The sequence below is a fragment of the Melanerpes formicivorus genome, unplaced genomic scaffold (assembly GCF_026170545.1).
Source record: "Melanerpes formicivorus ecotype bairdi unplaced genomic scaffold, bMelFor1.0.p_v2 SCAF_43, whole genome shotgun sequence".
Taxonomy (NCBI): Eukaryota; Metazoa; Chordata; class Aves; order Piciformes; family Picidae; genus Melanerpes; species Melanerpes formicivorus.
Window position 1 is genome coordinate 767,270 of NW_027142395.1, and position 125,076 is coordinate 892,345.

The window sequence follows — 125,076 nt, forward strand, 5'->3', positions numbered from 1 at the left end:
CAAGGTCCCTCTGGATGGCCTCCCTTCCCTCCAGCGTGTCTGCTGCACCACACAGCTTGGTGTCATCAGCAAACTTGCTGAGGGTGCACTCAATGCCACTGTCCATGGCACCCACAAAGATGTTGAACAAGACAGGTCCCAGGACTGATCCCTGAGGGACTCCGCTTGTCCCTGGCCTCCACTGGGACATGGAGCCATTGACAGCCACTCTTTGGGTGTGGCCATCAAGCCAGTTCTTCATCCATCTAGTGGTCCACCCATCAAACCCATGTGTCACCAGGTTGGAGACCAGGATGTACCACCCTGCTTCTCCTTATTACTTTCTCCTGCCCTCGGTGAGAGCCATGAACATGTACTCAAAGGCAGAAGCTTACCTGTCTAACAAAGCAAAACTCTCTATTTCCAAACAAAGCCAACTGTTATGCAGCATTGCTTTCTCATCACACTGGTGGCTCAAATGCCAACAGAGCTACTGGTGTGAATAAAGCTAGACTGGTACATGGTGACTGTACCAGAAGAGCCATTCAGTGTTCCTGCATGTATCAGGGACTGTCAGGCAAGATGCATCTGCAAGCAACACTATGCTTTTCCAGGTATTTTTCTATCAAATCATGTCAGGAAGAGGGAGGTGCTTCCAGAACCACAGTGGAACTGTAGAGCTGTGAGAGCACAGCTGAATACCCCAACATCACTAATAACTTTAGACACACTAGCAAAACCCTACAAATGTGATTATTTGTCAAGGAAATCACAGTTTGGGTCTCAAATTAATGACTGAAGAAGCAATGATCAGAGCCTAGAAAGCATGGACACTTTCCCCAGCTCACCAGAAAAAAAACATTTCTCCTGGATGTCCTGGGCTCTGTCAACACTGAAAATACATAAATGACTGTAATCATGCTTACTGGATTAAGTTACATGGCTAGTTGATCTTTGCATCAGGGCAGTGTGTCTCCTTCAGGGAACTGATCATCTCTGGATTATACTTGAGAACGTCCTCTGTGTGTCTAAGGTCATTTTCACACCAAGGTCATTCACACTAAGGTCACTTTCACAGTCTCAAGCTGTGCCAGGGGAGGTTTAGGCTGGATGTTAGGAAGAAGTTCTTCACAGAAAGAGAGATTGGCCATTGGAATGTGCTGCCCAGGGAGGTGGTGGAGTCACCATTGCAGAAGGTGATTAGGAAGAGACTGGATGAGGCATTTGGTGCCATGGTTTAGTTGATTACATAGTGTTGGATGATAGGTTGGACACGATGATCTCGAAGGTCTTTTCCAACCTGGTTAATTCTATTCTATTCTATTCTATTCTATTCTATTCTATTCTATTCTATTCTATTCTATTCTATTCTATTCTATTCTATTCTATTCTACTGTACTCTACTCTACTCTACTCTACTCTACTCTACTCTATCCTATTCTAACTTTAATGTGTCATGCTGTTACCTCAGTCTGATGTTAACAGTTCCCCTCAAAGAAATAGAATGGAGATGTAGAAACAGTCTGCAGAGCAAAAGGTTGCATTGCCTACGACATAGGTGGGTAACAGGGTCCAAAATCTCAAGTTGCATTCTTTGAACTTTGCCAAAACAACTGTTAAAAGCACACAACTCTGCAGGAAAGATTGAATGCTACAACGGTTTGCTGAATACCACCCTGAAAGCCATGGAGGGTGGATCTTTGAAAAAGTGGGAGAAACAACTAGCACAAGCAACTTGGTTGGTAAATAGTAGAGGTTCAGTAAATTGAGCTGGACCTGCACAATCAGATTGGTTATCAAAGGTAGAAGGTGATAGCGTTCCTGTTATTCAAGAAAAGAATCTTGGTGAGGGGTTTGGAACACAAGCCCTACGAGGAAAGACTGAGGGAGCTGGGATTGCTCAGCCTGGAGAAGAGGAGACTCAGGGGTGACCTTATTGCTCTCTACAACTACCTGAAGGGAGGTTGTAGACAGGCTGATGATGGTCTCTTCTCCCAGGCACCCAGTACCAGAACAAGAGGACACAGTCTCAGGCTACACCAGGGGAGGTTCAGGTTGGATGTTAGGAAGAAGTTCTATACAGAAAGAGTGATTGCGCTATGGAATGGGCTGCCCGGGGAGGTGGTGGAGTCGCCGTCATTGAAGTTGTTCAGGAGGAGACTTGATGGGGTGCTTGGTTCCATGGGTTAGCTGTTTGGGTGGGTTGGATTGGTTGATGGGTTGGACACGATGATCTTGAAGGTCTCTCCCAACCTGATTTGGTTTATTCTAATAAAGGTTTATTCTAATCTTGTAGGCAAAACTGTTTTGGTGTTTACTTGTTCAGGAGAGGCTAACCCTGTCCAAGGGGTGGTTTCTGCTAGAGGTCCTGGCCACACTTACTGGGTAATGCAAGAGCATGCAGCACTAGAGGCTGGGGTCAGAGTGGCTGGAGAGCAGCCAGGCAGAAAGCGACCTAGAGGTACTGGTTGATAGTAGGCTGAACATGAGCCAGCAGTGTGCCCAGGTGGACAAGAAGGTCAAGGGCATCCTGGCCTGGATCAGGAACAGTGTGGCCAGCAGGAGCAGGGAGGTCATTGTGCCCCTGGACTCAGCACTGGTTAGGCCACACCTTGAGTCCTGTGTCCAGTTCTGGGCCCCTCAGTTTAGGAAAGATGTTGAGTTGCTGGAAGGTGTCCAGAGAAGGGCAACAAAGCTGGGGAGGGATTTGGAGCACAGCCCTGTGAGGCGAGGCTGAGGGAGCTGGGGTTGCTTAGCCTGGAGAAGAGGAGGCTCAGGGGAGACCTTATTGCTGTCTACAACTACCTGAAGGGAGGTTGTAGCCAGGTGGGGGTTGGTCTCTTCTCCCAGGCAACCAGCACCACAACAAGAGGACACAGTGTCAAGCTGCACCAGGGGAGGTTTAGTCTTGATGTTAGGAAGAAGCTCTTCATAGAAAGAGTGATTGGCCATTGGAATGTGCTGCCCAGGGAGGTGGTGGAGTCATCATCGCTGGAGGTGTTTAGGAAGAGACTGGATGGGGTGCTTGTTGCCATGGTTTGGTTAATTAGATGGTGCTGGATGATAAGTTGGACTCAAGTATCTCCAAGGTCTCTTCCAACCTGGTTAATTCTATTCTGTTCTAATGGTGAAATTCAGTGTATTCCACAAAGAAATCTAACTTTAGCTGAGAGAGTTTAAATTCAGAGTGTTGTACAGATACGACATCATGCTCAAAGGAAGAATCTGTGAGGAATCTATGGTGCATGAATCCTGAGAGCCCTGAGAGTCCCTATTCCTTTTCCTCCCCTCATCTGCAAAGAGACAAACTGTTTTCTTCTTTCCTGTTTTTCCAACTTTTAAATCATCTGCATCTGAGATAGCCAGAGTGGACTATGAACTTTACTCATTATTGTAGATATTGTTTTAGGTTAGATGGATAGTATCAGCAGCCAATGGAACTGTTTAGAATGGATGGATTGTGGAAGTTTTAGGCTATGCCTTCGAAACTTGTTCACAGATCTTGAACTGAAAGTAGTAAAATGTAAACAAATCACTATTGGGTGTAAAAAGGAAAATAAAGATCATTCTAAACAATTCCATTGGAGAGATAAGGAACCTAAATGGGTTGTACCAAAACAATTCTTCTTCTCCTCTCACTTCTTTGCTCTGTAGAGGTATTAACTTGCTTCTGCTTGACCTTGGCTGCACTGTTTTTGTTAACAGCAACTTTCTCTGCTCCTTTCTCCCTTCTTTTGTACAGGAGGGTGAGGGGGCAGAAAAGGAGAAGCTAGTAGCTTCCCCTTGTCTTTGACCAAGGGGTTTCTTGTGCTGTCTGTTTAATTGTAAATACCTGTATATATTGTAAATCCTGTATGTTTTGCACATATTGATTGCATTCCATTGTAGATTGTAGCTTTGCTTGTAAATACAGCTTCCATTTGCTTCCAGCTGGGCTGGGCTGACAAAATTAATGTCCCTTAAGAAAGGGACAGTTACTGGAACAGTCTGGCTGAATGTTTTGGTGGAAGCATGAAAGCAAAGATAATTCTAAACTAATTTCATTGGTAGATTGGTAGAATGCAACTTTAAATTTTAGGTTTAGTGCAGTTTGAATCTTAGTCAGTTCACTCAGTCTGTTGTTTTCAGTCTCCCTGGACAGCTGTCTTCTGTCTGTGCTGGCGGGTGCTGACCTTTCAACCAACCAGATAAGAAACTAATTCTTGCATACGCTTTGAGCTAACAGAATTTCCTCCTTAATAATTACCTTTTTCTCTCTCTAACCCTTTTTGGGAAAAAGGAGGAAGGGAGATTTGGGGGGGACCCTCCTCGCTGGAGGAAGGCAGGATTTCTGTGTTACGTTCTTTCCTGTATATTTTTGCATATATTGTAAATACTGTATATTGTGTATATATTCACTGCACTTCATCCTGCTTGTAAATATAACTTATCCATTTTTGCTTCTCCAACTGAGTTAGACGTGGTTTCTTTGTGTGGAGGGGAGAACTGAACTTTCTCTCATCACCACACTGCCAATGTAAAAAGCTTAGATGAATAAAAGAGATAGGAATTAAATTTCTCTTTGAACAAAAATTCAAGGCTGTCCAAGAGTCTCCTGAGACTGATAGATGGCTTCCATTGCACTCAACATCCACTCCACACACCACTGGGACCTTGAAAGTCCCTAGTATTGTTGTACATTATGACAGGACCTGTGAACCCTGTATCTGATCTAGGCATCCTCTGAAAGGCCTGCTGGGGAAATAGAGTGTGGTGTGCTGTTCTCCTGTGTGGGTTCCCACATCTGGCTTGTGTCTCCCCATGTTGAATAGGCACCAATTATTTTGTGTGATGTGGTGGGTTAAAGTTTCCCATTCGCATTAACTAAGCACGAACAGCTCAGCTGGAAGCAAATGGAAGCTGTATTTACAAGCAAAAACTCCACTCTACAATGGAATGCAATGAATATGTACAAAATATACAGGATTTACAACATTATACAGGTATTTGCAATCAGAAAATAGCATGGAAACCCCCCTGGTCAAAACAACCAGGGAAGCTGCTCCACTGTCCACCCCCAAGACCTCCCAGACCCCCTGTACCAAAAGAGAGAGAGAAGCTGGAAGAAAACAGGGTTAGTCTTATCTCAAGGTCAGAAGTGTTATCTTCCCAGCAGAACAGCCAGACCAGAGAAGAAAGGAGGGAATGGGAATGGAAGTAAAATGTGTAAGATGTTTGTGGAACAACTGCCCAATTAATCTGTTGAGAATAATCTTTTGTTTTCCTTTTTACACCCAATAGTGAATTATTTATATTTTTCTACTTTTCTGCTCGGAATCTGCAGCTTAGTTTTAAAGGCATAGCCTAAAACTGCCACAGAGAGAAAAACAGTACTCTGGGGAAGAGGCACAATGAGGACAGGTCAATACCAGGAAGGCAGGTAGTGCCAAGCAGGTAGTCCTAGAAATTGTTCTGAAAGTCCAGCTTTCAGTTTGAGCAAATATTTGTGTAGGTACCTAATCACAGCTGCCTTTCTCAAGTGTTCCCTGGTAATGCCTTCATTCATATTCCTCTGTACTGCTCAGTGTTTGTGGTAAAGAGCCTCTACAGACTCCTCTGCACATACCACTAAAATGGGGTTACTTCATGCTCTGGCAGATAGATGGGATTGTGCTGTGTATATTTACATTTTTAAAAGAGATATAGCTAATGCATTTCAGTAATGATGATTAAAAAAAAAAAAAAAAAAATCTTTCTAGCCATTACAGTAATGGCTTTGAGCTAATTGCTTGCATTTGCACTCAGATGTGGTTCTCCCCTCTCTGGCTCATTTCCATTTTTATGGAAATCAGCTTGCTTGCTAGACTTTTAACTCTCAGCTCTCAAGGACCAGATGTTGCCTGACTTCCTCACTCAGGTAGGAACTTACTCCACTGATTACAGTAGGGCCACTTGTGGAGGAAGATGCTACTTAGCACAGCTAAAATTGCCAGAATCCAGCTTACAGTCCATAGGCTGTGCTGAGAGACGCTGGTGCAGGCTTTTAGTGCCTGAGGAGGTATGCCCTAAGGGATGCAGGCAGCCAAAGCCATCTACCCTGGGAACCAGCTTTTCTGCAGCAGTGCCTATTGCACAAAGGCATTAGAAAATAAATAGGGGAGCTCTTAGCAACTCACTCATTTCACGGGCTGAACATCCAGCTGCTACAGAAAGACTTCACAGGGGTTCCTGTCCCCTCAGCCTTCTGGGTGATTGCTGGCACAAGGTAACTGGTGACTAACTAATTTCCATGTTAACAGGCCATTGTTACATCCAAGTGTCTACGATATGCTTGGCACAAGTAAAAGAAAAAAAAAAAAGGGGGGGGGGGGGGTGCGGATTAAGGTTGCTTTAAATTCCTTTGAACTTCCTGTTAGACAAGTTATTGGAGCCACAGGGAAAGAAGTATGAAGCTGGAAACTTGCCTTGGCCAACCTACAACTAAGACAGACCATTCCACAATGGATAAGCTGAGGCCACAATCCAACAGGATCCACAGCAGCTGGAAGTCCTCCTCCAGTAACTATGGCATGACTTCTTTTCTCTTGAGCACCAAGGAAAGAAAAATGTGGCTAGGACATGCTTTTGGATTCACCTTCAAGCATTTGCTGATGGATAGAGTGACTGACTTTGGTCGAGGATTGTCACACTTTTCACAGGGGAGCACAAAGCTTATCAGAAAGCACCCGCAGCCTAAATGCTGCAAAACAGCCTCTGCTTAGAGCATGCCCAAATTAGCTCTGAAAAACTGAGAGCCATCAGCAACAGATCCAGAACAGATGGAAGGAGAAATCTAGCTCTAAAATATGTGTTGGACACAGATCTGCAAAGGAGGAAAAGATATTCCACTGCCTCCTCGATGTTCACATGCCCTTTTTCCACACAGAATCTGGCCACACAAAATCAGAAAGTAGGAAGGGAGAGCTGACTGAAAGAGGGGTGTATACCATGCTGGTGTCTTTTCTTCTCAGGGGTGATTGAGAGAATCATTGACAGCTGCTGAGCACCTATGTTGCATTTCTGCTCGGCAGTTGTAAACTCCTAGTAACTAGCACGGGGAGCTGTTGCTAAAATACTTGCATGTATTGCTGTCAGACTCAGGTTTGAGCTTGAGTTCTCACAGCTAAACAACTGCACTTAGATGCAAATTTAGCATGACTTTGGTCATGCTGGGTGAATTTTCCAGTCTTTTCTGGTCATCTTCCCTTTCTATTCAGCAGCTCAGCAGCTCAGTACTGCTGTATATTCCCTACATTCCACTTTGCACAGATCCCTGTAATCGGCTCTCTCCTATCTACCAAATCTTTCCTCCTTTTCATTCATTCAAGACTGAGAAAAAGCCTCCCCCCCTCCCCAGTCTTTCTTAAGGCAAAGTATCCATAGATGTCACCAGGAATTTTGTCTGAAGATTGCTGTGTCAGTTTCAGTGCTGGACATGAATTATGTCCCTGTACCCCTGAAAACTGAATGAAGTTACTTGACTGCTGTGTCCTAAAGCATAACTGTGGCCCTTCTTTTCCTTACTTGTACACCAGATGAGGGAAAAATTAAATGAGTATCTTACAGATATACATTCCAAAGATGGAGTTTGTTGCTCTGTGTCCCTAAATTTATCTGTCAGCTTCTATCACACATCAGGGCCATTGCTGGAACAATGGCTCCACCATTCTTAAATTAGCTTTTCCTTGTTGGTGTTTAAATGAAAAGAGACATCTAATTTGTGAGTGGAAACGTTTGTCATTTCTTAGGGGGATCCAAACACACAAAACACAATTAACGTCTCCGAAGAACATTGCACAGAGGTTCAGCAGCAGCTGACAAAGAAAATGAAATGAAAACAAATAAAATCAGTTGGTTTAATACCATAACTCGAGTGGCAAGTGTAATCTTCTCCTTTTATCTGAGGTCGGAATTGTTTTCCTGCAACAGCTTTCATTATGAAAATGCGGCACTTCTCAGCACCGGAATATTAAGACAACACATGCCCACAGGGACCCAGATCATTTTAACGAGGAACAAACAATCCAGAATGCAGCTTTTATGTGGGTTTTTTTCTGAGCTAACACCTGCTTCGCAGCAAATGAACAATGGCAATGATAAGCCCAACAGCTCACGCTATCTGGGCTGAGACGTGCATCACTGGCATCTTTTTCTTCCTACCAGTTACAGAGGGGTTCAGGAGCCAGTGTAAATTTTAAAACTGCTGATACCCTTAGCCAGAGGCTGAGGACAAGGTCTGTGTTTCATTGAGCTGTCAGTCCTGTGGAATGGGTCCTGAACTCTTCAGTAAGGTCCCAAATCTCTCAAGCTGTTTACTGAGGGCTGGATGGATCTTTTATGCCTAGCTTACTACAGTGGTTCAGGACTCTTAAGGCAATTGCTTGTAGTCACTGAGGAATAGAATAGAATAGAATAGAATAGAATAGAATAGAATAGAATAGAATAGAATAGAATAGAATAGAATAGAATTAACCAGGTTGGAAAAGACCTTTGAGATCATCGAGTCCACCCTATCATCCAACACCATCTAATCAACTAAATCATGGCACCAAGTGCCTCATCCAGTCTCTTCTTAAACACCTCCAGGGATGGTGACTCCACCACCTCCCTGGGAACCACATTCCAATGGCCAATCTCTCTTTCTATGAAGAACTTGTGTCTAACATCCAGACTAAACCTCCCGTGGCACAGCCTGAGTCTGTGTCCTCTTGTTGTCATGCTGGTTGCCTGACAGAAGAGACCAACCCCCACCTAGCTACAACCTCCCTTCAGGGAGTTGTAGAGAGCAAGAAGGTTTCCCCTGAGCCTACTCTTCTCCAGGCTAAGAAATCCCAGCTCCCTCAGCCTCTCCTCACAGGGCTATCCTTCAAACCCCTCCCCAGCCTCAATGTCCTTCCCTGGACACCTTCCAGCAACTCGACATCCTTCCTAAACTGAGGGGCCCAGAACTGGACACAGGACTCCAGGTGTGGCCTAACCAGTGCTGAGTCCAGGGGCACAATGACTTCCCTGCTCCTGCTGGCCACACTGTTCCTGATACAGACCAGGATGCCATTGACCCTCTTGTCCACCTGGGCACACTGCTGGCTCATAATGACCCAGGCAGAGGAGAAACCAGAAGGTGTGACTGATCTCTGCTTTGTGGCAGCCCCCTCAAAAATCCCCAGCTGCTCATTTTCCCACACACACGTTGGAAGAGATGGACTAAGGAGCTGCATACCTACCAGTAGCATTCTGCAAGTAGTTATTTCAGTTACATTTCTTAAGGCCTGAGTAAATGACACCAGCTCGCAGAAAGACAAAAAAAAAAAAGGAGGGGGGGGGGGGGGGGGGGCAGGGAGGGAGGGTCCCTGTGAATTTACTAATTCTTAAAGCCATCCTTATTTATTCTCTTAATAAGCAAGTAGATGGTGCTGGGTGATAAGTTGGACTCGATGATCTCAAAGGTCTTTTCCAACCTGGTTAATTCTATTCTATTCTATTCTAAAAAACTGATAGGCCAGAGCTCCTCAGAATGGAATCTTCTATCCAGACCAGATTTGGTACTGTAGGACTGAACCCTGCCAAGTTTAACACTGTGGCCTGTTTTCCACATTCCTAGGAAGACTTTGTGTCTTTGCCAATGCCTCTGTGTCTTAGAGAGGAGCTGCCATATGCAGTCTCCAATCTGCCTGCTGAAGGCAGTGCAAGGCCTGGGTGGCACAGCCAAACTGGAGCCAGCATAAAGCGGATGAGATGCATAATGGGATGCAGCCACTCTGGGAGAGATAGACCACCTGGATGGAAGTGACCCAAGGGCTGATCATAAAATCATAGAATCATAGAATCAATAAGGCTGGAAACGACCTCAGAGATCATCAAGTCCAACCTGTCACCCAACACCTCATGACTACTAAACCATGGCACCAAGTGCCACGTCCAATCCCCTCTTGAACACCTCCAGGGATGGTGACTCCACCACCTCCCTGGGCAGCACATTCCAATGGCTAACAACTCTCTCGGTGAAGAACTTTCTCCTCACCTCAAGCCTAAAGTTCCCCTGGCACAGCTTGAGACTGTGTCCTCTTGTTCTGGTGCTGATTGCCTGAGAGAAGAAACCATCCCCCTCCTAGCTACAACCTCCCTTCAGGTAGTTGAAGAGAGCAATTAGATCTCCCCTCAGCCTCCTCTTCTCTGGGCTAAGTAACCCCAGCTCCCTCAGCCTCTCCTCATAGGGCTTGTGCTCATGACCTTTTCCCAGCCTCGTTGCTGGCTCACATTCAGCAATCAGCACCCCCAGGTCCCTTTCTGCCTGGCTGCTCTCCAGCCACTCTGACCCCAGCCTGTAGTGCTGCATGGGGTTGTTGTGAGCAAAGTGCAGCACCTGGCACTTGGACTTGTTGAATGCCGTCATGTTGGACTCTGCCCATCTGTCCAGCCTGGCAAGGTCCCTCTGCAGAGCCCTTCTACCCTCTAACAGATCAACACCTGCTCCCAACTTGGTGCGTCTGCAATGAGCCACTCTGTCCTGTGCTATAGTGTAAGAATAGTGAAATGTAACATAGTAATTGATATCCAAGTGATATTATAGCCAGTGAAAATGTTATTACTAATAAATATCTTCAATTCAGAGACTTCCTGTTAGATAAAGACATCCTGGCACTTACTGGAAAAAAAACAAAGGTTTACTAGCTTTGAGACTCATATGATCTGCCTTCAGTCATTCTTCCAAAACTGTTCTACATGTCCTCAGTTTGTTTCTATCCATTTCTTCACTACTGATTGGACTATGGAACACAGATTATGCTTATTAAATTTGCAAGCACTCAGCTGCAAGAGACTGCATGTACAATGGAGGAGAGGGTCAGGATTCAGAATGACCTTAATGGGCTGTAGAAATTGTCTGGGGAAGGAATATGTTAGAGTAGTGGTATGTGCAAGACTGTACACTGTTGAATAATCATCAACACAAAGCCAGGATGGTAAGTTATGGGTCAGATAGGTGAATCAGCAATAGACCTTATGGTAACTACAGCTAGAAGCAAAAAGGCTACTTGCTAGAAAATGGGTTTTAAAAAGTAAGGATGGCAGCATAGTCACATAGATTACCAGGGAGTCTCACATCTATAGAGTCTCCCATCATTCCAGAGCTTCAGAAGAGACTTGGACAAATATCAGACACAAATTATTTGTCTATCAATCATCCTGGATAAGGCAAGGCAGTGGACCTCCTACACCTCTTCCAGCTCTCTACTCCTATGGAACTATAATATAGATCTGTTGCAGGATGCCTCCATTGCTGCATAGCTGACTCCAGCCAAGGTGTGTGAGAAGGAGGACTACTCAGTTCAGCCAAGGCATGGAGATGGCCAGAGGTTTGATATTTGGGACAGTGAGAAGAACAATTAACCTTGTAACCATGAGAGAAACATTACAGTAGAACAAGCCCAGTGAATTTGCCATTAGCAATTGTAGAGAATCAGAGACTCACTTGATTATTTTTCCTCTAGTTTAGCAATGAATTACAGCTTCAGGTGTGGCCAGTAGAATTGAATAGAATTAACCAGGTAGGAAAAGACATTTGAGATCATTGAGTCCAACCTATCATCCAACACCATCTAATCAACTAAACCATGGCACCAAGTGCCTCATCCAGTCTCTTCCTAAACACCTCCAGCGATGGTGACTCCACCACCTCCCTGGGCAGCACATTCCAATGGCAAATCTCTCTTTCTGGGAAGAACTTCTTCCTAACATCCAGCCTAAACATCCCCTGGCATAGCTTGAGACTGTGTCCTTTTGTTCTGGTGCTGGTTGCCTGGGAGAAGAGACCAACCCCCACCTGGCTACAACCTCCATTCAGGTAGTCATAGACAGCAATAAGGTCTCCCCTGAGCCTCCTCTTCTCCAGGCTAAGCAACCCCAGCTCCCTCAGCCTCTCCTCATAGGGCTTGTGTTCCAAACCCCTCCCCAGCTTTGTTGCCCTCCTCTGGACACATTCCAGCAACTCAACATCCTTCCTAAACTGAGGGGCCCAGAACTGGACACAGGACTCAAGGTGTGGCCTAACCAGTGCTGAGTACAGGGGCACAATGACTTCCCTGCTCCTGCTGGCCACACTATTCCTGATACAGGCCAGGATGCCATTGGCTTCTTGGCCGCCTGGGCACACAGCAGGCTCATGTTCAGTCTGTTATCAACCAGTACCACCAGGTCCCTTTCTGCCTGGCTGCTCTCCAGCCACTCTGACCCCAACCTGTAGCACTGCATGGGGTTGTTGTGGCCAATGTGTAGAACCCAGCATTTGGATGTGTTCAATCTCATGCCCTTGGACTCTGCCCATCTGTCCAGCCTGTCAAGGGCCCTCTGCAGAGCCCTTCTACCCTCTAACAGATCAACACCTCCCCCCAGCTTGGTGTCATCTGCAAATTTACTGATGATGTACTCACTTTAGTGATGTGCACAGGATTCACAATGTTGTAAAGCCCAGACACATGGAAAGAGTTCCTTTTCAGAGGAATCTCACATATCTGAGCTGCCAGTCCATGCTCTAGCTGTCTCTCTGCATGTTGGATCCCTAGAGCTTACAGGTCTCTTACTGACTTCCTATTGTCAGCTGAGATTGTAGGAAGGGTCACACTTTAAAGCTCTGGAAGCTCCCCAGTTCAGTTCCTGTTATTAGCCAGCATAGCAGTCATTCCAGCCACATTTCTGCTACAATAGTACTACTCTGTGGATGAAGAGAGAATTAAAGCCTTCAGAGCTGCCAATCCAGATTCTTTTGGGAGCAGTTCACTCATTTATGCAAACAAAACCTGCACAGGTGGAAGGAGACTGATGCATAAGATTTAAAGTGGAGTATAGAATAGTGATGCTGTGTTTTGCCAGATAGAAAATCTCTGCACATCTCACCAGAAAATCAAGTGGAGGTCTTAAAGAAGATGGAGGAGAGCAGAAACAATGTCACAATTCACCCACACATATGGAAAGGAAAAGGACAGGAAGACCCTCAGGATGTAGGGCTGACAAGATAAAGAGAGAATGTCAATAGCTTCAGCTGAGAACAGCCTGTTAAAATATGTGAAATTTCTGAGCCTTCTGGTTACTTCCATTACCCTTAGGGACTCCATCACAGTTGGTGGGATGATATTGAAAGTGATGGAGGACTGAAAGCACTGTTTTTCTGTTTGCAGAACTCTGATATTCCTGCCTCATTTTCCATAGAATGAAAGTGTGGCACTTCCATTCTCCAGAGCCTGCTCCATTCCTCCTTTCTCAAAAACAGATTCCAAGATTTTGGGGCTATAGGAAATAAATAATGGAGCCAAATTCAGATGTCAGATGAACTACAGATGTCAGTTCTGCCTCTCCCTTTCTCCCTCTCACTGGAGGTGAGAAGCTCACCACTCCTTATGGAAGAGAGAAAAAATTCTCCCCTCCAGAGAAAGCACTTAGTCTGACTTAGTCTTCAAAGAATTACTGCTCAAAAATTAAGATCTTTTTCAGGATTGCAAACTGAACATCTGCATGTAGAACAAAGAATTACCAGGACAATTAAGGATTTCTCAGAAGGGTCTTGAAAGAGAAGTTTTTGTAAAAAGACTTACTCTTGCATGAACTTTGCTCAGTCTGCCAAAAAATTACGAGCTTTTTCTTATCCATCCTAAGATATTCTCCCTCAGAAAGCATGACACAGCTTAAATGAAGGGGGGTGTTTTGTAAAAACAACTGTCCTCATGCCAGCAGCCATCTGCATTCCCTCTCTGCTCAGATCCCAGTTATGTCTCTCTTTCCAGGGGCTGGAGCCCACCCAGAGCACCAAGCTGCACACACAGGCATCCACTGACAGAAAAATATGATTGAAAGCAAACAATTACCAGTGGCTGGTATGCTTTAATTTCCATGTGGGCAAGATGGGCAGAGTCCAAGGGCATGAGACTGAACACATCTAAGTGCCAGGTTCTACATATTGGCCACAACAACCCCATGCAGAGCTACAGGCTGGGGTCAGAGTGGCTGGAGAGCGGCCAGGCAGAAAGGGACCTGGGGATACTGGTTAACAGTAGGCTGAACATGAGCCTGCTGTGTGCCCAGGTGCCAAGAGGGTCAAGGGCATCCTGGCCTGGATCAGGAACAGTGTGGCCAGCAGGAGAAGGGAAGTCATTGTGCCCCTGTACTCAGCACTGGTTAGGCCACACCTGGAGTCCTGTGTCCAGTTCTGGGCCCCTCAGTTTAGGAAGGATGTTGAGTTGCTGGAATGTGTCCAGAGAAGGGCAACAAAGCTGGGGAGGGGTTGGGAGCACAGCCCTGTGAGGAGAGGCTGAGGGAGCTGGGGTTGCTTAGTCTGGAGAAGAGGCTCAAGGGAGACCTTCTTTCTCTCTACGACTACCTGAAGGGAGGTTGTAGGCAGGTGGGGGTTGGTCTCTTCTCCCAGGCAACCAGCACCAGAACAAGAGGACACAGTCTCAAGCTGCGCCAGGGGAGGTTTAGGCTGGATGTTAGGAAGAAGTTCTTCATAGAGAGAGAGATTGCCCATTGGAATGTGCTGCCCAGGGAGGTGGTGGAGTCACCATCCCTGGAGGTGTTTAGGAAGAGACTGGATGAGGCACTTGGTGCCATGGCTTAGATGATTAGGTAGTGTTGAATGATAGGTTGGACTTGATGATCTCAAAGGTCTTTTCCAACCTGGTTAATTCTAATAATAACTTCTAATATATTCAGTTCTGACACAAAATGGTGACAGTAACAGCTCTGGCTTTTGAAAGCCTCTCTATACCAAGACCAGGGAGTATAATGTGAAAGCAGAAGTTGTTATATATTCACAAGTTGTCCCAGCGCTGTTCTGGAGGAAGATGGTCCTTTACCTTCCATTCAGACTTTTTATGCTCCTCCAAGGGGACAGCAGGGGAGCCAATTAGCAATAAGGATAGCAGAGGTGATTTAGTGATGCAGACACCTGTGTATGAGAAATGACGGGTGCTGTCAGATCAGTGGAATACAAAATCAATCCTGGAGTAGCCCAGTCATGCCAGTTACCTAGAGGCATCATGTGTCCAGACAGATGAACTGTAGATCCTGACCTATATTTAGCTTGATGAGTTGGGTTTTTTTAATAGTTTTTCTCATTACTCTGCTGGTCTCATCTTATCCAGCAATGCTATGAGGTATACACAGAATCCAAGGCACATCCACACCCTGTTGGTCATATATTTAAAATTACAGATGTACTTATCTGAATTCCTGGATTAAAGACTAGGAGCATTGCAGGGTTTAGCTGTTGGATGATAGGTTGGACTCAATGACCTCGAAGGTCTTTTCCAACTTGGTTAATTCTATGCTATGCTATGCTATGCTATGCTATATCACTGAAATCTCACAGATACAGAATAATCAGGGCAGGGGGAGATGGAGTAATTGTCACTTGCAATTTTTAACTGTTGCAGATTCTGGAAGAATTTGTCTTATTTGTCTCTGTTCTGTGTCTTTCTTTTTACTTTTAGATCCTTAACCTCTGTATACATTTTCAGAAGATGCTCCAAGTCCTCGCATTTTCCCTCCTGGTTACAGTGCTCACAGATTTTCTGCTCAGACTGCCACTGTCTTTTCCATTTGTCTTCCCAAATAGAAACTTCAGTTCTTTCATAGTCCCACACTAGCACTCTCAGGTACACACATCCTTGCAGCATGACTCTGCAAAATTACCTCTGTGCCTCATTAAAGCAGCCTAGAGACTCCCACAAACAGCATCTGCAGGTTCTGAAACTCTGGAAGATGCCAGCCTCATGAAGAATTCATAAAATACAGTAAAAAGAGACTATGTCTAAGGGCCTGTGCCAGGCCAGCAAGCAACCTTCTTTCTGGTCCACAATTGCAAGACCAGGCATATTTAATTCCCCCTTGCTGTAAGAGAACTCAGTAGGACCAGGCCATTAGTTTGTGCCTTCTCAAGATGAGATTCTGTCTAATTAGATTCCTTATAGAATAGGTATCTTACAGGGTATTTTATTAGGTGCTTTATAAGGAGAAGTACACTAATTCATTGTGGAAGTACATTTTGCACCCAATCCAGGAAGAGCACAGCTTATCAAACCTGAGCATGCTGACAGAATTGCCAGACACAAAGAGGAACAGAAATCACTGCCAAGAGCTGTATAGTTCCCCCAACCTGTTTGCAAAGCTCATTTATTTAAGGACTAGAAATGAGTGCAGAGAGGTCCCTGAGCTTTGGGCTAGAGGGTCTGAATACATCCTCTCCTCCCCTCCCCTCCCCTCTCCCCTCCCCTCCCCTCCCCTCCCCTCCCCTCTCCTCTCCTCTCCCCTCCCTTCCCCTCCCCTCCCCTTCCCTCCCCTCCCCTCCCCTCCCCTCTCCCCTCCCTTCCCTTCCCCTCCCCTCCCCTCCCCTCCCCTCCCCTCCCCTCCCCTCCCCTCCCCTCCCCTCCCCTCTCCCTCTCCTCTCCTCTCCTCTCCTCTCCTCTCCTCTCCTCTCCTCTCCTCTCCTCTCCTCTCCTCTCCTCTCCTCTCCTCTCCTCTCTCCTCCCCTCCCCTCCCCTCCCCTCCCCTCCCCTCCCCTCCCCTCCGGTTTCTTTGAAGCCATCATGGAATATGTGGATATACTGAGATGCAGCTGGTTTCCTCACTCTTTCATACAGAAAAATCCACTCAGCAGACAAACATATTTATCCTACATGCATGTTGGGGTTGCTTAGCCTGGAGAAGAGAAGGCTCAGGAGGGACTTTAGGGCTGTATACAACTACCTGAAGGGAGGTTGTAGCCAGGTGGGGGTTGGTCTCTTCTCCCAGGCAACCAGCACCAGAACAAGAGGACACAGTATCAAGCTGTGCCAGGGGAAGTTTAGGCTGAAGGTGAAGAGAAAGTTCTTCACAGAGAGAGTTGTTTGCCATTGGAATGTGCTGCCCAGGGAGGTGGTGGAGTCACCATCACTGGAGGCGTTTAGGAAGAGACTGGATGGGGTGCTCGGTGCTATGGTTTAGTGGATTAGATGGTGTCAGATGACAGGTTGGACTCAATGATCTCAAAGGTCTTTTCCAACCTGGTTAATTCTATTCCATTCCATTCCATTCCATTCTACTGATGGGGGGGCAGGGGGGAGGTAGGGAAGGGAAGGTATCTGTGTGTGTGTTTTCGCTTGTGTTAGTATTGCCAAACACTATCATGTTTTCAGTCTTTCTCAAAATACTCTAAAATTGATTGCCAGAAAGGGTACACTTCTATAATTCACAAAATCTTTCATAGGATTACCTTTTAGCTAATGCCAGCTCTGGCAAAACAGGGCAGCAGAGACCACAGAGCATATTCCTTGCCTAGCCCAGGCTGCCACAACCACCAACTGCCCAGCTTTCTCCTACTGTGAAACTTCTGCCTCTCCCCATCCTTCATCCTGAAGGCATCAAGGATGGGGGAGCTTTACACCAGAGCTGGAATCCAGCACTTCTTCCATGCTGGGCCAGTGGTTTGTCCGGAAGCAACAAGATGGAGCAGTTCAGAAGAGCCATCAGCATTTACACCAGATAAACATGGTCCATTTCTCACCAGCTTCCACAGTTTCTCAGAGGAATATAAAATCAATAGTGCTCACTTTACATTACTAACATCCCAGATTATCTCATCATGTGAGATAAAAAGCCACAGTTACCCCACAATCTAGTGTCTCACCTTTCCTTTGCTTCCCAGTCAGATGGACTCTGTGGGCAAGGGGACAGCTTAGCATGTGTGATGGTTTAACCCAGCAACATCAACAAAACCACAGCTGAGCGCAGTCGGAGAAGCGAACGAAGGCTGCATTTTACAAGCAATAATGGAATGCAATGAATACATACAAAATATACAGTATTTACTACATTATACAAGAATGTACAAAAAGGTAACAACACAGAAATCCTCCTTGGGAGGAGGATTCCACCTCACCTCCCTCAACCTCACTCCCATCTCTTCTTTCTCTGTTAATTAGAAGAAAAGAGAGGAAAATATTAGGGGGATTTCAGTTAGCTCAAAGCAGTTTTTAAGAAAGTTAGTTTTGTTTATCTTCTTTGCTGATAAGTGGCCTCTCTCTGTCCAGGACAGGATGCATGCCAAGAGAAAGACAGAAGGCCAAGTGACACTGAGAGAAAGGAATGTGAGAGATACTACTATGGTACATCTCACACCTGGCCAATGAAATTCGTTTAGAATTAATCTTTGTTTTCCTTTTTGCACCTGACTGTTCAGCTAGAGGCACAGCCTAAACTGTCACAATTATTCTTACAAAGGGTTAGAAGGTCACCTCCCCAAATTCTAACCACAACAAAACTTGGCTTTTTTAGAAAGCATCCTTCCTTCAGAACATATCCAAGTTCTAACTTTCTTTCTTCCACCAAAACCAAAGGGAGCATTGGCTAAGCCCAAGATAAAGAATCCAATCCATTCTTCCTGATAGGACAAAGAAAAATGTTGCTTACTAAGTCTGCTTTGCAGTTCAAGATGGACAGCAACAGTGTGCCACAAGAAGTTGGGCAGCAAGGGTATGGAAATCCCGGCAGGATCTTGAGATAAGAATTTGTGAGGTGGGTCAAGGGAAGGATAGAGGCAAAGCTAGGTAAAGAGCCAGGGCTGACACGGGGCAAGCAGAGACAGCACTGTGCTTGGATGTGACACAAAGCCAAGAGTGAGGCACAGCTATAGGGACAGTTTGGATTCATGGGCAGATTTGAGGGAAACAGAGAGTGGATGCCAGAGCTCTGACATGAACCAGAAACAAGACCCCTCATGACACACAAGCCTTTCATCCTCCTCACAGTCAGGGCCTTGCTGCCTAGTGCAAGGACATCCCACAAACAGCCTGGAGCAGAAGTGATGCTGCCTTCAAGGGGAAGGGCTGGTTCAGCATCAGGGGCTGTTTCTAGACTCCTGAGCCAAGAGACAAAGACCCACAAGCTCTACAAACCACTGAGCATCAGTGCAAAAGGGGCAACTGCCTCAGCACTCTGTTGGCACAGAACCCTCAGCCCCACTCTCCCCACTGCAAGACTGCTGGGCACCAAGTCCACCTCAAAGGAGATTTCATCATAACTCTTAATGAGCTCATCTTCTTTCATCTGTGCATTTCCATAGCAACAGAGAGGCAATTCTACTCTCCAATATAAAATACACAGCAAAAATTACATGTTTTGGAGGTGGGGATTTTTTGAGGAGTGGAGAGGTTGTTGCAGATGTAAACATCCCTCCCTGAGCTTCAGCATCCTCCCTGGGCTGCAGCACCTTGCACTGGGTTGCACCATCCCTCCCTGGGCTGCAGAACCTTTCTCTGGGCTGCAACACTATTCCCTGGGCTGTAGCACCCCTCCCTGGGCTGCAGCACCTTGCAGTGGGTTGCAGAACCTTTCCCTAGGATGCAGCACCCCTCTCTGGGATGCAGCACCTCTCCCTAGGATGCAGCACCTCTCCCTAGGATGCAGCACCTTTCCCTGGCATGCTTCGTCTCTCCCTGGGCTGCAGCACCTTTCCCTGTGATGCAGCACCTTTCCCTGGGCTGCAGCACCCCTCTCTGGGATGCAGCACCTCTTCCTGGAATGCAGCACCTTTCCCTGGGATGTCTCATATCTCCCTAGGCTGCAGCACCTTTTCCTGTGATGCAGCACCTTTCCCTGGACTGCAGCACCCCTCTCTGGGATGCAGCACCCCTCTCTGGGATGCAGCACCTTTCCCTGGGGTGTAGCATCTTTTCCTGTGCTGCAGCACCTCTCCCTGGGCTGCAGCACCTCTCTCTGGGCTGCAGCACCTCTCTCTGGGATGCAGCACCTCTCTCTGGGATGCAGCACCTCTCCCTGGGATGCAGCTCCTCTCCCTGGGATGCAGCACCTCTCCCTGGGATCCAGCATCTCTCCCTGGGATGCAGCACCTCTCCCTGGGATGCAGCTCCTCTCCCTGGGATGCAGCACCTCTCCCTGGGATCCAGCATCTCTCCCTGGGATGCAGCACCTCTCCCTGGGATGCAGCACCTCTCCCTGGGCTGCAGCACCTCTCCCTGGGCTGCAGCACCTCTCCCTGGGCTGCAGCACCTCTCCCTGGGATGCAGCATCTCTCCCTGGGATGCAGCACCCCTCTCTGGGCTGCAGCTCCTCTCCCTGGGATGCAGCACCTCTCCCTGGGATGCAGCTCCTCTCCCTGGGATGCAGCATCTCTCCCTGGGATGCAGCACCTCTCCCTGGGATCCAGCATCTCTCCCTGGGATGCAGCACCCCTCTCTGGGCTGCAGCTCCTCTCCCTGGGATGCAGCTCCTCTCCCTGGGATGCAGCACCTCTCCCTGGGATGCAGCATCTCTCCCTGGGATGCAGCACCCCTCTCTGGGCTGCAGCTCCTCTCCCTGGGATGCAGCACCTCTCCCTGGGATGCAGCACCTCTCCCAGGGCTGCAGCACCTCTCCCTGGGATGCAGCACCCCTCTCTGGGCTGCAGCTCCTCTCCCTGGGATGCAGCACCTCTCCCTGGGCTGCAGCACCTCTCCCTGGGATGCAGCATCTCTCCCTGGGCTGCAGCACCTCTCTCTGGGCTGCAGCTCCTCTCCCTGGGCTGCAGCACCTCTCTCTGGGATGCAGCACCTCTCCCTGGGATGCAGCACCTCTCCCTAGGATGCAGCACCTCTCTCTGGGATGCAGCATGTCTCCCTGGGATGTGTCACCTTTCCCTGTGATGCAGCATCCCTCCCTGAAATGCAACACATCCCCCTCGACCCCTGCCAGCAGCTTGCATCTGGCACCACAAGGTGGCCGCAGCCCCTGGCCCCAGGTACACGCACAGCAGGTCACAGAGCAAGAGCCACAGGCACAGCAAGCCCAGAGTCAGCATGGGGAAGCATCAAAACCCACTGAGACCATCTCAGTCATGCCCTCAAGAGCAGGGTGTTGGGGAGCACTATGATTATTACCTCTCTCCTGTGAAGCCTTGCTGGCCTATGCTCTAATTCATGATACAGCAATCGCTTAGCCAGGCTACAACATTCTCCCTCCGCAATGCTCTGATGGGTGGAGCAGCAGGGAGAACAACCCTGTGCTTCATTCACTGCAGAATACAGCAATCCTTGAGGGGAAAAAAAAAAGGCAGTATGCAAGATGTGTAGACCAGCACATGAAAGAGCAAGGCACAAGGCTTAGAGCAAGGTTTGACTGACATATGGATGAACATGAGCCAGCAGTGCGCCCAGGTGACTGAGAAGGCCAATGGCATCCTGGCCTGGATCAGGAACAGTGTGGCCAGCAGGAGCAAGGAGATCATTGTGCCCTGTACTCGGCACTGGTTAGGCCACACCTTGAGTGCTGCGTCCAGTTCTGGGCCCCACAGTTTAAGGACATTGAGACTCTTGAAACTGTCCAGAGAAGGGCAACAAGGCTGGGGAGAGGCCTTGAGCACAGCCCTGTGAGGAGAGGCTGAGGGAGCTGGGGATGAAACATATAAACCTTCTGTATGGGAAGAGAAAAACAGAAAATTGACCTTCATCAGCCTGATTTCACTTTTTCTCCTTAAAACTCTTCTGATAGGTGAATTTTTAACATGACTATTCTCCTGTGCATCCTGATAGGAAACACAGGACTGTGGGTGATGCAACAAAGCTTGGTGAGGGGTTTGGAGCACAAGCCCTATGCAGAGAGGCTGAGGGAGCTGGGGGTGCTTAGCCTGGAGAAGAGGAGGCTCAGGGAAGACCTTATTGCTGTCTACAACTACCTGAAGGGAGGTTGTAGCCAGGTGGGGGTTGGTCTCTTCTCCCAGGCAACCAGCACCAGAACAAGAGGACACAGTCTCAAGCTGCACCAGGGGAGGTTTAGGCTGGATGTTAGGAAGAAATTCTTCATAGAAATAGTGATTGGCCATTGGAATGTGCTGCCTGGGGAGGTGGTGGAGTCACCATCACTGGAGGCATTTAGGAAGAGATGGGATGGGGTGCTTGGTGCCATGGTTTAGTTGATTAGATGGTGCTGGGTGATAGGTTGGACTCGATGACCTTCAAGGTCTCTTCCAACCTGGTTAATTCTATTCTATTCTATTCTCGCACCACTCCAACAGCAAGTATAGTGTGGGTGCACAAAAAGCTGGGAGGAGACACAGCTGGGACAGCTGACCTCAACTGACCAAATTAATATAATAACATCCTATACCATATGACATCATGCTCGGCATAAAGAGCTGGGGAAAGAAGAAGGAAGAGGGTAGGAGGTTCAGAGTGATGACTGTTCCCAAATAACAGTCATGCATGTTGGAGCCCTGCTTTCCTGGAGACAGGTGAACACTTGCCTGCCACTAGGAAGTGGCAAATGAATTGCTTCTTTTGCTTCATTTGCACATGTGAGTTTTGCTTTGCCTATTAGACTGTTTTTATCTTAACCCATGAGTTTTCTCACTTTTACTCTTCCTATTCACTCCCCCATCCCACCCAGGGGCAGTGAGCGAGCAGCTGACTGAAGCCCAGTAGACAGCTGGGGTTAAACCACAACAAAGCAGTAGAAGTATATGCAAGCAGTCACAGAAATAGCAGTCTGTGTATGCTAGATGAATACCAATAAGAGCATGGTGGTACTAATACTGCTTCTGCAGCTCACTAACAGTGGCATCCATGAGATGGAAAATTCCCATTTTCTCTGGCCACATCTCGTCTCCCTGGTTGTGACATTAACACCAATACCATCCCAGCACCTTATTCAGGCCTACAAAGTCTACTCCAGGTAGAGTAGAATATAATACAGTTGTTGTCCACAACAACCCCATGCAGTGCTACAGGCTGGGGTCAAAGTGGCTGGAGGGCAGTCAGGCAGAAAGGAACCTGGAGGTACTGGGTGATAGTAGGCTGAACATGATCCAGCAGTGTGCCCAGGTGGACAAGAAGGCCAATGGCATCCTGGCCTGCATCAGGAACAGTGTGGCCAGCAGGAGCAGGGAAGTCATTGTGCCCCTGTACTCAGCACTGGTTAGGTCACACCTTGAGTGCTGTGTCCAGTTCTGGGCCCCTCAGTTTAAGAAGGATGTTGACTTGCTGGGACATGTCCAGAGAAGGGCAACAAAGCTGGGGAGGGGTTTGGAGCACAAGGCCTATGATGAGAGGAGAGGGAGCTGGAGGTGTTTAGCCTGGAGAAGAGGAGGCTCAGGGGAGACCTTCTTGCTGTCTACAACTCCCTGAAGGGAGGTGTAGCCAGGTGGGGATTGGTCTCTTCTCCCAGGCAACCAGCACCAGAACAAGAGGACACAGTCTCAAGCTGTGCCAGGGGAGGTTTAGGCTGGATGTTAGGAAGAAGTTCTTCATAGAAAGAGAGATTGGCCATTGGAATGTCCTGCCCAGGGAGGTGGTGGAGTCACCATCACTGGAGGTGTTTAGGAAGAGACTGGATGGGGTGCTTGGTGCCATGGTTTAGTTGATTAGATGGTGTTGGGTGATAGTTTGGACTCAATGATCTCAAAGGTCTTTTCCAACCTGGTTAATTCTATTCCATTCTATTCCATTCCATTCTATCATAAATCACCATCTCAGCACCTTATTCAGGCGTACAAAGTCTAGATAGGATAGGATGCGATAGGATAGGATGGGATAGGATGGGATGGGATAGGATGCGATAGGATAGGATGGGATAGGATGGGATAGGATAGGATAGGATAGGATAGGATAGGATAGGATAGGATAGGATAGGATAGGATAGGATAGGATAGGATAGGATAGGATAGGATAGGATAGGATAGGATAGGATAGGATTAACCAGGTTGGAAAAGACCTTTGAGATCATTGAGTCCAACCTATCACCCAACACCATCTAATCAACTAAACCATGGCACCAAGTGCCTCATCCACCTAAGTGTAGACACAATCCCCAAATCAGGCTTTACACTCAAAGCACCATTCTTCAAAACAAACAAACAAACAAATTCCACACACCACTTTTAAGGTGGTTTTTTTTTACTGTTTTTTATTTTCTTAGAAATGACAAAGCTACTCTCTCCAGGAGAGCAAGGGAAAAAAGAACAACCCTGAAACAGTTCCAAGCAACTTTGTTCCATATAAACACAAGCAAACTTACATATTTCATTCACACACATGTACAAAAAACATTTGAAGTCAAACATCCTTCACACAGAACACTAGTCTGAGAATTGAGCACATCATCAGATTGGCCTCACCCATTTTCCTGTTTTCTTTTTCCATTGTACATTTCTATGCAGGAAACATCTCTTTTTCTACACAGCATTATGTATATTCAAATTAGTGTGGTTGGCCTTGGAATTAAGTCAGTGTGTGTGTAGCACACAGATGACATACAGCTGTACACTCAAGTTGTCACACTGCCATTTATGCTGGGAAAGTTCAGTGCTGGACGCCAGGCAAAACTCTTCAAAACGAATCAAAAGGTATTGCTGGAGGGGAAAAGGAATAGAGCTCTCTCAACTACAATCCACTATGATTCCCATGCAAAACACTTCAAAAGCCAAGTAATTCACAGATCTTGCTCTCCAAATTGATATCTAAGTTCCCACCAATTTCAATCACGGCAAAATAAATCAGCAAGACATCGATGCTACTGGATACAGATGTGGCCAATACTCAACATTCCGATTTGCCACACAGCCACCTTTGGAAAAAGAAGGGAGAAAGATGAAAGAACTAACAGAACTGCAGTCTACTGAGGCAGGTTAGTCAGCAGAGGGTTTTACCCAGGACCAGCAAAGCCAGACAGCTGGAAGATCTGAACTTCATTCCACCCGCTGCATAATCTAACGGTGGCTCGAAATTGGGAATTACACAGTTAATGAACTCCTCAGTAGCTGTTCAAGGCTGCATTAACACCTAACAACATCTTATTTGATTCATCAAAAAAGCATACTGTCTGCACCTGACTTTGTAAGCTAGATCTGAAATTCCACTAGTCCATGCATGCTGAACACCACTGTGAATCTAAGGATGGTAAACGTTCAGAGGGGAAGGGCTGACCAAGAAGGTAAAGCTTCCACCTGCAAAAAAGGAAATGTTGAGCACACAAATGTCAGAAGGAACACTTAGTATCATGGGGGGAATGGGAGGTATAGATTTTACTCTGCTGACTTTTTAAAATGTACAAGCAATGCTGATGCACTTTGTATTTCTGCATAAATATGCACCCTAAGGAAAATCAATAACACCTCTCTCTTGCACTGCAACGACACCGCTGGATCAATGGAGGGTGAATTTCCACCGTATTTAAATATACTTGAGGCAGTCAGGCTTGGTTTGTTGCAGAGCATGTGTTACATGGTGAAATGAGTGTAGAAAAGTGACGTGAAACACAAAAACACAATTAAAAGTAAGTGAACATCTGTACAGGAGTGTGTCAGACCGACAGTGGGGAGGCTTTAACCAAAGCCCTGGAGAAGAGCAGATTTGCATTTTTAGCACACTTGGAATCTTGCAAATGAGGAAACAATGCAGGCAGCAGCCACTCTGTCCTCTAGATCCTAAAAACAGTGCAAGGGACTTTATCTAGGTGCCCTGGCTTCAAGAATACTTTACTACAACAGTTTGGCAAAGCATCTACAGCAAAAGGCCCAAGGACAGGTGTTCTCACACAGTTCCAAAGACACAAGGGCCAAATCAAGCTGAGTCTTGAATCCTCGGTCTAGAACATTCAGTGGGTTGTGGACAACACTGATCTGCTGGTTCATGTAAGATAAGCAGTCTGGTAGTCTGGTTTTGGCCCAGTACTGTGAGCTCTACAAAATGTGAAGAAGAGAAAAAGCACCTGATGAGCAGAAGAAATCTCCAATTTCCAAACAGGAAGGGCTAAAGTCAGGTCACTTAACTCAGACATTGACAGGGTGGATGTCTCCAGCTGGGGCAGTCAGGCTGAACTCAACTTATGGGCACGCAGAGCAAAACCAAACATTGCTAAAACTGCCATTCATCTGCCCCGCTTTATCCTTTCACTTCAAGCCCAGATGAATGGTGACCTAGGAACAACTGTTCCTCTTCAGCTGCAAGTGTGGCCCAGAGGAACAAATTTAGCTCTAGACATCTAGAGCTGAGTGACAAGATACCACTCCAAATGCCTTCCTTGCGCTTGCGCAGTTGAACGGCACAACTGTGTTGTATTTCTTCAGGATAAGCAGCTGTACTTAAAAGCAATGTCATATGGGTACTCCATTCTACAGACAGAAATAGTTTTATCCATATCAAAGGAAAGCTCACAGCTCTCCAAAACTCTGAAGGACCACAATGCCTTTTTTGAACAGTACCTTAATCTCAAACACACATCTGAGAGGCAAATACAAATACTACTACCCTCTTTCTTACAGATGGGAAAACAAGGGACACTGCAGTATGCCTAATAGTATCATAGTATCGGTCAGGGTTGGAAGGGACTACAAGGATCATCTAGTTCCAACCCTCCTGCCATGGGCAGGGACACCTCACACTAAATCAGGCTGGCCAGAGCCTCATCCAGCCTGGGCCTAAATACCTCCAGGGATGGGGCCCCAACCACCTCCCTGGACAATCCATTCCAGGGCTTCACCACTCTCATGGTGAAGAACCTCCTCCTCACCTCCAGCCTGAATCTCCCCACCTCCAGCTTCATTCCATTCCACCTAGCCCTATCACTACCTGACATCCTGAGAAGTCCCTCCCCAGCCTTCTTGTAGGCCCCCTTCAGATACTGGAAGGCCACAATTAGGTCACCTGGGAGCCTTCCCTTCTCCAGACTGAAGAATGGTAACTAAGAGACAATCAAAATAAAGTTTTCCCAATACACTGGCTGGTCTGCTGTTCTGCTACTGACTAGGCTCCAAACAGCTGGAATTTACCCTCCAGATGAAACCTTTAAAACTGTGATGGACAATTTCACCTCCAATATCCAAGAAAGCCTGTGGTCACACATTCTTAGTAAACACTGAGAAATTTCATGTGTGTCTTCCACTTCTATAAAGTGGAAGAGAAATACAGTTAAGAAAAAAGAATTAAGGCTAGGCATGGCATACAAAAACAAACCCGCTATGCCTGGAGCTCATTCTTTCAAAAGATAAACTTGCAATTTTAAGGACAAGTGGGAGGTATGGTAAATCTCCCTCAAACATCCCAGATGGGTTACAGGTAGAATGCCAGTTTCAGGAGCTGTTCATTCTTGATTCACGTTCATTCTAGCTTTTTTTTTTTTTGAGAGAGATAGTCAGTGAATCAAGGCAAGGACTGAGTGGATCAACTGAAGATTGTGCAGAACCAAGAAAAAAAAAATGGCATCAGTCAGCTGAGCCATGAAAGCAAGCAGCAAAATAGATTTTATTTCAGACTAAGTCATCAAGATAACAATGTCCTCAGCCAATCTGAAGCTGCTGAACTTAATCCAATGAGAGCAAAGGAAAAATTTGCATTGCCAGTACCAGCACACACCAACAGTAAAAGCTGGTTTTATTCTCTCCTGAAAAATCATATCAACTTCCCTGACTAGGTGATCAAGAAATCAACTAGAGAAGAAGCTCTGCTGGACTTGTTACTAACAAGGAATTGGTGGACAACATGAAGGCCTTGGCTGCAGCAGACATGGAATTGTGCCATTTAAAATCCTGAGTAACACATACAAGACAAAGAAAGTTCTGGACCTTTAGGACAACACATTTTGGTTTATTTAAGAAATGCCTTGGCAGGATCCCAGGAGGGACTGCCTTGGCCTACTAAAGGAGCCTGAGAGTACTGCCTTTTCCTCAAAGGCAGCCTGCTCAAAGTAGCACAGCCCTTTCTGACAAGCAGAAAGCAAAGGAGACATGACAGCAGACCAGCACAGGTGATCAAGGAACTTCTGACTGAGCTCAAACACACACAGATAAAAGTACAGAGAGGTGGGAGTATGCCGGTGTGTGCTGGTACAGAGAATGGCTTGGCCAGCAGGAATATAGGGACACAGACCAAGTGTCTAGGGACAGCTAGGAAAGTCAAAGCTCAGCTGGATTTAAAACTGGTAAGAAATGTGGAGAAGGGCTTTTTTAAGAAAGGTTAAAGAGAACACAAGTTTGCTGTTGAATGACACAGGCAATCTGGTCACAATCATGCACTTTGAAGCTAGTATAGTTAACACCTTTATTGCCTGTTTTCACTGGTAAGGTCTGCCTTCAGGCCTGCCAGATCCATGGGTCTACTAGCAGAGTGTAACCTACACCAGAGGAAGAACAGTCGATCAACAGCTTAAGGCAATCAGCCATACGGATCAGCCACAGAACCAGACAGGATGTATGTGAAGGAGCTGGCTGATGGCACTTTAAGGCCACTGCACAGCATCTTTGTGAGGTCAGCAGCAAGGCTTTCCACACCAGTGAAATATTCTGCCTTGTTAGCAACAGTTAGCAAGAATACAGCCAGCACAATGAGGGAAATGATTGCTTCTCTCTATTCGGCACTTGTGAAACCATATCTGGAGGACTTTATCCACATCTGTGCTCACCCTGACAAGAAGGACACTGCAGCATTTTAATGAAAGGCCACAAAGCTGGTTAGGGGGCTGAAGCACAAGGTGTTCAAGGAGAGGCAGAGACAGCTTGGTTTCATCAGATTTAGAAAGAGAAAAGGCTCTCATTGTAAACAACCACTTAACAGGCATGCTGGGGAAGACATACAACAATAAAAAGAGAGGCAATGAGCACAAGTTGGAACATGGGAAATTCCAGCTGGATGCAAGGACATATTTTTTCTTACTATGAGAGTAGTTAAATATGGAAAAATATCCAATGAGGTTTGGCATCCTTGGAGACACTAAAAACTCAACTTGACAAGGCCCTGAGCAATCTGATCAAACTGGCTGAACTAGACTAGAAACCTCAGGATGTCCATTCAACCCAAAGTATTCAATGATTCCATGATTCAGCAAATTTCCTCACAAACTGCTTTCCACTAATGACTTCCTTGTTACCTGTCAAAGCAAGGCATGACACCATGAGTCAGGATGAAGTTACAGAAGCCAGAAAAGAGGGAAGTTGAAGTGCTCTATACATCATGTCTCACAGGAATTTTATGCAAGGTCCCTCACACCAGGGCCAGCCCTGTTAATCAATTATAGCCATCACAGTGTTCTCTTAGTTCAAGTCTATTACATACCACCAGGATTAAATAAAAAGTCCATCTCTTTTCACATCTTCTTCATCTTTTTCTTGCAGCGCTGGTTGAAGACGGGCGAGGATCCCATCAGACTGTCAGCAGAATGAGAACCATAGCTGCTCTCAGAGCCATTGGGGCTTTGTGGCATCCCAGCTTCACTCATGCCTGACATTGGTTCCTCAAAGACATCACTGCCTAGGACCCCATGGCCATGTACATTGGCCTCCTCATTTTCCTGTGGCTCCATTTTCACCTGTGCCAAATTCCAGAGAGGGGAAGCATTCACCTCAGCCCCTAGAGAAAGAAAAAGCACACAGCTGTAACTGAGCAAAAAGGCAAATTACAAACAACATGAAGATGTAAGGGACAGCAGCACTGGTAAGGAATGAGAAAAAGGAAAGCTCTAGGTGAACTAGACCAGGTGGGGAGAAATCCTAAAACACAGCAACCAGCATGAAACAATAAATAAATAATGAGAGAGAGAGAGAGAGGAGGAGAGAAAGAGAGAGAGAGAGAGAGAGATACATAAATAAATGTCTGTTGGCTTTAATAGCCCAGTAATTGTTGCTTTAAAACTGATACCCTTTCACAGAAATCATCCAGAAGAAACAAAGAGCCCATATCACTCTACAGAAGCAGTGTGTCAGCAGCAGTGAATACACCAACGGCACATGGACTCTAAGCAGGGCTTAGAGGCAATCCAGAAGTCATTCATGATAATGAGGTCCTTGCAACATCAGCAACCTCCTTTAAGCTGTGAGACATACTAGACTTCTGGTACTTCTGCAAGGGAAGTGAAGTGAGCGGGCAGGGGAGCAGGCAGATCAACAGCCTCAAACCCGACTTTCAGCACTGAAAAGCAGGGACATTAGAGCTGCAGTCAGCCACCAGACTGTCTGCCTCCTTGTACTCAAAGATCACAGGTCTCATCCCATCCTTCAGCAGAAAGGAAAGAAACACTCTTAATTCAACCTTGCAGACACTCTTCTGGGAAACAGCTCCCTCTCTCTTCTTTTTTGTTGTTTTTTTAATGTCTGGAGTAGTGCACAACCTGAGAAGATGGAGGATTTTCTGTACAAGATTATGAAACCATATTTCTTGGCAACACCACATGTTTGGGTTTTTTCCCCAGGAGCAATAATTATATATTGCACTCTTTCAGCTTATTTCTAGTTTCAAGAGAGAAAAATCCTATTAAGAAGACATTAATTGGGCCCCTTGCTGAGGTGGGCATAAACAGATCAGAACTGAACAAAGACTCAAAGCTTCTCACTTTTAAATCTGGAGTGGGCTTAAATTCACATGGAAAAAAAAATTAACAAAAAACCATCACACTGGAGGTGTTTAGGAAGAGACTGGATGGGGTGTTTGGTGCCATGGCTTAGCTGATTAGACGGTGTTGGGTGATAGGTTGGACTCGATGACCTCAAAGGTCTTTTCCAACCTGGTTAATTCTATTCTATTCCATTCCATTCCATTCCATTCCATTCAATTCCATTCCATTCCATTCCATGGAAACCAGTGTCTCAGGAAGCTTGGCTAGTTTGAAAGCACAACCAACCCTCTTGCACTGAGCCAAACCTGCTGCTGTGCTTGATATCACTGACACTAGTCCCTCACTACTAGCACCTGCATGGAGAACACATCTTCCACCATATGTTTACACTGTGACTTCTCCCTTATGGAGTCAGGAATCTTTGCCAAAACAGCTTAATCCAAACCAAGGTTTTGGAGGCCTTTATGGTAACAAATCCTACATGAGCTCAACACTCAAACAACAAGCCAGAACAGAAGCGCTTGCTGGTGTCCAGTTGCCTTACTGAAAAGTCCTTTTTATGTTAGTTGTAAGCACTCCTCTCAAAAACAATGAGCACATCATTACAACAATATCAGTTCCACAGAGTTGCAGCTTTAGTCTACACAATAATCAAAGGTACTCCCTAAACTTACTGTGTCTTTCTCTCATCAACGGCTCCTCATTGCTCAGCCTTACTCCTCTCTATCACCTGCCAGCGTGAGTGTCACTAATGACTAACAGTACTTAAGCATCGACACAGGACCACGGGATGTTTCATCTTCAAAGCACTTTAACTTCAAAGTACTTTGCAAATGAGCTAATCCTCAGGTTATCCGGCTGGGTGGAGGAACACAGTCCTAAATTTGCCTCGGTTTCCCCAGCTGCAACGAAACTAAGTATCTAGCCCACACGCACGTCAGGCATAAGCAGAAACACAAGCGGGACCCCGGAGACTGTAACGAGAGTTTTGCCCTCTGACCTCCAAGCCCTGCTGCTGCCTTCTCTATGGGCCTCACACTCGTATTTTTGAGACGGTGGTGTCCTAATTGCAGCAGCTTTCTCTCACTCCTTACGATATTATGCTCTTCAGCCTGCCCACCTCTAGACTGGGACTTCTCACAGCGATGAGATTTCCACAGGCCCTTGTGAAGTGAAGAGGGATTTTCAAGGAGGAACAGAGCACTTGTATACTTAATTAGAAAACATCAATTCGGTATCAGAGAGGCAAGAGGCATTTAATATACAGCTAGCATGCTAACCTCTGAGTCTCAAGTGGTAGATGCTAATACAATGCTTTCCAGATGAATCACTCACAACCCCAGATGGGCCAGAGGAGGCTGCTGTTCCCTCTCCCACAAAAACGCAAGCACTTCACATTTCAAAGGTACTATGGAAAACAATAGCAGCTTTCAGAAACACACCACATGGGTTTGTGCTTTTTTAAACTTAACCAGAATGTGTTATTTAAAAAATCCAAACTAATGAACTCAGAGGCATACTCTCACTTCACTATGTAAGCTACTTAGCCTAGGGTTAATGGAAGGACAGACTTCATTGGGTTTTAACCAGATTTTTAACTGAAATAGCTATTACTGCAGGGATTTCCAGAGTTCAGAAGGTTCTACTAAATAAAATAAAACAACAATCAAAACTGGTAGGGGGGAGGGAAAAGGAGGGAGGGAAAAGGAAGGAGGGAAAAGGAGGGAGGGAAAAGGAGGGAGGGAAAAGGAGGGAGGGAAAAGGAGGGAGGGAAAAGGAGGGAGGGAAAAGGAGGGAGGGAAAAGGAGGGAGGGAAAAGGAGGGAGGGAAAAGGAGGGAGGGAAAAGGAGGGAGGGAAAAGGAGGGAGGGAAAAGGAGGGAGGGAAAAGGAGGGAGGGAAAAGGAGGGAGGGAAAAGGAGGGAGGGAAAAGGAGGGAGGGAAAAGGAGGGAGGGAAAAGGAGGGAGGGAAAAGGAGGGAGGGAAAAGGAAAGATTTTCCCAGAAAATTTAGCACTACTAAACAGTGCATGGAATATAATTTTTATACAGATAAGGCACAGCAGTAGCAGATCCTCCCATGCTGGCTCCCAGTGTGCTCCAATGCCAACATCAAGGGATGACACCCTGAGGAAAATAGTGCAGTCTCCATACCCCATTACTTTACCTACCATCTCACTTTCCACAGCCTCAGCTAACTACAGAAGGCTTGGGGGTTGAAATGCTAGAATAAAAGAGACTCCAACAAGCCCACTTCACATAACTCACAGAGGAGCTTTCACAAAACACTTACTGTCACTATCAGAGTAATTTCAAAATATATAAAGGACTTTACCAAGTATCATTAGAATCTCCCAAAACTTATTAAGTGCCCAAACTATACAAGGTCTTGAATTTACTCCAGCCACAAAGAACATTGCCTTAAAGTTACATGTAACATGAATCTCTGGATAAGAATCCAAAACTAACTTGAAAAGAGCCCCAAAAGGTTAAAAAAATAGTAAAATATTCAGTACTCTGCTTTCTAGAACTAAGGACAAAACTCTAGTCTCTGTTAAACCAAAATATATACATCAAAAACAAAACCAACATTTTTTTGGGGGGGGGGTGTCTTTTTTACATCAGACTGGAAAAAACAAACCAACCCAACACTCCTATCTGCATCAAATACTCTAGTTCACAAATCAGGGATGGCAAATCTACCTCAGAATAGAATAGAATAGAATAGAATAGAATAGAATAGAATAGAATAGAATAGAATAGAATAGAATAGAATAGAATAGACCAGACCACGTTGGAAGAGACCTTTGAGATCACCGTGTCCAACCCATCACCCAACACCATCTAATCAACTAAACCATGCAACCAAGCACTCTATCAAGTCTCCTCTTGAACACCTCCAATGATGGTGATTCCACCACCTCCCTGGGCAGCACATTCCAATGGGCAATCACTCTCTCTGTGAAGAACTTCTTCCTAACCTTCAGCCTAAACCTCCCCTGGCACAGCTTGAGACTGTGTCCTCTTGTTCTGGTGCTCTTTGCCTGGGAGAAGAGACCAACCTCCACCTGTCTACAACCTCCCTTAAGGTAGTTGTAGAGAGCAATAAGGTCACCCCTGAGTCTCCTCCTCTCCAGGCTAAGCAACCCCAGCTCCCTCAGTCTTTCCTCATAGGGCTTGTGTTCCAAACCCCTCACTAACTTCGTTGCCCTTCTCTGAACTCGTTCCAGCAACTCAACATCTTCCCTAAACTGAGGGGCCCAGAACTGGACACAGGACTTGAGGTGTGGCCTAATCAGTGCAGTGTACAGGGGCAGAATCACCTCCCTGCTCCTGCTGGCCACACTGTTCCTGATGCAGGCCAGGATGCCATTGGCCCTCCTGGCTGCCTGGGCACACTGCAGGCTCATGTTCAGCCTACCATCGACCAGTACCCCCAGGTCCCTCTCTGCCTGGCCACTCTCCAGCCACTCTGACCCCAGCCTGTAGCACTGCATGGGGTTGTTGTGGCCAATCTGCAGAACCCAGCACTTGGATGTGTTCAATCTCATGCCGTTGGACTCTGCCCATCTGTCCAGCCTGTCCAGGTCCCTCTGCAGAGCCTCTCTACCCTCCAGCAGATCAACTCCTGCCCCCAGCTTGGTGTCATCAGCAAATTTACCGATGATGGATTCAATGCCCTCATCCAGATCATCAATAAAGATGTTCAAGAGCACGGGGCCCAGCACTGAGAGCATGGGGCCCAGCACTGGGCCTCACATGAATAAAGCCAGGAACTTTAACAATCCCCTAAAAATAAACACCATGTCAAGCTTTTTTGTGTTCTACTGGGTCCACAAATGGAGCAAATATTTAACAACACTGCATAATTGATATGTTTGATTCTTTGGTTGTGTATTCGGACAAGGAAGGAACAGTTTCTCTCCCATCCAAATGTTTTTATTAAAACCTATTTTTTTTTAATTCCTTCTCCACACTGGGACTTGCTATTAAAAATGGAAACAAGATCAGATGGAACAGCTAACAAGATTGTTTCCAGCAGTAGGAAGAAACCTCTACCTGCAGTCTGCGGGGAAGCTTCTACTTCCAAGTTGGCTGAGAAGCGCTCACTTTGAGCTCCGAGGACTCCAACAGGCAAAGAGTGATCCCCAGAAGCCAAATCTCCCTCCAGCTCCTCACTTATGGGGAAGGTGATATCACTAACAGGTTCTTCCTTAATCTTCACAGGCTTTGTGTCTTCTGCTGCCTTTTCAGGGTTGACAATCTTCTCATACTCTTCAGAGAGCTGCTTGCTAACCTGTTAAACATCAGCAGGGGTGAAAAAGAGGCCAAAAAGGTCAGAGTGACTTCAGAGACTCTGAGGGCAATTACATTGCAGTGCGCTCTCTTTCCAGATTATTAACCTTATCTGACCTGAATGAACAAGTAAACAGGTTATCAGCTACACAGGAAAGAGTTTTTTTTCCTCCCTAAGAACATCTTCTGTCCTGTAACAAGGGATTCTAACAAGAGGTTCAACACTTTTAACACATCTGCTTGATAAATATGAGCACATTTACGTCGTAGGCAGTGAGGAAGAGGCCCAGGAATTTGAACAGAGCATAAAACAACAGGAAAGTTTCTCTGTCTTGCTTTTTAATTTTACATGCAAGACCATCCCCCCTCCACCAGTAACCAATTGATCCCCAGCATTAACAAAAGACAAGCATCTCAGGATGTTTATCAGCACTGTAATCACCACTGGGCAAAGCCTGGGTACCTTCTGTCAGACTCACAGTTTTATTCAGTCAGAGAAGTGAAACAAATACAAGAATGGTATTTAGAACTACCCTGTACTTCCAGAAACGTTAACAACTATGAGCAATTAAATAAAAAACCTCAGGTTTCATCTGCTGCTAAATGTTTGTTTACACCACTGAGTTTTTCAACAGCAGGAGCAAGAAGGAAGAAGAACAGCCTTCTAGATATACTTCCAAATACAGAGGCAACTGTGGACCTCAGCCTTGTATGAAGAACAGAATAAGACAGCAACCAGGTGCAGGGTGAGAGTGAACTGCATCTGCCAACCTTGGTGATTCTGTGCTGCACTTTGGTCACAACAACCCCATGTAGAGCTATAGGCTGGGGTCGGAGTGGCTGGAGAGCAGTCAGGCAGAAAGGGACCTGGGGGTACTGGTTGACAGATGGATGAATGAGCCAGCAGTGTGACCAGGTGGCCAAGAAGGCCAATGGCATTCTGACCTGCATCAAGAATAGTGTGGCCAGCAGGAGCATGGAAATCATTCTGCCCCTGTACTCAGTACTGGTTAGGCCACACCTTGAGTCCTGTGTCCAGTTCTGGGCCCCTCAATTTAAGAAGGACATTGAGACTCTTGAAGGTGTCCAGAGAAGGGCAACAATGATGGGGAGAGGCCTTGAGCACAAGCCCTACGAAGAGAGGCTGAGGAAGCTGGGGTTGCTTAGCCTGGAGAAGAGGAGGCTCAGGGGAGACCTTATTGCTGTCTACAACTACCTGAAGGGAGGTTGTAGCCAGGAAGGGGATGGTCTCTTCTCCAAGGCAAACAGAACAAGAGGACACAGTCTTAAGCTGTGCCAGAGGAAGTTTAGGCTGGAGGTGAGGAGAAAGCTCTTCACAGAAAGAGTGATTTGCCATTGGAATGTGCTGCCCAGGGAGGTGGTGGAGTCACCATCCCTGGAGGTGTTCAAGAGGGGATTGGACGTGGCACTTAAAGCCACGGTTTAGTTAGTTATGAGGTGTTTGGTGATAGCTGGGACTTGATGATCTTTGAGGTCTTTTCCAACCTCCTTGATTCTATGATAAACCATCAGTAAAACACTGTAAGCCTCTGCATGGAAACAAATAGCCAGCTCTACATTCCGGTCAAAAAAATAATTTTTCTCTTTGCCTTGATGCGTCACCTTCACACCCAAGAGGTTCTGTAATTGGAATTTACTTCAGTAAGACCCAGGACTTGCTGAAAGACAAACCAGAGCTATATTTACTGGAGGTATATTTATTGGTGCCATGAGTGCCTATTGCTCTTCTCACCTGAAGCATGTAGCTGTGATAATCTTTAATGCGGTGTTGCCAGAACTTCTGCAGCGAGAGCACGCTGCCAATGCCCACTTCGTGGAAGACCTGCTCCATGACATCGGGGAAAGGGGTGTGCCCCAGCCGAGCTTCTCGGTCCACAGCGAAGCGCAGCAGCTTGGTGAACTTCAGGCAGTACTCGTGGGCGATGTCTGTCAGAGTCTCCAGGACGCTCTCATTGGCACACTCGAAGCCTGTGTGAGCCAGGATGGTCGCCATTGACTGGTAGAGAAGTTGCCGGCAGGAGGACCAACTCAGCTCAGTCACTGGCTCCCCTTTTCCCCTACAAACCAGAAAAGACAAAAATAGCACACCTCCAAAAACTCAAAGGAATGTATTGGTTGAAGAGATGTTGTCAATAATAAGGTGATGTACAAAGGGAAAGCAGATTGATTGAGACTGTCCACAGCTTCCCCATTACATAGGGACATGTGGTGGGTTGCAGGGCCCATCCCCCCTTCCCTCCCACCACAGACAGGACAAAAAATGAGACTCAGACAAACGGATTGCAGAAGTGGTGGAAAGTTTAAATGGAAAAGCAGTGAATGTTTTGCAGAGAACCACAAGCACAGTGACAAGAGAGATCCCAAAGCATACCCAGAAGTATCCCAACACTCCCCTCTCCCCACCTGAGGGTACACCCAAAACCCCCACGGCCCTTTCTTCCCTCCTCCCCCCCTTCCACTGTTAGGCTAATCTCAGCTGGCCAGATCTGAGATTGCCCTTCCCCCTTCTCCTCCAGGCCCAAGAGGTCTTGAGATGACTGCCCCTCCATAACCAGATAGGGACCATCTCCATAGGAGTGGAGAGGGAAGAAAGAGGAAGTGTAGAACCTTGCTGGTGGTCTTATAGGGAGCAGGATATTACGGGATGAAATACATAGCTTCCCATGTCCACCCACTGGGCTGGACCCTCGGGACATCACAGGCATAGCTTGCGTGGTGGCAACAGGAGGCATTTAGCCTAAACCACCACAGAACACTATGTAGCAAGAGTTGATTTGATTTTCCAGTCTTCCTATAGCTCTAAAGCAGCTCTGACAATTCCTATTTTCCCTTCTAATGCTGGAAGATTCCTTGGGTGATGCATGAATATGGGATGCAAATCTTCTGAACCCTTAAATAATTCCCTTCCCACCCAAGAGCTTTTCTCCTGGAGATGTGAATTAAATGCGTCCTTGACACAAACAGAAAAAGGCATTTTAAATAACATGAATGCAAATCATTTCCCCTCTCAGTTAATTACATTTTTCTTCCTTATTATCTCTGATGTCATAGGCCTAATAGTCAGATACAAAGGCTTCTGGGATAGACAAGATCTGAATATAGAATGCAAAAGACACACATAAAAAGCAAGAAAAGGGATACACATATATTGCATATCAGTACACTACAGCCAAAACAACCATCTGCCTGACCTCATTTCCAGAAGTCATGAAGCCCAAGAGTGAAAGAAGTATCCCTATATGCAACTAAAGAAGTCAACACTAGCCCTGGAGAGGTTCTACCATAGAGGAGGATTCCTCAGCCTTGGGTTTGAGATCTCTTCTGAGAAGCATTGCAAAGCAGAAAAGAGTTATCACACAGCACGGAGGAGATGGAGAACAACAGTCATGAGCACTTCAAACATCATTCATTTATTAATGATGAATTAACAAGCTGAAATTCCACACAGGAAAAAAGAGAATAGAATAGAATTAACCAGGTTGGAAAAGACCTTCGAGATCATTGAGTCCAACCTATCACCCAACACCATCTAATCAACTAAACCATGGCAACAAGCACCCCATCCAGTCTCTTCCTAAACACCTCCAGGGATGGTGACTCCACCACCTCCCTGGGCAGCACATTCCAATGGCCAATCACTCTTTCTATGAAGAACTTCTTCCTAACATCCAGCCTAAACCTCCCCTGGTGCAGCTTGAGACTGAACTTCTTGTTCTGGTGCTGGCTGCACGGGAGAAGAGACCAACCCCCACCTGGCTACAACCTCCCTTCAGGGAGTTGTAGACAGCAATAAGGTCTCCCCTGAGCCTCCTCTTCTCCAGGCTAAGCAACCCCAGCTTCCTCAGCCTCTCCTCACAGGGTTGTGCTCCAAACCCCTCCCCAGCTTTGTTGCCCTTCTCTGGACACCTTCCAGCAACTCAACATCTTTCCTAAACTGAGGGGCACAGAACTGGACACAGGACTCAAGGTGTGGCCTAACCAGTGCTGAGTACAGGGACACAATGACCTCCCTGCTCCTGCTGGCCACACTGTTCGTGATCCAGACCAGGATGCCATTGGCCTTCTTGGCCACCTGGGCACACTGCTGGCTCATGTTCAGTGAGCTGTCAATCAGTACCCCCAGGTCATGTTTAGCCTACTATCAAGATGAGGTAAGACAAGGCCTCTAAAAGGTAAATATATTTCTGCCAGATTTCTCAACTCACAATTAAATGTGATGTATGTGCCCAGATCATTAGAACAGTCTTCAATGCTGAATGTCAAAAAATCAGATTTCCTTTTTGCTAAGTATGGTATTTATGTACTTTTACACTTCATTCAGCACCAATGGCCGAATTAAGCTAACAATTTCACCCTTCATTCGTTTCTGATCTATTTCTCTCAACATCTTCCGCAGCCCGTCCTCAGATTTGCCTTCCTCTCACCCTGTATTACCTGTGTATCACCACACACTCTTTCCATTAACAAGGCCTGATTAAACACTACAGGGACAGCAACATGCTTTCTGGGGCATGAGTGGGAGCTGGGTTTGCTTAGCCTGGAGAAGAGGAGGCTCAGAGGAGACCTTCTTGCTCTCTAAAACTACCTGAAGGGAGGTTGTAGCCAGGTGGGGGTTGGCCTCTTCTCCCAGGCAACCAGCAGGAGAACAAGAGGACACAGTCTCAAGCTGCACCAGGGGAGGTTTAGGCTGGATGTTAGGAAGAAATTCTTCATAGAAAGAGAGATTGGGCATTGGAATGGGCTGCCCAGAGACATGGCAGAGTCACCATAACTGGAGGTCTTTAAGAGGAAACTGGATGAGGCACTTGGTGCCATGGTTTTGTTGATAGGATGGTGTTAGGTGATAGGTTGGACTTGATGATCTTTAAGGTATTTTCCAACCAGGTTAATTCTATTCTATTCTGTTCTATTCTAGTCTATAAAATTCTATAAAATTCTTGCTAGTCTTGTTTCTCCAACAAGTGCATTAAGTACCCTTCAGTCTCACAGACACTGGCTCACAGAGCCTCACCTCATTCTGATCCTCAGGTCTGACCCACAGAAAACCACTGAAATGCAGCAGTTAAAAAGGTCGAATTTCAGGGGAGAGAAAAAAGGAAGGTTAAACTTAGAACTACCAGGATGAAAATCAGTTTTAAGAATGTCAGCTCAGCACTTTCTGATAACCCAGAGAAAGGGGGGGGGGGGAGGGAATCACACTATATTAAAAGCTGTAGATGATGATATTTCTAAGTGGTTATTAAGGGCAGCATGTAGATCCCAGGTCATGGAATCATCCCAGTTATTCGATGCTGGGAAATGATTCACATTCCAATTTTTACTCAATTATGTAACTACTTTATAAAGAAGACAGCAAGTGCTGTGACAAAATTAATTAAAAGATCTTCAGTTCCTTTATAAACCAAGTGTCACCTGTACTGGTTTTACATCTCCTTCGCCCCCCTCTCCACATGCTCGTGACAGCTCTAACACAGCCATATGTCTTACACAACACTCGGACCAGGCGGTCACAACACAATGAAAGACCTAAACAACAAATAAACATCCAACAAAACCAGACAATAAAAATAGAACAGAACAGAACAGAATAGAATAGAATAGAACAGAACAGAACAGAATAGAATAGAATACGACTGGACCACACCAGGTTGGAAGAGACCTTCAAGATCACCATGTCCAAGCTATCACCCAACACCACCTAATCAACTAACCCATGCAACCAAGCACCCTATCAAGTCTCCTCTTGAACACCTCCAGTGATGGTGACTCCACCACCTCCCTGGGCAGCACATTCCAATGGGCAACCACTCTCTCTATGTAGAACTTCTTCCTAACATCCAGCCTAAACCTCCCCTGGCACAGCTTGAGACTGTGTCCTCTTGTTCTGGTGCTGGTTGCCTGGGAGAAGAGACCAAACCCTCCTGCCTACAACCACCCTTCAGGCACTTGTAGAGAGCAATAAGATCTTCCCTGAGCCTCCTCTTCTCCAGGCTAAGCAACCCCAGCTCCCTCAGCCTCTCATAGGGCTTGTGCTCCAGGCCTTTCCCCAGCCTCGTTGCCCTTCTCTGGACACATTCCAGCAATTCAACATCCTTCCTAAATTGAGGGGCCCAGAACTGGACACAGGACTCAAGGTGTGGCCTAACCAGTGTAGTGTACAGGGAGAGAATCACCTCCCCCTAATAATCAACATTTATGCCAATAAAAAACAATCTCTTCATTTTTTAACACAGATAAAGTACATACCAAGCTGTCATGTAGCCACCAGTTAAGAGCCTTATATGCTACCAAAACCACCAAACATCAGACTACTATTAATACAAAGATAAATAAAGAACCTTTGAATCAAATCTGCCATTCAATCAAAACACTGTGAACAAACTTAAACTAGACACAGAATTTGGCAAGCCCAAGCAGGATACTCAGCCACTTGTAAAGTAGAACACAGCAACCACTTAGCAATGCATATCAGTGCTCAGAAGCAGCAGAGACTGTTATATCTCTTTTAAACTCCTAGAGGAAAAGAACTAATTGCCAATATTAATATGCAGCTAGGTCACTATGCTTAAAGGGATATAATCAACTTGAAGTCTAATCAATTACAGTCAGACAGAAAAGACATTTCAGGTACTGTACTCAAATCCAGATTCCCAATTCCTGTTCTTGGGAAGGTCAATTTTGTTTTATTCTGCTTATTCAGGACAAAGTTGGGGAGGGGTTTGGAGCACAAGCCCTGTGAGGAGAGGCTGAGGGAGCTGGGTTAGCATAGCCTGGAGAAGGCTGAGAGGAGACCTTATTGCCGTCTACAACTCCCGGAAGGGAGGTTGTAGCCAGGTGGGGATTGGTCTCTCCTCCCACAGGCAACCAGCACCAGAACAAGAGGACACAGCCTCAAGCAGCACCAGAGGAGGTTTAGGCTGGATGTTAGGAAGAAATTCTTCATAGAAAGAGTGATTGGCCATTGGAATGTGCTGCCCAGGGAAGTGGTGGAGTCACCATCACTGGAGGTGTTTAGGAAGAGACTGGATGGGGTGCTTGGTGCCATGGTTTAGTTGATTAGATGGTGTTGGGTGATAGGTTGGACTCGATGATCTCAGAGGTCTTTTCCAACCTGGTTAATTCTATCTGTTCTAATCTATCCTTCTCTTTTTGCTGCTTCCCACAATAAACAATAAAGAGAGATGATTAAAACCCAATTAGACAGGAAAAACATAAATGTTGTTGTACCCATTAATGGAAAACAACAAACAAAAAAAATACCTTTTTTTTTTAATTCATCTCCTTTAACCTTCAGTTACTGTTTGATAAGAATGCACATAAACTACAAATCAGTCTTATAGACAGATTTAAGTTGAAAGCAGCTACCTAATGTCAAGCCTTCCCAAAAAGGCACTGGAAACATTTTTAAACTGTTGACCATAGGCAAAGAGCTTAGTCATCCAGATACAGAATCATAGAATCAATAAGGTTGGAAGAGACCTCAAAGATCATCAAGTCCAACCTGTCACCCAACACCTCATGGCTACTAAACCATGGCAATAAGTGCCACATCAAATTCCCTTCTTGAACACCTCCAGGGATGGTGACTCCACCACCTCCCTGGGCAGCACATTCCAATGGCTAGCAACTCTCTCAGTGAAGAACTTTCTCCTCACCTCCAGCCTAAACTTCCCCTGGCACAGCTTGAGACTGTATCCTCTTGTTCTGGTTGCCTGGGAGAAGAGACCAACCCCCTCCTGGCTGCAACCTCCCTTCAGGTAGTTGTAGACAGCAATAAGGTCTCCCCTCAGCATCCTCTTCTCCAGGCTAAGCAACCCCAGCTCCCTCTCCTCTCCTCATAGGCCTTGTGCTCCAAACCCCTCCCCAGCTTTGTTGCCCTTTCCTGGATATATTCTGTGAATATACAGCAGGAGATTTATCACAAATCCTGACTCACTTAATAGTCTTCAGTTTTATATTTCTTATAGTATCTATGTTTTTATATAAGGGTTGCCAACACTACATAATGTTCCAGACAAAAAATCAACCTGCCATAATTTCCTCAGACCCAAAGGCCAGCCATCTCTCACTGCTGCCACAAACATGCAACGTGCAGAACTTTAGAACAGAAACAAGTGTCCTTTTATACCAACCAGGCTTATTTTCCGGATCAATAAGGTTCCAGAATCCACAGAACGTCCACTTTCTGTGTCAACAAGTCATTCTCCAGAGGTACCACAATCCATTCACCCAAGCTCCCCTCTTGTATGTCTTAGAGAAAAGGCAATCTCAGGGTTCATGCAGCTATATTCAGGGGAAAGTGTTTGGGCTAAGTCAGAACAAGGATCAACAGCCGATGTTCACTCAGCTGCAGTAATGAATTCAAGTGCTCTGCTCCCTCTTAGGTAAGCAGAAGCCAGCAGCAGATGGAGGGAAGGACTGTTTTTCCTATAACACATCCATTTTATGAAACATTACATTGTGGAGATGAATTTCTACCAAATTAGGTGCAACAAGGTTGCTTCACAGCCATTTCCCCCAAAACAGTAAAACAAAGGAGAGCATTGGAAAATCAAGATTATACTTGTCTGTGCATCAAAGAACACAGCACACTAACTCAAACCAAAAACTTAATTCCTTTTGAGAAAGGACCACCTTCTACCTAGTCCTTTTTAAATACCTCTACTATGGCTACAGAAGGCTGCACAGGTATAAAATAGATAATGTCAAATGGTAGTAGATAACATTTGGAAAATCAATTGGGTCCCAGTGGCCCAATCCAGAAGACCAGACAGTTTAGGGGCTAAGCCAAATGCATGTCCTGCCTGCTCTAGCTTCTAATGCTCCAAATCCTTCCCAGCACTAAACCTGCTAGCCCACCAACATGTGCTCCCCTACTTCTGTATAGACATGTCTTAACCACAAACTGTCTTCCCATTGCAAGCTCCCCATTTCATTCACAAATTCTCTTTCAATGCAAAGCACATGTCTGATATGGTCAGGGACACAAATGAGAGAATGCCAGATAAATCTGTTTAGGACATCAACCATGCACACACAGGAAAAAGCCTCTGAAAAGACACACAACGAGTAGGTTAGATTTCTTTTGAAGATGGATCCATGCTAATCAGAGTAAGCTGAACAAAGAAGGAAAAGCTAGCAGCCATACTGCGGCAAGAGCCTCATTCAAATGGTAGTTTCAAGTCTCCCGTTCATTCTTCAATGATTATGCCTTAAGTTTACCTTCTGGTTCTCTACCAACCAAAACCAAATGTTATCCCTTATTGTGTATTCCAAGAATTGTAACATCAACAGTTGCAAATCACCAGGACCAGATGGTAATTCATCCAGGGATACTAAAGGAATTCAAGGATGAAATAGCTGAATAGCTTTGGCAAGTCAACTCTTGCTTTAAACTGCCTTGGCCCCCCAGGACCAGAAAACAGAAAATATGAGAACATTTTCTTCTACTAGCTTCAGAAGAAATATGAAGAACTGCACCTGGGAAGCCTGATGTATCCTGGTGCATCAAGGAAATACAGAGAAATTATAAAAACAGAATTAGAGGACCAATGGATAAATCTGTTAAACTCAGAGAGAGTCCAGACAGCTTCTGTACAAGGAAAACCTTCTTCACAAACCTACTGGAGTCCTCCAAATCCATCAACAAGCAAGCATGTAAAAGATGTCTTCTGTGGTGCACAGGTATACCCTTGGGAATCTGTGACAGAATTAGGTTTTGTTTCAACATATTTATAAACAGTCTGGAGAAATGGAGGAGAAGAATAGCATTGTCATTTAAAGTGCTCATGGTACAGATTTTAAGGGGCTGAAAAGTTCAAAACAACTGAAAAATAACAGCAAATTAGGCTTTCCCTTTTACTCACCTCAAAAGAGACAAGGAGGCAGGGGTTACAGGTATAGGGTGGGGTCAAAGAGAGGCAAAACAAAATCCAGTGGATAACAAAAGACAAGAATGTGGAGTCTAAGGATTAAGATAAATAACAAGGAAATGCGAGAAGACATGACTGGCCACTCAGGCTGGCCACGCTTATCTTCCTTTCTTCCCCTGCCTAAATACACAGATATACTGCTTCTTAGACCCAGGCTACTGCCAAAGAAAATAGAACTAAAATAAACATTTAGCTGAGCACAGTAACTGACAGTGACACTTCAGAAGGCAGCATAAAACTAAGCACTATCATGTTTTACCAAGGGAAAGAACAGTCTTCCTTAAATTGTTTTCACATACTAACAACAAGTGCCAGTAAATGGTCTAACCATTTTCACTACTTTAACAGCAGCTGCTATTCTTAATTCATGTAAGTGCCTTAAAACAGTTAAGAACAAACATGCAACAACAAACTCAAAGCATAAATGTGCTTGGTTTAGCAAGCACACAATTAAATTCTAGGCTACACTGCAGCTCATTATAAACCCACTCTCTGCCAGCCGCAGAACATCTCAGTACGAAATAGTCTCTCCAGTTTCTACAATCTGGTCCTTAAACTCCCCCATGTGGTTGATGACTGCTAAATAACACCTCTTTACTCGGACCCCTGAAGCTCCCAAGGGACAACAAAAAGACAACACTGCCCCCAAGACATGGACACAGCCACGGAAAATTGAAGTGAAAGCTGAAGCCAGCAGGGAGAAGGCAGAGCAGAACACTGCGGATAGGACATAACTGCTTCGGTCTACAAATCACAGCACCAGAAAGAGATGGAGTTACAGACTTCATTGGCACAGAACTGGATTTCCCTTCACCCCTCTTGACTAATTACTTTACTTCTTCCATGAAGGATGATGGTCCTTCTCCACACACAGCACTAAAGAATCACTCTACTGTTCACAGACACTATGTTACCAAAAGCAGCATCCTCAATAAAATGCATTTTCTACAACCACACATCAGGCAAGGTCTCAGTGGCATTTAACTGACAAATCCTATTTCATTGATGAACATTGTCCCCATTTTAAACAGTAAAATGTATTACCCTCTCCAACATCAGGTTCATCAGTGCAGAGTCTTTGATCTAAGAACAGAAAATTTGAGTAGTAAGAACTGATCCCTGAATTTAAATGCATGCCCCTGACAAATAATGATGAGATTCTCCAAGAACTGCAGTATCTCCTTGTGAATCTAGCGCTTGTCAGAGGGGGCAGGCAGGGAGGTGGTGGCAATACTATTTAATCAATGATATAGGATAGGATAGGATAGGATAGGATAGGATAGGATAGGATAGGATAGGATAGGATAGGATAGGATAGGATAGGATAGGATAGGATAGGATAGGATAGGATAGGATAGGATAGGATAGGATAGGATAGGATAGGATAGGATAGGATAGGATAGGATAGGATAGGATAGGATAGGATAGGATAGGATAGGATAGGATAGGATAGGATAGGATAGGATAGGATTAACAAGGTTGGAAAAGATCTTTGAGATCATCGGGTCCAACCTATCATCCAACACTATCTAATCAACTAAACCATGGCACCAAGTGCCTCACTCAGTCTCTTCCTAAACACCTCCAGTGATGGCGACTCCACCACCTCCCTGGGCAGCACATTCCAATGGCCAATCTCTCTTTCTATGAAGAACTTCTTCCTAACATCCTAACAGCCGAGAGGCCAACAGACAGGAAACAAATGCACGTTTACTTTAAACAGTGTGCATGTTATCCACACAGGAGACATCTAAATCTTTCCTCTTCAAAGATAGTATTATTCTTTACATACAACTGCTTGATCCTTCAGGCTATGGGAATTCATATATACATTTAAAAACACTCAGCTTTCCTGCAGCCGAGAACTACCATAAAGAAATACCAACACACCTGTAGAAATCACTCTCTGGGTCACTATGCCTCAGCTGAAATGGCATTTTGGGGGCCACAGAATAGAATAGACCAGGTTGGAAGAGACCTTCAAGATCAACACATCCAAGCCATCATCCAACACCATCTAATCAACTAAACTTATAGCACCAAGGGCCCCATCAAGTCTCCTCCTAAATACCTCCAATGATGGCAACTCCACCACCTCCCTGGCCAGCACATTCCAATGGGCAATCACTCTCTCTACGAAGAATTTCTTCCTAACATCCAGTCTAAACCTCCCCTGGTGCAGCTTGAGACTGTGTCCTCTTGTTCTGGTGCTGGTTGCCTGGGAGAAGAGACCAACCCCCACCTGGCTACAACCTCCCTTCAGGTAGCTGTAGACAGCAATAAGGTCTCCTCTGAGCCTCCTCTTCTTGTTATCCAGAGGAAGCAGGTCATCAGGGAGAGGTGGAAAGGCCGGACAAGAATTCACATATACATTTAAAACCACTCAGCCTTCCTGCAGCCAAGAACTAGCCCAAAGAAATACCAACACACCTGTAGAAATCACTCTCTGGGTCACTATGCCTCAGCTGAAATGGCATTTTGGGGGTCTTGCTATCCAGAGGAAGCAGGTCATCAGGGAGAGGTGGAGAGGCTGGACAAGATGGCAGAGGTTCATTATCTTCAGTTTTTATGCCTTCTGCTTGCTGCTGGTTTTGGGCCTGAGCCATGGCAATGAGGCTGCGCAGCCGCCTGTTGTGCTGGATGAGCTGAATGGTGTGAATTGTGAGGCTACAGGGCTCTGAGGGGATGTCCAACATGGTGGTCGGTCGTGGCTTGTTTGCAGATGGCTGATGCAGTGGAGGATCTTGGACCTCCACGGTACGGAACTCGCGCTGAAGCAGGTCAAAGGAGCTGCGGTTGGCCTGGTTAGATGAAACTGGAATCTCACCCCAATACCGCAGCATTGTCACACAGGACGTGTATTGTCCTAAGAGTCCAAAGGGCAGCTAACAAATACTGTAGTACAAAGAAGCCTCGCCAGAGGAAAAAGTGCTGGATTTTGGGAACCAACAGAACCTGGAGCTGGGGTGACTCTCTGAATAAAGCAAATTATAACTGTCAAGAGATCAGCCGCTCAGCGCCTCACCAAGCAGCGCAGTTTCCACAGTGGCATCAGGATCCAAAGCTGGCAGCTCACCGATTACATTGCTGCTTCACCTGGGGAGGAGGGGAAGGGAAGAAACAAACGAGAGATGTGGTTGTAAGAGAGGCTGGGCCACGCCGGCACCTCACTGAGCAGGACCCACGGTACGCCCTGACTTGCTTGGAGAAACTCCATGCACGCACCCTGCTCGCCCCCCGCTCGCCCCCCGTCCCCAGAAGGCCTTCCCGCCCGCTCTCCCTTCCCATGCCCCAGCTTCAGCTGCGGGCCTGCGGCTGTGCCGCATCGCGGCCCGCAGCTCACCCCTGGGCACGAGGCCCACCCGGCGCAGAGCTCCCCCACGCCGTACCCCGCAGCAAGCCCGCCGCGCCGCTCCGGGCAGCCGAGCCGGAAGTGGGCCCCGGTCCGCCACCCGAAACTGTTCCCCCGCTACCAGCGTTCCTCAGCGGAAGGGAAGCGATAGCCGCCGCCGCTGCTGCTGCTCTCGCCTCCGCTGCTGCTGCCTTACTCCTTGTCTTACTCCTTAGGCTACCTTGGGCCATGGATGAAGCAACGACGTGACCCACTGGAGCTGCACCCTCCCCACCCCGGTACCGCAGCAGCAACAGTGCTCGTCCCCGGAGGACACTATTTAGCAACGGACTCGGGAAGAGGGAGGAGGCCATGGAGACCGAGGTAGCTGACGAGTCTGTCGCCTTCAAGCTTCCGAGCAGGCCGCTGCCTGCTGCGCCCCGTGCCGCGGAGGGCTGCGAGCCAGGACCCAGCCCGCCACTTCCCCGTCCTGCCGCCGCGCCGCGCTACGAGGAGCCGCCGTGGGGCAGCCGCCCGCCGGCCGACGCCGGCTATGGGCTGGAGGTGCTGAAGGGCGGCGTTGTGCTGGGCTCGGTGCGGCTGCAGGACGGGAGCTGGTTCCTGGTGGGACGGCTGCCCGGCTGCGCGCTGACCCTGGAGCATCCGTCGGTTTCGCGGCATCACGCCGTGCTGCAGTACCGTGGCGCTGGCAGCTCCTCCGACAGCCCTGATGCCGCCGACGCCGCCGGCTTCTACGTTTATGACCTGGGCAGCACCCACGGCACCTTTCTCAACAAAGCGCGGGTGCCGCCCCGCACCTACTGCCGGGTGCGGGTTGGCCACGGACTCCGCTTCGGTGGCAGCTCTCGCCTTTTCCTCCTGCAGGTAGGTCGGGGCCTGGGCGGTGCTGCTGCGCTCTTTGGGGCACGTGTCGGGTAACTTACAAAGTAAAGGTTTGCCCGGATCTGGCTCAGGAATTTACCCGGCTGTGTCTGCGTCTCCCTGGCATCTCCGGGTGAAAGTCACTTCTGAGGAGTGAGGCAGTTTAGATGTTTTGGAACGCTGCAGCACTTCACAGCCACATGCTGCTGTAGTTGTTTTAGCGAGGAAAGGTCGTCAGCTATATAGATATCCACTGCCAGCTTCTTGGAGAGGTTTGAAGCTGAAGGACAGAGCAAGGCCGTGGGGTCCCCTGACTGCGGCATTGCTCTGGTGCCAAGGACTCAGCATGAGAACAGGCATGGCAGCCTCATCCAATGTGCAATAGGTGCAAAAGGCATTTCTCCCCAACAGCATGATGCATCAGGACAGTTTCCCTGACAGTATGATGCATCAGGCAAGTAAAGCACTAGTGCTTCCTTGTGAACAAGGAGAGCTTTTTTTCAGCAGGTGCTTAGAGAGCCCTGTATGCATTTCAGAAGCTGCTCATTGTTTCAAGTTCTCCCATTTTGCCTCCTGCATTTAAAATACAGATATGCCTAAGACTGATCTGTCTACCCTAATGCTCATTTCTTACCCCCCAGCCCTTTTTGGAAAGAGCATGATTTTTATTTGTGCATGCCAACAATAACAAATGGTCTAATGATTCCACTTTTTGAAGGGCACTATAACAATGTGTTTGTGTTAGTGTACATAATCTGCATGTATGTTGAAAATACTTCTTTTCTTTTAAAAAAATCCTTTCTGCTGAGTTACTGTTTGTGACACAGGGACCCAAAGAGGACCAGGAGTCTGAGTCAGAGCTAACTGTCACTCAGCTGAAGGCACTGCGTAAGCAGCAGCAAGCAAAATTAGAAAAGACAATGCTGGGAGAGGACTCTGATGAGGAAGATGAAAAAGAGGAAAGAAGTGAGAGGAGTCAGAACACTGATATGAGCTGCTCATGGGGCATGGGTAAGTGATGATGTATAAATTGTCTGATAGACCTTGGAAGGCCTTTAAGCCATTTTTCAGTGAATACTTTGGTTGAAATTCCAGCTGAATGCCAAGTGTCCCAAGCCAGTGGAAGTTCTTGAGTACAAGTTAAGCTTTTTCCATATAAAAAGAGAAGTGCTGTGACAGGGCAAGCTTACACCTGGTGGGAAATATACTGGATCTCCTTTTAAAAGGGAGGAGGTAGTTTGCCTGCACCTATAAAAGGCCACAAAACGGAGAGTTTACATTAATGCTTTATTCCTGTGATCATGTCCACACTTCTGCCTGAGGTGAAATGTAGTTGCTTGAGACTTTTCTGCAGTGTGGCTGTTTTCAAACAGGAAGTCCATATCTTAAAAATCACATAAACTGTTATTCATGAGATTTTCATTATGACTTGGGTTTTTAAACTGAAATATCCAAGCATGTAAACCCTTGAAAGTGCCAGAACTGCAGTGATGTTCAGCTGCAAAACTGTATCCCATCCTGGAAAAACTAATAGCAAAGAAAGAAACAGGGTAGATTATTTATTACTATTACTATTTAAATTGGATGCAGAAAAAATATTCAAGTTAAGGGAAATAATCTTAGAATGATGTAGCAGCTACTTCCTTCAAGCTAATGAAAACAGAACTATACTGATTCTCTGATGTGCCATTTGTTTCATTTCCATTGTGTGTGTCTTCTAGGGGAGGATGCTGAGGAAGATGAGGTTGAAGAAAACCCTATTGCTATTGATTTTCAGGATGTACAAGATGCCTTCTACATGAAAGATCCTAGGAAGGCCTTACAGGGATTTTTTGACAGAGAAGGTACCTTTTTTTTAACTAAACACAGGTTTATTTCTATTTAGCAGCGTGTGATGTTCATGCTCGTGTTTTCCTTTGGGAATTAAGGTCTGGGAGCTAAACATCTCTGTCACACTGTGAATGAGGTTTTTGTTTGGCCAGGTTTTGGAGGCGGGTAGCAATGGTGCTTTGGTGTTTTGGTTTGGTAAGGGCTTTTTATTAAAACTTAACTCATCATTGTTACCTGAGATTTAATTACTAATTCCTAAACTGGGAGTTGCAGAGAGCACTTTGCATCACTCATCAGTGACGCTCTCTACAACTACCTGAAGGGAGGTTGTAGCCAGGTGAGGGTTGGTCTCTTCTCCTAGGCAAAAAGCACCAGAACAAGAGGACACAGTCGCAAGCTGTGCCAGGGGAGGTTTAGACTGGATGTCAGGAAGAAACTCTTCATAGAGAGAGTGATTGCTCATTGGAATGGGCTGCCCCAGGGAGGTGGTGGAGTCGCCATTGCTGGAGGTGTTTAGGAGGAGACTTGATGGGGTGCTTGGTGCCATGGTTTAGTTGATTAGATGGAGTTGGATGATAGGTTGGGCACAATGATCTCAAAGGTCTCTTCCAACCTGGTCTGGTCTATTCTATTCATCCACAAGTGTGCTCTGAAGCTATACGGAAAAATCCAAACCCATCAAATTCCAGGCTGTTGTGTTTGGAGATGGCAAAGATTGTGTGACAGAATTGGAAGGCATAAAAAGACAACAATAAGTTGGTCTAAACTGCTGATGGTTGCTAGCTAAATTTAGAGATGACTCACATATTTGCTAAAGTGAATAATTAATCTTCAGGATAAACAGTCTCGGTGAATCAAGATTGCAGACTGTTGATACTTCAGTGTCATTTACTTCAATACATACAGAGACAAGATTGTTTTTAATTTGAATTGCATATTCATAGAATCATAGAATGAATAAGGTTGGAAAAGATCTCAAAGATCATCAAGTCCAACCTGTCACCCAACACCTCATGGCTACTAAACCATGGCTTCAAGTGCCACATCCAATCCCTTTTTGAATACCTCCAGGGATGTTGACTGCACCGCCTCCCTGGGCAGCACATTCCAATGGCTAACAACTCTCTCTGGGAAGAACTTTCTCCTCACCTCCAGCCTAAACTTCCCCTGGTGCAGTTTGAGACTGTGTCCTCTTGTTCTGGTGTTGGTTGCCTGGGAGAAGAGACCAATCCCCACCTGGCTACAACCTCCCTTCAGGCAGTTGTAGAGAGCAATAAGGTCTCCCCTGAGCCTTCTCTTCTCCAGGCTAAACAACCCCAGCTCCCTCAGCCTCTCTTCATAAGGCTGTGCTCAAGGCCTCTCCCCAGCCTCATTGCCCTTCTCTGGACACGTTCAAGAGTCTCAATGCCCTTCTTAAACTGAGGGGCCCAGAACTGGACACAGGACTCAAGGTGTACACACCCAGTGCTGAGTACAGGGGCACAATGACTTCCCTGCTCCTTAGACATGTTTTCTGATCTAAAAAAGTCTTGATTGTGGAAAAACAACCAAATAATTGTATCAACTGAAGATACCATGGCTTTAAAAAAAAAACAAACAAAAAACAAACCACAACACACAAAAGAAACACAAGAAGAGGAATTCAATCCTTTGATATGTAACAAGAACATTTTATCTCTTTTGCTTAACCATAACATTCTTCTCTGCTGTGAAGATCATTCCTGCTTATTTCAGTTTTGGTTACTACATAAACTTTCTTTTCCTCTCTAGGAGAAGAGTTAGAATATGAATATGATGATCGTGGGCACAACAGCTGGCTTTGCAGGATCAAGTATGTGTATCTCCATTCATTGTGAAAGTAGAAGCTGACTTCTTTGAATGCACAAACAGAAGCTGTAGGAATTACTTCTCCTGTGATATTTGGCAAGGAAAGACCAGCTGTAGTTAGACCAAACCCCTGATACTGACACAGGAGTTCAAGGATCAGTGTGTAGTTCAGTGCATTCCTGTCTGGTCCAGCAGTATTTGGTTCTCCCTAGACATGAAAACTGTGAAAGCAAGAGTCCAGTTGTTTTGAGAAATAAGTGAAATTGAAATAGCAGAGAAGAAACCAGGAAGCAATATCCTTCAGTTCCTAATGGGACACAGAAAAAGATCACTCATTCTCCTGTGTACCCAGTTTTTGATGGGTTCCTGCAAGAGACCACTAACCTCATGCATGTGTAAGACAGGAGAAAATGAGGTGAAAATGAAGTCAAGAGGATAGGTTTCAAATGGAGAGGTACAACATTGCAATAATTGTGCTAGTTAAGAAACCTTCAGCACAGAAAATGTTTGTTACTGGTGTTGCATAGATTCAAGGTACTGACGCTTACAGCGGTTTGGGGATTGACTTTCAGCCTTTTAACTTCTTGTATTCCCAATGGAATTAATAGAGGAAGAATTATCATTCAGACAAGTGAAATAAAAATGTATTTGCATGCTTTAGGAACTCCATGCTTCTGTTTTGACTGGTACCATATAAAATGAAAACCAAAACTATTTCATACACAAAAGAAGCCTAGAGTGAAATTAAAAAATCGATGCCTATGTCGTAAGTAAAATATCTGGGGAGCATCTGTGAAAAGCTCTTTGTATTTGACCTGTTCTCTGATCCTTCAAACTGAACAGGTTGCCTGTGGATGATGCATCAGGGAAGCAGCTGGTGGCAGAGGTTCTCCATTCTGGAAAGAAGAAGGAAGCAATGATACAATGTGCACTGGAAGCTTGTAGGCTACTTGATGCTCGGGGAGTACTGAGGCAAGAAGCAGGTGAATAGCTAGTCAAATGCTGTGGTCATTCTAAAAGCCCTAAATTACAGATTTGAGATTGCTGTCTGGAGCTTATTTGCATGCCACTGCACAATAAAATAACCCTGTTCCTTGCATTCTGCCTTACCTTTCCTAGTATCCCGAAAAAGGAAATCAAAGAACTGGGAAGATCAAGATTTTTATGACAGTGATGACGACACCTTTCTCGACCGAACTGGGGCTGTAGAAAAGAAACGACTCAACAGAATGAGAAAAGCTGGTAAAATAGAAGAAAAACCAGAGACCTATGACTCCTTGGTAAGAGGAATTATTGTGACATGCCAGCCTTGTTAGAATAGAATAGAGACTAGAATAGGATAGAATAGACCAGGTTGGAAAAGACCTTTGAGATCATCAAGTCCAACCTATCATCCAACACCCCCTAATCAACTCAACCATGGCACCAAGCACCCCATCCAGTCTCTTCCTAAACACCTCCAGGGATGGTGACTCCACCACCTCCCTGGGCAGCACATTCCAATGGCCAATCACTCTTTCTATGAAGAATTTCTTCCTAACATCCAGTCTGAACCCCCCCTGACACTGCTTGAGACTCTGTCCTCTTATTCTGGTGCTGGTTGCCTGGGGGAAGAGACCAACCCCCACCTGGCTAGAACCTCTCTTCAGGTAGCTGTAGACAGCAATAAGGTCTTCCTTGAGCCTCCTCTTCTCCAGGCTAAGCAACCCCAGCTCCCTCACCCTCTCCTCATAGGGCTTGTGCTCCAAACCCCTCCCCAGCTTTGTTGCCCTTCTCTGGGCACATTCCAGCAACTCAATCTCTTTCCTAAACTGAGTGGCTCAGAACTAGACACAGGACTCAAGGTGTGGTCTAACCAGTGCTGAGTACAGGGCAAAATGACCTCCCTGTGCCTGCTGGCCACACTATTCCTGATACAGGCCAGGATGCCATTGGTCTTCTTGACCACCTGGGCACACTGCTGGCTGTTCTCTCGTGCATGTATTCCTAATAAGAAGGAAAAAAAAAATATATTTACTTACCTTTCTCTATTAACTTCAACTCTGAAATCATTTCAGACCTTTAGTTCTCGGTTGGCCTAGTCAAAATGCTGGGGGTTTTGGTTGTTTGGGGTTTTTTTGACAATATATATAAATCCCTGAAAACATAGCTTGCTTTTTCCTCGTGGAAGCATACTACCTGGCTTTTGCCTGTGTAGTATTGCCTTCTACTTGGTAGATCATGACAGTGGGTGAATGAAATAACCAGAACAGGATGTTCTCCAAAGCATTTTTGAAGCATCCAAAAATAACTGCAAGCTTTCAGGTGCACAGGGCACATCCCAAAGATGGATCTCAATCTTTTCAAAGAATAAGCAGCCTAGATTGATAGATGTATAACAACTGAAAGTCCTACACGGCTAACAGTGGGGGAGTGAGGGGGAGCAGGGGTAGGGAGGGTTGGAGGATCACAGCGTCAGTATAACATTACTGCAAAAGTATTATACATATTATGATGTTGCAGACAGAAAATTATATGAGTAGTATGTGAAAGGACTGATAGGTTGTTCATGAACAATATAGACTATGTATTTTTTCAGCCCAGAGATTCCTGGTCAAAGATCAGAAGTAGATAAAAGAAGGTAATTTGGTTGGGTATTTGAGTAACTCTTAAAGTGGATTTTTAAGAAGACAAAAAGACCTTCTAAGCATGTTGTTCTTTCATAGGTCACAAAGCTAAATGAAGCTGAAAATGAGCTTTCTGAGATAACAGAGAAGCTGAAGGCTTCAGGGAAAGGTAAGGAATGAAGTTTATTTGATCATAGTACTTTCCACAAAGAAAAGTGAAGAGATAAAAATGCATCTTATGTATTTCTGTCCTAAGTGCTTTTTGCTCTTATTGTCCACCCTTTGCATAGGGGTAGGAAAATTTGCAAGTCACTGAGTTAGCTGGAGAGGATACTTTATGTACTTGCTGATGAATGCAGCTTTTCCCAAAGCAAACAACATTTAAGCTAAGGGGGTGAGTGTATAAGCTCCTGGAGCTTAAGAGAGTAAGCACTGTTACTATTTATCTGCCCATATTAGTGAAGCTGACCCAGCTGAGGAACACTTCTCCTGCTCTCTCCAAAGCCATTTATAAAGGAAGAACAAACAACTGGCAGAACAGACAGTATCTCTTATTTCATTTTTTTTCCTCATTGTAAATGCACCATGGAAAAGAGAAATAAGGAGTCAAAGAGTGAAGAGTGAACTTGCTAGCTTATGGGGGTGCCATTCAGGTTCTAGGATTGTCCCTTTGCATACAAAGGCTGAGCCTTTCCCAAGTGGTGATTGCATCTGGTAGCAAGTTAGATTTTCAAATCATACTGTACAAATAGCTGCCTTTTGCTTTCTGGTACTGATGGTGTCTTGTGGAATAAAATGAAAGCATGAAGGAAATGTGTTTGTGCTGGTTCTTCATGCAGTAATGCTTTTAATGGAGTCAGCATTAATAAAGATTGCAGCATCAGGTTGGAAGAAGAGCTTCTTTCCAAGAAGCCTAACAGCAATCTGACAGCCTTTGTGCATTATGTGGGTATGTTTCGTTCTAGCAATTCAGCTCCACACCAAAACTCATTTGTATCAACATTTGTGTTGGTGATTATATGAGATCACTGTTGAGGGAACAATACTGTTCCACCAAGCATTCTAACGGATGGGTTGGCTCAGTGAGTTTGAAGGAATTGTTTTCAGCATGACTGTCGTGATGAGTAGTTAACAAGTGACTAGTGGTTTGTATTGTCTCCTGCAGTATGAAGCTAGTGCTTTATGTTGTATGAGGCATGTAATTCCAAGCTTTCACGTGTTATGATGCTTTTGTTTCTGCTGATACTGTTTCTCAGCAAGACTGTTAAAGCATACTGCAGTACAGACTGGAAGAAGGAACAATTGGTTCACTTACAGATTTCTGCTAACAATGTATAATCCTGATTATATGTTACAATGGTTTGGTAAATTGTAGCTGATTAAGCAGCTAGTTTTAGAGCCTTGGAAAAATTGCAGCCTCAGCACTTGTTACAGTACCAAGTAATTCATTATTGGATCAGAATTTCCTAGAACTAGACCAGGATACCACATAACAAATATTGCATCATCAACTGTCCCTGGAGGTGTTCAAGAGGGGATTGGACGTGGCACTTGGTGCCATGATCTAGTAGTCATGAGGTGTTGGGTGAAAGGTTGGACTTGATGATCTGTGAGGTCTTTTCCAACCTTGTTGATTCTGTGATTACTTTGTGTATATGCTCTAAATACTTGTGGTTTATTCCTTTGAATGCTTCAGATTAATCACAGATGTTGTGTACAAGTGTATGCCAGGAGCATGGGTACTGATCATGGGTGATTCTTTGATTGTTTGTAGCCTAAGGAAAAGAGTGTAAAGGGACCAATGACAGGCTAAATTGCAACATCTCTTACCAAGCACTTGGAGAAATCAAGTGGTTCTCTGAAAAACTGCAGCAGAAGCTCACAAAGTGTTCTCTAGAGTTCTCCATGGCTAATTACTGATGGACTGACTTGCTACCTCTCATTCCCTGATGCTGCTGAATGAAAATCAAATACATAGAGCTCTTCAGTGTCATCTTTGGTTGCCTCTTCAGAAAGAGAAAATTATTGATATGTGGTGTAGTAGTAAATAGTTCTATAGCTTTTTATTTTTTTTCCACTGGAATATAAAGCATAACAGCCATGATTGATTCACCTTCTAGCAATATCCAATTTTACTTCAGTAGTGTACAGAACTGCTGCAGTGGATACTGAATGCAAACAGTAACCCCATAAGCTGAACTACCTGATCTTAGGCACAATTGGTGGAGCCAAGCAGAGAATTCTCTTTGCAAGAGGGGATGATCTGAATTGCTGGACATCAGTCACTAACTGAGGTGCTTGCACTGTTCTGCAGCTGAAGCAGCAAGCTGTGGGACTGTACCTTCAATTTTTGTGGATTAACCCAACTAGATGCTGAAATCTGGGTTAGGAGCTGAGCAGAATGATCATTTAACCTGTCTGCTAGAAGTTCTGTTGGTATGGGTTTTGTCTTGGCTCATAAACAATATGCAAAAAAATAAGAGTATTTCTATCTCGATTTCCTTTATGCTGTGTTTTGTCATTTATTTTGCATGGAAGTGAATGCTGCAACTGCTTCTTACCTTTTGAAGACTCTTAGTTCTTTACATCTCAGAACAGTTTTGTTCTAGTCAGAAATACCTTTTTCAATCCAGTCCTTTTGTAAACATGATTCTTTGCAGAGGAATCTTTCCAGGCTGGACAGATGGGCAGAATCGAAGGGCATGAGATTTAACACATCTAAGTGCTGGGTTCTACACACTGGCCACAACAACCCCATGCAGTGCTACAGGCTGGGGTCAGAGTGGATGGAGAGCAGCCAGGCAGAAAGGGACCTGGGAGTACTGGTTGACAGTAGCTGAACATGAGCCAGCAGTGTGCCCAGGTGGCCAAGAAGGCCAATGGCATTCTGTCCTGGATCAGGAATAGTGTGGCCAGCAGGAGCAGGGAAGTCGTGCCCCTGGACTCAGCACTGATTAGGCCACACCTCGAGTTCTGTGCCCAGTTCTGGGCCCCTCAGTTTAGGAAAGATGTTGAGTTGCTGGAAGGTGTCCAGAGAAGGGCAACAAAGCTGGGGAGGGGTTTGGAGCACAGCCCTGTGAGGAGAGGCTGAAGGAGCTGCGGTTGCTTAGCCTGGAGAAGAGGAGGCTTCAGGGAGACCTTCTTGCTGTCTACAACTACCTGAAGGGAGGTTGTAGCCAGGTGGGGGTTGGTCTCTTCTCCCAGGCAAGCAGCACCAGAACAAGAGGACACAGTCTCAAGCTGTGCCAGGGGAGGTTTAGGCTGGATGTTAGGAAGAAATTCTTCATAGAAAGAGAGATTGGGTATTGGAATGTGCTGCCCAGGGAGGTGGTGGAGTCACCATCACTGGAGGTGTTTAGGAAGAGACTGGATGGGGTGCTTGTTGCCGTGGTTTAGTTGATTAGATGGTGTTGGGTGATAGGTTGGACTTGATGATCTCGAAGGTCTTTTCCAACCTGGTTAATTCTATTCTAGTCTATTTATTAGACTTTTCTGCAAATATTTCAGTCATGTAAAACTGCTTGAATATATGCACTTAACAATAACTTCTACTGTTTTTTTTAGGAAACATTTAAAATGTTGAGTGCTACTTAATGAGCTGAAAATAACTCACTAGTCACATAGTGGTGCTTGTGCATACGCTTTTAATGCAGCAAATGTCAAACTTACCACTTTTCATACAATATTAAAAGGCAAAAGACTGCCTGGCAAAAGACTGATTAAAAGTCCAGCTACAACACTTTTATTTGTTTGCCTCCAAGTTATCTTTTAACACCATGTAAAAACTTACAAAGCATTGTTCAAGCTAAAGAAAGGAGTTTTCCTGGGGTTTTTGGTTGGTTCAAGGAGACCAAGTGCAGGGTCCTCCATCTGGGTCGAGGCAATCCCAGGCACAAATCCAGGCTGGGCAGTGACTGGCTGGAAAGCAGCCCTGAGGAGAGAGACTTGGGGGTGCTGGTGGACAAGAAGCTCAACATGAGCTCTCAGTGTGCACTTGCAGCCCACAAAGCCAATCAGATCCTGGGCTGCATCAAGTGTGGCCAGCAGGTCAAGGGAGGTGATTCTCCCCCTCTACTCGGCTCTGGTGAGACCCCACCTGGAGTACTGCATCCAGTTCTGGAGCCCCTATTACAAGAGGGATATGGACATGCTGGAACGTGTCCAGAGAAGGGCCACAAGGATGATCAGAGGGCTGGAGCACCTCTCCTATGAGGACAGACTGAAGGAGTTGGGGCTGTTCAGTCTGCAGAAGAGAAGGCTCCGAGGTGACCTAATTGTGACCTTCCAGTATCTGAAGGGGGCCTACAGGAAGGCTGGGGAAGGGCTTCTCAGGATCTCAGGTAGTGATAGGACTAGGGGGAATGGAATGAAGCTGGAGGTGGGGAGATTCAGGCTGGATGTGAGGAGGAGGTTCTTCACCATGAGAGTGGTGAAGCCCTGGAATGGGTTGTCCAGGGAGGTGGTCGAGGCCCCATCCCTTGAGGTATTTAAGCCCAGGCTGGATGAGGCTCTGGCCAGCCTGATCTAGTGTGGGGTGTCCCTGCCCATGGCAGGGGGGTTGGAACTAGATGATCCTTGTGGTCCTTTCCAATCCTGACTGATTCTATGATTCTATTCTAAATCCATGTGTCAGAATTCTGTATTTATTTTTTTCTCAGTATTTAGAGCTTTAGTTTTTCCTTCTGAATTTTATTTTAGTTAGTCAGTTATGCATAGAATTATTAACCTTTGAAATCAGATGGAGCAGAAAGATTGTTGTTACATCTTTTCAAGTGTTTTCTTGTTATAAAATCCAGTAAAAACAAAGGTAAATTTTGTGTGATGGGCCTGACACATGAAACTATTCTTGTGTGCCCTCAGTCATCCAGGGGTAGGAGGCAGCATCATGTGTTGATTCATTTCAAGCTTTGCAAATGTTATTACGTAAACTTCCCAGGAAAGTAAAAAAGGGAAGCACAGTGCAGTGGTATGGGATTCTTAGCAGCTGTGTTTATTTTGGTCTGTGACTACAAGAACCCATAAGCCACTTCTTTGGGGAGAGCAGATCTTGAAGTGAGGTGAACAAGCTAGAACAGAGACATTTATTGATAAAGAAACATTCAGTTTTAAGGAAGGCTTTGTTATGCAAGTGGATTAAAGATTACTGTTAGGCTTTTGTTAAGAGAGAACCTCTATTGTTTTACCTTTCAACAGTAACTTGCAGGGAGGATACTTGTTCCTAAATACCTTATTGTCTAAAGGTAGGACTTCGTGTTCTCTAGCCACCTGTAACAATATATATCTTCCCTTTGTCTTGCCTAGTCCAGTCCCAGCCAGCAGCTCAAGATTCCTTGGATGAATTCATGACTGAAATAAAAGCAGGATCTACCTTAGACAGTGTGGCACGAAAGAAGCTTCACTTGCGGTCGTTTGAGCTGAAGAAAGAGCAACAAAGACTGAAAGCATTAATAAAGCTTGTCAAGCCTGCAGAACTGCCTGAGCTGAAGCCCCAGTAAGTCTTGGCTAAAGTGTCAAACAATTACTTTTGTCATTGTTCTTATCTAGAAGCAAGCCAAATAAGTAGACAGCTTTCTAAACACGAAAGCGATATGGCCTCCCAAGCTACCTGTCTCATCTAATTCACAACCTGCTATGTCTCATCACAACACTGGAGTAAGACAAGCCAACACTGAGAGGATGAGAGTGGGAAGGCACTGAAAGCATAGTGTCAGGTCTTTTAAATGCTTTTCTTTGTGTTTTTTTCCACAATCTGCATCCAAAAGGAGCTAAAAAAATTTACAAGTACTATGCACAACATAAAAACTATTTTCACTCAGTGAAATGCAGCTGGAAGTTAAGTGTAGTAGCTGTTCAACTACTGCCTAGGAGCACCACTGCAGTTCAAGAGGGCATGTGCTGGGTTCATCATTTGCTAGTGGCAGCTTTGTTAGAGCTTTAATTACTTGTTTCATTTAAATTAAAGTTTGGCCTCTCAGTGTGTTTTTATACAGATGGGCAGAGTCCAAGGGCATGAGATTGAACACATCCAAGTGCTGGGTTCTACACATTGGCCACAACAACCCCATGCAGAGCTACAGGCTGGGGTCAGAGAGGCTGGAGAGCAGCCAGGCAGAAAGGGACCTGGGGGTACTGGGTGATAGTGGGCTGAACATGAGCCAGCAGTGTGCCTAGGTGGCCAAGAAGACCAATGGCCTCCTGGCCTGCATCAGGAACAGTGTGGCCAGCAGGAGCAGGGAGGTCATTGTGCCCTGTACTCAGCACTGGTTATGCCTCACCTTGAGTCCTGTGTCCAGTTCTGGGCCCTTCAGTTTAGGAAAGAGGTTGAGTTGCTGGAAGGTGTCCAGAGAAGGGCAACAAAGCTGGGGAGGGGTTTGGAGCACAAGCCCTATAAGAGAGGCTGAGGGAGCTGGGGTTGCTTAGCCTGGAGAAGAGGGGGCTGAGGGGAGACTTTATTGCTGTCTACAACTACCTGAAGGGAGGTTGTAGCCAGGTGGGGGTTGGTCTCTTCTCACAGGCAACCAGCACCAGAACAAGAGGACACAGTCTCAAGCAGTGCCAGGGGAGGTTTAGGCTGGATGTTAGAAAGAAATTCTTCATAGAAAGAGAGATTTGCCCTTGGAATGTCCTGCCCAGGGAGGTGGTGGAGTCACCATGACTGGAGGTGTTTAGGAAGAGACTGGATGGGGAGCTTGGTGCTATGGTTTAGTTGCTTAGATGGTGTTGGGTGATAGGTTGGACTTGATGATCTCGAAGGTCTTTTCCAACCTGTTTAATTTCTATTCTATTCTCTATCTAGGCATGTGTAAGTATGTGTATGCAACTGAAGAGAGGCTCTGTGAGACAGATATTTTTGTGGGGTTTTTCCTATTTATTTATTTTTTGCTTCCTTTTATGGCAAGTGTTTGAATCCTACACCATGCACGTGGGATGGGGGAGTCATCTCCTGCAGCTTCCTCCTTGGGTGCTGCAAGTGAGAGAAATCAAAAAGATTTGTATATATCCACTTCTAATTTGCAGATTTTTGGTGTTTGATTATTTTTTTTTTTTTGCCTCTGTAAATATTAGTCTTGCTTGGTGCTTTGCACACTGTTTTCATTTGTATCTAATGTTTCTTAGGAGTGGGAGTTACAGTCTGGAAGCAGAAAGCAAGCCTAAAAAGATCACCCTCCCTCTCTTTGGTGCTATGAAAGGGGGAAGCAAATTCAAGCTGAAAACTGGAAACCTAGGGGTAAGTTGGTCTCATAAGAGCTGCAAGCCAGAGGCTATTTCTTAGACTCTTCCTCAGGCTAAGGACACTGTAGGTAGCAACTGTGTCCTTTCACATGGGCATGGAAAGAGCATGGAGGCACAGGCCTGCAGCAGTGGAAGGTGCATGGGGTAGCGAGCAGTGGCTATTGGATGTTGTTTACTGCCAATAGTTCCCATTCTGAGCCCTCATAGAGTCGGTCTCCTGGGGCACAGCTGCAGTCAAAAGGCAGTGGATTTACCCCTGTACTTAGCATTGGTTAGGCCACACCTTGAGTCCTGTGTCCAGTTCTGGGTCCCTCAGTTTAAGAAGGACATTGAGACACTTGAACGTGTCCAGAGAAGGACAATGAGGCTGGGGAGGGGTTTGGAGCACAGCCTTGTGAGGAGAGGCTGAGGGAGCTGGGGTTGCTTAGCCTGGAGAAGAGGAGGCTCACGGGAGACCTTATTGCTCCCTACAGCTACCTGAAGGGAGGTTGTAGCCAGGTGGGGGTTGGTCTCTTCTCCCAGGCAAACAGCACCAGAACAAGAGGACAGAGTTTCAAGATGCACCAGGGGAGGTTTAGGCTGGAGGTGAGGAGAAAGTTCTTCACAGAGAGAGTTGTTAGCCATTGGAATGTGCTGCCCAGGGAGGTGGTGGAGTCACTATCCCTGAAGGTGTTCAAGAGGGTATTGGATGTGGCACTTGGTGCCATAGTTTAGTGGTCATGAGGTGTTGGGTGACAGGTTGGAGTTGATGATCTTTGAGGTCTTTTCCAACCTTATGGATTCTATGATTCTATGAGTAGAGGCAGTCTGAGAATATCAGACTCTGAACCACTGCTGTACCTCAGCAGCTGCCCTTTACTGTCTTTTAGTTTTCTCGATCTCATAGCTAAGCTCATATCCAAGACTGATGCAGTTTCCAGTGTCCCTCTTATGAAAAGACTGCACTTTTTCTCTATGGACTGGACATCTGTCCATAGACATCTGTCCTTGCTAACACCTGTTCCTTAAAACTTAACTATTCTTCATCCTGAGAATGTTTCCTTACCAGCTAGCTGTCACAGCAATATGTGTGCTTTCTCCTGCAATGAACATCCGTAGCACCAACCTCCATTTGTCTTAGCACTGATGCCCAAGTCTTTTGTCTGCAGAAGTTGCCTGTTAAGCGTCCAGATATCCCTGAAAGCTTGCTGAAAATGAAAGATGATGCACCAGAGGAGGAGGAAGAGGAAGAAGAGGAAGAAATGCAGGAGAAGCAAGAGGTAGATGCAATAAACAACAGAGAATCGAGCATGGAAATTAAAAAGGCAACAGAGGAAGAAACAGGAAAAGAAACAATTACTGCCAATGGTTCTCCTTGCAAGAACAAGAGTGTAGAAACCCTTCAGGATGGTAAACCATTGTTTTTGACTTTTCCAGTAATGAAGCTGTGTCTGCTAACTGCTGTGTGAATCTCCTCAGGTTTGATTCACAGGTTCTCCAGCAGGTGTCTCTTCTGTAGATGTTGGCCATGTGTCCAGGGTGTTTGTTCCCACAGCTGGGTTCCACATGGGTCCAGTTTTTCATGGTTTGGGTGAAATACAAAAATCCCCTAGACTCAAGAAAGGTCCTGTTTTGATACACCCTGCTTCCATTAGGTGGAGTGTTCATATAAAAGCAACTACAATGAGTTATTGGCAGGGAGAGTGACTTCAGAAAACAAATGCCTGTGTTTCAGATCCATTGGTAAGGAAGAAAAACAATTTTTTAATTGATAATGGAGATATCTTTCTTGTGTCTCTGTGATTTATCTCCAGACCCTCTTTTGCTGTACAAGCTTGGTGCATTTGGAAACCCAGCAGCAATGTTTCTCAGTAAAAGCTGTGTTTGACAGAAACCTAATTCTAACTTTTTGTCTTAATGCTGGACAGAGTGCTCTTGCAAAGGATGTTTTAAGTGTTCACCAGTTCTTCTTTAATACTGTACTTGGTGGATGAAATAATTTGGAGGACTTTTGAGAGAAAATGACTGAAAATGTGACTGTGTTCTCTTTTGTCCTTTGGCTCAGAGATGCTAGCACTTTACTCAGACTAACTGCAGAGCAGTCACCTAGCTCTTTCTTTTTTCTTTTACAGGGGGTCCTTTTCAGCCTGAGCCAAAGGTACTAAGGAATAAATCCCAGATGGGACCCTCTCAAGAGAAATCTCAAGGTGAGTAGCACAGTTTAGATTCCACTGTTCAGTAGCAGGTGGGTTTACTGTCAGTTAAAGGAAACAAAATCTAGTCTAGAGATTAAAGGACCTAGAATTGAAATAAACAATTGTATTTTGCTTGGAAAGTGGTAAGTGTATGATGAAGACAGGTCACTTCAACTGTGTTTCAGTTCTTGCTTTTCATGGTCACTGCCTGCTTTCGGATTTTGTTTTAAAAAACTACCATGAGATGAGAAGAAAAATTAATTTAATTTAGGAGCATAACCATAATGGGTTTTTTCCCCTCCTTGACAGGCTGGACAGATGGGCAGAGTCCAAGGGCATGAGATTTAACACATCTAAGTGCTGGGTTCTAAACATTGGCCACAACAACCCCATGCAGTGCTACAGGCTGGGGTCAGAGTGGATGGAGAGCAGCCAGGCAGAAAGGGACCTGGAGGTACTGGGTGATAGTAGGCTGAACATGAGCCAGCAGTATGCCCAGGTGGCCAAGAAGACCAATGGCATCCTGGCCTGCATCAGGAATGGAACAGTGTGACCAGCAGGAGCAGGGAAGTCATTGTGCCCTGTACTCAGCCCTGGTTAGCCACACCTTGAGTCCTGTGTCCAGTTCTGGGCTCCTCAGTTTAGGAAAGATGTTGAGTTGCTGGAAGGTGTCCAGAGGAGGGCAACAAAGCTGGGCAGGGGTTTGGAGCACAGCCCTGTGAGGAGAGGCTGAGGGAGCTGGGTTGCTTAGCCTGGAGAAGAGGAGGCTCAGGGGAGACATTGTTGCTCTCTCCAACTACCTGAAGGGAGATTGTAGGCAGGTGGGGGTTGGTCTCTTCTGCCAGCAACCAGCACCCGAACAAGAGGACACAGTCTCAAGCTGTGCCAGGGGAGGTTTAGGCTGGATGTTAGGAAGAAGTTCTTCATAGAAAGAGTAATTGGCCATTGGAATGTGCTGCCCAGGTTGGTGGTGGAGTCACCATCACTGGAGGTGTTTAGGAAGAGACTGGATGGGGTGCTTGGTGTCATGGTTTAGTTGATTAGGTGGTGTTGGATGATAGGCTGGACACAATGATCTCAAAAGTCTCTTCCAACCTGGTCTGTTCCCCTCTGTTGTCACTTTATATAATGTTAGCTAGGAAGCTATTAGTGGCCCAGGGGATCCCCTATGTGTACACAAAAAAGTCACATCCTCAAAATGCAAGCTGTTTGGTGTACTGAACATGAAGGATGTCTGTATGACTCTTCTGTTTTTTTAACATAACTCAGACTGTTAAGAATGCTATACTGTCATCATCTCATCTGTAGACTAAGCCACAAGAGTCTCAGTAGTTCACAGATTAAGTGGCAGAAAACCGAGATACTTCTGTTTTTTCCTGTATTTCTCTCACCTGTGTTAAAGTTACAGCTTTTTAGGCAAAAAACATGCTGGTCCTGCACATTTCCTACAGTTTCCTTCTAAATCCACCACAGCAGTGATTGCAGATAGAGACAATCCTTTAGAAAATAAACATCTGCCTTTAACTAAAATGTCTTCCAGACAGACCTATCAGACTGCATCCAGGTAGGTGACTGACAGGGTATTAAACGGAAGTTCATAACTCTATGGAAAGCAAAAATGAGTTTCACAGTCTTAATGATGAATTTTGTTGCAATGAACTCTCTTGGATTTCCTTTTGGATGTTTTAATGTCAACTTCCTATAAGACTGGGTTTGGTAGAATTGGTCATTTGTGATGTATCATAAATTTGTCTTCACAGCACCTGAAGCAGTACGTAAGGAACCTGAAGAGACCTCTGAGAAGGTTAAGAAAATCACTAGTTCAAGCAAGGTCAGTTATGATACCATGATTCCTATAGCTTAAGAGTTTCAAGGAATCCTTTAGTAGACTCTTTATTAGTGAAATGGTAACAACTGGATTAAGCATTCCTTGGTGACAGTAGTGCTTTTCTGCTGAGTGAGACCCAAATGTACAACCACACAGATTTTAGAGTCCACAGTGAAAAGGTCAAGCACAGCATATCAGGCATGATAGAGACTCTCAATTCAGTCTTTTTTTTCACCCCACTTTTTTCACTTGGCAGTAAGCCTCTGCTAATTGTTTCTTCTCTATCACAGGCGTTGTAGAATACAGGTGCTCTCTGGGCTAGTATGCATTGCTATTAACCCCATCCTTCTCTGTAAGATGTGGAAAGGAGTAAGCCTAAGAAATTACTGCCTTTGCAATCAAATTATGAGTAGCTTTACCAGATAATAGTCCTCTTACAGAATCATAGTATTGTTCCAGTTGGAAAAGACCTCAAAGATCATCCAGTCCAACCACTGACCTAACATCACCATAGCCATTAAACTCTGTCCCAAAGTGGTTAAGTACATGAACCTTGTATATTTTGGGACACAAGCAATTGTTGCCTTCTGAAGCAGGGAAGGAACTTCTTGTGACAGTGTGCTGTTAGCCTAATGATAATTGTGGGGTTCTTCCCTTTAGAGTGCATCCCACCCTTTTGCTGACTGCCATCAGAGAAGATTATTGTGCTTGTTGGGCCAGAGGTTCTGTCCATTATGACAGTTTCTTTCTGCTGGCCATTTAATTTTAGCCCTGCAGCCCATGTGTGCTAACTGCTGCTTTGTTAGTCCTGGCAAAGGACCCAAGGATATAAAGGCACAGCCTTTCTAACTGTCCTTTTTTGCTGGACTACAAAGTATGTTGATAAAAACAGCAGGAGTAAATTTATACTGTTAAAGTCCAAGTTATGCCATTTCTATGAATATGGGAGAACAAGGCAGCTTTTCAAGCTGAGGCAGTCAAGTCAGCACCTCTCATCAACACAGAGCTCATTCTAACACTGAGCATTCTCCAAATGCCAGACAGCTTAGCTGTATTCTCTCCCCCATCACAGATCACTTTCTCTGCATGTTTTCTCTGCCTTTGGGCTCAGGTCTTGAGATGGAAAACATCAACCAGAAGTCAGCTCCTTTTTTGTTGTTGTTCTTGGTGGCAGGTCTTTTGTTGGGTTTGGTGTTTGGTTTTATTATTCAAACATTAGAAGGAAAAAAAAACAACAAACCAGCTTTGAGTCTTGTAAAGCTGGAAAAAAGCAACTATAAACTGGCTGTTCTCAAGCTTTATATATAAAAACTGTTCAAGTCTGCAGTCTCCTGTTTTGGAAAACATGAGTCTTGGGAAATTTTGGAAACTAGTAGTCTTCCAAAAGAGCTCTTTTAGAGCTTAATTTGGGCAAGGAGAGTTTTCTGAGGGAATGAAAAATTGCTTCAGTTGCATAGCTTAAGACTGTGTCATGGTCCTACAGAGTAATGCAAATTAGTGCTGAATCATCCAGCTGCATTCTGAGCTCTAACATCTTTCACTCTACAGCTGTATGAGTCTTTTGGGTTTTGTGGGTTTTTTTTGCTCTTGATTACTACCTGCAAGTGTTGACAACAAAGGATATTCTGCAAAGGTGATGCTGATGTGGCAACATTTTAAACTCTAGGAGCAAGGAGACATCACAGTGTTCACATTTAAATTGCAAGTGACCTAATTTGGTTTGCTTCACACACTTCAGTGATGCCAGTGACACACAAAATTCTCTACTTTCTTTTCTTCTGAAAAATTAAGTTGCCTTTACATAACAGCTGGACTTTTGTATACTCCAGTTTGAAAGTCACCTTAAACATGAAGTTTTCAGTGGAACTGCACACTGAAATCAGTAAAGCACTTCTTGGAAATCCTGCTCTAAAGCTTTTCTAGGCATAAAGAAATTCTTTTGTCAAATGACATTACCAAACATGAGGATGACAAGATTAAACTCTCCAGAAATGGATGGTTGTTTTGAGGGGCAGATTGGACTGGATGATCTCCATAGAATCAATAATGTTGGAAAAGACCTCAAAGATCATCAAGTCAGCCTGTCACCCAACACTTCATGACTACTAAACCATGGCTACAAGTGCCCTCTTGAACACCTCCAGGGACGGTGACTCCACCACCTCACTGGGAAGCCCATTCCAAAGGCTCACCATAGGTCCCACCTAACCAGCATTTCTATTACTCTGTGACTCTACTAGGAAGAAACTGGATGTATTTACTCAGCATTAGTTAGGCCACATCTTCAGTCCTGTGTCCAGCTCTGGGCCCCTCAGTTTAGGAAAGATGTTGAGTTGCTGGAAGGTGTCCAGAGAAGGGCAACAAAGCTGGGGAGGGGTTTGGAGCACAGCCCTGTGAGGAGAGGCTGAGGGAGCTGGGGTTGCTTAGCCTGGAGAAGAGGAGGCTCAGGGGAGACCTTCTTGCCCTTTACAACTACCTGAAGGGATGTTGTAGACAGGTAGGGGCTGGTCTCTTCTCCCAGGCAACCAGCACCAGAACAAGAGGACACAGTCTCAAGCTGTGCCAGGGGAGGTTTAGGCTGGATGTTAGGAAGAAGCTCTTCACAGAAGGAGAGATTTGCCATTGGAATGTACTGCCCAGGGAGGTGGTGGAGTCACCATCGCTGGAGGTGTTTAAGAAGAGACTGGATGGGGTGCTTGGTGCCATGGTTTAGTTGATTAGATGGTGTTGGGTGATGGGTTGGACTTTACGATCTCAAAGGTCTTTTCCAACCTGGTTTATTCTGTATTCTGTTTAAGGGTTTAATATTTCTTCTTTTCTCTGTGTTACTGTTTTCATCCCTAAGTCCTGACCTTCACTTTTCAGTATTTAATAAGCAATTTAGTGGCTTGTGGCAGATCCTTTTTCAGATCCAACAAATTTCCTTTTCTTCACAGTACCCAGATGATGACCCAGACTACTGCATGTGGGTTCCTCCTGCAGGTATGAACCATTTCCTTGGCATTGTCAGTCTTTACCGTTCAGGAACCTACCTAATGGGTATTCAGGGTGTCCCTTTAACTCGTTGAGAAAATTCAGCAATACTTTACACAGAACCTGAGGGGTTTTGGCATGTTATGCCCCATATTAGTTGTATGGCCCTGCAAGTGTTGCAGTGATACAAAGACCACATCTGTTGTGGCTTCATCTCAACAGACAGCTGTACCTGAAACTTGTTTCCCAGTTTGTTGTAGCAACTGAGAGTGCTAACTTCATTCCCACATCATATGATGATTTGTTGAATGGCAAGCTTGAAGCTTCACTAGGAATGAATGCCCCAGCAGTCTCAGTGTTAGAATAGAATAAACCAGGTTGGAAGAGACCTTCAAGATCATCGTGTCCAACCTATCATCCAACACCACCTAATCAACTAAACCATGTAACTAAGCACCCTGTCAAGTCTCTTCCTGAACACCTCCAGTGACGGCGACTCCACCACCTCCCCGGGCAGCCCATTCCAGTGGGCAATCACTCTCTGTGTAAAACTTCCTCCTTACCTCCAGCCTGAACCTCCCCTGGTGCAGCCTGGGACTGTGTCCTCTTGTTCTGGTGCTGGCTGCCTGGGAGAAGAGACCAAACTCTGCCTGTCTACAACCCTCCTTCAGGTAGTTGTGGAGAGCATTAAGGTCACCCCTGAGTCTCCCCTTCTCCAGGCTAAGCAACCCCAGCTCCCTCAGCCTCTCCTCATAGGACTTGTGTTCCAAGCCCCTCACCAACTTTGTTGCCCTTCTCTGGACACGCTCCAGCAAGTCAACATCCTTCCTAAACCGAGGGGCCCAGAACTGGACACAGTACTCAAGGTGTGGCCTAACCAGTGCTGAGTACAGGGACAGAATGACCTCCCTGCTCCTGCTGGCCACACTGTTCTTGATCCAGGCCAGGATGCCATTGGCCTGCCTGGGCACACTGCAGGCTCATGTTCAGCCTACCATCAACCAGCACCCCCAGGTCCCTTTCTGCCTGGCTGCTCTCCAGCCACTCTGACCCCAGCCTGTAGCACTGCATGGGGTTGTTGCTTCTTAGGGTTCTTGTTCTTAGCTTCTCGTAGAAGTCTGAAAATGTTGGGGTTTGCAAAAATGATTGGGTTATATTTCAGAGAGAGTGCTTTGGTAACACTCTGGTGAAGGCACTGAATAAGCAATGTACACCTCCAGCATGTGTTAAAGTTGGGGGGGGAATGTAGTTTAGTTCCAGGGTGTTATTAGCTAAGTGAGGTTATTCTTAAACAATGAATCCTCAGTTCTCTAAAATGGAAAATTCGTTTTCAGACATTGAAGTTTTCACAGCCAGAACAAAGCTTAGCTTTTCATGTGGTAGATTCATTACTACACTTTTTAGAAGGCTGTTGTAGGCTTAGAATATGGATAGGCTCCAAAGGGAGTAATGTTTTCTTCAGTGAAATTTATTTTCATTTCCCTTAATCTGGTGAATCACCCTTCAATCAAAAGACTGCCCTTCTCTGGCACAGAATACATGAGTCAGTGGCTCATGAGGAGCAGCCTGGGATAGCCATGTGAACCATGTCCGTATCATAGAATCAATAAGGTTGGAAAAGACCTCAGAGATCATCAAGTCCAACCTGTCACCCAACACCTCATGACTACTAAACCATGGCACCAAGTGTCACGTCCAATCCCTTTTTGAATACCTCCAGGCATGGTGACTCCACCACCTCCCTGGGCAGCACATTCCAATGGCTAACAACTCTCTCTGGGAAGAACTTTCTCCTCACCTCCAGCTTAAACTTTCCCTGCTGCAGCTTGAGACTGTGTCCTCTTGTTCTGGTGCTGGTAGCCTGGGAGAAGAGACCAACCCCCTCCTGGCTACAACCTCCCTTCAGGTAGTTGTAGAGAGCAGTAAGGTCTCCCCTAAGCCTCCTCTTCTATAAGAGGGAGTTTCTTTTGCTGTCTCTGCCTACTAGTCAGATTTACTTTCTAAGCTGGCATAATGATGACACCAGAGGGGGAAGAAGAAGAAAAAGAAAACAACAGAAAACCACACCAACCATCATAACCAGGAATATATGAAGTAATCTTCACACTCTTAGTAAGGTTAAGAGGAGTTACATAAATCACAGGACCATTTGAACTGTAACATCCAGTCCAGCTTCTTATCCACTTTGTACTTGTCTGGCTGGTGCTGCCTAGAGACTCTTCCATACTTGGATACACACTTTCATCATGGATGACTGTGGCAGTTTAGGCTAAGTGCCTCCTGCTGCTGCCACACAAGATGCACTTCTGGTGTCACAAGGGTCCAGCCCAGTAGGTGGACACAGGAAACAATGTATTTGGCACCCATAATGTCCTGCTCCCTATAAAGGTATCTGCAAAGTCTCTCACTTCTCTCCCTACTCACATGAAAGATGCTTTCCTATCTGATAACGTTGGGGGAGCATCTCAAGGCCTTTTAGGTCTGGCTAGGCCTAGTGCCAGGAGGAAAAGGTGGGGAGGGCAGTCTCAGACCTGGCCAGCCTGAGCCTAGCCTAGCAGTGGAGGGGGAAGAAAGAGCCCTGGGGATTTTGGGTGTACCCTCAGGTAGGGAGAAGGGAAATGTTTTGGGAGGCTTTTGGGTATGCTGTAAGGGGACTCTGTATGCTTTGGGGCATCTTTGTCACTATGCTTGTAGCTTTTGTAAAACACTCTCTGCTTTGCCGTGTAAACTTTCCATCACTTCTGCAACCCATTGGTGTGAGTCTCATTTTTCTGTCCCAGAGGGAGGCAAGGGAGGATCTGCCTGGCCTCAAACTGGGACAGTGACAGTAGGGGGAAAGAATTAATGCAACTCTTTTTCCTTTGTCCATTAGGTCAAAGCGGCGATGGCAAGACTCATCTCAATGAAAAATATGGCTACTGAGCTTCAAATCCCCAGAGCCTGTCTGAGGTTTGAAGGACTGCTCTGTTTCAGACTCTTCCACCAGATATGAAGTGAGGGATTAAAAAAAAGATGTTTTTTGGGATGCTGTTCCAAATTCAAGGGCATCAGCAGCCACTGTGGCTGTTAGCTTTCCCTGTGTGCCCTCTCTTTGTCTTTCATATACCTTTTTTAAGAGTAAAAAGCCATGTATTCTTCTGCCTCTTCTTCCTCTTTTAGCTCTGTCCAATTTATTTAGCTTGAAACTGTAGGTCATTTTTTCCTTTTGTAAATAAAAGTATACAAAAGAAAAGCTATGAAAAGCTCCCACCACCTGTGTACTTACGGGCTTGACAGAATTTATTCTTACTGGTTTTATGCAATTAGGAGAACTACCACTGGTTTGCTTCTGTGGCTGCAGTTTGAAAACATTGTCAAGGATAAGAGCAACCTAAAATTGCTGGGTGCTTAGTTGTTTTTTCTTTTCTCCTGGATGGGAGAAAGCCACCTATTTTGAAAAGACAACTGTCTTCACTTCTCCCTCATGTGGTTGCTACAATCACAGAATCAATAAGGTTGGAAAAGGCCTCAAAGATCAAGTCCAACCTGTCACCCTACACCTCATGACTACTAAACCATGGCTTCAAGTGCCATATCCCCTCCCTTTTTGAACACCTCCAGGGACAGTGACTCCACCACCTCCCTGGGCAGCACATTCCAATAGACAACAACTCTCAACTTTCTCCTCACCTCCAGCCTAAACTTCCCCTGGTGCAGTTTGAGTCTGTGTCCTCTTGTTCTGGTGCTGGTTGCGTGGGAGAAGAGACCAACCCCCACCTGGCTACAACCTCCCTCCATGTAGTTGTAGACAGCAATAAGGTCTCCCCTAAGCCTCCTCCTCTCCAGGCTAAGCAACCCCAGCTCCCTTAGCCTGTCCTCACAGGGCTTGTGCTCAATGCCTCTCCCCAGCCTCATTGCCCTACTCTGTTCAAGAGTCTCAATGTCCTTAAATTGAAGGGCCCAGAACTGGACACAGGACTCTAGGTGTGGCCTAACCAGTGCTGAGTACAGGGGCACAATGACTTCCCTGCTCCTGCTTGATGCAGTTCAAGGCACATTTGCTCTTTATTTATGCCAAATAGATTCACAGCTTCACAGACTGCAGTGGGTTGGAAGGGACCCTTAAAGGTCATCTTGTCCAACCTCCCTGCAGTGAGCAGGGACACCTCCAACTGGACGGGGCTGCCCAGGGCCACATCGAGTCTGACCTTGAATGTCTGCAGGGTCAGGGCATCAACTGCATCCCTGCAACCTGTTGTGGTATTTCACCACTCTCACAGGAAAGAACTGGAATGCCTGTGTGATTAGGCTGTGATGCTCGTTGCCATCAAAGGTTGTGAGAGCTACAAATAAAGGTTCAAGAAGTGCACAGGCATCTTCCTCGACAGTGACACTGAGTGCTGCAGATGGGTACTAGAAGGAGCTAATCCTTTGCCCTGCACACCAGGGCACCTTGGTGCAGGCAGGGCCCTCCAGCACAAGCAGCCTCCTGGGACCCCAAGGCCAGGCCCTACTCACCTTTTCAGGCTGCTCTCCGATTGGCTGCCTGCTGCTGTTCTATTGCAGACTGCTGCTCACGTGATCTCAGAGCAGCCTCTCATTGGCTGCCTGCTGTTTCATTGCAGAGACTGCTGCTCACGTGGTCTCAGAGCAGCCTCTCATTGGCTGCCTGCTGTTTCATTGCAGAGACTGCTGCTCATGTGGTCTCAGAGCAGCCTCTGATTGGCTGCCTGCTGCTGCTTTATTGCTGCCTGCTGCTCACATGATCTCAGAGCAGCCTCTCGTTGGCTGCCTGCTGCTGCTTTATTGCAGGGACTGCTGCTCACGTGATCTCAGAGCAGCCTCTCATTGGCTGCCTGCTGCTGTTTCATTGCAGAGACTGCTGCTCACATGATCTCAGAGCAGCCTCTCGTTGGCTGCCTGCTGCTGCTTTATTGCAGGGACTGCTGCTCACGTGATCTCAGAGCAGCCTCTCATTGGCTGCCTGCTGCTGTTTCATTGCAGAGACTGCTGCTCACATGATCTCAGAGCAGCCTCTCGTTGGCTGCCTGTTGTGTTTGGCCCAGAAAGTGCTCAAGTATAACAATCCAAGCTTTTCTGTCTGCTAGATGAACAACTGTCGGGAGGAGGATACACACATTTCATACTGATTTTTGTTGTTTGTTCATTTATCTACTGCCTGTCTGCATTGATGGCTGTGCCTGTTTTGTGTGCACATGCTATGTATATATATATATATATATATTTAAAAGACACTTTAAACAGGCATTCATCAAGATGCATGTTTAAATTGGATAAACACTCTTTAATAAGCAGTAATAAAATGAAGCTTAAATGTGGATGAAGGTAATTAAACAAAATGTGATGGTGGGTTCATGCCCTCCACCTTCTGAGGCTGCAGATTAAGCCCTGTTTGAGGTGTAGGGGGAAGATTGAGGGCTGGAGCTATGAGCAAGCTGGAGAATGCCCCAGGGCTCTGGACCCCTCCAGGGAGGCCACCAAGTCCTGCCTGTCCCTGCCCAGACCCACTAGGCTCTCAGAGTGAAATGGTCTTTGGTTGTTGCACTTGAAGTCAAGCCTTGAACTTTGAAGGAATGCTTTCCTCCAAACTGCAAGCAGCAGTAGGAATAGAATAGAAGAATAGAATAAGAATAGAATAAGAATAGAATAGAATAGAATAGAATAGAATAGAATAGAATAGAATAGAATAGAATAGAATAGAATAGAATAGAATAGAATAGAATAGAATAGAATAGAATAGAATAGAATAGAATAGAATAGACTTTCAAGATCATCGAGTCCAACCTATCACCCAGCACCATCTAAGCAACTAAACCATGGCACCAAGCTCCCCATCCAGTCTCTTCCTAAACACCTCCAGTGATGGTGACTCTACCACCTCCCCTGACACAGCTTGAGACTGTGTCCTCTTGTTCTGGTGCTGGTTGCCTGGGAGAAAATACCAACCCCCACCTGGCTACAGCCTCCCTTCAGGTAGTTGTAGACAGCAATAAGGTCTCCCCTGAGCCTCCTCTTCTCCAGGCTAAACAACCCCAGCTCCCTCAGCCTCTCCTCGTAGCCCTTGTACTCGAGGCCTCTCCCCAGCCTCGTAGCCCTTCTCTGGACACATTCAAGAGTCTCAATGTCCTTCTTAAATTGAGGGGCCCAGAACTGGACACAGTACTCAAGGTGTAGCCTATCCAGTACAGAGTACAGGGCACAATGACTTCCCTGCTCCTGCTGGCCACACTAGTCTTGATGCAGGCCAGGATGCCATTGGCCTTCTTGGCCACCTGGGCACACTGATGGCTCATTTTCTGCCAGCTGTCAATCAGTACCCCCAGGTCCCTTTCTCCCTGGCTGCTCTCCAGCCACTCTGACCCCAGCCTGTAGCACTGCATGGGGTTGTTGTGACAAAAGTGCAGCACCTAGCACTTGGACTTGTTGAATGCCATCATGTTGGACTCTGCCCATCAGTCCAGCCTGGCAAGGTCCTTCTGCAAAGCCCTTCTACCCGCTAACAGATCAACACCTGCTTGCAACTTGGTGTCATCTGCAAATTTTCTGATGATGGAGTCAATCCCCTCATCCAGATCATTAATAAAGAGATTGAACAGGATGGGACCCAGCACTGATCCCCAGGGCACACCACTAGTGCCTGGCTGCCAGCTGGCTGCGGCACCATTCACCACCACTATCTGGGCTCGGCCCTCCAGCCAGTTCCTAACCCAGCACAGAATGCTGCTGTCCCAGCCACAGGCTGACAGCTTCGCCAGGAGTTTGCTGCGTGGGACAGTGTCAAAGGCCTTGCTGAAGTCCAGGTAGACTACATCCACAGGCTGCCCCACATCCACCAGGTGGTCACCTGATCACAGAAGGAGATCAGGTTGGTGAGGCAGGACCTGCCCTTCCTAAATCCATGCTGGCTGGGCCTGATCCCTTGGCCATCCTTCAGGTGCACAGTGATTGCCCCCAAGATGATCTGATCCATAATTTTTCCTGACACTGAGGACAGAAGCCTTGGGTGTTAGGTAAGTGCATCTCAGAAACTATGTGATCAAGCACCTGACTGAAGTCCCTGTGTCCCCTTAAGCTCCCATTCAGCTTTGCTTTCCATGCCTTTTTTGTCCCACAAATCATCTAGCACTAATTTTACGGCAAAAATGTACTTTGGTCTGTGTGTCAAAGGTCTGTTCATGGCACAAGCAGCACCTCCAGCCTCTGCACTTGAGATTCTTTTCCACACAGATAATGCACTTTTTCATATAAAATCAGAGCCAAGCAATTTGGTCTCCCCAGACCCCTACAGCAGTCTGCAGGTGGGGCAGCAGCTGTGTTAAGTGCACAGTCGAGCAGCAAGCAGAGCTGGTAATATTTACAGCTACATATCTGATTACAGTGTGTATGGCATAGCTCACAAAGGGTTCTTACCCAAGTACCTTTCCTGACCTCCCTAATACCACAGCAATATTCACTGAGTCAGAGGAAAGTGCTTCTGGAGCATCTAGGGCTGTTGCTTGTCTTAAGAATCCCTAAGGATCTTTTTCACTCAGATAGAAGGGCAATGATCAACTCAACACACAACAGGTGCCAACAAATTGGTCCTGCTCAGCACAACCTCCCCATGCGCAGACCACTCTGGTTTTTCATGCAGCTCTCTTTCTTTGCACCAGTCAGACCCCTCATTACTTTAAGTGCTGCAGGGTCTCCAGGAAAACAAAGGAAAATGTCACTGCTGAGTTTTAGCTCAGTCACACACAACACTTGCCTGGGACATTAGGACAGAGATAGTCTGCAGGTCCTGTGTACCCCACTCCCAGCAGCTTTTACCATAACAGTAGCTGAGCAGAAAGTGATCACATCTCAGTGCTCTCAGACTTCATACAAGGATTCTGACCCAGTTTGAAACTTGTTTCTGAGTGCATAGTGGTTAAATTAACAATGGAAGACTCTACTTGATGGTGTGCATGCAGACAGCTTTAAGACAGAGCTGAGCAAGATCACCAGGATCAAACATTTGGAGTGAGTAATCAGAAACTTGCTCTACACACCAAGCCCAAGTGTTTTGTGAGCTTCAAGCAGCAATATCTCACCCAAATTAACCAACCTGCATTTTTCTGCATACTGCCTAGTCTTGAACATCTGGAATGGCCATTCCCACTGCTTTGCATGCTCTGTGGAAGCCACAAATTGGTCTGACATCCCCTCTACCACCACTCTTACATTTAAGGGAAAGGGTCAAGAGAGGCTTTCAAATACCATGGGGCCTTGGAAGGATATCTGCTCTGCCATAAGCAGTCTAACAAGACAATCTTGACAGCATGCTGAGTCCCCTCAACACCTTAGTGGAACTTAACTCACCACTCACCATTTTCTTTGGGATTTGGAGCACAAGTCCTGTGAGGAGAGGCTGAGGGAGCTGGGGTTGCTTAGCCTGGAGAAGAGGAGGCTCAGAGGAGACCTTATTGAGCTCTACAACTTCCTGAAGGGAGGTTGTAGCCAGGTGGGGGTTGGTCTCTTCTCCCAGGCAACCAGCACCAAAACAAGAGGACACAGTCTCAAACTGTGCCAGGGAAGGTTTAGGCTGGAGGTTAGGAAGAAGTTCTTCATAGAAAGAGAGATTGGCCATTGGAATGTGCTGCCCAGGGAGGTAATGGAGTCACCACTGGAAGTGTTTAGGAAGAGACTGGATGGGGTGCTTGGTGCCATGGTTTAGTTGATTAGATGGTGTTGGATGATAGGTTGGACTCAATGATCTCGAAGGTCTCTTCCAAACTGTTTTGCAGCTGCCTCTAGAACCTGTAGTTTTGGCCCAGCACTACTGCATTTCCTCTCCATGTCTTTCAAAATCACAGATTAAAGTGAGCAGCCTCCAGATGGAGCTCGTGATGCACAGACCTCACTCTGCCTTGGGTCTCAAGACTACTGGAAGGGAATCCCTGGTGCGGCTCTGGGTATAGTGTCCCAAAGAATCTTCCTCTTGCTTATCTAAGGAAAACTGAAGCTATATCTAACACTCTACTTTCAGGAATGAACAGGAGCATTCATGTGGTTCAGATTCTGGGTTCAAAGGAACAGAACATCTACTTGGTTTCCTACTCATCAAATTGGGTTTATAGCACCGTGAAAAGTTATAGATGCAGAGAGGTATCATTAACAAGTAGCCTGTAGTCAGCTCAAAGGCCTTCTCCAGCATTCAAGAAGTGATTAAAACTGCTGTTTCCTGTACAGTGTACCACTAGTTGATTTTTGTTATTTAGGAGTTTTTTTGCCACGTTTACCTCATTATCATACTTACTTTCTACTGCTACAAAACTTCCATTTCTGTATTCACCTAATAAACATTCTTATGTTTGTGGGGCATCAATGCCCTGAGGCCCACGAGCACCTGATATTTGGTCAGCTGTCTGCTTGGTTTGCAGTTCTACGCATACGTACTTTGATACCCGTATAGCAACACCTTCTGCTGTTCTGGGGCACAGAATCATATGTACACACTCCACAAAGCTGTAAATGCTGGGGGGGAGGGGGGAGGGAGTGGGATAGGATTGCTTTTTATTCTGAAAGCAGAGGGCTGTCTTAGGAGTGCTCAGTTTCATTTTCAAAGTGAATGTGAAGTAAGATGTGAAGAATGTTCTTCAAGTCAGAGGAAAGATCTTTATGCTAGCCCAATCTGCTTAATTATGCTTTTAAACTGTGGAAGTGTGTTGCTGGTTGTGCAGCTGTGTGGATGTATATGCAGGTGTATGCACACTTTCAACCATGTTTTTCTGCTTTAACCTGTTAAACCACTTGAAACTCAAAGTCATGACTTGTTGGGCACAGTCTGCTGAAACTGCAGTCTCAGGGCACTCTGAGTGACTTGTCTGTTTGTGCTAAGTACCTCTTTCAAATCCAGTTTCTTTTAACACCTGAAAATGAGATATGCAGGCTAAGAATAGCATATGAGTCCACCTGCAGGTGATTGCTCAAGGGAAGTTTCATTGAGATTAGGCTCATGGAACAGCAGATCAAAACTTACCATGCAGGCTCAAGTGATGAGAGCACTTGGACACACCACAGAAGGCTCACCAGATCCCCCAGACTTGAGGTGGGTTTAGGCTATACCTTTAACATTTAATTACAGATTTTGAGCAGAAGAGTAGAAAAATGTAAATAAATCACTATTGGGTGTAAAAAGGAAAACAAAAGGTTATTCTAAACAAATGCATTGGGTAAACATCTGGAATAAGACAGGCTGTACCATAACAATTCTTCTCTCTTCTGATCTTGGCTGTTTTGCTTCGCTCTGGAGAGGTAACATGCTTTGGCTGGCCTCAGCTAAGTCTAACCCACTGCTTTTCCTCTCCACTCCACTTTCTCTCTTGGAACAGGGGGGTAGGGGATAGAGGCAGTGGAATGTCTTCCCTGGTCTCTTGACCAGGGCGGGTTTCATGTTGTTTGCTTATTGTAAATACCTGTACAATATTGTAACTCCTGTATATTTTGTACACATTCATTGCATTCCAGTGCAGAGTGTAGACTTTGCTTGTAAATACAGCTTCATTTGCTTCTAACTGAGTTGGGCTGGCAAAGTTAATGCTGGGGGGAAACTTCAACTCACTACATTACAAAAAATAACTGGCACCCAACTTGGGGGGAAGGCACCAAGCCTCCTTTTTTTGTAGAGCTCACATTAATACCCCTGCATATAGAGATGTATTTGCAGAAGTCTTTGACCATGTGTTCATTGTGCCACGTGTGCAGCACTTTGGTTTAAATGCAGTACGTGAACTCTGACAAAAATTGATGTTTGTGTGAACTGCAAAAACACTGAAACATAATGAAATTTGTAAGAGCTGATGCCCTATGAGGAGAGGTTGAGTGAGCTGGGGTTGCTTAGGCTGGAGAAGAGGAGGCTCAGGGGAGACCTTATTGCTCTCTACAACTACCTGAAGGGAGGTTGTAGCCAGGTGGGGGTTGGTCTCTTCTCCCAAGCAACCAGCACCAGGATGAGAGGACACAGTGTCAAGCTGTGCCAGGGGAAGTTTAGGCTGGAGGTGAGGAGAAAGTTCTTCACAGAGAGAGTTGTTGGCCATTGGAATGTGCTGCCCAGGGAGGTGGTGGAGTCACCGTCCCTGGAGGTGTTCAAGAGGGGATTGGACGTGGCACTTGGTGCCATGGTTTATGTAGCCATGAGGTGTTGGGTGACAGGTTGGACTTGATGATCTTTGAGGTCTTTTCCAACCTTATTGATTCTATGATTCTATTCTATGATTCAAACTGAAAGGGTTGGCACCCAAACTGCCAGCTGTCTTGCTTGCCACTCGAGCAGAGCTAAGCAGGCTGAGTTGAGAAAGAGCTGAAATTTGCTCTTAAAAATTTCTTCAGGGGGAAATGGCAGACTTGCAAGCTCATGATAGGATTGGATGATGTTTCTTTGCAAAAAGCCAGAGGAACATTGGTGTGAAATCTCCTCACTTACTCATTCATCTCCTTATTTCCCCAACCATAAATAACTGCCCCATTTCTATTATACCTCTTCAAGAAACAGCAATCCAGACTGCTCCATAACAGCAAGGGAGTAATATCCTAATTGATCTTACATGCTAGTGTAATTATAATGAGGTCTGTGCTGAAAACATTATTTGTTTTCCAGTGTTGAAAGCACAGCTGTAAGTACATAGACCTTCCCTGTGCTTTCTCCTGAAACAGCTCTCTTGGCATCTCAGGTGTCTCACCGCAAAGCAGATGAGACTGTTTTCCCTCTCCAGATTAGCAGATTTGACTGAGAAGTGTCACCTGCTCTTGTGAAGCAGTCAGACAAGGAGACACGCCGTGAAGTGCTGATGCTCTGCAGATTCTCTTCTGCTGCTCAAAACACATAGACAAGTATTAAACAGTTTAGGGTCATGCTCAAACAGCACCAGCTACTGAGGTTGAATCCTGACTCACTCCCAACCGCTGACTTTCTTACAGCATTTACCTCTTACTGGCCCAGGATCCCAGAACAAGAGGACACAGTCTCAAGGGGAAATTTAGGCGCGAGGTGAGGAGAAAGTTCTTCCCAGAGAGAGTTGTTAGCCATTGGAATGTGCTGCCCAGGGAGGTGGTGGAGTCACCATCCCTGGAGGTGTTCAAAAGGGGATTGGACGTGGCACTTGGTGCCATGGTTTAGTGGTCATGAGGTGTTGGGTGACAGGTTGGACTTGATGATCTTTGAGGTCTTTTCCAACCTTATTGATTCTATGATTCTAAATGTGGCTAATTTCACAGAAATACAGCTGCACTCAAGGAATGAAATCTTGATCTCTCTGAAACATACTGGCACTAGTTCTGGGACTTCTTTGAAGTGCTTTGTTGGCTTAAATTGAAAGGTGCCATCCTTCTGAGAATGGGAATGGTGTTTGGGGGTGGAGGGGAAAAGCAGGGATGACAGGGTCTCTTTTGTGCAGGGAAAGGCAGAATTCAACCTGTGCTTGAAATGACTACAGAAAAGCTTTCTAGATATTTGGATGGGCCACTGAGATATAGCAAATGGACAGGAAATACAATTCTGTCATGCCAAAAACTTACCCTGCTTAGTTGTTGTGGCACCTGTGTAATCAAATTCCTGTCTCAGGTTAGGCCCAGGTTATTCCCCAAAAACAAAAGTGAAGACATGCTCTTTTTACAATGTAGAGCAATGGTTAAAGTTTACAGTTCTGACTGTATGATTGCTTTCATCTCACAAAATGAGAAAGGCATGAATGAACAAAAAGACCTCTAACATCCACTAGGGAGAGAATTGTCTAGGTAGTCCACAAGTACAAATAGTTTAATCTTTTTCATACTCTATCAGAAACACTTTCTGTGCCTGCAAGCATTTGCCATACATTTCTCTCTAATCATCCTTTCACAGGCTAGATCACAGCAGCTATGCTTCTGTGCAGGGACAGACTGTCTAGAGAAGTGGTTTCCCTAGCAAGAGGATTGCTTCACAATCAAGCAGCTTCCTTTGTTGGCTTTTTTTTTTGTCTCCATGCTGGGAGATAAATTTGACTTCATTCTGCATATGGCAGTAGGCCCAAGATACATGCAGCTGTGCCCAAGAAAGTCCCTGATTGTGAGAGACTAAAACTTGTCTCTTCTGATGCAACTCAACAAAATAAAATCACCTTTGCTGCTGGCCCAGACAATGGATTCACCACCTGGGCCCTGATGTGTGTTGGGTGTGTGGGCAGGTAAGTGGAGAAGGAGAAGGCAGAGGACCCTCCCCCCCACACTTCCTCCAGACCCCTGTCCAAACACAAAGGAATACACAGGAAGATTTCCTGGGGAACAATACCTGGACATATACCTAAGGACTAAAAAACTGTATAAAAAGACTTGAGCAACTACTGGCTCAGAAGAAGAAAAACACAGAAGAAGGAAAACACAGGAGGAAAAGACCTGGACAATGCCGCCGAGAAGGAAAACCGGAAAGAATACCAGGACAGAGACATCTCCATGGAGCTGGGAAGGAGCAGACTGAGAGGAACCCTCTCTCTGTGTCCTAAGTTCTGTCTGCTGCAACTCATGGAGCTGAAGAGGCTGCCCAGAGGACAACACAGCCAAAGCTGCAGCACCCTTCTTCTACAGCCAAAGCTGCAGCCACCTTTCCTCCACAGACTCAAACTGTCTTGGGGGGTGAGGGGTGTGGTAACAGAATTCCTGTCCTCTTCTCTCTCCCTCTTCTCTCTCTCTCCCTATTGTCTCTCTCTCCCCTTCTAATCCATCCACTTCATTTGTGTAATAAATAGTCTAGCTATTGATATTTTGGCCTCGTTTGTGCCTCTAATTTCATACCATGGGAATATTCAAAAGAACTGAGTCTCTTTCCCTCTCCGGACCAAGACATGGATCCAGCACCATTTTACAACAGCTCTTCCCCAGCCCTGTAGATCTGAGTGTGGTGGCTAGAGAGAGAGAGAGATGCAGAGTATCTACAAACAATATTGTTATCTTGTTTAAAAAATATATAACCTCTACAGCAAATCAGAGTTCATTGTTATATCTTGCCTTGTCTCTATCTGGACTTTGCTGAAATGTGTCACAGCTGTAGGGTTAAACCAAACTGTTCTAATAATGACTTGTCTTTGTCTTTACTAGCTGCAAAAACTTGCTTAATGTTCTACTGTACTTTTTAACAAGCACCCAGTGTCAGTGGGACTTCATTAGAAGAGCATTCTTAACTATGGTTCTTGCTCTACTTTGTATTTTTCAATTATCATGTTTAAAGAGGAAAGAAATGTCATGTCCCAAGCCATAAGGGGGTAAACTGGAGCTGTACAGCAGCAAAAGGAACAAAATGGTAGGCCTTCTCTGAAGCCACTCAGAGTTTTCTAGAAATATGAATACCTGTGCTGGGCCAGACCAAGGCTCTGCTTAGCTTATTAGGTCATAGAATCATAGAATCAATAAGGTTGGAAAAGACCTCAGAGATCATCAAGTCCAACCTGTCACCCAACACCTCATGACCACTAAACCATGGCACCAAGTGCCACGTCCAATCCCCTCTTGAACACCTCCAGGGATGGTGACTCCACCACCTCCCTGGGCAGCACATTCCAATGGCTAACAACTCTCTCTCTCAACTTTCTCCTCACCTCGAGCCTAAAGTTCCCCTGGTGCAGTTTGAGACTGTGTCCTCTTGTTCTGGTGTTGTTGCCTGGGAGAAGAGACCAACCCCCTCCTGGCTACAACCTCCCTTCAGGCAGTTGTAGAGAGCTGTAAGGTCTCCCCTGAGCGTCCTCTTCTCCAGGCTAAGCAACCCCAGCTCCCTCAGCCTCTCCTCACAGGGCTTGTGCTCGAGGCCTCTCCCCAGCCTCATTGCCCTTCTCTGGAGACGTTCAAGTGTTTCAATGTCCTTCTTAAATTGAGGGGCCCAGAACTGGACACAGAATGTCAGTGAAGACATCATTCCTCCTGAAGTGACCAGTGTTCCTGGCTTGGACCATTCTCATGGAAGAGTTTGCAAAATTTGACTTGGAACTGTAAGTTAAAGTCAGAGAAATCATGCTATGAATCAGATTTCTGTCACCAGCTAGGCTGCTGGATCTTTCTTTTGTGAATCTGAGTAAATGCCTGGCCAGCAGATGAGGATGGTTGCTGTGGAACTAAAAGATCAGATATTGGGGGAAATTATGACCCTTCTGTAAGGAATGATAGTGAAATGAGAGCTGTGTGCAAGGGAGCGGACAGACTGTTGGCTCTTAAACTTTGGGTTTAGTTCTTGCTTTGGATTCCATTACCTTTTGCCCAGGAACAGTTTATTTCTGCACTCCCTTCTACCTAAACCAATTTATAGCTCATCCTTCCCCTTGTGAGTAGGGAGGGAGCTCTTATTTCAGAATTCTTTAAATAGCCATATTCAATTTCACCCTCATAAATCCAATCTCCAACACACACTCTCTTACTAAGCAAGCAAGTATTTTTCCTAAAACCAGTTTGGCTGATTGCTAGGTTGACCTTTTGTCAACAAAACATGAAGATATTATCACGTTTGGAAACACTTCTCTTAGGTCCACAAACTACACAAACAAAAAGAGGAGAAAAAGGAAAGGCTGGAGCTTAAAAAACTCCTTTTGGAAATGCCAGCTGGGCAACCAACAGCATGAATCACAAAAAACAGTGAAAGAAGCAGAGAAACAATGTGTGAACAGTTATTGCAGTGAAAGAGCTGATAATTCATTGTATACATAACAAGTCTGCCCATTCAGCTAGGAAACAATATTTCACTTAGTCTCATGGCACAGCCAGGGGTTTTCCACACAGCAAGCCGGGTTCAGATGGCACAGCCTCCTCAGGCAAGTCAGGGTGGAGGGAAGCTGCCAGGGTACCTTGCAGAGGTCCTCAGCTCATGGACTGCCACAAATGGCTCTCAAAGGCTTTGCCAGGAGGAATGCCAGGAAATCATGGAGTTCCTCCTCCAACCCAGCTGTGGTTACCAGCCTGGTATACAGGAATTATCCTGGCAAGGGATGCCAGTCCTACGGCTTCCTCTAGAGGTCCTCCAGAGGTCCTCCAGAATTCTCCTGCCTCCACCGGTCCACAGAGGTTCAAGGGCATGAGTTTGACCCATGCATTAGCAGGATGCCCCAAAGCAGGCAAGTGCAGTTGGCAGGCACAAAGCTGGTCTCTGTTTTCCCCTTTCCAGTCCGAGCCCACGCAGGTGTCAAGTGAAGCCTGTTCAAACAAACTGCTTCATAAATCTAAAAGTAAAGATCTTTCCAGAAGCTGAAAAACGCTGTTCCCATGACAGTTTAAGTGGTGTTGAGAAGAAAGTCCCGGGGCAAGCACAGAAGAGTTCAGAAAACTCAAGTGGCATAACTCCTGCTAGGAAAAGCTTGCTACTCACAATACAGGTCTTCAATAGCAGCAGGAAGGGATGACCCATCTCAGTGACCTCTCTTGGTTCTGCCTTTTCACAGCTGATTTCAACCCCTCTCATCACAGCAGCACTACTGAGCCAAGAGGCAGTGTGGACTGCTAAGTATGTAGTGCTGGGGAACCAGGAAGGGCATTACAGACCACCAAAAGTACTGGCAGGTAGTTGGACTTGGATAGATCTTTTCCTCACTCACCTGGCTCCTACATGAGCCAACAGCTGTTGATCCCTCCTTTTCATAGAATCATAGAATCAATAAGGTTGGGAAAGACCTCAAAGATCATCAAGTCCAACCTGTCACCCAACACCTCATGACCACTAAACCATGGCACCAAGTGCCACATCCAATCCCCTCTTGAACACCTCCAGGGGCGGTGACTCCATCCCCTCCCTGGGCAGCACATTCCAATAGACAACAACTCTCTCCGTGAAGAACTTTCTCCTCACCTCCAGCCTGAACTTCCCCTGGTGCAGTTTGAGTCTGTGTCCTCTTGTTCTGGTGCTGGTTGCCTGGGAGAAGAGACCAACCCCCACCTGGCTACAACCTCCCTCCATGTAGTTGTAGACAGCAATAAGGTCTCCCCTAAGCCTCCTCCTCTCCAGGCTAAGCAACCCCAGCTCCCTTAGCCTGTCCTCACAGGGCTTGTGCTCTATGACACTGACAGGCCTGAATAAACCAAACAAGAACTTTTGCTGAACATGAGAGTCTAGTCCTGGAGCAATCTGTTTCACATCTGCTCAGGGAGTCATCTTCTCCTGGCCCTTGCTTGTGACTTGCACCTTCCCTTCTGGTAGCACATAGTTGCCTTGAAGTATACACGCACAAGGCATCATCAGCCAGACGACAGCAAATGAAGGAGAGGGAACGATCTGAAGTCCATCACGGAATCTGGTTAGCCTACTTCACCAGCAGAAGCTGCTCACCTGTAGAGAAGTGTCACATGGAAGAGGGGACTGGAAAGCCATGGGGGTAGGCAGACAGGTGGCTGAGTTGACTGCTCAGAGCTACACCATTCTGCTTCCATCTTTTCTTCCTTGACTTACACAATCTGTATTCTGGGCTAGCCCCTGTGAATCATCACCAGTGCTGTCATTAACTGCAAAACTGGTGGAAGAACCAGAAACTGAGTTTACACTGCTTCACTAGAGAATCAGGCACAGGGCAGGCACTGCCCATTACCTGCTGCCATCAGTGGAGTGGCAGGAGTCTGTATGTGTATTGGTGTGCACATTACAGCTTCCTATGCTTTTACTGGATGTCCCACTGCTATCACATTGGGTAGAGAGGATGAGGAATACAGAACACAGAATTAACCAGGTTGGAAAAGACCTCAGAGATCATCAAGTCCAACCTATCACCCAACACTATCTTATCAACTAAACCATGGCACCAAGTGCCTCATCCAGTTTCTTTTTAAACACTTCCAGCGATGGTGACTCCACCACCTCCCTGGGCAGCACATTCCAATGGCCAACAACTCTCTCTGTGAAGAATTTCTTCCCAATATCCAGCCTAAACCTCCTCTGGTGCATCTTGAGACTGTGTCTTCTTGTTCTGGTGTTGGTTCTCAGGGAGAAAAGACCAACCCCCACCTGGCTACAACCTGCCTTCAGGTAGTTGTAGAGAGCAATAAGGTCTCCCCTGAGCCTCCTCTTCTCCAGGCTAAATGACCCCAGCTCCCTCAACTTCTCCTCATAGGGCTGTGCTTCAGACCCCTTCCCAGATTTGTTGCCCTTCTTTGGACACATTCAAGCAACTCAACATCTTTCCTAAACTGAGGGCCCCAGAACTGGACACAGTGCTCAAAGACAAGATTTCTTAACAGATTTAGGGAAAGGCTAAAGTTATAAATCAAGATCTTTGATGCATTTCTTCTCCTTCCCTTTCAGCATTTAAGAAGGAAACAAATGCATACACAGGAAATGAGGAACAGATGTGTGAACGCATCCTGGGACAAATAAATTAACATACAAGTAAGACAGGCAGGAGAGAGTAGCATCAAAGGGTAATCAGACCACACAGGCAGCATCAGCATGGAACCATATCTCCAAATATTAGCAACACCTAAGAGGGCTACAGCAAAGTGAACACTTCCATTTTCTGGCAGTGATGGTCCTAGGCCGGGACTTCAGCTACCATTACCTGATGCTTTGATGACTGGTTAGGCAGTGATGCTTCCCAAGAACAATCACTGAGGAGTATCAGAGAGAACCAGAGAGAACCTCTTGGTTCCCTCCTTTTGAGGCAAATTCTCTCTTTCTGCAGCAACTAAGCAAACCAGACAGAACTTTGGGGAGAAATTGAAAAGGTACCATGGCCTGCAGCCCCTCTCAGGTTTGAGCGTGGCCAGCCCCTTTCATCTCCCACTTTGTATACAGGAAGGTGTTCATTTTTCTGCTGGATCTGTTAAGGTTGAGATATTCTTCTGTTGTCCTCAGTGCTCCATAAATCTTTACCCAGCAGTGTCCCAGGGCACCAGCCTGCAATGCTGTGCTGAACATGATCTTGCAGCACCCACAGGCAAACAGTACAGCCTTCATGAACTCCTCATGGGCCAACAGCAGCCCTTTGGCACTGTAGAGTTTTAGATGGTTGTGCAGGGTTTGGGTTTGAGCATGTGGATCACCCTAGGACCATATGCTTACCATGCTCCCATCTTGCTCTCCTATTTCCACCTGTTGTTTTTCTCAGAGATCTGCCCAGCTTTATGTGGATAAATTGAAGGCATCAATGGCACAGACAACACAGCAATTTGTACATAGGTCCAAGGAAACATTAAATTTAGCTCTCTGTGTCTTTTTATCCCTTTGCATTCCCCCAGTTTTGATTGCACCTATGGAACTGCGAATGCAGGGAGGTTCTGCTGTATATTGTATTTTCCGTCATTCACTGAGCACCATCAGATACCTTGAGAACTTTGTGGACCTCAAGCTGGCCAGTGCTGTGCTGCATGAAAGGAGAGATGATTGTCCTGCTGTAAGGACACCTGAGGTGCTGCAGCTGTCAGAAAAAGGGAGAAACAGACACAAACACAACAGTAGCCAGATGGCCCTTCTGTGCCCAGCTGTTGGAAGGGCAGCTCTCCTAAGCAAGCACCATGGGAGAGCTGACTCTCTCAGATCAGTAGGACTCGCCCTGGCTCCCAAAACATCCTCAATGCTCCACCATCAGGCAGTGCCAACCTCTCCATGCACAGTCCTTCAGACAGCTCCTTTCCAGGCCTACTTGAGGACTGAGATAGCATTTCTTGAGTCCTGTGTCCAGTTCTGGGCTCCTCAATTTAGGAAAGATGTTGAGTTGCTGGAAGGTGTCCAGAGAAGGGCAACAAAGCTGGGGAGGGGTTTGGAGCACAAGCCCTGTGAGGAGAGGCTGAGGGAGATGGGGTTGCTTAGCCTAGAGAAGAGGCTCAGGAGAGACCTTCTTGCTGTCTACAACTACCTGAAGGGATGTTGTAGGCAGGTGGGGGTTGGTCTCTTCCTCCAGGCAACCAGCACCAGAACAAGAGGACACAGTCTCAAGCTGCACCAGGGGAGGTTTAGGCTGGATGTTAGGAAGAAATTCTTCATAGAGAGAGAGATTGGCCATTGGAATGTGCTGCCCAGGGAGGTGGTGGAGTCACCATCACTGGAGGTGTTTAGGAAGAGACTGGATGGGGTGCTTGGTGCCATGGTTTAGTTGATTAGATGGTGTTGGGTGATAGGTTGGACTTGAAGATCTTGAAGGTCTATTCCAACCTGGTTAATTCTATTCTATTCTATTCTATTCTATTCTATTCTATTCTATTCTATTCTATTCTATTCTATTCTATTCTTTATCTAGATCCTTTTTCAAAGTATCCGCAAGATACTCCCAAGGGTTGGGAGGTCCCTGCTCGTGCTTGCTACAGCCCTTTGTAGTGTCTCTGGGGATTCAGGAAGCTCAAACATCAATGTTCCACAAGCTCAATGAATTAGAGAACTGTCAAAAGTCACTAATGTAATCCTTGTGACCAGCCCACCTCCCACTGCAGAAGGGAAGTGGGGTCTCCACCTCCTGCCTCACTTGTTCCAGATAACTGCACTCTGCTTCCCAACTAGATTAAAGCATTTGGTTCATTCCTTTGTTTCCCAGATAGGGCAAAGGTCAGGCACTTAGAATAAAGTATCCACACAGGAACTTCCTCCCAAGTTACAAATTACACAAGCATGCTCTTTCTTTCTGTTACGCCTTCCCTCCAAGCACAACATGTATTGGTTCTCTTTTGCCTCCTTTATCTGTCATTTACCTCCCCTGAACCTTGTTTTTCAAGTCTTAGCAGCTCCCTCCTCTCCTCTCTCACTGTAGATTGCACAGATCGCTCAGCAGTGCACTTAGTAGGAGCTGGCCTTCCTTAGGTCTCTTTAGTTATCATGGTCTTTCATCAGCTGACCAGAGATGTGCAGGAAGCACATTGTAGGCTGTCCTTCAGTGGTCAAGCACTTTGGTGGTGCGCTGGCATGAAGATCTTCTCAAATCAACAGGAGCAGTCTGAAAAATAAAGCAGCACTGGATGCTGGAGCTATGTGATGGGTTACACCCATCCTGAAAGTGGAGGGGAGGGCTTGCTCTCCCCAGAGGAGGTTTTCCCCTGGGAAACTGAGTTAGTCTGTTCCACTCCCCCTCCCTGTCCAGCAAGCCTATAAAAAGGAAGATGCTGCAGCCATTTGCTCTCTTTTGCTTCTGCCTCACGGGGACGAAAGGACTAAGAGAGTCACTGATGGCTTCCTGCTTCTCTGCCATGTGGTTGGGCCTGGTCCTACATTCACACTTCTTCAAAGGACTGTTGGTTTTAAATATATATTTTCTCCATCCATCCTTGTTCCTTACCCTTGTGAACCTTTCCTGTTATTGAGATATATATATATATATATACACACACACACATATTTTAAAGAAAAATTTTACCTCTCTACTTCCAAACTGACTCCAAATTGTTTCTCAGTAGATTTGCCCCCTCCTTTTTTCCTTACCCCCCTTTCTTTCCTTTTGTTTCCCTCCCTTATCTCTCCCTGTTCTTTCCCCTTCCCTTTTTTTTCTCTCAGTCGGGAAAGAGGAAAGGGGAGTGAGGGAGGGATTCTCAGTCTTGCCCTCATCTGAGCTCTTAAATCCCAGTTAAGGCTCAAACCACCACAAGATCTTAAGCACAGTGTGCAGGCAGTAGGTACTTTCCAATCTCAGAACATTTTCCTTCACGTCCTCCAGCCTTTTGCTGGGGGAAATACTTATTTAGAATGGAATGGAATGGAATGGAATGGAATGGAATGGAATGGAATGGAATGGAATGGAATGGAATGGAATGGAATGGAATGGAATTAACCGGGTTGGAAAAGACCTCAAAGATCATCAAGTCCAACCTATCATCCAACACCATCTAATCAACTAAACCATAGCACCAAGCACCCCATCAAGTCTTCTCCTAAACACCTCCAGTGATGGTGACTCCACCACCTCCTCTTCCACATCTCCAGATTAAAAGGACTGTTGCCCCTTCCTGCCAAACAGATCATCTCAATGCATATACAGGTGGTCTCAGAAGCAATTTCCCCACAGTGACAACCACTGTTTTCTGCCTTGTAGAGAATTCCCCAAGCAGCCTGCTCTTTAATCACAGAACAATGTGAATGGAAGGGACCCGCTGGGTTGTATCAAGTCCTTTGCTATCATAGACAACTAGGTCATAAAGTCTCTGTAGCGATCTATCCTTAGCTCCATGGAGCTATTCTGGGGAATGTTTGGACAGCAAGACTAATATTTATATTAAGCACGAACCAAAATCAAACCTCAGCTGAAGCTGTTGATTCTGGTTTGGTGTTTCCTGAGCACAGTCACAACACATGAAATCTCTAAACCTGCAGGCTTGCATTTCACACCCTGTCTTATGGGTGTGTGTGCCTCCAACTAGGCTGTCTTGGTATTCTGCAGTATTGCAACAACAAACTTGCATTTAGCTGAAAGGACTCACATGTGTGACCCACTGAATGGGCCCCGTGCTACAGAAAGGTTTCTAGAAACCAATTGGGGTCCCGCTGAGAAGCAATCACCTCTGAAGACATTGCACCACTCCCTGAATGTAATTATTCCCACTGGGAACTGACAAAACCAACAAGGGTGGCACCCTATTGCTGTGAAAGGGAAAAAAAAGGAGGAGGGTTAGGGAGAGGGGGAAGAACGGAAATAAAGAAAAGAAAAAGACAAAGGGGAAAAAAAGGAAAAAGAAAGGGCAGGAAGGAAAAAGAAAGAGAAAAAAAGGGGGGAAAAGGAAGGAAAAGGAAGGGAGGAAGGGAGGGAAGGAAGGGAGGGAGGGAGGGAGGGAGGGAGGGAGGGAGGAAGGGAGGAAGGGGGGAAGGGAGGAAGGGGGGAAGGAAGGAAGGGGGGAAGGAAGGGGGGAAGGAAGGAAGGAAGGAAGGAAGGAAGGAAGGAAGGAAGGAAGGAAGGAAGGAAGGAAGGAAGGAAGGAAGGAAGGAAGGAAGGAAGGAAGGAAGGAAGGAAGGAAGGAAGGAAGGAAGGAAGGAAGGAAGGAAGGAAGGAAGGAAGGAAGGAAGGAAGGAAGGAAGGAAGGAAGGAAGGAAGGAAGGAAGGAAGGAAGGAAGGGAGGGAGGAAAAGACAAGCTGTAGAATGTCTACTGCTGTGTGTGGCCAGAACTTTCATGTCCCATCGCCTCTGAGGACAGTCCTTCCCTGCAGCTCTCCTCCTGTCAGCTTCCCAGGCCCTCAAAGTGCCACAAGAGAGCACCTACCAGGCTGGAGGCACACTCAAATGCCACCAAGTGACCACAAGCTATTTGGCTGCCAGGTGTTGGAGCAGAGAAAGATGCCTCAGGGCTAGGCCAGCAGATAAAGGTTTGGAAGGTAAAGATTTTGTTCACAACATGTTATCAGCAAATCACTTAGATCCAGGTAGGCATTTACGTATTGAATTCTCCTGGATTTAACTGGGAGTTTGATGTCTAAATACTTCATCTTAAAATACAGATAACAGCACCTCAAATTTTCAGTTTATGAGTAGACAGAAACTCCACCTGGTGACATGGGCAGCACTGGCAGACACCAGGAGCTCCTGAGCCAGGACCAGAGCCAGAGGCTTAGTGCCCTCACGCTGCTCCTGCCCTGCTGTCCAAACGACTTCCTGTCAATATCCACATGCCACAAGGCTTGCTACTGGGTAACTTGATGCTCTAGAGGAGGTCTTGCTACAATTAGCCAAAGACAGCCATTGCTGGGCTACCAGGCTGGAAAGGCCATGGAAATCACTTGCCTCCGGCATGAATTCGCTATGGGGAAATCTTGCTTGAGTAACCTGAGAGACATCTAAGAATGGACAACCAGATATATAGATGAAGGAAGAGCAGTGGATATGGTTTATCTTGACTTCAGCAGAGCTTTTCATACTGTCTCCCATAACATCCTTGTAGGCAAATTCAAGAAAAGTGGGTTAGATGATTGGACTGTGAAGTGGAACAGAGTTCAGTGAATTGTGATGAGTGGCACAGAGTTCACTTGGAAGCCTGTGGTGTTCCTGTGTAGCCTGCCCTAGGTGATCCTGCTCTGGCAGTGAGAGTTGGACTCAATGATCTCTGGAGGTGCTTTCCAACCCCTAACATTCTGTGATTCTGAGATTCCCAGGCTTCTCCACCACCCTCTGGGCTCTGCAAAACATCTTCTGGTGTCACCAGACTTGAAAAGACCTGGAAAGCAACACCTGGAACAGATCTAGGCTCCATTAATCTATAAAATGTCTTTTTTTCTCTAATCAAAATCTTCTCTTCCCAAAGTACAAAGCAAAACATAGCAAAGAGCTCTGGGGGAGGCTGGGCCTGGAAGAGGCTCAAAAGATCCTAATCTCATTCTGCAGTGTGGTTTTGTTTTGTATTGTCTTTTGGATATGCTTTTGCTCCAGATGTCAGCAGCAGAAGTGAGCCTCCAAGCTGTGGGTGACAGAGCAGCTGGAAAGGCAGTAGGGCTGTCACAAGCATGCTGATCAGCTGGAGTGGGCATTCTGTGCAAAGGCAGCATTGCCCTCACTCTCACCCATGGCAGCACCTGGGCTTTGCTGACATTTGCAAGGCTATTCACGTTGCTGACTGTTGATATGAAAGACAACCCAGCCCCTGGTTGGTGAGGAGCTATGTCTCATCTGATCTCCTGTGAGTGAAGTTCAAGTGAAAGCACTGGATGGGTCTCACCAATGGCTGGAGCTGGATGTCATGGGCATGGCACAGTCCTGCCAGCTGCCAAAATGCAGGAAGTGTCTCACTGATAATCAGTTCACAGAATCACAGAAACAGTCAGGTTGGAAAAGACCCTTGGGATCACCAAGTCCAAATGATAACCCTACTCTGCAAGGTTCACCCCTAAACCATATCCCCAAGCACCACATCCAAACCACCTTTACACACATCCAGGGTTGGTGACTCAACCACCTCCCTGGGCAGCACACTCCACTGCCTGACCACTCTTTACATGAAAAGTTTTTTCCTAATGTCCAGTCTAAACCTACTCAGTCACAGCTTGAGGCTATTCCCTCTTGTTCTACCACTGAATACCTGTGAGAAGAGACCAGCACCAGCCTCTCCACAATATCCTTTCAGATAGCTGCAGAAAGTGATGACATCTCCTCTTTTTCAAACTGAACAGCCCCAGCTCCTTCAGTTGCTCTTCATAAGATTCATTCTTCAGGCCCTTCACCAGCTTTGTTGCCTTCACTCCAGCACAGTGAAATGGCCAATGCCCACACTGACTAACCTCCAGCATCAGACTTCAGGAGTTGTTTTGATGTGTGCTAAATAATCCCTTACTGAAAGCACATTTGCAGAGGTTTAACAGCAATTAAACTCAGATGTATCTCTTGCATGGGAGCTCAGCTTTGGTGAATATGCTTTTAATTATCAAGTGGTATTTTGTTTACATGCCATAATTACCATATTAGGATCTATACACAAACTTCACTGGTGTGGTGGGATGGAAGGATAAGGCCGAGAAGCCTCCTCCCTTCCCCCTTTGTAAAGTAAAAGGGAAAAAAAAATTGAAGGGAAAGGAAAAAAAAAAACTCGCAAGCTGAATTAGCAAAGCAGTGGAGCTATATTTACAAAGCGATGTAGGGTTTGCAGGGGATTATTTACAAATTTACAATATCTACAATATATACAAAGATATACAACAGAGTAACACAGAAATGAGAGTGCCCCCCTCGGCAGAGAGGGGTCCCCCACCTCCGCTCTCCCCTCTCTTCCCCCCCTTTCCCCAGAATGGGATAGAAAGAGAAAGAGAGCGAAAGAAAGAAGTTAAAAGCAGTTTTGTGTTAATTGGAAAGGAGTTAATATACAGGCCTGGTATCTTATCGGCCTCGAGGCCGAAGCCTTGGCAGAAAGCCCAGGACAGAAAGCTGTTGCCTGAAGAAGAGGCGGAAGCAAGACTGACTGAGAAGTGCTGGAAATGTCCAGTATAGTCCCAGCTCAGAAGTGCTTCCTCCCACTCGTCCAATGAAATTAGTTTAGACTATTCCTTCCGTTTACCAACTTCCGTCCACCATGTTCCCTTTCTTAAGGGGGCAACGTCAACCGGCCACAATCCACCCCTTCTAAACAATTTCATTGGCTGTTCATACTGTCCATCCAATCCAAAATGATATTTACAGTTTGTGAGTAAAGTTCATAGTCCATTCCGGCTATGCTCAGATGTAGATGATTCAAAAGTCCAAGAAAATCAGAAAATGAGAAAAATGGAAAACAGTTCATTTCATCACCGATGAAGCGAAGAAAAGGGAAACAGGGATTCTCAGGGTCTCTTAGTTGACTCAGGGCTCTCAGGGATCTTAGGGTTCGTGCATCGTAGACTCCTCGTTGATTCTTCCTTTGGGCGCGATGTAGCTGTACAACAGTTCAAAATTAACCTCTTTCAGCTAAAGTTAAATTTCTTTGTGGAATACACTGAATTTCACCATTCTCTTGCATTACCCAATAAGTGTGACCCGGACCTTCAGCTGAAACCACCCCTCGGATAGGTTTAGCCTCTCCTGATGGTGAAAATACCCAAACAGTTTTACCTAACAGATTCTTTTCTTTAACAACAGGAACTCTATCACCTTCTACTTTCCGTAGCAAATCTGAATGTGCAGGTCCAGCTCGGTTCACTGAACCTCTACTATTTACCAGCCAGGTTGCTTGTGCTAAATGTTTTTCCCAGTTTTTCAAAGATCCACCTCCCATGGCTTTGAGAGTGGTCTTCAACAAACCGTTGTAGCGTTCAATCTTCCCTGAAGCTGGTGCATAGTAGGGAATGTGGAATATCCACTCAATACCGTGCTCTTTTGCCCAGTTCTTTACAAGGTTGTTCTTGAAATGAGTTCCGTTGTCTGACTCAATCCTCTCTGGAGTTCCGTGTCTCCACAGGATCTGTCTCTCCAGACCGAGAATGGTGTTGCGTGCAGTTGCATGTGGAACTGGATAAGTTTCCAACCATCCAGTGTTTGCCTCTACCATAGTAAGCACGTATTGCTTACCAGAACGAGAACGTGGTAGAGTGATGTAGTCAATCTGCCAAGCTTCACCATACTTGTACTTGGACCATCTGTCACCATACCACAAGGGCTTAAGTCGTTTTGCCTGCTTAATAGCAGCACAAATGTCACAGTCATGGATGACTTGCGTGATAGCATCCATGGAAATGTCTATGGATCTGTCACGAGCCCATTGGTATGTTGCATCTCTGCCTTGATGTCCTGACGAATCATGAGCCCACCGAGCTAAGAATATCTCACCTCGGTGTTTCCAGTCGAGATCAAGATTAGAGTCCATGTCTACTTGAGAAACTCTTGCAGCTAGATCTGCCTGATGGTTGTGTTGCTGTTCCTCAGTAGCTTTGCTCTTAGGAATGTGAGCATCGATGTGTCTCACTTTCACTGGAATTCTCTCGATTCGATCAGCAATGTCCTGCCATAGGTTGGCTGCCCAAATGGGTTTTCCTTTCCTCTGCCAACCACTCTTCTTCCACTTCTTTAGCCAACCCCATAGAGCATTGGCTACCATCCATGAGTCGGTGTAGAGATAAAGCTTTGGCCATCTCTCACGTTCAGCTACGTCGAGAGCTAGCTGGACAGCTTTTACCTCTGCAAACTGACTGGATTCTCCTTCTCCATCTTTCGCTTCTGCAACTCGGCGTGTTGGACTCCACACTGCAGACTTCCACCTTCGCTTGTTTCCAACAAGACGACAGGAACCGTCTGTGAACAAAGCGTATTTCTTTTCATCATCAGAAAGGTCATTGTAAGGAGGAGCTTCCTCAGCACGAGTTACTTTCTCCTCTGGAGGTTTAGCACAGTTGATACCTTCAGGCCAACTTGAGATCACCTCCACTAGACCAGGTCTTTCAAGATTTCCCATTCGAGCTCTCTGTGTTATCAGAGCCATCCACTTAGACCATGTTGAGTCTGTGGCATGATGTGGTGTGGATCCTTTGCCTTTGAACATCCAATTCAAAACTGGTAGTCTGGGAGCTAAGAGAAGTTGTGATTCAGTTCCAATTACTTCAGAAGATGCTTTTACTCCTTCATAGGCAGCTAGAATTTCTTTCTCTGTTGGAGTGTAATTAGCCTCTGAACCTCTGTAACCTCGACTCCAGAAACCAAGAGGTCGTCCACGTGTCTCACCTGGAGCTTTTTGCCACAAACACCAGGTTGGACCATTGTCACTTGCAGCCGTGTACAAAATGTTCTTAATGTCTGGACCATCTCGGACAGGTCCCAGACCCATTGCTTGAACTACCTCTTGCTTTATCTGGTCAAAGGCTGCTTGCTGTTCAGGTCCCCAGTGGAAATGGTTTCTCTTTTGAGTCACATCATACAGAGGTTTCACAATCTGACTGTATCCAGGAATGTGTAGTCTCCAAAATCCCACTATCCCCAAGAAACGTAGGGTCTCTTGCTTGTTTGTGGGACTTGCCATGGTAGAGACTCTATTTACCACATCCACTGGAATGTGTCGGCGTCCATCCTGCCACTTCACTCCCAGAAACTGAATCTCTGTGGTAGGTCCTTTCACCTTGTCTCTTTTGATGGCAAAACCTGCATCCAGAAGAATGTCAATGATTTTGTTACCTTTCTCGAAGACTTCCTCAGCAGTTTTACCCCAGACGATGATATCATCGATGAACTGGATGTGTTCTGGAGCACTGCCTTTCTCCAGAGCATCGTGGATCACTGCATGACAGATGCTTGAGCTGTGGATCCAGCCCATTGGCAGCCTGTTGAAAGTGTACTGGATTCCTCTCCAGGTGAAAGCAAACTGAGGCCTGCATTCCTCTGCTATGGGAATAGAGAAAAATGCATTAGCAATGTCTATGGTAGCATACCATTTGGCCTCTTTGGATTCCAGCTCATACTGTAGTTCCATCATGTCTGGTACTGCTGCACTCATAGGTGGTGTTACTTCGTTTAGGGCTCGGTAGTCTACTGTCAGACGCCAGTCTCCATTCTGCTTCCGCACAGGCCACACTGGACTGTTGAAAGGTGAATGAGTTTTGCTGACGACTTTCTGACTCTCCAACTGACGAATCAGATTCTGAATGGGCAACAAAGAGTCACGGTTGGTTCTGTATTGTCTGTGATGCACAGTCTGAGAAGCAACCGGCAATTTAATGTCCTGTATCTTATGTTGTCCCACAACTGCAGATTCATCAGAAAGTTCAGGTCTGGCAGATAGCTTCCATTTTTGTCCATCAATTTCTATTGAAGCTACTCCAAAAGCCCATTTGTAACATCTAGGGTCTTTGAAACGCCCTTCTCTCAGAAAATCAATTCCCAAAATACAAGGTGCATCAGGTCCGGTCACAACTGTATGCTTCCTCCATTGTTTACCAGTCAAACTTATATCAACCTCTACCTTACTTAACTCTTGAGATCCACCAGTGACTCCCAGAATAGTTATAGACTCTGATCCCTGATAATTCGATGGTATTATGGTGCACTGAGCTCCTGTGTCAACCAAGGCCCTGTACTTCCGAAATTGTGAAGTGCCAGGCCACTGGATGTACACATCCCAATAGATTCTATTATCTCTGTTATCCCTCTCCTCCCCCTGGCGGGAGGCAGGGCACCCCTAGTTATGGGGAACATGCGCACATGTGCATGGCACATATTGTGCAGGGTTATAACTTTGCATGTTATAACTGGAGCCACTGTTGGAGCCATAAGAGTTGTTCTGGGGAACTGTGGAAGTAACAGCTACCCTTCTGGTATTGCTACCTCGGGTTCTGCCACTTTGCAATTCCCTCAGTCTCCTGAAAAGATTAGAAGTTGGTTGGCCATCCCAGCGGTTCATGTTCTCACCAAACTGATCACGCAGAGTTATCCAAATAGTTCTACGTGATTGTCTTGGTGGTCTGTTTTGGAATGACCTGTTTTGGAATGTCCTGTTTTGGAATGACCTCCTTGGAGGACGTGTATTCCTCACAGATGAAACTTGTACCCACCTGGAGGAAGAATTGAAATTATCCTTCTGTGCCAATTGGTATATGGAATCTTTTAACTCTCTTATGCAATTCTGAATATCACCAGACATCGTTTTAATGGCTGAAACCAAAGAACCACGTGTCATGCTATCCTCCAATTGTCTCATTTGATCACTGAATTGGCCAACCGTGGGAGAAGCTCCACCATAACTTCTTGACACAATTCTGCTTGCCAGAATGTTTGCATAATTAGAAGGAGCAAGTTTGATGATCTTTTTAGCAAGACCAATACCCACAGGAATGTCATCAGGATTCAGAGTTTCATGTTCACCATAGAGTAGCTCTCTAACAGCAAATTCTCTCAAGCGCTTAATTCCCTCATCTATGGTAGTCCAGGGTTTAGGATTCCATGGAAGGTCATCTCGGGAAGGGTATCTCAGGGCAACCGCTATTAAAAGGCGTATCCACAGATTAACCTTACCGAGAGCTTCGCCTAGATGTCTATCTATTCCATTGTCCCTTGAGAGAGTTCCTAACTGAGCTGCTGACTTGTCTCCAACTGTTAGAGCTGAAGCACCTGTATCATAACACCTACTAAGCCAAGCTAGAACTGGCTCCTTATCTGCCCTGGTGAAATCTTTACGGACATTTCGCAATTCTTCCCGTGGTGACGAACAGTCCGTAATGTCATCTTCATCTTCATCTCCCTGAATTCTTTGCCCATAAAATCCTGCTGTCATTCTCCTAAGGATCTCTTTAAGCTGAGAACCACCTTTGCCAGCTGCCTTCCTAGCTTCATCTCTATCTTGCTTTGATCTCACTAGGTTAGCTAGATCTTTAAAACAAACCTTCTCTTCCTCCTGAGCAGGATCTTTTAGAGTAGAGGGCCCCTCACCAGGATCAGTCTCCACCTCTTCTTCTCCATCTTGGGCCTTTGCAGCTCTAGTCTTTAAAGGAGCCACCTTAACTGGAGCTGTGTTTGAATTTACAGCCACCTTAATGGAAGCTGACAGGTCCTGAGATAAATCCGCTGCTGGGGCAGTGACTTCCGGTCCCACCGAGGGAGTGGGTGGAAGTGATGTTGCTCCATTAATGGCCGACGGAGAAGAAGAAGAAGGAGAAGGAGTGGGAGAAGGAGTAGGTGCCATGTTGATACCAGCTGATGCCCTTGGCTGCTTGCTAGAATCAGCAAAGTCATTTAGAGCTGCTTTACCAATTAACTTTTTAGCCTTCTTTTTAACTGACACAGGTTCTCCACAGTCCTCGTCACTAGATGACTCTGGGACTGATCGAGAGCCACAGCGTTTTCTTTTTGATCTAGTTTTAATAACAAAACAAGCTCTGGACACCTTTCTCTCTCGCCGTAAAGAAATCAGGAGATACACGATAATTATCACCAGCAGCAGAATTATAGACATGAGATAAATCACCTTTGGATCCCAGGCATCACCTAAAGTTACTGTCTCCTCAGGCGGAATCTTAAAACTCTTTATCTCAATTGGGAGAGTGGTGGAGGTAACATTCCTGTATCTCACTGGCCATAATAAATTAATACATTTTCCATACCATAATTTAACTCTATACATAACCCACATATAAATTGTCCGCACCAAATATTTACCCAGGTAATCCAAAATCAAACCCAAACAATACCTGTAAATCAGAGCCCCAAAAATTGAAAAGAACAATCGCTCCACAAACCACAATACCTTCATGTTTGCTAATTCAGCTAGAAAACACTAAATCAATCAAATAATAAATTGAACTAATTATCTGCCGCACGTTGGGTACGCCAATAAAAAAAATGTGGTGGGATGGAAGGATAAGGCCGAGAAGCCTCCTCCCTTCCCCCTTTGTAAAGTAAAAGGGAAAAAAAAATTGAAGGGAAAGGAAAAAAAAAACTCGCAAGCTGAATTAGCAAAGCAGTGGAGCTATATTTACAAAGCGATGTAGGGTTTGCAGGGGATTATTTACAAATTTACAATATCTACAATATATACAAAGATATACAACAGAGTAACACAGAAATGAGAGTGCCCCCCTCGGCAGAGAGGGGTCCCCCACCTCCGCTCTCCCCTCTCTTCCCCCCCTTTCCCCAGAATGGGATAGAAAGAGAAAGAGAGCGAAAGAAAGAAGTTAAAAGCAGTTTTGTGTTAATTGGAAAGGAGTTAATATACAGGCCTGGTATCTTATCGGCCTCGAGGCCGAAGCCTTGGCAGAAAGCCCAGGACAGAAAGCTGTTGCCTGAAGAAGAGGCGGAAGCAAGACTGACTGAGAAGTGCTGGAAATGTCCAGTATAGTCCCAGCTCAGAAGTGCTTCCTCCCACTCGTCCAATGAAATTAGTTTAGACTATTCCTTCCGTTTACCAACTTCCGTCCACCATGTTCCCTTTCTTAAGGGGGCAACGTCAACCGGCCACAACTGGAGACAGCAATCCTTTAATGTGTGGTAGTCTTTGCAACTGACAGCAGGATGGAGAGGTAAAGGTAACAAGGTGAATGTGATGTGAGCACCCATAAGATTAACCAACACCACAGACTGCTGAGTGGGGTCCCTGGCATCTGGCAAGGTGGGCACAGCTTCCAGCTCATCATCTAATAGCTACTACATAGCCAGCTGAAATGCCTGAAAGATGAGTACTAGCAAGAGACCAGTGTGGGATGCTCTGTCACTCAACAGGGTCAGAGCATGGATGAAGTATTTATCCTTGTAGCTGTGTAAGCTTCACACAGATAGGGCTCACATTTAGTATGAAGATGATAGTCCCCTCAAGCAACAGGATGTAGGATCCTGAATCTTCACAGTTGCCTCAGGCTGACAGGAGAGGACCCAGGCAGGAACTCCTGTGGCTCAGAAATGTGGCTGCAGGACCAGCCTCTGAGATCAAAGCCTTGACAAGCTGAACCCTGGCAAAGTCATGTCCTGGGGACAAAAAAAGAGAGCAGTGATAGCTCAGAAAAGCTTCTGACATGTGTGCCAATGGTGTGAGAGGAGCAGAACGTACCAAGAAACAGCAGAAACTACTGCTCAGCCTCTCAGGGCTCCAGATGAACCCAGAGGTGAAGCTCAACCTGCCCTGGTGCCATCCCTGGAGGTGTTCCAAAAAGGATTGGATGTGGCACTTGGAGCCATGGTTTAGTTGTCAGGAGGTGTTTGGTATTAGGTAATAGGTTGGACTTGCTCTCTGAGGTCTTTTCCAACCTGGTTGATTCTATGATTCTATGAACTCAGAAACTTACCTTGTGGTGCAAAGCTTTTTGGAGAACCAGACTTTCAGAGGACTGACATAGTACAATTGAACATCAACTGCCATAAATCAACCACAGATGTCTCAGTACTACTTCCTTTTCCAAAGATCACCTTCCTGCTCTCACTTTCCTTCTCTGGATTTGTACCTTCCACTTTGTGACTGTCTTCTCCACCTGCAGTGTGAGCTTTTGGAGAAGAAAGTTCTGTTGACACCAAATGCTCTACGCAGAGATTTTGTGCAGCAAGTCATAGCCAGAGAGGATATAGACAGCACATTTAGGCTAGGAAAAATCAGTAAGAAGTGGCTAGAAGTATCTTGAGATCTTACATTTTCCCTCAGTTTTGAATGCAGACAACACTGCCCCTTTCCAAGGCAAAGTCAGATCACAATGGCATGAACAAAACTCTCTCCTCCCACAGAGCTACTGGAAAGAATCAGTGCAGGCAAGTAAAGGTGAAAAGAAGTTGTATTCTCATGCTCTTTCCTGTCACACCCCATCACCATCCCAGCCACACTGCAGGAGCAGGGAAGTCATTGTGCCTCTGGACTCAGCACTGAGTAGGCCACACCTTGAGTCCTGTGTCCAGTTCTGGGGCCCTCAATTTAAGAAGGACATTGAGACTCTTGAAGGTGTCCAGAGAAGGGCAACGAGGCTGGGGAGAGGCTTCGAGCACAAGCCCTGTGAGGAGAGGCTGAGGGAGCCGGGGTTGTTTAGGCTGGAGAACAGGAGGCTCAGGGGAGACCTTATTGCTGTCTACAACTACCTGAAGGGAGGTTATAGCCAGGTGGGGGTTGGTCTCTTCTCCCAGGCAGCCAGCACCAGAACAAGAGGACACAGTCTCAAGCTGTGCCAGGGGAAGTTTAGGATCGAGGTGAAGAGAAAGTTCTTCACAGAGAGTTAGCCATTGGAATGTGCTGCCCAGGGAGGGGGTGGAGTCACTGTCCCTGGAGGTGTTCAAGAGCGGATTGGACGTGGCACTTGGTGCCATGGTTTAGTAGTCATGAGGTGCTGGGTGACAGGTTGGACTTGATGATCCTTGAGGTCTTTTCCAACCTTATGGATTCTATGATTCTATGACTAGAGACTGCCTGGTTGAGGTGTGCTTCTCCAGCCTCAGCCCAGGGGTTTGGTGGGAAAGGTCAGTGTACAAGGTTTAAATGAGGGCTGAAGCTCTGGGCAAACCCCCTGCATGAACCCAGTTAGAGGGTTTCCTTGGTAGTGTGGGTACATGTCATGTCTGCAGGCACCGTCACAGCCAGCACCTGGGCACTTCCTGCCAGGGAGGTGTCAAGCCCCACCTTGCCAGTCAGCTAACACCACTGCTCAGACACTCTGGACAGCATTGCACAACCAGCTGAGCAGAATGCAAATCACTGCTGATCTCTTTAAAGTCTGTGTCAGCAAAGTAAACTTAATTTCTTTGTCATGTGTTGAGTAGATGACTTTCCCCTGCGCAGAGAGGAGTCGTGGAGAGAGAGGCAGCCAGTGGCTGAGATTAAACGGTACCTTCAGAAATAAAAGCACAGCAGATTTGCCTGTAATGAGTTTTTGTTTCCGAGAGCCATGCCTGGATAGTCTCAGTTTCTGCCTAAGAGATAGCGGAACTGTCAGAGCGTACTCTGTGTGGCCACACAAGAAAACACAGGCACAACCCCTGGGCCCTCAGGAACGGTTGGAAGGGGGAGGGGCAAAAAGCACTAGCAGAGGAAAAGAAAACAATAAAACTCCAATTCACACAGCAAACAAATGTGAGAGCTCCTCAGTAATTTACACATCTGGCCCCTTTCCTTTTTCCCCCCATTTTTAATATACAACAAATATCTCTGAACTGTGCTGAGACAGTAAATCTGAGCCCCCTTGAAGACCTTGGGCAGCAGTACAACCACAATACACACTATACACGAAACATTTTCCCTTTGATCTGCAGCATAGTACCCCCCCCCCGCCCCCCCTTGCACACACCAACACACACACAGCCTGCTGAACCCATCCTGCTGTGGTCTATTGTTCCCTTGCCTCTGGTCACGGACATCAGAGATGTCATACCTGGATGTAATACACAATGTACATCAATGAATAGAATAGAATAGAATAGAATAGAATAGAATAGAATAGAATAGAATAGAATAGAATAGAATAGAATAGAATAGAATAGAATAGAATGGAATGGAATGGAATGGAATGGAATGGAATGGAATGGAATGGAATAGAATAGAATAGAATAGAATAGAATAGAATAGAATAGAATAGAATAGAATAGAATAGAATAGAATAGACCAGGTTGGAAAAGACCTTCAAGATCATTGAGTCCAACCTATCAGCCCCACACCATCTAGTCAATTAAACCATGGCACCAAGTGTCCCATCCAGTCTCTTCTTAAACACCTCCAGTGATGGTGACTCCACCACCTCCCTGGGCAGCACATTCCAATGGCCAATCTCTCTTTCTGGGAAGAATTTCTTCCTAACATCCAGCCTAAACCTCCCCTGGAGCAGCCTGAGACTGTGTCCTCTTGTTCTGGTGCTGCTTGCCTGGGAGAAGAGACCAACCCCCACCTGGCTACAACCTCCCTTCAGGTAGTTGTAGACAGCAAGAAGGTCTCCCCTCAGCCTCCTCTTCTCCAAGATAAGCAACCCCAGCTCCTTCAGCCTCTTCTCATAGGGCTGTGCTCCAAACCCCTCCCCAGCTTTGTTGCCCTTCTCTGGACACCTTCCAGCAACTCAACATCTTTCCTAAACTGAGGAGCCCAGAACTGGACACAGGACTCAAGGTGTGGCCTAACCAGGGATGAGTACAGGGGCACAATACTTCCCTGCTCCTGCTGGCCACACTGTTCCTGATGCAGGCCAGGATGCCATTGGCCTTCTTGGCCACCTGGGCACACTGCAGGCTCATGTTCAGCCTACTGTCAACCAGTACTCCCAGGTCCCTTTCTGCCTGGCTGCTCTCCAGCCACTCTGACCCCAGCCTGTAGCACTGCATGGGGTTGTTGTGGCCAATATGTAGAACCCAGCACTTAGATGTGTTCAACCTCATGCCCTTGGACTCTGCCCATCTAGCCAAACTGTCAAGGTCCCTCTGCAGAGATCTCCTACCCTCTTGCAGAGATGCAAATCTGAGCAAAGCCTTTTTGGTAAAAAAAAAAAAAACAAATCATGATAAAAGATGAGGCTACTCCAAAACCTGCAAACAGAATTTAAGGCCACAGTGGAAGAATTAATTGTTCGGTCATGGGGGCAGGAAGTGGTTGCAAGCAGTTTTAGGGCTTGTTTATTTTTAAAGCAAGTGAGAGAAAAGGAAAGGAACTTTATTTCATGATATCTTTCTTCTACTCCCAGGGACCATCAGCAGGGTCATGTCCATGAGATCAACCATGCCCCTGAACTAGCAGACTAAGTGAGGGCAATAGCTATTTGTCACCCTTTGTGTAAGCCTGCTCTGGACAATTTGCCTGTGGGTTTCACAGATGAGTGTTGACAGTGAAAAAATAACAAGGCACCAATCACTTTGCCACTCTAGGAGCTGTACATCTAAGTCCATGTGTCTCCCACCACCACCAGGTTGAACTGCATGTTACTCACCAGTGTGTCACCCATGTGCTTCCCAAACACAGCCCCTCTGGACCTGCAATATAGCTGTAGACTAGCAAGGAAGTTTGGTCTCTAAGCACAGCAGTTTGGGGCAAGAAATAAAAACATCCACAGCTTAAAGAAAGAAGATATCTGGTGTGAGATGAATACATGGCCCAGGCTCATATTTCCTGGTCATGGTGATGCAAAGTTCCTGTTTGGAATGGAATGGAATGGAATGGAATGGAATGGAATGGAACGGAACGGAACAGAATAGAATAGAATAGAATAGAATAGAATAGAATAGAATAGAATAGAATAGAATAGAATAGAATAGAATAGAATAGAATAGAATAGAATAGAATAGAATAGAATAGAATAGAATAGAATTAACCAGGTTGGAAGAGACCAATTTATCCAATTTATCACCCAACATCATCTAATCAACTAAACCATGGCACAAAGTGCTTCATCCAGTCTCTTCTTAAGCACTTCCAGTGATGGTGACTCCACCACCACCTGGGCAGCACATTCCAATGGCCAATCACTCTTTCTGTGAAGAACTTTTTCCTAACATCCAGCCTAAACCTCCCCTGGTGCAGCTTGAGACTGTGTCTTCTTGTTCTGGTGCTGGTTGCCTGGGAGAAGAGACCAACCCCTGCCCAGGTGGCCAAGAAGGCCAACGACATCCTGGCCTGCATCAGGAACAGTGTGGCCAGCAGGAGCAGGGAGGTCATTCTGCCCCTGTACACTGCACTGGTTAGGCCACACCTTGAGTCCTGTGTCCAGTTCGGGGCCCCTCAGTTTAGGAAAGAGGTTGAGTTGCTGGAAGGTGTCCAGAGAAGGGCAACAAAGCTGGGGAGGGGTTTGGAGCACAAGCCCTATGAGGAGAGGCTGAGGGAGCTGGAGTTGCTTAGCCTGGAGAAGAGGAGGCTGAGGGGAGACCTTCTTGCTCTCTACAACTACCTGAAGGGAGGTTGCAGCCAGGTGGTGTCATCAGCTCAGTCTCCAGAGGTCAATACTCAGAACCGTGTTTCAGTAGCTAAGGGTGAATGATCCTACCAAGACAGGAAAGAGGTTGCCATGTCTGGTGACTCTCCTCAGAGCACCAAGTGAACCGGGAACTGACCTGGATCACACCTCTTTGACGTACATGAACTAACAGGATCACAGGAGAATCAAGGAGGTCCATGAGCATATTACCTACATTGCAAACAGGTCAGCTCCAGCGCCGTCTGTGTGATGTGCATGTTGGAGAAGCATGGTGTTAAATCCTGAAGGACAGACAGAAGCTTCCTCTCTCATTCTTACTCATATTCTCAACAATCCAGTGTCTTGCTATTCTGCCATTATGCAAGCAATAATTCACAGAATCACACAGAATCACAGAATCACAGAATTCAAACTCTAGAACACTAACTTCTACTGAAGGTGAAGAGTTCAGCTCTGGTACCTATAGGAAAGCATACTCAGAGTGTGGATAAGGGCTAATTAATGCAATGTTGTCTTCCTGAGTCTGAAGAGAGTCTAAAACAAGAGTTCTGATAGGTGGAAGTGCCTTTATTCCACAGCAAAATCCTAATTCTGGGACAAATGATCTAAGTATCACGGTTTGGCTTCCTAGGATTTTAGCAGGAATATGTAGATTAGATGTCCATGCCAGGTCTTAAATAATCTCCTACACTTTCCCTGCTGCCATATTGCCTTTTGCTCAGTTACAAGATCTTCAGTTTCTTCCCTGCAACTTTTAATAGGGACTGAGTTTGCCAGTGTGTCAGTCTGGTAGCGTTTCAAAACATGGACCCAGCCAAAGAAAGGGGCCCCAGGGAGGAGAGAGAAGGATGCCCAAACCATGTTCTAGAACCAAGATGCTTTTTGGGCTCATTCCTGTCACCAATCCCCTCAGCAGTTGTCACTAGGATTTTTCACATATTTCCAGGCAACAGCATGGGGAAGAACTGCACCAGGCACACACAGCCAGAAGAGCAGGGCAATAGCAGCTGCTTACTAAATTAACAGCATCCTCCATCCCCTGCCCTCCAAGAAGCAAAGGAAAGACAAAAGACAATTGTCTGACACAAATTAATTTCCTGGAAAGACTGCAGAGTTAAAAGCACAAGCAGTGCACACACAGAGAGCCCAAACCTTGCAATCTGATCCAGCACAGGCTATGGTGAGCAAGCCTGACGTGGGGGGATCTGGAAAGTTCTCCTTCTCTGCAGGAGGAGATGGATGCAAACTGTCCTTGTCCCCTCTTTGGTGCAAGTCAGCAAGAGGAGAGAAATTTTGGGGTTTGGAAATATGCAGGTCTGTGTCACAGGCAGAAGGGCTGAGCAAAATGCTGCCCTTTATGGGTCCCTCCTTAATAATTTTTCAGATTCCTTTTATCCATCTCAAAAGGACTTGCTTCCCAGCTGCTTCCTAGCTTCCTCTCACACCTGATGCAACAGCAGATGTCAGCAAGGACACCCCTGATTTGCTTGGACATTAGCAAAAAGTGATTCAGACCCTGGATTGCCCTCTGATCCTTCAAAGAGGAGCTACAGATAGCAGACTCTTAAAGAAATACATTTCAGGCTTTTCCATCTTCCTTTCAGGGACCAGAGAAGTAACAATCTTCTGGGGCTAGACACTGAAATGTGCAATCCAGCTGTACCCCAGTAGTAAACTACCTCTGAAAGACTGCAGAGTGTGCAGACTGTAATCTAGGTCTTTTAACTGTCAGGACTATTACAACCAAGCTTCAGGGTCTCCCAAACAAAATCAGAAAAGCCTTAAAATGTGAGGTGTTTTCTAAAGGGTTGAGTTCTTTGGTTTGCTTTCCTGCTTTGAAGGTTACACGCAAGCTTTCCCCTCCCCTCAGAAGCCCTGTGACAGCTGTGTTGTCACAAGAGAGATGAGAGCCACATGTAACCACAGTGCTCCTAGAGCTGGAATTTCAGGAGTGTTCAGAGAGCAAACCAGAGTGCTTGAAAAGGGAGGTAAGTACGTCTCTACTTTCTCAGGTCACAAATTGGGGCTGGATGTACAGAGCTTGGGATCTGTTGGCTGCGCCAAATATTTTTCCCCAAACAATCAATTCTGCTCTCAGACTGTTCGCACAGAGAGTAAGTATGGAACTAAACACTGTCTACCTCCTCTGTGTGCACAGAATTTATGAGGATGTCCGTTTTGACCCTCCCTGCTCATACTTTGCCCCTTAGAATCATAGAATCAATAAGGTTGGAAAAGACCTCAAAGATCATCAAGTCCAACCTGTCACCCAACACCTCATGACTACTAAACCATGGCACCAAGTGCCACATCCAATCCCTTTTTGAACACCTCCAGGGATGGTGACTCCACCACCTCCCTGGGCAGCACATCACAATGGCCAACAACTCTCTCTGTGAAGAACTTTCTCCTCACCTCGATCCTAAACTTCCCCTGGCACAGTTTGAGACTATGTCCTCTTGTTAGATGCCATGCCAGCTCACCATGCCATTGCACAACAGTGGTGATACAACACAACAAGGCTCCAGTGCCCATGAGCACAAAGCATGTGTTGAAGTATAGTGGACTGCTGCCACTGGGAACATCTAAGGGCATTCACAGACCCTGTCTGTCACACTCTTTGCTGAAGATCAGAGGAGCTCAGAAATTAGGACTGGAGAAGGACTTCTTTAAGACATCTCCTCTAACAGATTTCCACCACACCTTTATATGAACCATTAGCAGGGAAGACCTAGGACAAGCTTAACAGTTTGGGCAGGGACAGAGAAAATAAACATGGGAGTAACTTTACTTTCCAGGCTGAGGGAAGAGAATTCAAACAGAAATAAGCAGAAGGATTGGAAAGTTGAGAAGAGCGGCAAAAAGTCTGCAAAGATTTTGATTCACATCTTCTTCAAACCTCCAAGAGCTACACAAAGCCCAATCCTCCTCTCATCACATCTGGAGACCCAAGAGGCTTCCAGATGGTCTACAAATGAAGAGTGTCTGCCATGTCTGCACCCCACTGGGAGGTGATGCGTGAGAGTGTGACTGTAAAACCCCAGCCTTTGTCACAACTTGGTGCTAGCTCCAGGAGTAACATTGCGTTAGGGAACACAGTCAGTGGCATGTGCCACTGCTTCCTCATATTCAAACAGCCTCTTCAGGTTGTCAGATGTTGGTACTGCCAATGTCAGGGCCTCGATGCCACAGCAGCCCTCCAGTAGTTGGCTCGTTTCAGTCCAAGGTTTCTAAGGAGTTACAGGCCTCTAATACAAGAGCAGCTCTGCACTTTAACATCACCCCTACTGTTGATCTTGGTGGATTATTTATCTATCTTCCCAGACATAAATTTCCTTCCTGGACTCCACGACTTGCTTTATAACTGCACTCCTGGCACTGGGACTGCACAGCCCAAGGGACAAGACCTTTGTCTCCATGCTTTCTATTTAAGGACTATGCAGCTTTACAATACTGACAGACAGAAAAACTCCCCAGATGACTTTGCAGCCAGTGCAGTTCTTTGAAATGGTACTTTCTGGCTACTTAGCAGGTCAACAATAAGAGCAGGGATAAATTTCAAGCCTGAGCTGCTACCACATGGGGAGATCTTTGTAGCTTGCATGCAGACAGAGCCTACAGCTAACTGTAAAGTCTTTGCCCTTTTCTCCTAATGGATCGGCATGAAATTCCACCTCAGAGTCTCATTATCTGGCCTCTGTTTCCTAAGTTTAAAGCCTTGAAGGAGGTGAGTAGCCCAACTGTATTATCATCAGAGGCCTGCACTGATCTGTGCACCAAGCTCTGAGAGCTCAGTCAGAGAATCATAGAATCAATAAGGTTGAAAAAGAGCCCAAAGATCATCAAGTCCAACCTGTCACCACAGACCTCATGACTACTAGACCATGGCACCAAGTGCCATGTCCAATCCCCTCTTGAACACCTCCATGGTGACTCCACCACCTACCTCCCTGGGCAGCACATTTCAATGGCTAACAACTCTCTTGAGTTGGCCTCAGAGAGGCCCAGAGCTTGTCAGGCTTACACCAATGACCTCAGAAGGCAGCTGCTGACAGTTTGAGCCAGTATCAGTTGGCTCACACTCTAGTGCCGCCCCTGAAGTCAATTCCTGCTACCAGCCTTCTTGCTCCGAAGCCCTGCACGCAGTCTGCTGTGGGTCTCTTTTTATTGGGGTGAGTAAATTTGAACAATGCTTTCCATCCCTGCCTGCCTCATCTCAGAGGAGTCCCTTGAGCACACCATGAAAGGAGAGGCACATCTGGGCTGGATTACAGGGTGGTGCAGTGCCTTTTATAGCTACAAATTCCTGCATATGTTTCTGAGCAGGACGTATATATTCATACATCAAAATGCAGAGAGCCCCCAGGGTTCAGGGCCCTCCCTTACGAGTCGTTCTTGTTTGTCCCCTCTTTGGAGGGCTCAGCTACAGAGACCTTGGCAGGCTGGGATTTTCTGGGCTGACAACCATCTCTCTCACTGGGCACGGAGAATTGCTTTCTTTAGATAACAGAGCCCGAACGGAAGGAGTCATGTACACCTTTGGGAGTGGGTGCAGCACTGCAATTTACTGGCATATTACAGCCACATAGACACTGACTTTGCATGGATAAGGACAAGAGGACACAGCCTCAAGCTGCACCAGGGGAGGTTTAGCCTCGAGGTGAGGAGAAAGCTCTTCACTGAGAGAGTCATTAGCCATTGAAATGTGCTGCCCAGGGAGGTGGTGGAGTCACCATCCCTGGAGGTGTTCAAGAGGAGACTGGACGTGGCACTTGGTGCCATGGTCTAGTAGTCATGAGGTCTGTGGTGACAGGTTGGTCTTGATGATCTTTGACATCTCTTCCAACCTTGGTGATTGTGTGATTCTGTGAACTGTGAAGAAAACAAGGGAGAAGGCAATGAGACTCAGAGAAAGTCCACAGAGATCAAAAAAGTTGGATCAATTTGTGCCAGTTAGTAAACCAAAGGTTGCAGTCTGCTCTCCCCAGCATTGGTTTATCACATCTTCAGATTTTATACCACAATCACTGAAACCAGGATCTCTCCTCTGAGGTTTTAGAAATAATCTCTTTCTCTGAACAATCTCTTACTTATCTCTACAGTGGTTGGGAAAAATAGACAATGATTTGTGGATGAAAAAGCAACCAAAAAAAGAACTCAATTAAAATGCATCAAGGCTCCACAGAACGTACAGATGTCTCTCCTCTTCTTCCCCCCTGCTTCTCTGCGGTCAGCTGTAAATATTTATCTGTCAGGCCACAGTGAAAGGCATGGCCCAAAACACTTAATCACCATTTCACTGTGGCTGTCCTCCAGAGTGCCCCAAATTTGGGGGATGGTATTCTTTTTTCCTGCAGCCTTGTTAGAGAAAGGGATCTTGGGCCTTATGAAGGCAAACAAGCATTTTCAAAAGCAAATCATAACATCCACAAAATAGGCTACACTTTTCTTCTTCTTAGGATTTTTTTTCTTTCTAAAGAGTCTGATTCGCCTTTTTTTCACCCCATGTGGCAGTTTTCAACCCACCACACTCCAACAGAAGGAGGTGGGCAATTCTTGTCCCCCCAAAACCAGCAGCCTGGTGCTGATTGCCATAGAGAAGTGAGGGGGGAAATGGGAAGTTGCACTGTATCGGCCAGGAGCCCTTGGAAATCATCCCCAGAAGCTAAGGAAACATGATATTTCTTTAGTTCCCCACATTTGTGTTCCAGAAGTATTGATGAGGCATGACCCCAGCTCCTGGCGAGGGTGGCTGTCTCTAGGGAAGAGCCTGGCAGATCATGTGGGGGCTCAGCTCTTAGCAGAAATTGGGGAGGAGGGGAAGCAGCCCAGACGCTATTGTGGTGATGCACTTTGTCCTCCTATTTTGAAAGCCAAAGCTTTTTCAAACTGAAAGGAAGAAGGGCCTTCTCTTCCTCCCAGCATCATTGGCCCTGCTTTCAGTTGTAAGTGCTGCTTTCCATGTGCCTCCAAGCTGCAGGTAGGTCTCTGCTGTTTATTCTTCCCTCTTGTCTTACTAAAGAAAAATTAGAGAGAGAAAAGAGATAAAAAAATGTGAAAGAAAAAAAGAAAAGGAAAGTGAAACTGAACAGGTCTGTGCTGTTTGATTTTCCTCTCTGGGAATTGATTACCCACTATGAACAGCAGTCTGTCACCCTGACCAGTGCCATGCTCCTTCCCTCCCATTTTTTGCTTCAGACTTAGCAAAGGAGCTGGTCAAGCAGTAGGCTCAATCACTTGCAGGCACCACAGACACCTGTTTGCCTGGGAGTGGCTCCATTTGCTTCGTACATCATCTCCAAGGGTCATCCTGGGTGAGAGGCCACATCAGCTCAGACATATGCCCACCTGCATGGCTCTGGTCTCAGAGTCTTTCTGCCCTTAGCAGACCCAGGGGTAAGTACCTGCTAGCAGATGTGGTGGGACTCCTGGGATGCACATAGCACCAAGAAGAGGGATGGGACCTGTCCCCACTGTGGCTACTGCTGCATGTACCCAAAAGCCCCTCCCAGATCAGCTCATGACATGAAAGGATTACTTAAGCTATACTTTCTGTACTTCCATCCCTACTCTTCCTGGCCCAGGAAGCCTGGATGGTTTACCCAATACACAGGGACACAATGGAGTGATTCAGAGATCAAGAAACAGTCTCAAGCTGCACCAGGGGAAGTTTAGGCTGGATGTTAGGAAGAAGTTCTTCACAGAAAGAGTGATTGGCCATTGGAATGTGCTGCCCAGGGAGGTGGTGGAGTCACCATGACTGGAGGTGTTTAGGAAGAGACTGGATGGGGTGCTTGGTGCCATGGTTTAGTTGATTCGATGGTGTTGGGTGATAGGTTGGACTCGATGAGCTCAAAGGTCTCTTCCAACCTGGTTAATTCTATTCTAAGATACAAACTTTTCCTTTTAAAAAGAGGGAAGAAATAGCACCCTGTTCTTTTGAAGTACCTTAACTATCAGACTGTGCCAGCACCCAAAGAAAACATGGTCTTCCAGGTTACAGAGAAGCCAGGCCCCCAATGGGCTTTTTGCATAGGAGAAACAGCCATCAGCCAGAGACAATCTCCAAAATGTGATGGGGGCTTACAATCTGTTCAAATCTCCTGGACTTGGTCTCTTGCACTCCACTTGCAGCCAGCACTGTGGCTCTTCAGGAAAAATTCCTTTCAGGCATCAGGAGAAACATGGTTACGATTCTAGCCCTTCAAGAGCTAGGAGCAAGTCACGGGGAGAGGGGAGCAGCATCCACCTTTGAAGGAAAGTGATGCTTCTGGGGTGGGCAGGAGACAAAAGTCTTGCCCAGCATCTGCTGCCAGTGCTCTTCAGGAACCTTGTGTCAAGGCGTGTGCCTGAGGTGCAGTAGGGGGAGGAGCGGTGCCTTGGCATTGCCCAGACCAGGAAGCAGCTTGATGATAAGCAGGAGATGGCAAGGAAACGTGAGAGGGAGCTGAGGCTTTGGATAAAGCCCATGCAGTGTTAGACACATTGCTGAATGAGCTGTCCTGTGGCCAAGGCTGGACAGTCAGAGCCTCCCTATCCCCCCCAGCACTGAGGGCATCTGAGAGTTTGGAATTTTGGAAACAAAGATCTCATTTATGAACAACTTTGGGAGTTGTGGGAACGCACCCTGCACCTTGGAGGGAAGGTATTCTTTGCCGTGAGACCATCAAGACAGACTCTGGAGACGCAGGGCAAAGTCTTCATCCAACAAAGTCTCTCTAAGAAAATAATTTGCTTATGGTGCACCACGTTTCAGATCCAAAGGGAGGATCTTTCCTCTGTGCAGTACAAAAATAGCAAGAAAACTCAGTATTTCGGTATGCAGAAGAAGTAAAATCCCATTTACCTCGAATATTGTGCTGTCTCCCAGAGGCAATCACAAGGCCAGAGTTTGTAGAGCAAGAGAGTAATGAAAGCCCCAGAACTACCACTGGAAATAGAAAGGTTAGGTGATTTAATATGAACCACATGGGCTGCTCAGAGTTTTCTGAGGAATCCAGCTCCTGCATGTTCTCACCACGTTACAGAAATGATGCATCATCTCCCCTTCACTTGGTTTTGTTGCAGGGAATGAATCTCCCCTGAGAACCTAATTGCTTCAAATGCTCTCTGCTCTATTTCTATTTGATTTTACCCAGTGGTTTCAAGCAATACTGATCCTGAATGACTGCTGATTTAGGGCTGTACACTGACTAACATCTGCTTTGAAGGAGCTGCCTGCAGGTCTGTTTGAATAATATTACACAGAGCAGAGAGGATTTGGCTTTATAATGATCCTGTCAATGCAATGTTTTTCTTCACAAACAGAGCCATGTGACCACAACTGTTTTTCTATCTGTGGACATAATGTCAGGCTAATGTGTATCTTTCCACTATCCTTGTGTTGGGTCATTGCCTTACCTGCTCACTAACTCGATTTCCCTCTTCAAAACATTGCTGTAGTTGTCTTGCTTGGGCAAGGTTGCAGCTGGAAACTTGATAACCTATGCCATACCGAATAAGGGATCCTGCCTTCCCTGCTTGGTGGAAATATCTGCAGAAGGCACTACTACTGGCAGCCCTGGTATGCAGAGGCCAGCAGAGACGTGGTATGACTCGCTACTTCTGGGCAGAGCAGAGAGGGGAACATCTGCACCTCTCTCTGAGCACACAGAAACCTCATCATGGACAGAGCAGACAGATGCCTTCTCTCTCTGCTGTTGCAAGGACAGAGACATAGCTCAGCACAGGGCAGTCATTCTGCCCCTGTACTCAGCACTGGTTAAGCCACACCTTGAATCCTGTGTCCAGTACTGGGAGCCTCAATTTAAGAAGGACATTGAGACTCTTGAATGTGTCCAGAGAAGGGCAACGAGGCAAGGGAAAGGCCTCAAGCACAAGCCCTACATGGAGAGGCTGAGGGAGCTGGGGTTGCTTAGCCTGGAGAAGAGAAGGCTCAGGGGAGACCTTATTGCTGTCTACAACTACCTGAAGGGAGGTTGTAGCCAGGTGGGGGTTGGTCTCTTCTCCCAATCAGCACCAGAACAAGAGGACACAGTCTCAAGCTGCACCAGGAGAAGTTTAGGCTGGAGGTGAGGAGGAAGTTCTCCACAGAGAGAGTTGTTAGCTGTTGGAATGTGCTGCCCAGGGAGATGGTGGAGTCACCATCCCTGGAGGTGTTCAAGAGAGCACTTGAAGCCATGGTTTAGTAGTCATGAGGTGTTGGGTGACAGGTTGGACTTGATGGTCTTTGAGGTATTTTCCAACCTTATTGATACTATGATTCTATGATTCTGTGTGGTGTAGTGGGAGGAGGGAAGGAGAAGCACATAAAGCAGACAGATGGCTATAGAGCCAGCCCCGTTATTACCAGAATAAATTGGGTAAATCACAGGCTAAGCAGTTGTTCTCCCTGTGGTAGAAGAGGACCTGACACTGTGATTGAAAATTAGCAGCATCTCAGAGGCAGTCATGGCAGGGAAGCTTGCTGTGCTGGGAAGCTCTGCTCAGTAGGGCATTGCACTTGGACTATGTTACTACTGCACTTTAAACCTCAGGAACAAAATGTTTGGGACATGATAATGAGACCAGGAGAAACAGAAGCATTTTGATTTGATAGTAATTGCTGTAATTATTTGCTACCAGAGCAGACACAAATATAATATAATGGATCTGATTATTTATCAGCATTCAACACAAGAAAGAAAACAATGCTGGTAAACAGCAGAGGGCTTGTTTTAGGGAACTGTTTAAAGCCAGGAGAGGACGAAACATCTCTCTTCAAAACAAGGCCTGTGGAGGCTCTGCTCTGCAGCTCTGACAAAGGCTTTCATGGTTCAGAAAGCCATATATGATTGAGGCTGTGCCCTGATGTATTTGGCTTGGTTGCACTGCCAGGGCAAGGTTTGTTGAGCAGCCTTCTGTTGGGCTAGACTCTCACAGACATCTTGCCAAATGTCACCCATTGGCAATGAAACCACCCAGAGTATAATGCTCTGGCTATCCTTATTGGGGAAAAAAAAATTTCAAAGACACTGTAACAGTTTCCAGGACTGCCACATAATTTTGTCTACATCAGAACTTTCTTGCTGCTGAGACTAAAAGCTGAAACAAAGTGGCCAAGGAAGAAAACGACAATGATAAAACTTGTGAGAGAAAAGAAATTGCGCCAAGACTCCATCACCAAAACCTCTGTGGTGGCTCACTGCAAGGTCTTGGTGGAACCTGAAACCATTGCAGGAGGTGAAGAAACAGGGAAGGCCTGGAAATAGTCACAGAGAGAGACTGGATGGGGCACTTGGTGCCATAGTTTAGTTGATTAGATAGTGTTGGGTGATAGGTTGGACTCGATGATCTTGAAGGTCTTTTCCAACCAGGTTAATTCTATTCTATTCTATCCCAGTGGGTTTCTGCAGAGTAACAAAACACACAGGCATTGCTCTTGTTTTGTTAATTTTGAATTCCTTTGCTTGACAGCTTATGGAAACATCCCTTGTTACTCACTTTTTCCCTGCTGAGCTTAACACTCCAAATCCCTTAGTCTTCCAGAAAATCCATTTCACATCTTTATGAGGATCAGAGCCTAGGAATGATTGCAGCACAAAGGCTGGTTAAACTGACTGCAGATCTACCAAGGAACTTCATGGGATTTGCTCTTATTCTGGCAATGCACTACAGTCAGGTGGAGGAGAAGCATTATATGGAAGCCAGGGAGAAAAAGGAGTAGGCCCAAGCAAACAAATTAGAGAGCTGTGGGCACACAGAAATAGGTCTCACATCAGCAACACTGAGCACCAAAGACTCACCATCTCTCAGGGGGACCAAATGCCTGTGACACCCACCAGTGCACTCCAAAGCCACTCTGCACCAAGGAGAGATGCCGGCTAGCCCTCTTTAGGGTGTCTGCAGGACATGCCACAGGACTACCATTCTGTTGCAAATGGTGACCACTTTCCTTGTCAAAGGGGCTTTGTTGTCTCTGTTCATGTCCCCGCTTGGCACCTGCTTCTCATGGCACTTTCAGTTCCTCCACTCACCTGACCTTCAAGCTACTATGCTATGGACATGTCAGATGGGAACATGCAAGCAGTGACAACCAACCCACCAACAGTCCAAGCTATTATTACAGCAGGCAGTGATGTGGGCAGCCACAAAACGGAAAATAGATCTTTGAGTTCCTTACGTGTCTGGAGCTATCAGCACATCCTGCCCTGGGTTAACTGAAAATATGTGGTCAAGTTCTGCCAGGCTGGTGTGTAGCTATAGCCAGAGGTAGCTCTCAAAGCACCTGCATCTTCTATTTCCTCATCTCTTTCCTTGAGTAAGCACACTAACATCTAGCTCAGGAAATGGTGTGATACCAGCATGCTTAAACATTCTCCTTGTCACTGATGTTACTCCTTCTAGAGAGCCCTGGAGTTTCAGCTGCATTCTCTTTAGCTTGCTCACTCCCACGCAAGGGTTACCAATCACTGGAAGGCACTTGTCCTCACTTTCCTAATGTGTTCCTACATACCAAAAGCATACTACATGTATAATATACACGAGATAATGCTCAAACCAAATTCACTGTGTCCTGTGACACACGGACAGCAGCCTGCCACCTGGGTACACCACTCATGCCTCACACTATGGAAGAAGTCTTGGAAAAGTAAATGCAACGGGCATGCATGCAAGGCAGTGATGGTGTGACAGGGTGGTTGTTCATGCATGTGCCTGTCTTGAACCCTGACAGCAGTGGGCTGTGCCACAGAGAAAGGTGAGATGGTGCTGGCAAGAGCATCACATGCCAGAAAACCCTCTCTCACCTCATCACCTTCCTTAAACAAAGGTGGCATTTGTGCATGTAGAGTTTCCTTGGAAGTAATTGCCATTTTTTCCCCCATTTCCCCCTTCAGGTCTGAAGCTGTGCAAACACCACACAGTCCCAGCATCCTGTGGCACAGTGCAACCTTGCACTCTGCACACATCTGCCACAGGTTGTTTGCTTTGAACCTGCCACCTGCTACTTTTATTTGGTGTCCCTGAAGTTCTTGTCAAAGAATGAAAAGTGTACAATCACTTGCTTCGTTTTGACTCACTGCTGTCCAGGTGCCTGCTTCTTTTTAACTCAATAGTGAAAGTTCCCAAGTGCCTCAAGGACACAGATCAGGCACCTGTAATTTTTCCTTCGCTTTGCCTGAACGTTGCTAGAGTGATTCTGTGAAAAAGTCTGCCAGCTGTTACCACGAATGGCTGAGACTGCAGAAACACTCACCACCTGGTGCCTTAGCATGTGAGACCTATATGTACAACCTCTGTGCATCCCCCTCTGCAGACACCTGCAAATACACAGCCTCATTCATGCCTCTCCCCAGCACAAGCTCTTCTATCCATGCCCCAGCTCCACACCCACCAGTATCCACCCTGCCAAGCCCACACTTGCTGCATGAATGCCCCTTGCCAAGACTTACTTCCACTTTAAAAGATAAACAACATACCAAGAATACAAATGCCACAACCATATAAATGATGATGCAAACACAGTCTATACACCCACACTTTGTCAGCACATACCACACCCAACCCTAACCTGATACACACTCTTGAATGTATTCTATCACCCTGTGTCTTGCCACAGCATGCTATACAACTTCAGAAAGGGAAAGGGAAAGCCCTAAGTTGCTTGAGGGAGGCAGTCTGGCTGGCTGGGTTTGCCAGTAGGTAGATGGATAGGTCAATACTTGGCACAGAGTTAGAAATGGGGGGGTAGGTGTGTTTTCTGAGCATCATCATGCTTTACAGCACACAGATGGTGAGTGTGCCACAGGTGGGCTGTTAAGCAAAGCCCCAGGTGAGCACAGGGCAACCTGCTTATGGGTGACTGTAAGAGTACAGAGAGTTCTACACAAATGATGAGGATGAGGATAAAGCTGAGGTCCTGAACACCTTCTTTGCCTCAATGTTTAACAGCAAGGCAGGAGTTCAGGACGAGTGGTCTCCGGAGCTGGGCGTTGGGGTTGGGGAGCAGAGTAATACCCTGGAAATCCATGAGGAGTTAGTTCGGGACCTGCTGAGCCACTTGGATATCCACAAGTCCATGGGACCAGATGGGATCCATCCTAGGGTGCTGAGAGAGCTGGCAGATGTGCTAGCTAGGCCACTCTCCATCATTTTCCTCCAGTCCTGGCTCACTGGTGAGGTCCCAGATGACTGGAAACTGGCCAACGTGGTCCCCATCCACAAGAAGGGTCGGATGGAGGAACCTGGAAACTACAGGCCGGTCAGCCTGACCTCAGTGCCAGGGAAAGTGATGGAGCAGATTATCCTGGCAGCAATAACTGCGCACCTGAAGGATGGCCAAGGGCTCAGGTCCAGCCAGCATGGATTCAGGAAGGGCAGATCCTGCCTCTCCAACCTGATCTCTTTCTATGATCAGGTGACCCGCCTGGTGGATGTGGGGAGGCCTGTGGATGTGGTCTACCTAGACTTCAGCAAGGCTTTTGACACCGTCCACCACAGCAAACTGCTGTCTAAGCTGTCAGCTCGTGGCTTGGACAGCAACACTCTGTGCTGGGTTAGGAACTGGCTGGAGGGCCGGGCCCAGAGAGTGGTCGTGAACGGTGCCACATCCAGCTGGAGGCCAGTCACCAGTGGTGTCCCCCAGGGATCAGTGCTGGGCCCTGTCCTCTTCAACATATTCATTGATGATCTGGATGAAGGGGTAGAGTCAGTCATCAGCAAGTTTGCAGATGACACAAAGTTAGGGGCAGATGTTAGTCAATTAGAGGGTAGAAAGGCTCTGCAGAGGGACCTCGACCGACTAGACAGATGGGCAGTGTCCAATGGGATGGCTTTCAACAAGTCCAAGTGCCGAGTGCTGCACTTTGGCTACAGCAATCCCATGCAGAGCTACAGGCTGGGGTCGGAGTGGCTGGAGAGCTCCCAGACAGAGAGGGACCTGGGTGTGCTGATCGACAGCCACCTGAATATGAGCCAGCAGTGTGCCCAGGTGGCCAGGAGGGCCAATAGCATCCTGGCCTGCATCAGGAATAGTGTGGCCAGCAGGAGCAGGGAGGTCATAGTGCCCCTGGACTCTGCTTTGGTTAGGCCGCACCTTGAGTGCTGTGTCCAGTTCTGGGACCCTCAGTTTAAGAAGGACATCGAAACACTTGAGCGTGTCCAGAGAAGGGCAACAAGGCTGGTGAGAGGCCTTGAACACAAGCCCTATGAGGAGAGGCTGAGGGAGCTGGGATTGTTTAGCCTGGAGAAGAGGAGGCTCAGGGGTGACCTCATTGCCCTCTACAACTACCTGAAAGGTGGTTGTAGCCAGGAGGGGGTTGGCCTCTTCTCCCAGGCAACCAGCACCAGAACAAGGGGACACAGTCTCAAGCTGCGCCAGGGGAGGTTCAGACTCGAGGTGAGGAGGAAGTTCTTCACCGAGCGAGTCATTCGGCATTGGAACGGGTTGCCCAGTGAGGTGGTTGAGTCATCGACCCTGGAGGCGTTCAAGGGGAGATTGGACGTGGCACTTGGTGCCATGGTCTAGTCATGGGGTCTGTGTTGATAGGTTGGACTCGATGATCCTCGAGGTCCTTTCCAACCTAAGTGATACTGTGATACTGTGATACTGTGAAATGCATAGATATAAATATATCCATTAAGTGTGTACATAAACATGTGCATGAAAACGTCTGGACATTCAAGAAGAGCCAGCCTTGTGCTCTGGCTTCAAAGGGACTGACCAAGTCTCTCTTTGCTGCTGTCAGCTTGGTCCCCCTCTGTGTTTTGTCTTTAATAAGGACAGAGCATTAACATAATTAATTTACTTTAATTTAAGAACAGTATTAGCCTAAATGGTCCCACTTGGATCACAATGAAGCTGTGGCCAAACTCGTCAATCGCCTGTCCCTGTTCACCCTCCTGCAGATGGTTAACATAACTGAGTTCATAGTGCTCAGGCAGCACCTTGACACAACAGTTCTCTCTTTCTGCTCTGAAGGGAAACACCTGCACATCTCCAAGCAAGATTGGCTCAGAGCAGAAAAAGGCCTCAGTTGAGAAGTTATAGGCTCCCCTACAGAGCCACAACCCAAACCTGGTGGGAGGACTAACTCTACAAAGCAAAGGTCCCGAGGGACCTACACCAAGCTGACTGTGCTTCACTCTCACCCCAGCCCGCAGCCCTGTGTGCTCCAACAGTGGAAGGAGTGCTACAGAAGTGTTTTGGAAGCCAGAGTGGCGAACAGCACAGATGTGTGCCAGAGGAAGCAGAAGGGTGTAGTGGCAAAAGCAAGGAACAGCCTTCCAGAGACCACATCTCAGCTCTTGTTTCCCTGGTTTCTTTTGAGAGCTTCTACAGTGGGGTTTGGCAAACTCTTTCCCCCCATGCCAGGGTCCAGTATCCAAATGAGACCAATGTCCTTGCTCCCTTGTCAGCCACACTGGTAACTGCAGCTGAAAAGTACCTCATACCCGGACCTGAGCAAAGCCTTTGACACTATCCCACACCCTATCCTGGTCTCCAAGCTGGTGCAGGATGGGTTTGAGGGATGGACCATTCACTGGCTGTCAATGGGTCTATGTCCAAGTGGAGGCCAGTGACAAGTGGAGTCCCTCAGGGATCAGTCCTGGGACCAGTCATGTTTAACATCTTCATCAGCAACATGGAGGGTGGCATTGAGTGCACCCTCAGCAAGTTCACCAATGACACCAAGCTGTGTGGTGCAGCAGACACACTGGAGGGAAGGGATCCATCCAGAGAGACCTTGACAGGCTGGAGAAGGGGGCCATGACAACCTCACGAGGTTCAACAAGACCAAGTGCAGAGTCCTGCAACTGCATCTGGGTTGGGGCAATCCCAGGCACCAATATAGGCTGGGCACGGACTGGCTTGAGAGCAGCCCTGAAGAAAAGGACCTGGGGGTGCTGGGGGATGAGAAGCTCAACAGGAGCCAGCAGTGTGCACTTGCAGCCCAGAAAGCAAATCGAATAGAATAGAATAAAATAGAATAGACCACACCAGACCAGACCAGGTTGGAAGAGACCTTCAAGATCATCACATCCAACCCATCACCCAACACCACCTAATCAACTAAACCATGGCACCAAGCACCCTATCAAGTCTCCTCCTAAACACCTTCAATGATGACGACTCCACCACCTCCCTGGGCAGCACATTCCAATGGGCAATCACTCTCCTGGGCTGCATCAAGAGAAGCATAGCCAGCAGTTCAAGGGAGGTGATTCTCCCCCTCTACTTCATTCTGGTGAGACCCTACCTGGAGTACTGTGTCCAGTTCTGCAGTCTCTATCACAGGAAGGATTTGGAGGTGCTGGAACATGTCCAGAGAAAGGCCATGAGGATGATTAGAGGGCTGGAGCACCTCTCTTATGAGGACAGATTGAAAGAGTTGGGGTTATTCAATTTGAAGAAAAGGCTCCAAGGAGACCTAACTGTGGCCTTCCAGTATGTTAAGGGGGCTACAACAAAGCTGGGGAGGGACTTTTTAGGGTGTCAGGTAATGATAGGACTAGGGGGAATGGAACAAAACTAGAAATTGATAGATTCAGATTGGATGTTAGGAAGAAGTTCTTCCCCATGAGGGTGGTGAGACACTGGAACAGGTTGCCCAGGGAGGTGGTGGAAGCCTCATCCCTGGAGGTTTTTAAGGCCAGGCTGGATGTGGCTCTGAGCAACCTGATCTAGTGTGAGGTGTCCCTGCCCATGGCAGGGGGGTTGGAACTAAATGATTCTTGAAGTCCCTTCCAACCCTAACAATTCTATGATTCTGTAAGAGCTTCATGAACACCACTAAACCTGCTTGCTTTTAGCTTCAGTCATCACCATTTCACAGTGTATTACTACATTTTACTACCAAAAGTGCCCTATTTTGCTGTTAATTCAGAGGCCCAGCTTGCAAAGAAAGATCAGAAATGACTGAACTTAACCCAAACACATGCCAGGGGCCCAGCCTACTGACCTGGGGGCTGTAGAAGCAGCTCTACATCACAGCTTGCCCTAGCCAATTAGCAGACTGCACACTGCAACAGTTTCTGCCCTTCCAGCTGCTGCTCTCTGCCTTGGCATCCTAGGTGTCCATACCTACAACCTGGCTGAAACAAGGTCAACGCATTCCTCTTGATGCATTTATGTACTTACAAATAAGCTTGACCTGGCAGATGTCTACAGCTAATCAGGGTTTGCAGAGCCATAGCATCCACCATTAGCAGGGGGTGGGGAATGCACAGCAGAAATACCTGAGATTGAGTTTCTAAAGCAAAATCCAGCGGAAGGAGTGAGCTATATTTACACAGTGGAGGAGCATGAGCGCTCTGGCTGTAAGCAAAAGGGTTGCTGAGAATCTTGGGACAGAGATCTAAGACTTACTGAGGCTAAAACTGTAAGCCAAAGGCTAACCAGGTAGTCATCCACCCTTTTGTTTTGAGGGGATGGAGACATCCAGCCAGGTTGAATGGTCAACCCTCATCAACATGCAAGTCACTCAAAAGCCAAAGCACCTCGTTCATGAGGAAGCACCAGTGAGGGTCAATATACCATACCAAGAGCAGGCAGACAGGGAGCAGCTGCATGGGAAGCTGCTCTTCCATGCAGAGAACTTAATGTTTGTTTTTGGAAAAGAAACTAGCAAGAGGGTTTTCTTCTGCCTGCTGAACATGAGCCAGCAGTGTGCCATGGTGGACAAGGCCAATGGTATCCTAGCCTGCATCAGAAATAGTGTGGCCAGCAGGAGCAGGGAAGTCATCCTGCCCCTGTACTGACCATTGGTTAGGCCACACCTTGAGTACTGTGTCCAGTTCTGGGACCCTCAATTTAAGAAGGACATTGAGACTCTTGAATGTGTCCAGAGAAGGGCAACGAGGCTGCGGAGAGGCCTCGAGCACAAGCCCTGTGAGGAGAGGCTGAGGGAGCTGCGGGTGTTTAGCCTGGAGAAGAGGATGTTCAGAGGAGACCTTATTGCTGTCTACAACTACCTGAAGGGAGGTTGTAGGCAGGTGGGGGTTAGGTCTCTTCTCCCAGGCAATCAGCACCAGAAAAAGAGGACACAGTCTCAAGCTGTGCCAGGGGAGGTTTAGGCTGGAGGTGAGGAGAAAGTTCTTCACAGAGAGAGTTGTTAGCCATTGGAATGTGCTGCCCAGGGAGGTGGTGGAGTCACCATCCCTGGAGGTGTTCAAGAGGGGATTGGACGTGG

The 125,076-nt window shown here is 46.3% G+C and overlaps 2 protein-coding genes and 1 long non-coding RNA gene across 5 annotated transcripts; 2 read left to right on the forward strand and 1 right to left on the reverse strand.

The window, feature by feature from the left end:
* Positions 1 to 23,904: 23,904 nt before the first annotated feature.
* Positions 23,905 to 47,456, reverse strand: SUPT7L (SPT7 like, STAGA complex subunit gamma). Of its 3 annotated transcripts, none has more exons than XM_068158811.1 (5): positions 47,010 to 47,456; positions 36,380 to 36,704; positions 34,390 to 34,627; positions 29,058 to 29,351; positions 23,905 to 25,690 (listed from the first exon to the last, which is right to left on the reverse strand). In XM_068158811.1, the coding sequence occupies exons 1-4, from the start codon at positions 47,420 to 47,422 to the stop codon at positions 29,089 to 29,091; spliced, it is 1,239 nt and encodes a 412-aa protein (XP_068014912.1). In that variant the 5' UTR covers positions 47,423 to 47,456; the 3' UTR covers positions 23,905 to 25,690; positions 29,058 to 29,088. The 3 variants fall into 3 exon arrangements, with proteins under 3 accessions (XP_068014912.1, XP_068014911.1, XP_068014910.1); XM_068158810.1 differs by lacking the exon at positions 47,010 to 47,456 and adding an exon at positions 46,470 to 46,691 and having other exon boundaries at positions 23,905 to 24,361; XM_068158809.1 differs by lacking the exon at positions 47,010 to 47,456 and adding an exon at positions 46,470 to 46,691.
* Positions 47,457 to 48,201: 745 nt separating this feature from the next.
* SLC4A1AP (solute carrier family 4 member 1 adaptor protein) lies at positions 48,202 to 72,505 on the forward strand. The gene is made up of 14 exons (XM_068158808.1): positions 48,202 to 48,795; positions 49,620 to 49,803; positions 50,514 to 50,636; positions 52,393 to 52,453; positions 53,293 to 53,432; positions 53,569 to 53,729; positions 55,155 to 55,224; positions 60,357 to 60,546; positions 62,172 to 62,283; positions 63,437 to 63,677; positions 64,400 to 64,474; positions 66,223 to 66,293; positions 69,227 to 69,272; positions 72,136 to 72,505. Exons 1-14 carry the CDS (start codon positions 48,283 to 48,285, stop codon positions 72,183 to 72,185), a joined length of 2,037 nt encoding a protein of 678 aa, XP_068014909.1. The 5' UTR covers positions 48,202 to 48,282; the 3' UTR covers positions 72,186 to 72,505.
* Positions 72,506 to 79,247: 6,742 nt separating this feature from the next.
* LOC137451387 (uncharacterized) lies at positions 79,248 to 83,065 on the forward strand. Its single transcript, XR_010989808.1, has 3 exons — positions 79,248 to 79,332; positions 81,201 to 81,270; positions 82,123 to 83,065. It is a non-coding gene; the product is annotated as an uncharacterized lncRNA (long non-coding RNA).
* The last annotated feature ends 42,011 nt before the right edge of the window (positions 83,066 to 125,076 follow it).

What these genes read in the sequence shown, in the direction of transcription:
- SUPT7L (XM_068158811.1), bottom strand. Translation starts at nt 47,422, where the DNA reads ATGCTGCGGTATTGGGGTGAGATTCCAGTTTCATCTAACCAGGCCAAC. An exon ending in ATCACAGCTACATGCTTCAG is followed by an intron (nt 34,628 to 36,379) that starts GTGAGAAGAGCA and finishes GATGTTTAACAG; the next exon opens with GTTAGCAAGCAGCTCTCTGA. An exon ending in AGCTTCCCCGCAGACTGCAG is followed by an intron (nt 29,352 to 34,389) that starts GTAGAGGTTTCT and finishes TTCTTTCTCTAG; the next exon opens with GGGCTGAGGTGAATGCTTCC.
- SLC4A1AP (XM_068158808.1), top strand. Translation starts at nt 48,283, where the DNA reads ATGGAGACCGAGGTAGCTGACGAGTCTGTCGCCTTCAAGCTTCCGAGC. An exon ending in GGGATTTTTTGACAGAGAAG is followed by an intron (nt 50,637 to 52,392) that starts GTACCTTTTTTT and finishes TTTCCTCTCTAG; the next exon opens with GAGAAGAGTTAGAATATGAA. An exon ending in TGTAGAAACCCTTCAGGATG is followed by an intron (nt 63,678 to 64,399) that starts GTAAACCATTGT and finishes TTTCTTTTACAG; the next exon opens with GGGGTCCTTTTCAGCCTGAG.